At 45.1% G+C, this 107853-nt stretch overlaps 4 protein-coding genes and 1 long non-coding RNA gene across 19 annotated transcripts; 4 read left to right on the top strand and 1 right to left on the bottom strand.

The window, feature by feature from the left end:
• Positions 1 to 14952: 14952 nt before the first annotated feature.
• On the top strand, positions 14953 to 60479 carry XPO6 (exportin 6). 2 transcript variants are annotated; one of them, XM_083584942.1, is made up of 26 exons: positions 14953 to 15859; positions 27330 to 27420; positions 29226 to 29338; positions 30199 to 30396; positions 31432 to 31591; positions 31898 to 31975; positions 33889 to 33950; positions 34063 to 34093; positions 36397 to 36430; positions 36589 to 36715; positions 37680 to 37789; positions 40909 to 41017; positions 41458 to 41550; positions 44406 to 44475; positions 46394 to 46553; positions 48352 to 48444; positions 49249 to 49393; positions 50157 to 50303; positions 50964 to 51153; positions 52432 to 52587; positions 55189 to 55303; positions 55527 to 55698; positions 56335 to 56496; positions 57774 to 57872; positions 58693 to 58923; positions 59754 to 60479. In XM_083584942.1, the coding sequence occupies exons 1-26, from the start codon at positions 15857 to 15859 to the stop codon at positions 59853 to 59855; spliced, it is 3051 nt and encodes a 1016-aa protein (XP_083441068.1). In that variant the 5' UTR covers positions 14953 to 15856; the 3' UTR covers positions 59856 to 60479. The 2 variants fall into 2 exon arrangements, with proteins under 2 accessions (XP_083441068.1, XP_083441067.1); XM_083584941.1 differs by lacking the exons at positions 34063 to 34093; positions 36397 to 36430 and having other exon boundaries at positions 33497 to 33950.
• Positions 52594 to 55182, top strand: LOC310749029. Its single transcript, XR_014541441.1, has 3 exons — positions 52594 to 53533; positions 53669 to 54695; positions 54924 to 55182. It is a non-coding gene; the product is annotated as an uncharacterized lncRNA (long non-coding RNA).
• Positions 60480 to 64974: 4495 nt separating the features above from the next.
• Positions 64975 to 72758, top strand: NME4 (NME/NM23 nucleoside diphosphate kinase 4). 2 transcript variants are annotated; one of them, XM_083585427.1, is made up of 5 exons: positions 64975 to 65483; positions 68373 to 68503; positions 69284 to 69385; positions 70273 to 70385; positions 72352 to 72758. In XM_083585427.1, the coding sequence occupies exons 1-5, from the start codon at positions 65348 to 65350 to the stop codon at positions 72470 to 72472; spliced, it is 603 nt and encodes a 200-aa protein (XP_083441553.1). In that variant the 5' UTR covers positions 64975 to 65347; the 3' UTR covers positions 72473 to 72758. The 2 variants fall into 2 exon arrangements, 1 of the variants encoding a protein (XP_083441553.1); XR_014541424.1 differs by having other exon boundaries at positions 65229 to 65483; positions 70273 to 70866; positions 71582 to 72758.
• A 3004-nt stretch (positions 72759 to 75762) lies between these two features.
• Positions 75763 to 92289, bottom strand: LUC7L (LUC7 like). Of its 11 annotated transcripts, XM_083585301.1 has the most exons (13): positions 91973 to 92208; positions 90285 to 90355; positions 89938 to 90022; positions 89183 to 89277; positions 88164 to 88262; positions 86806 to 86916; positions 85496 to 85639; positions 84523 to 84699; positions 84158 to 84246; positions 83574 to 83603; positions 81954 to 82124; positions 80814 to 80875; positions 75763 to 77710 (listed from the first exon to the last, which is right to left on the bottom strand). In XM_083585301.1, the coding sequence occupies exons 3-12, from the start codon at positions 89939 to 89941 to the stop codon at positions 80848 to 80850; spliced, it is 948 nt and encodes a 315-aa protein (XP_083441427.1). In that variant the 5' UTR covers positions 89942 to 90022; positions 90285 to 90355; positions 91973 to 92208; the 3' UTR covers positions 75763 to 77710; positions 80814 to 80847. The 11 variants fall into 11 exon arrangements, with proteins under 11 accessions (XP_083441427.1, XP_083441433.1, XP_083441434.1 ...); XM_083585307.1 differs by lacking the exon at positions 80814 to 80875; XM_083585308.1 differs by lacking the exons at positions 89938 to 90022; positions 90285 to 90355 and having other exon boundaries at positions 91973 to 92289.
• A 6723-nt stretch (positions 92290 to 99012) lies between these two features.
• On the top strand, positions 99013 to 104074 carry PERCC1 (proline and glutamate rich with coiled coil 1). Of its 3 annotated transcripts, none has more exons than XM_083585366.1 (2): positions 99013 to 99056; positions 102814 to 104074. In XM_083585366.1, exons 1-2 carry the CDS (start codon positions 99039 to 99041, stop codon positions 103732 to 103734), a joined length of 939 nt encoding a protein of 312 aa, XP_083441492.1. In that variant the 5' UTR covers positions 99013 to 99038; the 3' UTR covers positions 103735 to 104074. The 3 variants fall into 3 exon arrangements, with proteins under 3 accessions (XP_083441492.1, XP_083441494.1, XP_083441493.1); XM_083585368.1 differs by lacking the exon at positions 99013 to 99056 and adding an exon at positions 99448 to 99967; XM_083585367.1 differs by lacking the exon at positions 99013 to 99056 and adding an exon at positions 100012 to 100192.
• Positions 104075 to 107853: the final 3779 nt, after the last annotated feature.

The following is a 107853-nucleotide window of genomic DNA, read 5'->3' as shown; positions in this document are numbered from 1 at the left end:
ATGTGCACATTTTGTGTTCAGAAATTTGCACAAAAGTGCTGATGAATATTTGTGAGGTTCTTTATAATAAATAAATAAAGTGCAAATGTCTGCAAAAGGTGGGGAACAGGATTTAAGATTGGAAAAAGTTAGAAATTGAGAGAACTGAAATGGACAGATCCTTCTGTCCCTAAGTATACCTGTGTCCTGTTCTTGACAGCCTCGGGCTTTGGCCTCTTCTCATTCTCCAGTGTTGCAGTACAGCCCTCTTGTGTCTGTAATATATTCTGCAACATCATGCAAATCCTTGCCTGTGCCTTCGTCATGTGAAGAAGCTGCTCTGTGTATTACTGGATATACTTTTTAATTCAGCAGAGCACAGGAGGTGCTTACTTCCCCTGACCACCCTATTGCTCACTAGTTGTTGGACTAAGAAGTGTGTGGAAAGTGGTTTATAAAGGATTTCACGCGTCCTTCATAGCAAGTTTGCACTCCTGCAGTGCAGGAATCTCAACTGAAGCATCCCTGACAGCTGGCCACCCAACCCCTGCTTAAAAAACCTTCAGTGAAGGAGACCCCACCACCTTCAGAGGAAATCTGCTCCACCGTTGAACAGCTCTTACTGTCAGAAAGTTCCCCCCAACGGTTAGGTGGAATCGCCTTTCTTGTCATTTGAATCCATTGCTTCTGATGCTTCTCATGCAGACCCTGCTCATCACAGCAGACCATTGGTCCACTGGCTTCATTCTGGTCTCCTCTGACTAGAAGTAGCATACCAGGGTCTTGGAGAAGGGGGCTTTCTTTCCCCAAGGTTGCTACTTGAGATGCTTCAGGTGGAGAAGGCTAGAACTGAACATGGGAACCTTCTGCATGAGAAAAACACACCCCACCACTAAGTTATAGCCCATCCCCAAGTGCTTCTCAGTGGAGTCAGTCCATACATTCAGCGGTTGTTCTCCAAGTGTGCACAGTCAACAGAGAACTGTTCATTCTGCATATATGTGAACTAGTCATTACAATAATTAAATTCAGTGCCTAAGCTGCATTGTCACACAAGTCATCTTTCATACACCTGAAATTCACACCTGCTTGCAATGGAAGGATGCCAAAAATATTTATGTGGTCTGGCTCAAGCAATGCTAAGAAACATTTGATTTCACATTCCTCCATCCAATGAACTCAGGCCATCTTTTTTTTAACCTTTGCGACAACCCTGTGAGGTGGGCTAGGCAGGGAGAGAGGAAGCAGATCGAGGCCACCATAGTGGAGCAAGGATTTGAATAGAGGTCTCACCGATTAAAATCCACCAATACACGAGACATTCCCTTCCTACCATTTAAGAGAAAAGACTACAATTTTGTGGGACTGAAGGAGGATTCAGATTGGGGTTGGGTGGGTGGTCTGGACTCACGCTGCTGTTCTATGATGAAGCCTGGAGCAAATGAAGTTGGCTCAGACATATTTTTCATTTATTTGCTCAGTCTCTGTGTATCTATGATGTCCTCAGAAAGCCTTTCCTAACCTCGAGATGGAGAGCTATTGCCTTGTGCCTGGGGGAGGGCGCAGAATTCAGGAGCCAGCCTGAAAGAACTGGAGACTGTGTCAGCAACGGAGAAGAGATCCTGCTGTGATGCTGTGGTCTGCTAAAAACAAACTGGGAGAAACTTCCAAATGTTATTTTGTTGACCATTCGTTGAATGGGTGATAGAGGGAAAACCAACCAACCTTCTTCATTAGGCAAATTGCAGCAGTGGGGGGGATTTAGATCAGAAAAAATGGCACATGGGATGGGTTAACCAGAGGGCCCCAAAAGTGCATATGGCTCTTTTAAAAAACCTCTCAGCCAGTGGTGACTTGTGCCCACTGGGACTGGTAAGTCAGAAGGCAGGGAGCCCAACAGTAGGGGGAGCCACAACTAATGGCAAGCAGAGCCAACTAGTTCCCCATAGTCTTCCCTGCTGAGTTCTACCAGGGCAAAACAGAGACTGAGGAGGAGGGGGGAGCTGACAGCCAGAGCCATCTCCTGGGCTGGTTGTAAGCAAGAAGACAGGAGAGTAGGGGTTGACTGAGGACAGACTGAGGTAGGTGGGGCAGTGCCCCATTGCCCCAATAGACCAGCCTCTGTGTGATGGCCTAGGAATCTGATTCAGAGGCTGAACCTGAGGAATCCCAGCCTGCACAGGAGTCCCCGCCTCCAGGGCCGGCTGAGCTGGGGCAGGGCCTTGAATCTGAAGGGTCCTCACCTGTGCCAGATCCTCAGGAGCAGACACCAGATGAATCCACTCTGGCTCCGGAGGAGATTGAGGACCCATTGCCTGCAGGTGCTCCTCTCCCAGCCCTGTCAGGGGAAGGTGAGGTTGCCTCTGGGTCTAGTAACCCTCCAGCCTCTCCTGAGCTGCAGAGGCTCAGGACAGAGAGGCGGAGGGAACTAAGTTCTCTCAGGAGGAGTGCTCGCCTTAAGGCCAAGAGAGGTGAGTCACCTGTGGGCCGGGACCGCCCTAGGCCTCAGAGGAGATAAAGGCCAGTCAGCCCAGTCCCAGGTTGCGGGAGCAACATCGCTGGTAACCTGTTCCTGCCAGCGCCCTGACCTGCTCTCCTGAGTTCCTGACCATGCCCGACTCCTCGCTTTGGACCTTGCTTCACCCCTGATGGACAGCCTCCTTACCCTCGACCTAGGACCGGACTTAGACCACGCCGCACGGTAACACCCCCCCCCCCGGGACCAGCACACTCTGCTGCTCTCAGCAGATCAATCCCAGATTTCCATCTGCTCTGTCTTCTGTGTTCCTTAGTAAGCAGTGGGCCCTCGCTGGCTCCCAAAGGATGGAAGCTGCACATCTGATTCTTCTTCTTTTTTAATGGACTCATTTAGATTGGCATCGGAACGTGCACACTGGCATAGGAATGTGTACACAGAACTACTAGTGCAGACTTTAGAGGAGTTGCACAGAATTCTTCTGTGTGGAAAAAGCTGGTGCGGCCTCATGGTGAGCAGCCTGCGTTGCCCGCAGAGGAAGCCTCAACTTGACAGTTTTGACGTCCTTACCTGTAGGCAGGCTGAGAGTGTCGTGGCCATGACCTTGCGTTCTGGGGCACAGAGAGCAGCGGGTGGTGGGCACAGGTTCCTGGCTTCCCCCCCCCCCCCAGCACGGGGCTTTGTCATTTCTCCTTCTGAATTATTTAGTGTTCCTCAGTTTGAAATGCATCTCCCCAGCCTAGCCCTGGCCCCGCTAATGGGAAAAATCAATCGCTTATTAATTTATGGGGGCCAGGAGGTTTTCGAATGCAGCTCTTAAAGAGCAGTTGGCCGGACGGCACGATCCGCTGGGACAGTGATGGGATGTCGCTGCTGTTCTGAAGGGAACCTGAGCAGGCCAGAAGGGAAGTAACCTAAGGTGATGCGCACTGGGTACATTCCTCCTTCCCCTAGCCAGCACTGTGTCCTACAAAAGGTCCAGAGGTAAACATGTACAATCTGCACATCATTCCGGGTCCTGTCTCTGGTAGGAGTCCTGCCTCTGCTACCTAAGACACAAGAAGTGCTCTGCTGGATTACCATCCTGTTCTCACAGTGGTCAACCACTTGCTGATGGGAAGCTTAGGACCTGGACACAACAGCACCCTCTCCCAATTTTGATTCCCAGTCACGGGTATTCAGAGGCATCCTGCCTCCATCAGTGGTGGTAGAACATAGAACCAGCCGTGGTGGTCAGATCCAAAGCTGACACCAGCACCTGACATTATGGACAAGCAGCTAGGGTCTAGCACCATAAGATGCTTACAGAGTCCAAACTCTGCGTCTGGTCCAAATGGCAGTTTCTCTTCAGAGGAGCATGTTTAGATCACATCATCCTTAGTTGAGGGGGAGGGGAGATAGCCCTCCTTCTCACATATTTCTTAGCCATTCAGAAGACTCATTCTTGTCACCATTCAGCCAATGTCCCTGGCAAAAGGGAGGCCGTACACTCTGCTAGAACTATCAAGGCCATCTTTGTCTCCATCATCCCGTATAATAAAAATGTAAGGCTGTCGACATGCTGCAGTTCATATTGCCGCCAATAAGCGGCCACACTAAGCCCAGCATGACACAGGGGGTCCAGCAGGGGGCCCAGACAAGTTGTTTAAAGGAAGGGGGAAAACACTTCACTCTGTGATCCATGCACCTACCTCACCCATCCCCGGTTGAACATGGCTGCGTGGGGGGAGGCATTTAATTTTTTTAAAAAATGCTTTCTCAAATGCATACCCCCTCCTTTAAAAGGGGTTGAGGTGAGCTGTAAGGGGAAGGGCTCAGGGCAAGCTATAAAGGAATGGGTGAGGTGTAAAGGAAGAGGAGTTTGAGCAGGTGTAGAAGTGTGGGGAAGGAGGGTTGGCAAAGGGGTTGACAGGTTGGTGTGTGGAGGAGCAGGGGCAGTAGCACCTAACCTAGCAGTATATACATGGTGCCCTTAGGCAAGTCACTCTCAGTCTCCCTGTCTGCAAAATGGGGATAATCAGACCTACTTTACAGGAGTATTGTAAAAATGACTAAGTTAATGGGATGTGCAGCTCTCTGAAGATGGAAGCATGTGATATACAGTGGTACCTCGCGTTAAGAACTTAATTCGTTCTGGAGGTCTGTTCTTAACCTGAAACTGTTCTTAACCTGAAGCACCACTTTAGCTAATGGGGCCTCCTGCTGCCGCCACGCCGCTGGAGCACAATTTCTGTTCTCATCCTGAAGCAAAGTTCTTAACCTGAGGTAATATTTCTGGGTTAGCGGAGCCTGTAACCTGAAGCACACGTAACCTGAAGCGTATGTAACCTGAGGTACCACTGTAAATCCATAAAAAGAGGGCCTGTTTCCATTCAGTGGAACCCAACTTTTAAAAGTTTTCTTTAGGGGTTGGGTAAGACATTTAAGTACGCTCAGAATAGCATTACTTTTGGCCCCAGTGTTTGCATTCAACCACTTAGATCGGTTTTCTCTGCAGACGCCTCCCAGGGCCCTCCTAGACGGTAAGATCATCCCCATTAGTGGAAGGCCTTTCAAGGCCTTGATGTTCTCAGATGATATTGAAATTCTCCGGAGCGCATAGAACAAAACAACAAACTCTCAGAATGGAACAATTGTTTTTTCCCCCTGCAGCTTGGAACAGGTTCCAAAAGAACAAACCTCTGGGCAGCCTTGGGGCTGTGTGATAGGCAGAGATAATGGTATTATCTGGACAAATGGGATCAGGATGGGCTCTGATGCTGGTGAAATTTAAGGCCAGTATCTCAGTTGTTCTGCTTCTTTGTAAGCCTCAGGCTTAGAGGGGAATCAAAGCATCCCCTGCAAATTCAGAACCATGAATTTGCATCCAGATGTGTGCAGTGAGTAGAATTGCTGTTGAGATTGCCAGCTGACTAGATACAAACTTGTCTTGATCTGCTCCTGTGCTTTTTGCAGCAGATTGACCTGCGGGAATCAACCAAGGAAGTTTTTCATAGCATTTTATTCTGTAGAAAGCCACTTCGAGTCTCCTTGGAGAAATAGGTAGAATGAAAAATTTAAAAATATAATAAATTATACTCTCTCCTTGTTATGTACTGAAGTTCTCAACCTGGGCCAGCAGGGGGATACTGTAGATAGTTATGCAAATAAGGGATCGAAAGTGACGTTCAGTGATTGGGTAGTTTTAGAAAATTGTTACAGTTACGTTGTACTGGAGCTCTATATAAGCAGGCTGACTGAACCCTTCAGTTCAGTTCTGTTCTGGCCTGTGAATAAACAAGAGCTGTTTGAAGAATCGCTGTGTTGTCTGATATGTTCACCCACAACTTAACACTCCTGATCAAGATCAAGCTGCTGATTAGACTTTTTAAAAATGGCAGACTTTGTGTGACATCAGTGTGGTGTGTTGAACAGAAAGCTATGAACTGTCCCAGCAAGGCCTGGTTTCACATCCCTGTTGTCAGGTGCGAGCTATTATTAATTCACAACATGCAAGTTTTAGTTGGACTAGGCAGCCTTTCAAAATGGAGGATAACCTCAAAAAGAGGACTGTCCTCTATAAAATACAACACTTAGGGTTGTACTTCATTCCAAAACAACATACCAACTGAACCACAGCCATCCTTTGAAGTTTGCCCTTCTCTGGATTTTGTGATGCAGCTCTCAAGCCAGATAATGAGTACAGAAATGCGTATTCAAAGGTGTGCATTAAAATGCACATGTTAGTGAAAATAACATGTAAAAATGCACTTTATTAGGGAAGGCTACTTTGCAAAAAAAACCCTGTACATTATGCAAAATTCACACAGAAATGTGCATATCAGGAGAAATCTGCAGTAAAACACTGATTAAATTTCACAAAAACTTTCCTAACAAACAAAAAACACGTTGAAAACTGATGTGCAAATGTGAGGAACTGAATTTAAGACTGGAGAAACGAAAAACGGAGAGAAACCAAGACTTGACAGATCAGCTCATCTCTATCAGGCCCCCCCTACCCCAATCCTGAAACTTCCCCTGCTTGAAGCAGCCTTAGCACCAATGTAAGGGGCTCAATCTCCAGGCCCGGCCCAGGCTGCTGCAGGCAGTACAAACACACATCCACAAAAAGAAATGTTAAAAATTTAATGTGTCAGCTAATGGGGTGCAGAGAGAGAGAGAGAGAGAGAGAGAATCTACTGACAAACATCAGGGCTCCTGGGATTCCCTTAATGAGTTCCAGGAAGCGATAGATGGCTAACCCAAAAGGCACCATATAGTTGCTGGTAGCAAGGAACTTGGAAGCAGCGTCCTTGTTCTCTGGGGACACCAGGCCCGCCATGCATCAATGATATTTCATAAACATAGCCTGAGTCACTCCTAAAACCACAGCAGTTCTGGGAAAACCGAGAGTCCTGGAAGAATCACATTGCCGGGTGTCCAGATCCGAGACCTTTCTTTGGCTTTGCCCATGCTTAATTTCTCCCCCTCACCGTCCCTTTCTTTCAGTGTAAATACAATATAGAACTCAATAAAAACCCATTAGTTTAATCACAGCCTCAGAGAAATTGCAAGGTTTTAATAGTCGGGTGGCTGATTTTGCCTGGTTTGTTGGCTTTGAGCCAGCTTATTTCATGCACTGTCACTTAAATAATTTGGGATATTTCCCTCCCCGCCCCCAAGTGCTAAGTTTCTAGGCCATCTCGCAGATACAGAGCACTGCTGGGGGGGGGGCACCACTTGTGGCAGGAATTTCAGCAGGGATGGTGGGTTTGGTTGAATATGGCTGGGGCTAAGTGTAATTTAAGAAGAGGGTGGTGGGGGGATGAGCGTGGATAAGAACAGGAGACCTCTTCTGGATCAGACCAAGGTTTTATCTAGTCTAGAAGAGAAGAAACTGTGGTCTTCTGGATGTTAGAATCATAGAATTATTGACTTGGAAGTGATCCCAAGGGTCATGTAGTCCAACACCCTGTCATGCAGGAATATTTTGCCCAATGTGAGGGTCAAACTTGTGACCCTAAGTCTAAGAGTCTCATGCTCTACCAACTGAGCTATGGACTCCAACTCCCTTCAGACCCAGGAAGTATGGACCGTGGTCAGGGATGATGGGAATTATAATCCAGCAATATTTGGAGTAAGGGCATAGGTTCCCCATCCCTGATTTAGTCCTGGGTTTTCTAACAGCGGCTTACAAACAGAGTGTAAAGACAACAATCTAAGGTAGTCCTGGGTCCTACTGTACAGGACTGAAAGCAGCAACAACAGTGAATACTGCCTGTGAGTATGCTGGATTCTATTGCATTCAGGAAATAGGAAGAATAAGCAAACATGGGCAATTTCTGCTCCCACTTCTGTCATCGTCAGAATTATCTGACATCCCTAACTTGAAAATTGCATACTTAGATGAGAAATTTAATTTATAAAAAAATAGCGAGCAAGCTTTTGAGTGCCACAGAACTCTTTTATCAGGCAGTAAGTTAAACCAAGCAGGTGGAGGGGAAGCTATGAATGATGTGGTTGTTCCTCAGTTCCTAATAATCTGGAGCTGGAATGCAGGATGAGTTATGCAGACATATTTGGGCCAAACTTTCAAGGTAAGAGACAGGTTTAAGATGAATCCAGACTACTGGGAGAAAGAAAGAGAGAAAGAAAGAACAAAGGAACATAAGATGAGCCTACTGGATCAGGCCAATGGCTCACTGTGGCCAAGGAGCTGCCTCAATGGGAAGCAAGCAGGAAGGACGTGAAGGCAACAGTGCCCACTTGAGATTCCCAGCAAGTGGTATTACTATGTCCAGCCATGGAGGCAAAGCATAGCCATCATGTCTGGTAGGCATTGATAGCTTTGTCCTCTTTTGTCCAGTCCTCTTTTAAAGCCATCCAAGTTGGTTATCACCACTGCCTCCGGTGAGAGTGGGAGAGAATTCCATAGTTTACAAAACTGATGGCTCCCCATTGAAGCCCTCATTGAAACACACTGAAACACACAAGTTCCAGTACAGAGATCACATCAGATCAGAATAAAATGTTCATGTATACAACAGCTGCTCGGATGTTGTTAGCCCAGAGGTGGAAGGAAGAGACAACCCCAACTAAAGAAGAATGGCAAATCAAGCTGACGGACTATGATGAAATGGCAAAACTATCTGGGAAGCTCAGGAGTCAAGAAGACAATAATTTTTTATTTTTTTTAAGAAGGGGGAAATGTTAATATGTACATAAAAAATCATTTTAAATGGGTCAAAACATTAAGAGGATTTTAATTACACTTGTATGGTAACAGAAAATACAGATAATCTAGAAATATAAAAAATTGGAGAAGTATTGAAATGCGGTTGAAAATAGAATTAATAGGACCCATGAACAGGATGGGGGGGGGGAGTCAAGAGATTCACAGTAATATCAATATATGGAATGTTTATGATATTATGATGTAACTTTATTTTCTCCTTTGTTCTTTTTCTTTAATTCTTTTTCTTTTCTTTTTGAAAATCAATAAAAACCATATTAAAATAAAAAAGGAACACACAAGTCCCTAGGGAGATGAAAATAAAGAGCAACTTGTAGTTTTTATATTACCAATACTAGGGGATAATCCTTATGTGGCGCATGATGTTAGAAGTCAAGAGGTGCAAGGAGTGTTCTGCTCACCTTGTGCAGTAGGCTAGAGTCTACACATGCACACTCACTCATAGGCCACCTTCTATGTTCCATTCATCCTGATAGGCAAGAGGCATGGTGGGAGGTCAAGGACGCATTGCAGCTAGGCAAGAATACTCAAGGAGGATGCAAGGTAGAGTTGAGGAGAGTCCGGGGGAAAGACAGAGAGGCCTAGAGGGCCACACTAGACCTCTAGGCCTGCAGTTTCCCATCTCTGGGTTACACAGTTGATTCTGCAATCTCTGCATCTTGCCTTGGTGGTGCAGAAAAGACCTGGCATCTCCCCCAGATGAGAGGGAGGTCAGGGATCAAGGAGAAGCAGTTCACTGCTCCAAATGGTGAAGCTCAGAGCTTGGATCTGAAACCACTTTGATTAAAAATAGCAAGGAAGTGATGTTCCCATGCTCCATTTGAATCGCTTGCCAATCAAAGGTTGCTCTACATCTGACAGCCACATTTAACCAGTTTCCAAAACAAGACAGAGCTCTTTGATTTAATGGCGTGTTCCTTCAAGCAAAACCATAAGTGCCTTTGATGACGGGACTTCTTATAATTCAATGTGTGTGTATGTGTATAATCCCTCTTCAATTCAATAAGATCTTTAATTGGCAAGTCAGAAATTATCTACTTTGATCCCCCCGGCTGCTCTTTGTTAACCCTATTCTTAGCTTCTTGATGCACTCAAGATTGAATCAAATGGCACCGCTTGAGTTTTCTTTATGAGATTTGGATAGAAGGGGGGGGGGGTTAAGCGTTATGACCGATTCGTTGATAAATTGTGTGCATTCATCATGTAAAGAGATACAAGAAAACCTAAATCTCGTACACACATATCATTAGGAATATTGCAAGGCAACTAACTGCATACGTGTAAGAGGGCATTGTTTTCCATTCCCCTAGAACCCATGGACACCCAGCAAAGCCCAACACTGGAAGATTTAGGACGGACAAAAGAAATTGCTTCTTCACGCAGCGCAGTTTCCCCACCTGCAATTTATCTGCACAACAACTCTGCGAGGAAGGTTAGGCTGAGACAATGAGTGACCCAGTGAGATTCATGGCTGAGCGGCTCCTAGCCACGACGGCTATGTCCTATGTACCTCCACAGTCAGAAGCACCATACCTCTGAAGATCATTTGCTGGGAATTGCAGGTGGGCAGAGTGCGGCTACAGGCTTACTGCAAGCATCCAGTCGGTCATTGTGAGAATGGGATTGTAATAAACAAAAATCTGCCCTTATTCCCTTATGGGGGGGACACAAGAGCCCTTATAGAGTCCTTTGTAGGTTCTCTATCAGTCGGAGAAAATAACAGAAGCCAACCAGAGAATATTGAGAAGCAAAGCAGCTCGTAAGCCTGATCTTTATTGAACTGTTGCAACAGGGTGCTCCCCTCACACGCAGGAAAGGAGGACCTCGAACAAAGGTGTGCCCGCCCTCATATAGACATTTTAAATTGCCCGCCCTGGAGTCCAAGACCACCCCCAGAAACATCATACATACATCACAGAAGGGCTGTAGCTCAAAACCACCCCCCAGATACATCATACCTACATCACAGAAATGGTGGTCTACAACAGAAATCTGAGTGCGTTGTTTATCTCCTGTCTGGCAGACCTGTTAATGGTCACTTGATTGGATACCCTGGGGAGCCTGGCCAGTCCTTTGTAATGACAAATACTTAGTTCCTGAGCCAGGTCACAGGCTCACCCTATTCATACACATACATACCCTTAAGACAGGATTTGTGAAGGAAAAGACAATGGGGAGGCTTTTCCATTTTCCTTCAACCTTGCAGAGAAAACATTTGGTCAATTTGGGAGTCAAAATGGTTTCAGGGCTGTTTTCCTGTGCTGCTTCAGACATGTGGTTTATATATTTATGTATGTGTTTGCTTGGTACATTTATGAACATATATGACCTTAAACATTTTTATTTCAGGATGCTGGTCTAGATGCTCCACTGGCCTGATTCAGCAGACTTTTCTTATGTTCTTATGTTTAAAGGCCTATATAGACCATTGCCTTGTGCTCACAGTGGCCAACCAGATGCCCACAGGAAACCTGCAAGCAGCGCATGAGCGCAACAGCACTGTCCCCACATATTGTCTCTGACTCTGTGGAGGTGGAACCGAGCCATTGTGGCTAATATCTTACATTGGCCCAGAGTGCCTGCTCTTAGTGGGCTCTCAGGGGCCATTGTGGGAACTCTAACATGATGGGTGACTTTCCAGAACAGGTCTCTACCACCAGATAAGCCTATGGCCAGGAAAACTGGAGTGGGGGGGGGGCAAACAGATGTCAGTATCAGCACTATTCTGCCCAGAGACACAGAGGGGATCCTGCCCCTTTCCCAAAAGCCGATCAGATCAAAGCTAAAGACAGTTTCGCACTCCTGCAAGTTTTATACCCCATTTGCATATTAATCCATTTAACTAAATTTGAGCTGCTGGAGAGCTCAGAAACAGATTTGGAAAGACTTTATAGATTTATAATTCTAGCTGCTTAGGGGATTAGAAAAAGTTAACTCTTCATGGGACCTGCAGAAGACACATCGGATGTTTTTCCATCCTAGATCATCTGCATAGGAAGCCCCCATGTGCGAACTATGCAGCATTGCATACAGTGAAGGGCTATGGGTTAAGGTGAATTAATTTAAATTAAGGCAATGCAAATCATTTATTTAAATCATCAAGGGGGGGGGAAAGAGGGATTTCATCAATGGCCTGCATCAAACCAAGTTCGACTCAGAGTAGACCCATTGAGATTAGGGAACCTAAGATAGCCATGTCCATCCATTCCAACGGGCAAACTCAAAATATGATTAACCCAGAATACAGCCTGTTGAGTTCAATCAAGTTTCCTTTTCTAAAATTCTTGTATTTCCTAAGCAAGCATGCGCACTAACTGGTTGCTCTAACCATTTTAATGCATTGCTTTTCAACTTAAATAAAGCCTTTATGTACTTTAGAATGGGGGTAGCCAACCTTTGGGGGCCAGTGGGCACATGTGGAATGCTGAGAAAATGCTGTGCGTGCATCAGCCGTACAATGGCAGTTGTGGGGCATGTGGCCTAACAAAATGGTTGTCATGGGGATATGGCACAACACAAAACGACTGCCACATCTAGAAGAAAAGAAAAAGTGTCTGGAACAAAAAAATGGCCTCTTCCCACTGGAGTGGCTGCTTCTCTCATCATCCCTGGAGGTGTTGGGTTGTATTCAAATAAGTCCTGCTCAGAGTAGACCTATTAAAATCAAGGTACCTATGTTAGTCATCTCCATTAACTTCAGGGGTCTACCCCCCTGATCAATACTCCAGCCCTGTAACAAGCAGTACCAGCCCTACCCCAAAAACATACCCCTAGCAAGAAGAGTCTTAGGCATTCCCTCTGTTTTTACAACTTGTTTTGTTGTTGTTTTTCCAGTTGCATTTGTTAGCTATGACTTGGTGTACAATTTGCATGCATGATTTATTCCATTCAAATAACATAAAAAATAAGCCCACTTTATTCTGATCAGTCACTCACATGCAGGCTGTTCGTTGAATGGGCACTGATGATGTCATTTTTGTGCGAAGATTAACATAAGACTGCCTGCACAGCTCAGCACTGTCAGGTTTTAGATGATGAGCCTAAAGCGGTTTTCCTGCAGACTCTGCTATAGTATTTTCAGTGCCTGCCAAAATAATTGTTTTACCCAGGCTTGTTATAATTTCAGTTCAGAATTTTTATGTCATTTTATTATTGTGTTTGCTCACTGCCCTGAAATCTTCCTGCTAATGGAGAATTCAGGTGTTGAGTGGCCACAGGGCTGTCATCAAAATTAAGCAACTAAGAAACAAGAAGGGGATATCAGTGTGAATGTTCCCCATAACTTTTAGTAATGTATTATTTGAAATATTTTGAGGTTTTTGTGGTGTTTTATGATTATAATTTGTATTTTATTGTACATTTGGTGTGTGCCTTACAAACCACATTTTCTTGAAAAGTGGAATATACATTTATTAAATGATTAATGTATAGCATAACAAGGGATGAATTCAATGTTGCACTGTTACAAACATTCCACCACAGCAAGCATTTTTGCTTGCCTGAGAGAACAACCTCCCTGTTCCTCCTCCATGTACTGTTTTGGGGTTTCTCCTGACCCCTCCCAAGTCATTTTGGGGGCACAAGAGGAGGGGAGGAGTCCTGTTGCACTAGCAGAGATCCTTGCACAGGCTTCCACTAGTGGCACTAGTTAGTTGAATTTCGCTGTAAATTTATTAAATAAGCATTCTCAGGGGAACCTCAATATTTGCAGCAATGCAACCTTAAAATTTTTTTTGGAGGGGGGAATCCAACAGCCCAGTGAGAACTGAACATGCTCACTAGCCATGGAATGTAGAATGGGAAAGAAAACTGGAATAATGGGAATAGGCTGGAATGCCCTGCTTGAAGGCACTGGCTGGCTGCACAAAATGTCTGCCATGTATGTGAAATTCCGCCATACATGCTTAAGAAAAATGATGGGGCAATGATGCATTCAAGACCGCGGGGAAATGCCCATTTTAGGCCATTTCTCTTAACATTCTGCAAAGGTAAGGCCTGAAACCTACTAGTGGTTCCCCACACATCCAATAAAGACCAAACTAAGGCACGGATGACAGTGGTACAGAGGCACTGATAACGGTGATATGGCATTTTTCTTCCAGCAGAGGGTACTGTTTGCATACTACATAAGAAGAGGAGCTCTACAGTGCATGAGGCTAAAGACCCAGGAAGCCCAGCATCCTGTCCTCGCAGTGGCCGACCAGATCACCAGAGGAAGCCCCCAAACAGGACCTGGGTGCAACAGCACTCTGCCCATCTGTGATTCCCAGCAATTGGTATTCAGAGGCATACAGTCTCTGCCAGTGGGGGCAAAGCAGAGGCATTGTGGTTTATAGCTACGGATAACCTTATCCTCCGTGAATTTAGAGAATAGTCTTTTAAAGGCACCCACGTTGGTGGCCATCACTACACTGTGTGGGAGCAAATTCCATAGTTTATGCACTGCGTGCAAGAATACATTATTTCCTCTGCCCTGGTTCTTCCAGGGTTCAGCTTCTTGGATTTCTCTGAGTTTTAGTACTACAAGGGAAAGCGGGGATTTATCTCTCTCTCTCTACACTAGACACAGTAAAAGTGAAGTCAGTAGTAAAAAAGTAAAAATCTAACATGTATTTCTTGTTTTGGGGTTGTGGTTGTTTTGGTAAGGACGGACATTTAATCATGTCAGCTCCCAGGGCAGTATAGGTCACATACTATCTCAGGATCAAAATAGATATGATTATAAAGACCTTTGGCTGCATACACACCATGCCTTTTAAAGTATATGGCTTCTCCCAAAGAATATGGGGATCTGTCGTTTGTTGAGAGTACTGGGAATTGTAGCTCAGTGAAGGGTAAACTAGCGTTCCCACCAGGATTCTTTGGGGGAAGTTCATTAGCAGGGAGTTCAGTTGCCTACTCTGAGTAGGACAAGCACTGGCTACCGCCACAGACCTGTTTTATTTCTCCACACGCAAACACTTAAGAAAACTAAATCTGTCAGAGCAGAGGCATCTCATTTGGGTTCAGGGTGGGCAGTAAGAAGCGAGGCAGGCAGACTGGTGGTTGGTGGGAAGAAGCTCTTTCTCCGCCTTTATTGTTTCTAAGGAAGACCCTCAAAGCAGCAGGTTAAAAGGGTTAATTTTTTGGTAGGAGGAGGCGACAAACCACTTTCGCCTCTACCTCCTCGCTAACGCGCACGCGCGTATGCGGCGCCTTGGCAGCTTGGGGTTTTGCCGAGCGCGCGCGCCAGTGGCGTCACCACCCTGCCCTTCCGGGATTGGTCGGTGGCGCGGGCCCGCTCCGCCGCGCGCGCACGCCTGTCGGGATCCGCCCTCGCGGGTCGCTTCCTGTTACGTCACAGAAGGAAGGCCGAGGTCGGCGCGGGCTGGGTGGGAAGAGAGAGAGTTTGTGGTCGCGGGGCCGTGCGCGAGGTGGGCGGGGCCGTGGGCGGGGCGTCAGCAGCAGCAGCAGCAGCGTTGGTTGGTGGCGGTGGTTCCCCTCCCCCAACCCCGGAGACTGAGAGGAAGGAGGAGGAGGAGGGAGGAGGAGGAAAACCCACCCGGAGATAAAGGAGGGCGAGCGCTCTGAGGAAGGCTCGGCGGTGACTTGCACAGGGGCTGTGTGAGCTGAAGGGAGGAGGGGGCTAGGAAAGGGGGCGACGGTGGGACAGGCAGGCCCCACCAGGCAGGAAGGCCCCACTTCCTTCCCAAGAGGCACCCAACGCCCCCCCCCAAGAAGAGATAGGCAGCACCAAGCACAGGCCCTCAGACCTTCCCCCCTCTGAAAGGATCCTCCTTTTCATTTCCACCCAGAAAATACACGGCGTGTAGGCCTCTGCTTGCACAGGAGTGTCTGTCTGGGAGATCTCTCGTTTTTAAACCCATTGCATAAATACCCTGCTCTGAAGACCTTCTTTTTAGAAAACGGAGAAGTTAGGGGTGGTTTTTTAAAAAATATTTCTGCTAGCTACTGCTCTCCGATGGGTTCCTGAAGCCAAAGGCAGGGAGCGAAAAGATAGGGTAGGGTGGGTGATTTCTTCCCACTCTCCCATTTTTAATTTTTTTTACCCTAATGGAGGAAGATGGTGCTCCTAGGAAGCTACCTCTTGGGCCATGACATGAGCTAGGGGAGGGGAAGAAGCCAAGCTCTCAAGAGCCCAAACCATCCCAGACGCCTCCCCAGCCACAATGGTAAGTTTTAAATTTAGTAGATTGGGTTGTTTCTGATAGTGTGATCATGTGTGATATCTTATTATGTGTGATATACTGCCATATATGTCACATGTGCTATACTGCCATATGTGTATCTTGGAAGTATAATAATGCTTAGCATGTATTGTGCATTTCAAGTGTTCAGAACATTTTGTCTCAATTCTTTTTTTAAAGAAAGTGGTGTTATCCTCATTGTAAAGATTTGGAGGGTGTGGTGCTTAGACCTAGAGATAGATTTGCCTAAGGCTGCATGTTATCTCATCTTAGCCATCAGTATTAGTAACAATTCTGAGTGGATGCTGTTGTTGGAAGGTACCTGGGTACCTGCAGTTAAGTCGTGTTTCAAAGGACTGGCTTCAGAGCCTAATAGTGTGCTAACAAAGCATATTGGACACTGGTGAACTTTGCAACTTAGGGTTCTAATATTATTCCCTGTCAGCTGTCATAGGTAGCTGGTTGTCATCAAGGAAGAGTGCTTCATGCAGAGCCAGGGCCTTAAGGAGGAATACCAGTTCATGCATCTGCAGAGCTGTAGAAACCCTTCTGGAAATGAAATAAAGGGTTGACATGTAGAAATGGACTCACTAACTAAAGTGCAGTCTTAAGACCTCTAATCTTGCAGTTGTATTGACTTTTTTGGAGACAAGTCTGTTGAGGGTTTGGGAAGTTTTATATGTTGCAGACTGAAAATCCATGTTTTGATTTTCATGGTTTTCAATTTAGCATCTGGCTGGAATCTGTCCTAGGTAAATGTACATTGCCTCATATACTCAAGAATACAGCTTTCAAGCATCTTGCCACTGAAGTTGGCATGTAGGTGGTTTGACTAACTAAGCCAGGTATAGGCAAATTTGGCCCTCCAGATGTTTTGGGACTACAACTCCCATCATCCCGAGCTAACAGGATCAGTGGTCAGGGATGATGGGAGTTGTAGTCCCAAAACATCTGGAGGGCCGAGTTTGCCTATGCCTGAACTAAGCTTTCCATGCTGCCTTTGTGTGTCTCTAGAGATACTTACACAAAGAATAGTAAATGTTGAGTTTGTGAGATCTATAAATTTGCATTGCTGTGGTGTGTTCTACCTTGGCCACCACATGGGTGTACAGTCAGTTGGGTATGGGTAAATTGAAATGCTCATTTGTTCAGTAAAAGTATCTTCTGCCCATTCAAAGGAGCCCAGGGCAGCAAACATGTCAGTACTAAAGCAGTATACTTAAAACCTCAAAAAATGTGGAACCACCTCCAAGAACGCCATTACATGGGTCACCACCAATGTGGCCTCCTCTGGTGGCCATAAGGCCCAAGGTGGTTGATACAGGAAAATACACTCTTTTTGGTACTTGGGTCCTGAGCCATTTAGGGCTTTGTTTGCTAGTACTAATATGTTGAATTGCACCCAGTCGTTCACTGATGGACAGTGCAGTGCTCCAGGGATCAGTGGTCCCACTGGTCTTCCCCACTTAACAGTATAGCAGCCACATTCTTCACTAGCTGTAGTCTCTGGACTGTGAAGATAGTAAAACAAATTGTAGTGGTCCTCCAGGTGGGAGGTCACCAGAACATGAACAGTTGAGGCCAGGCCTTCCCAATCTATTAAGCGGATGAGAGGAATTTGCGTCAAAAGAATTTTAAAAATGCAAGCAAGTAACCAACCCTTCATATAAGCTAGTAGAGGCATGGATGTAGTAATAAGAGCTGGAGAGGCTCTGCAGCAAATTATGCTATTGTGTGTCATTTGAAAAATGGATGACACATTTTTCAATGACTTCTTCAGACCTGGCCTCAAATGTTTAGGTGCCTTTGGATTACTGGGTGCCTTGAATGTTTACAGTCCAATAATTCTCCCTCTTATTTAAGCATTCTATCCAAGAGAAAAGTCCATGTATACACGAACATTCCTCCATCAAACACTCCCCACTCTTATATAAATTGGATGGCTTAATCATTGCACTTCTATGCATGAGACTCAAAAGCTCGAATTGTTCATTGCCGCTTTATTTCCTGTTCTCTTTGAGCAATTTCAGTCATACTGGCTTGATCTATTGAATTCTTTTCTCCAAGTTGTAAGTGAGAGGAGGAGCATGCTGTGTCTTTAGTATAATTCTGCAGCAGAGTGCTGTTTTGATCATTGACCAAAGAGCTTTTTGCTGCTATAAAGGCCACTGGTTAGAACCATCTTCCATAGGAAAGAAGCATGTATGGTTAAAGCACTTGCTGGCACAGGTAGTGTTTTGATGATGGTGGTGACAATTGGGGGTCCACAAACTTTGACTGGTCTTGGTAGCCAACCAAGTTTTTGGTCTTCAGGACTCTCACATTAGGGGTATGGTCTTGTCGCTGACCTCACACGGTGCATCTGAATGCACCATGAAGAGGGTGGTATGCCTTTGAAGGTGCAGTACCAAAACCCAAGTGCCAGGTATACTATCAACTTTGGGGAGGGAGATGGAGAATTATCACTAGAAGGTGAGCACAACTGTGGGAATGTTTCCAGTCCCTCTCTCCATTTCCAAGGTTGGGAGGAAGCTTGGGGGCTCATCAGAGGGCAGCAGAGCGCTTGCCATGGCAAGCGGAATTGTGAAATCCTGATATTGTTGATGGCAACAATAGCATTTGCAGAGCACTGAGCAGGGTATTTAGAGTGCTTACATTATTGCAGAAGCCTAGGGTGGTGTACAAAAGGATTATCCCAGTTTACAACAGCCCTCTCAGGTTAGGATGTGAGATAAAGACTCTCCGAGTCCCCCACTGAATTTCATGACAGAGAGGAAATTTTTATCTGTGCCCCATTAGATCATGTTATCGCAATAATCCTTATATATAGGTAAATGGAGAGGAAGCAGGGATAAAAGGTCGATAGGTTGCCTAAAGACACCCATAAGGTTCATAGCAGAGATGAGACTAGAATTGATGACTTCTTTGTGTATAGTTCATTGTATGGTTAGCACCTGTGGTACACTAGCTCTAAAAGTTTTAATTAAAGTTATTTATTTATAATGAAATTTTATGTCTCACCTTTATAAGCATGTGCCACTCAAAAGTTTCTGTTGAATGCAGGGGACGAAAAGGTCTTGGGTGTGGGATAAGTTATTGAACAGGCTCATGTGCAGGAGAGCAATCACTTCTTCCCATAAGTTATGTCATACCCAAGTTATTTCCTGCTTTTCATGCCACTTTCCCCTGTAACGAATGTTAACATCGAAGGTCCACAAATGCATTCACCGGAAGCCCGAGCTTCCCCCGTCCCCAGCCCCCAGAACGGGTCCGGGAGCGATGGCGAGGTTGCGCAACCTCGCCATCGCTCCCGGAACTTGCTTGCGGGGCTGGGGGCGGGGTAAGCCCGAGCTTCCCCCGACCCCAGCCCCCAGAACAGGCTGTTGCCCGCAAGCCTTGCGAGCCCTGGGGAACTCCCCCCGGGCACGCAAGGCTTGCGGACACCTGCGCGAAGCACGGGGCATCCTCCGGAGGGCGCCCCGTGCTTCGGGCTGCAGGCTGCTGCCCACAAGCCTTGCGAGCCCGCAGGGAACTCCCGCCGGGCTCGCAAGGCTTGCGGATAGCTTCCTGGAGAGGGAGAGGGGTCCGTGTGCACCAACGCCTCTCGCTCTCCAGGCTTCAGCGAAAGCCTGCATTCGCCCCATAGGACGCACACACATTTCCCCTTCATTTTTGGAGGGGAAAAAGTGTGTCTTATAGGGCGAAAAATACGGTAAAAAGAAAGTGTTACTGACCCCCCCCCCCCCATGGCAACTAAACATTCTGTTTTGGCACCCACAACCCAAGTCCCATGAGCCATTTGGCTCCTAGCTTTTCTATCCCAGTTTCTAACACTGTAGTCAAGGTAACCTGGTGAGGGCAATATCAAGGAGAATTCCTATAGTGGTACCTCGGGTTACAGACGCTTCAGGTTACAGACTCCGCTAACCCAGAAATAGTACCCCAGGTTAAGAACTTTGCTTCAGGATGAGAACAGAAATTGTGCAGCGGTAGCAGGAGGCCCCATTAGCTAAAGTGGTGCTTCAGGTTAAGAACAGTTTCAGGTTACGAACAGACCTCCGGAACACTGTACTACTACTGAACCGAGAAGGATGGAGAATCTCCCTGGCTGTTTCCTAAGCCTTGCAAATACTTTGAGAGCAGTGAGACTTTTCTCTGATTGCTGGAATGTCTATACTCAGCACAACGGGCATGAGCTGTCACCTTTTTGCAGTTCAGCATTGTGGAAGTTCCCCACAACTTGCAATGGACCTTGAGCAGCTGCCATACAAGCCACTTCAGGGGGAGCAGGATCAGGGCAAGCAGAAATGTGGCCAACTACCAAGGCCAGTCAAAGTTGATGGGCCCCTGATTAAAATGTGTGCGCAAAACCAGATTTGAAGTTTTCATCTCAGACAGGTGCTCAGCGTTTTTCTTCAGGCTTTTTCACACTGAACATGTCTGACTATTGAAGTGACGGATGTGTATCTTCCACCCACTTCCTCAAATGTAGCTTAAGAATCTACATAGGGAGAAATAGTGGAACAAGCAGACTGAACTGAGGAAACATATTGGGTGTATTTTGTGTACTGTGTGTAATGAGAGGGCGCTGCTCTTCTCCATTACAGCTTCACTATGACACACATCTAAAACCACTGGAGTCTGTTATTTCAGTATTTCTCCTCTCTGCTATCAAAGACAGCATTCCTGCTTGTCCAAGTAATTTAATACGACCTCCATGCAATTCTTTGTTTTCGGTCCCCACTTTGTCATTGATCTTTCTAGTAAGAAGTATATTATGTCTTTCTTTTTCAAGTTCTATGTAGTTTGCCACTGATTTAGAAAGGTAGTTGGGCATGTGTCAACTGGGGAAATATCCCTAAGTGGAGGTGGTGAAGGATGTCTTTAATGTCTGTTAATATTTGTTTTCTATTAGCTGGCTGGATAACCTTTTGAGTGTGCTGTATTTGCCAGGAGCAGTGTGAAGAATGCTGTTCTAACTATCCCGAGAAACCCCAGAAGAGAGCTGGGTTCAGTTTACGTCCCCTGGTGTGATTGTCAATTAAGAACTTGACCCAGAACATTTGAGTACTTGTCAAAGCACTGCCCTAACAACTAATTACCTGTGCTGTGATATGCTCGTATGCCTGCATAAGAAACCTGATTCCCTCAATCTTCTCAAATCTGGCCAGACTGACATTAGCACCTTTCTTTAGCAGAGGGCACTCCATTAAAGCTGGATGCACTCTTGATTTATTTTGACCTGATCTGACTACTTGTGGGACTTACCTGGTATGTCCCACAGAGAAACTTACGGTCTTCAAATAAAAACATCTTGAAGGTCCCAGGCCACAGAGAGGTTAGGCTGGCCTCAACTAGAGCCAGGGCTTTTTCGGCTGTGGCTCCGATCTGGTGGAACACTCTGTCACAAGAGACTAGGGCCCTGCGGGACTTGACATCTTTCCGCAGGGCCTGCAAGACAGAGCTGTTCCACCAGGCCTTTGGCCAGGGCACAGCCTGACCCCTTCCCTCGGCAATCTTCGCGGAGCTCTGGCCCAATGGTTGCCAGTGGCTTGATTTGAATTAATTTTATAAAGAATGATTTTAGAGTGTTGTGTTGTACTTTTGTACTGTTTTATTGTTGTTAGCCGCCCTGAGCCCGGCTTCGGCTGAGGAGGGCGGGATATAAATAAAATTTATTATTATTAATTTATTATTGAGTATCCCAGGGGGGTGGCCAGAAGGCACATTCTGTGGCTACCTTGCTAAAGCTAAGCATATGTGAGTCTGGTTTGTGCCTGAAACCCTTGAGTTCATCACGGGGGTGTGGAGGGAGCAAAAGAAGAATGTAATAAGACAGGTATCTTCAATATTTTCAAACCCACTTTTAACCCCAACATTCATTTGGGGACCCTTTTAAAAATTATTTTATCATATATTTGCATGATGGTAGTGTTCCTGTTGTGACCTACCTTGGATCAGATTGTGATTCTCCAGTTGAAGATTAGTGTACGTACACCCCCCCACCCCCACCCCCGCTTCCACATCACTTCTAAGTAAACTTGGGTCTCTCCTTTAAAAAAAGCAACCTTTGCTCCATTGCTTAAAAGGAAGATATTATGTGTTTGTGAAAACACAGTGCATCAGGCCTACCCTTTCTCTCCCCCCAATCCTTGTTTGCTTCTCATTTTGAAAACCATTATTTTTATCAGAATAAATCATGCCAATTTATGCAGACTTGTTCAGAGAAGGCTGGCTAATTCAAGAGCACCTAAATCTATATTTCAAGCCATGTTAAGAAACCTCACACTGGCAGGCAGTCTAAACTTGTGGAATTGTTTGCTACCTATCAGAATGACTCAAGGTGAGAACCTAACAAGTACAGGAGCTAAAATGTCAGATTTGGATAAATTCTCATCTAGCTGCAAAGCATGCTGAGCTGGCCCTACTAAAACAGAGTGTGACTTCCTTATAGTTTAGGCTTCATCTGAAAATGAGCCAGAGTTGTGAATTACTCTGCTGAAAAGTGCTGTAAAATTTATTTCAGGATCTGAGAGAGATTGTAGCATGAGGCGGAAAATGTGGTTAGATTAGGCTGTAAATGATTACCATGCACACATCAAATATGTTAGAACAGTGGTTCTTAAAGGGTGTGACAGCGCAACCACACTGGTGTGGCAGGCAGGAGAGGATGGCAGGAAGATGCAAGGGCAATCAAAGAAACATTTAAACATTTCATTGTAATATAGTATAGTACAGTGTCAAAATTTTATATATATATATATATATATATATATATATATATATATATATATATATATATATATTCAACCAGAAGCAGTACCCACACCTCACTTCAAGAGGCTATTCTTCTGTAGTTCTCCACAATATATTGTTGTGAACAAGGATTTTCAAGTTTGACAACTATGGAAGACCAGAAAAGAGATGAGTGTTGATGAGGTGAAAGCTTGTTTGTCCTACATTAGACCTAATATAAATGAGATTACCCAACATAAAGCAAGCTCACACCTTTGTATTTTGGATAAAAATTTAAAGGACCCCTGGACGGTTAAGTCCAGTCAAAGGTGACTATGGGGGGCAGCGCTCATCTAGCTTCAGGCTGAGGGAGCCAGCATTTGTCCGCAGACAGCTTTCTGGGTCATGTGGCCAGCATGACTAAACCGCTTCTGCCGCAATGGGACACCGTGACAAGTGCCAGAGCACACAGAAATGCCGTTTACCTTCCTGCCATAGCGGTACCTATTTATCTACTTGCACTGGCGTGTTTTCAAACTGCTAGGTTGGCAGGAGCTGGGACAGAGCAACGGGAGTTCACCTCGTCATGGGGATTCGAATCATCAACCTTCTGATTGGCAAGCCCAAGAGGCTCAGTGGTTTAGACCGCTACCCACACAGTGGTGCCTCGCAAGACGAAATTAATTAGTTCCGCGAGTCTTTTCGTCTTGCACGGTTTTTTTTTTTAATAATAAATTTTTATTGGTTTTACAACATATATTAAAACACAAAAACAACTAACAATTAACAACATAACACATGAACAAACAAACATGTAAACACATATAATTTCTTAACCTCTCTTTCTTAAACCTTGTTTCAACGACTTCCCCATACCTCCCTTTTCTGCATCCCTGTTTTAAATTTTCCCAGCAACCCCTAATTTCAATACTTGTAATTCAATTTCTAATCTTTTTTTCTCTTACCCAATTATTTATCACTGCAATTCTGTTTTACATTACCCATGACATTTTAGCACTCATTAATTTTACAACAGTTCTTAAGATAAACTTTAAATTTCTTCCAATCTTCTTCCACCGTCTCTTTCCCTTGGTCTCGGATTCTGCCAGTCATCTCAGCCAGTCCCATATAGTCAATCACTTTCGTCTGCCACTCTTCCAGCGTGGGTAGTTCTTGTGTCTTCCAATACTTTGCTAAAAGAACTCTTGCTGCTGTTGTAGCATACATAAAAAACGTCCTATCTTTCCTTGACACCAATTGGCCCACCATGCCCAGGAGGAAGGCCTCTGGTTTCTCGTCTTGCGCGGTTTTTTGTCTTGCGAAGCACGGTCCATCGCAACTGCACCTCTTCAAGCGGCTTTAAGAAAAAAGGAAACAAACTCGCAAGACGTTTTCGTCTTGCGAAGCAAGCCCATAGGGAAAATCGTCTTGCGAAGCAACTAAAAAAACGAAAAACTCTTTCGTCTTGCGAGCTTTTCGTCTTCCGAGGCATTCGTCTTGCGAGGTACCACTGTAGTTGCCTTTGACTGGACTTAACCTAGGCTTGCCATATTTCAAAAAGTAAAACAGCCCCCAAATTGTTGAGTTTTGTGATGTAAATGATGCCACGCAAAAATAGGTTTATTGAGCTTGAAGGTGGTGAGAAAAAGGCAGTTGGGCTGAAGGGAGAGGAAGGGGATGGGGAGGGCAACTAGCAGGTGTGTACACACAGAGAGAGACTCGCCCCACGTGCTGCCCACCATCCACCCTCAATAACACACTCTCTTCTCTTGGCTGCCCCCCTTTTGCCATTGGTGCCCTTCGAGGTGCCTTGGAGACAGAGAGAGACTAGTAGTTTGGGGCTATTCAGTGCATTAGAGCTTCAACGAAAATGCTTGTTTCCCTTGTCCTTAAGTGTTTTATGTGGTTTAGCATTTGGTCAGGATTTGCCATATTTACCTCTCATATATTGTTGCAATCAATATTCTGTTTTGAGCTGCTGATTGAAGACAAGTGAGGTTAACAGCTTGTGCTCATAATGTTACAGCTTTTAAAAATATCCCCTTTCCAAGCACATGCTCCAACAGAACCAAGGTTGAATTCATTAGTCCCAGTGTTTGGGGGTACAGGGAGTACTTCACTACAGTGTTCACAACTCCCATTGCTCTAGGAACATTTTGTGACAGGGAATTTGATTAACGTGAGCAGTTTCTGAGCTCTGGGCACTGAACTGTGCCTACGATTTCAGATTAAAACTGCAGAGTGGAAGGAAAGGAGGACCTTTTTCTGCCTCCCCACTTCCAGCTACTCTCTGAAGACTGGAGAAGAGACCCTCTTAAGAATATTAGGAGGGGGTGGGCAGGGGAATGACTAGACCATGTGAAAAATGGAACATAATATTTTAGCTGCAGTTCATTCATTTTCAGTTTTGTATTCTTGTTATAAAAAAGCATGCCCGGACATTCCGTTGTTTCGCCGATAATCTAGGTTGAAGGTGCCATTTAGCTCAGTTTTTAACACTGCTTCACTACTCTTTAGACATAGCAGCTGAAATCTAAAAAATGAGTTTCTTTTGTATTCTAAAGAGCTGGCTGGGAACCCAGCCCACTGGAGTATAGGAATTATAAAAAATTTCCCAAATCTTCTTGCTTCCTCTTCCAGAGAGCCTTTTATTTTGAATTATGCACTGATGGAATTAAAATACATCCTTTTTGTAAATGTCTGGCAGTGCACATGGGATTCAGAGTTGAATACATCTGGAATTGCGGGTAGAATTGCAGCATGGCTGAGATTCCCATTTTACAGATAAGAAAAGTGCATAAGAAGGAACAGTTTGAGCCATGGCAAGCTAGGAATGACCCCAGTTTCCCAGAATTGCTCAGCATTGTCTCTACGAAGGCCAGAATAGGGTTCGGAAGGTAACCTTGGAAGGTGTAGCTGGTCCTTGTCTGCTGCTGCAGGGGGATACAGTACTTGGCAATAGGTTATCTTTTGTTGTTGTTGACCTCTTTTCTTATCCTGAGTTAGACAACTGGTCAATTAATTCAGTATTGTCTACAGTGAATGGCAGCAGCTTTCTAGGGTTTCAGACAGGGGTCCCTCCCAACCCTACTTAGAGATGCTGGAGGTGAAACCTGGGACCTTTTGAATTTTGAATCCCAGTGCAAGGCAAAGGAGTACAGAATAGCTGTTCTGAGCATTCTGGCCAAGCATGGAGCCGGGAAAGATTTTTTTAAAAAACCTTTTCGAAAATATTTGAATGTAATAGCATACAAAGTAGCTTAGAGAACTGAAGAAAAAGTATGGTAGAAAGTCTTGTGTACAGTTCTGCTTTTGCATCTGCTGTCAAAAATGTGATTAAAGAATAACTTAGAGTCCTTAGAGCATATAAACGCAGGATTGGTTTTGACAACCGTCCATTCTTTATCGTTATTAGAATAACCTTCTCTCAACAAACATTCTTAAAGGATAGGTTTCTATTTTAAGCTTATGAAGAGAATATGAAAATGCAGTATTCTGTTGCTAAGATACAAACTGCAGTGTGTAAGCCTGTCTAAATGTAGCTTTTGTAAAGGTGTTTCTGAGTTCAGAACTGGTTAAGTATATTTTTCCTTACCACTACTTTCCATTGGAAATTGAGGAAATCCAGTTGTAACAGGGTGGATACTCTAGAAATGCAGTTTTGTATGTTAAAAGCTAAAAATATTTTTCAGGCATAGTCTTGGAAAGCTCCCTAGAACAGTTGCGATGCTGGATTCCTTGAGCTCTGGCTGCCTGCTTTTGTCATTTAATACTGAATATGCAACAATAGCTAGGCTTCATTCTCTATGTAACATTTTAAAAGCAAATTCTCACCTGTTGTAACAATACTTCGGCTATCTTATTCATTTATAACTATTAGTAAAATGACTAGGCTGTGTACACACTGTAACTTAGAGCACATTCAAAGCACATTTCTCTCCTCAAAGAATTCTGGGCAATGTGGTTTGTTAAGAGTTGCTGAGAATTGTAGCTCTTTGAGGGGTAAACTACAGTGCCCACAATTCTTTTTAGGGGGGGACATGTGATTTGAATGCACCGTATCTCGGTTCCTGAACATAATCTTCTTGCACTCAGCGGAAGCTGCATCACATGTTCGGGTTCCAAAAAACATTCAAAAATGGAAGCATTTACTTCCAGGTTTTCGGCGTTTGGCTTCCGAAATGTTTGACAACGGGGGCGTTTGGGAACTGAGGTACCACTGTACTTTAAAGGTGTATGTTGTGCATACAGCCTTAGGCCCTGTTAGACAATCTGGTTTGAGCTCACCTTACTCATCCCTTCCTCTCTTGTGTGCAAATTCCCCTGCCCTCTTCTTCCTAGGTATGCTCAATCTTGATCTGTAAACCTTGGCTTTGGTACTTAACCAGAGCCTTTGTTCCATTAAGGGCTCTGTGAACTCTGCCTCCAGATTTCCAAATTCTGTAATAAGAATGCCCAAATGTTCTTGTAAACACAAAACTTAAATGGATCTACGCTGCATAATTTTGCTCATAAGACAGGAGGGTTTGGGGTTGGTTGTTTTTTTGTGAGGAGAATGTTTGGGGTGGGAGAACATGAGCAGAAAGGTAGAAGGAGTGTTTAGGTCCAACATAGGTAGCCTAATAGATAGATTAATTAATGGGAAAAAAAACCCTAGAGCAATATTAGGTTGAACTAGGGGAACCTAATGTTAACACTGTTCTTGAAATGTCATTGTCAGGCATCAGAAGAGGCCTCGCTGCGAGCTTTGGAGAGTCTAATGACAGAGTTTTTCCACAATTGCACTACTAATGAAAGGAAGCGTGAGATTGGTAAGCTCAGTATCATTTCCACATTCTCCAGCCTCAGTACCAAATGCCTTTGGCTAGGCATGACACCTGAAAGGATGGCAACAGGTTTCATAGTTAAAATCTGTGGGTTTTATCCAGATAAGATATTCTCTGAGTAGTTCTACCATTGGATGCAACCCAGTGTGTATTTTTTATATGTCCACTTCATTTCATATTTCACTGCATGCTTAAAGCTCATTGAATGCAACCAAAGCTTTCAGAAACACATAGGCCTCCCTTGACTGGAGGGCAGATGTCATTTGGATGATCAAAGTACTAATATCTGTGCTTAAGTGCTTGATCAAGTCTTGCTTAGAAGTCCCCTAAAACCTACATGAATGAATAGATGTGTTACAATGCCTCTTGAGCTGTGAATTAGTGAACCACTCAGAAGGAATTGTTACTACTTCAGGCAAGTAGATAATGGCATTTCCTACATTATGTGCTGTCATAGAGGTGGGGGTCTCCAACATGAAATCCATGGGCATCACTATGTCCTCAGATACCCTCTCTCTGACACTGCCAAGACCCCCCTCTCGCTCCCAATTTTGTTTTGTATTATCTTTTGGAGAAAATGACTTTTGAGGAGACAGGCTTGTTTGGGGGGTTTACTCTTCTGAGTATTTACTCTTCTGAGTATTCCCAGTTGTTCTTCTGTGAAATTAGGATTTTATGGTGCCAACAACAACTTTTTAGATTTATATATGTGTCCCTGGGCCCCCAAAGGCCAGGTACCCCTGCCATATAGACTCTGTGCCTTGTTTTACTTAATAGATGCACAAGCAGAAATGCACAAATGGAATTCAGAAAGTATGTGTGAGTTATTTAGCTTCTTGTGGAACTGCAAAACTGCAAGTTCTTACTTTCTCCCACTTGCTGCCGCCTCCTGCATCCATTTCAGCATGGGAATAGTCTGCATACCACAATATGCCCCCAGAGGACTCTTTCAAAAGAAATTTTCTCTGCCGGGAGGCATGAGCTAGTTTCAGAGCCATTATCTTTAGGTATCCAGTCATTGGAAGGGTGATTCAAATCTGACGTGAACCATAATGAGAACCTATTATCCTTCCTTTGACTCCCTTTGGATAAGTTGTTTTGAGTCAAATTTAGATGCAGAGGTTGACCCACCTCTTTAAACGTGCAGTTGGTTCAATCATGTGTAAAGCAGGAGTTCTAATTTTAAGAATGAAAGGGGTACACGAGGAGGAGGGGTTGTTGAAATTGCTCCCCCTCCCTCCACAGGTTAGCTCACCCCCACAATCTTGTCTTCCAGAAGTACCAGAAATGAACCCTGCATAAGCAGTGGACATGGAAAGAAATTAGTACCCCTTCCCTATGTCTTCCTTTGTTCTCAAAACAGAATGCACACAGGACACACACCCTTTCCTTGCTTGACATGTGATCAGGTCAGGGCTGCAATTAAAGAGACTGGTCTTACAGCACCATCATGTTTAGTGTGATCCTTGGACCTGCCAGACTCCCATGTCTGTTACCTAAATTCAGAAGCCCATTGTTTCCTTTAGAAATCTGCTTGGCCTTCCCTGCTTTCCACCATTGAATGATAAACGCAGAGAGCTAGCAGTCCTGAGCTTCCTTACTTTTATGTTCAAGAAGGTACTACATTTTGTACCCCAGGTTGCCCCAAAGTCCAATTGCATAATAATCTGTGAGCCCTTCCCTGCCCCCTGTGTAAGGTGCAGTTTATTTGGAACAGGCTACTGAATTGCCAAATGACTTGAAATTCTATGAATTTTAACACAGTTTTTTTGGGGGGGGTTTTAAACCAGAGGAGCTCCTGAACAACTTTGCCCAGCAGATTGGCGCCTGGAGATTCTGCCTCTATTTCCTGTCGAGCACAAGAAATGACTATGTAATGATGTACAGTTTGACAGTGTTTGAGGTAAGGTACTAGGCAAGAGTAAATTTGCTCAAAGCATGCCTCTTACGAATTCTGTTTCACTCAGTTAACTCTGTTGTGGTGATAATTCAAGCTGGTCCAGGAGTATGGATAGCCTTGGGTCCCCAGATGGTGTTGGACTATAACTCCCATGAGCCCCAGCCAGCATGGTTGCAGATGATAGGTACTATAGTCCAGTAACATCTGGGGACCTAAGGTTGGGAAAGGCTGCCTTAGATTATGCTTCCGTTATACCATCAGATTGTTTGCTGTGTTTAATGACAACTTTTTGCACTATGAGTATTTCCCATTCCATACAGAGCAGCAGAGATGATGAGTTTGAATTGATTTTTGTAACTCTGATTTAAAGATAGCAAATGTTGGTCACCTGTTATTCTTACAGATGGGTTTTCCTTTTGGCAGACAGATTTCCATTATCTTGTTTATTTATTGCATTTTATGAGATAATTCCCAAGGATTTCAGTCTAACCTTAGTATTAATGATCACCATTAAATATATCCCTTGTTTTTTGTTAGCTGTCTTGAAAGGTTAAATATTTTCTGCTCTGGCCATGAACAGGGACATGCTTTAGGTGCTAATTAGTAGGGTTACGATTTCCCCTCTTTACTAGTTGGGAATACATCGTTCAATTGTCAGCAAATATTTTACTGTTTTATTCCATTACTAAGTAAATATTCTGAAGCAGATTTCCAGATAGTCAGCATTTTCCTAGATTTGGTATTATGCCCTCTAGGTTTAATATCATGACTGTCAGCTCTTAACAGTAGCCGTAAGCAAGATATTTCAAAGATTCCAAGTTTAGTACAAAATGACATCTCACTTTCTTTTGTTCTTCCCACAGAACCTGATTAACAAGATGTGGCTTGGGGTTCCATCACAAGATAAAATGGAGATTCGCAGCTGCCTGCCCAAGCTTCTTTTGACTCACCACAAAACTCTGCCTTACTTCATTAGGAACAAACTTTGCAAAGTCATTGTGGATATTGGCCGGCAAGACTGGCCAATGTTCTACCATGACTTCTTTACAAACATCTTACAGGTAAGGCAGTCCTTTAAAAATCCTTGACTGAAGTTGGCTTTCTTGAGCATGTCCAAATGAAAAATTTGAGAGAGGGAATGATGGCCTAATATGTTAGTACATTTTCGGTTTTCTTGTTGAAGGGAAACCAAAGGATAAAATTGTGATGTGTTTCCTAAAAATCCTTTCATTTTGTTAAAGCCTAGCTTGTCTTACATAAATATATCATCTTCAGTAACACAGCTGTCTAAAATCTGCTAATTTTTAGTTCTAGTATAAGAGAGCATGCTATGAACCCAAGTGCCATAGCTAAAATTTTCGTTTAGCCATGCTCTTATTTGAATAATCTCACCATCTCTCTACTTCAGCATGCTATCTGTAATATGCATATAATAAACTAGTCTACCTTTCAAAGTTACTGTTAGAATTATGTGATATATACTGTCCTCAGAAAACAGCATTTTATAAATGCACATTGTTTTATTAGAATTGCCATATCACAGGGAGCTAGCATTTTCAAGTAAATTATTAAAAATCTGTACTATTGCTTAGACTGGCTTCACACATTGCTTATTCATCTCCATGCTAGGAAATGCAGGTATTGTGTTATGTGTGAACAGTCTTGCCAGTGTCTGTCTGTCAGCTTTGTGTAGCCATTACACATAATGGATGTCCCCCAAGCAAAAAAGTCTTATTATTGGTGCCACTTAACATGTTACAACAGAGTGCATCTCTGGAGGACCAATTCCTGTATCATGCTGGTACCATATATTTTTTTGCTTTCTTTTCTCTCTCATTCAATATTCCAGGTAATTTTTGCCCTTCTGTTTACTACAACGAATATATAGCTCTGCCTTTTCCACTTTGTCTTTCCACTGATGTCTTTGGGACTAGAAGATGGCATGTAGAAGCTTTCCTGTTCAAAAACACTGTAGAGATAAGATGTCTGCATTCTAAGGCTAAATTTATTGCCCCCCTCTTTAGAACACTGTAGTTCATCTACCAAATTCAAAGAAGCTGTTGTCTGCCAATACTTAAACCTGACTTTCCTAACAGTTGATCCAATCCCCTGCGACAACTCCACTTGGGCTGATCATGCTGAAGACAACATCGGAAGAGTTGGCATGCCCCCGGGAGGACCTCAGCATAGCAAGGAAGGAAGAGTTGCGCAAACTGCTCCTGGAGCAGGTTCAGACTGTCCTTGGGCTTCTCACAGGTTAGTGGAAATGACAGACATGTGGTGGTGGAGGGGGCAGCACCCTTGTATTAAAGCAGTACAAAATATGAGACAAAGGTCATAACTTCCTCTGACATAAGAATACAGCAGAACTATTAATTCTCGTTTAGCAAACGATAATGGAGCTCTCTGCTGCAAGGCATGTACTGAGTTCCTCTGTCAGGCTTGGAACAATGCTTTCCCTGGGTGCAGGAGCAGCCTTAGTTTACATGAAACTGTTACTTAATGTGGTATAATGGGAACTCTCATGCAATTGCTGGGGATTTTGCTCTTCTTTTCTGATAGGTATTTTGGAAAGCATCTGGGATAAGTACAGTGTCACTGCTGCCACTCCACCACCATCTCCAACTTCGGGAGAAAGTGGTAAGGTTTGAACTAATCATTAATGATTTTTAAACTGTGGATTAAGACCTAGCTACGTGGGAAGAACTATGAGGTGTTGTCCAATATAGAAAAGAAATTCATTTCTCAAGCTGTAGGGGAGCTGCTGCAGTACAACACCTTTTTATACTGTGGACCATATTGAGAAGTGTCCATGGTGTGCAATCATTGCCCTAGTTCCTGGCTGGAAAGGAACCTTATTGTTAATTCCTTTCTTATGATCCAGGGCTTCTGACACTTACCCAACAATGTGGCAAGGAGCCACGCTGCAGTGGCACTCTGGCTGCTTGGGCAATGTTGTAATAAACCCTTCTGATGACATACATTCATTCATCTCATTCTTGGCAGATGTGCCACTCATAATGCTTATGAGTGTGTGCCAGAATATGGCAGTTTATACTTGCTCACTTCAAAAAAATGAGAGGAGTAGTACAACTTAGTTGATGTAACTAAAAAAACCTAATCTTGCTGAATAAATTCAGTCCAGACTAATGCATGATTTAAATGGGGAGAAGCTCAGTAGGCTTCCCTGCGTACTTAGTTAAACCTCAGCATAACTTTCAAACAGAAAAAGGGAATGGATGCTCAGAATGTATGCACCTGGAAAAAGATTCTTAATCAAGGGACTTCAGTGTGTAGCTGTGGACTGCCAAATGTCATGAAGATTGAAAAACACTGGGAAGTTTGGGAACCTCAGTCTGATCCTCGGCACATACATGCTTCTGAGCAGCTTGCTGTAAGCTACAGCTGAGACTTCAGTCTGTGAAATAGTGGGTGGAAAGTCAGAAATGATAAAACATAGCGTCTAAAAATGTGAGCGGGGAGTTGAGATGTCCCTGATTCAAATTTTGCCTCAACTAGAACCTTGACTAGCTGGATGTTACGCAACCCCACCACCACCCACACGTATTCTGAAATTTAGGAATGCTAATACTGGTCTAGTTTAGTGTTGTTAGGATCACCAAGAGAAAATATGTGAACTCCTTTGAACAGTCAAGTTTGCTATATGAATGTTGGGAGACTGGCTTGCTGTGATCAGTGAAGCTCATTGTGTGATCTTGGACCAGCTACTATCCCTTTGTTTCACCTGCCCCACAGGGATGCGGCTGGAGGCAAAAACAAGTCTGTTAGAATAAAGGACAGGGTTGTCCTATAACAATTTCAAGGGAGAGAAGTATTAATGATAATGCTGATGTTTCCATTTATCATTTCTCTACACTAGCTTGTTGTTGAAGAATACTTTTCCAATTTTATACATGTGTGATTGGTGGGTGGGTGTGGGTGTGTCAAACATATATATTTGTAAAATGTCACCATGAGCTCCATGGAGGAAGGATGGGATAAAAATATAGTAGGTGGTGGTAGATCCTGACCACAGTTTACCAGATCTGTATTTCCTGGTTTGTGTGCCAAAATGGCCAAAAGTTCTGCACCAAAAAGAGCTTGGTTCTGATCCATGTGAATTCTGCAAAGTAGACTTGGTTTTGATCTTCCCTTCCCCAGGTGACCTTTTAAGTAGCTTGTTGCAGAGTCCCAGCACAGCCAAACTATTGAACCAGCCAATCCCCGTCCTTGACACAGAGAGCGAGTACATTTGTTCCCTGGCATTGGAGTGCCTAGCCCACCTCTTCAGCTGGATCCCTCTGTCTACGAGCATCACCCCTTCCCTTCTCACCACCATATTCCATTTTGCCCGCTTTGGCTGCGACACCCGAACCAGGAAGATGTCCTCCCTCAATGGCAGCAGCCAGAACTCTGTCTTGAATCAAGAACGTGGCCGGCTTGGGGTGCTTGCCATGTCTTGCATCAATGAACTGATGTCAAAGAACTGTGTGCCTGTGGAGTTTGAGGAGTACTTGCTGCGGATGTTCCAGCAGACGTTTTACCTCTTGCAGAAGATCACCAAGGAGAACAATGCCCATACGGTGAAGAGTCGGCTGGAGGAACTGGACGAGAGGTAAGGGAGAGCCAGCCCAGACAAATCGATATTGTTGATCTTTTCTGTTTACTGCAAGACGGTCTTTACTGACTTCTTGTCATGCATGGTGTGTCTAATCACCTTTTTTCAGAGTCCCGTGATGAAGAAGGAAGGGTGGGCAGGTAGGTGTGACCAGGTACGTTGGCTGTGGGAGGCTGACGTTGCAAAGCGACTGCGGTGTTTGTATTCCTTCTTCCTCCCCCCTCCCCCCCGTTCATTACAGTTTGGCTGCAGGTCTGAGGTTGTACAAGATCTGAATTTGCCTTCATTCAGTTGTTGCTGAAAGCAGCCAAAGAGACATAGTGAGGTAAAAGGGTCTTCCTTTTCTATCTGGCCTCTTCTGTCAAATTCCAAGCAGATGGGGATGCTAATTGTAGGCATGAAATCACGCAGAACCATTAGAGATTTTAAAGGAACTTAGGAGAGCTGCAGTGGCTTGTGCTGTTGAACCAACTATGCAAAAGAAGTCGGTTTGTTTTCCTGTTCCTTTAAATATACATAGATTTACTTGTACTGTTTTTAAACAAGACACTAGTAACCTTGGGTCACATCCACACTATACATTTAAAGCACATTCAATGCACATTTAAAGCACTAGACTCCCCCCAAAGAATTCTGGGAACTAGTTTTCTCCTTGGAGAGCTGCACTTCCCGTTTCCCTTAACAAACTGCAGTTCCCAGGATCCTTTGGGTAAAGCCATGTGTTTTAGATGAGTGCTGAATGTGTATTAAATGTATGCTGTGGGATCTGCCCTTAGGGAAGTCGAGTTAGTTTGTTTTTAAAACAGAAATGTACTGAGAAAACTTTGGGCTGCTTTTGTCAATGACTTTTGACAATAAAGCAAAAGTACCTTGGCTTTCTAGAGGAGCTGCTGAAGTAGATACTGGCAGAGATGGTTATAGGATTCAGCACTCCTTGTGCTTCAAATTGCTGCCAGACAGGGATTCAAGGGATCTGTTGGTGCAACTGACAATATCATTTGTTTCTACAAATGAATGTTCCTGGAAGGCTAACTTCAAAAACAAGAAGTAGTGGAGTTATAAGTCAGCACTAGTCTGACTTTTCTTAGACTTTGAGCACCTGGAAGGCATCCAGCCTAGACATACCTTATCCAATTCCCAGTTTTTTCTACACCCACTCACCTCAATCATTTACCTAATATCTTCCTTCTTTCCTAGTAGACACTTCTGCTTCAAAGGAGAGGGCATATTATGTAAAACATCTTCTAGCTCCTGCATGTCACCAGTAACCATGCTGTGCTGTTCTTTTTTTAAAATGAGGATTAACTGAACTGAGTATTAAATTTGTGAGCAGCAAATCAAATGTGAGCAGGCCTCTCAAAATTCCTTCGTATTTGGGAGGAAAGTCTTCCTATTGTGACTTTCTGGCCTACTTTTTCCTCATTCACTACATAAAAGTCTACCTGCCCATTTCTTCTTAACACTACCACCACCTAGCACGCTATATTTCAGAAGCAGGTCAGACTTTGCCCAATCCTGGTATAGAGAGCTGCTGTGAATTGGCCTTTCTGAGTTAAAATGATGATTCTAAGTTTGAATTCTCTTGGTGGCCTGAAGGAATCCATTTCCCTCACATCTGATACTTGGAGGGTCACAGTACTGGTCTATATTTTGGGGCTGATCTAAGGATCACCAGGATAATCGACACAAAGCAAGCTGAGCGTGTGAAAGAAATGTTCGGCAAATAACAATTATTATAATTTTGTCTCTCTTTCAGAGGCACTTAAGGTACAAAACAGAAGACGTTAAGACAACCAGTAAAGTTGTCCAGGGTCTCAGTGTGTGCTGTGTACGAAGGAACTCTCAAGTTCTGTGGCTAGGGGGGAAAAACTTGAGTGTGTATCTCTGTTTTGCAATGTTCTTTTAATAAGCTTCCGCTCCCCCAAGAACTGGAGGGTTTTGCAGCTGTGTGATTGTTCTGCCTTCAGGTGGGGACCTGACTTGAACAGTGATGGGGCACCAGCAGCCCTCCAACTCCCATCAACCCTAGCTACCAGGGCCAGCGGGAGCAGGAATCCCTGGACTATAAAGTTTTTGGGGAGGAGAACAGCTTTGTTCTTCCCTGCCAAAGCCTTGTGTTCTTTCATAAATCAATACCTTAATAGTAGAAGACATTAGTTGTGCTATAGATGGATCCACTGGGATCATTTGGTTTTCAAAAGCACCACCCCTTTCCCCCATCCATCATTCCCTATCAAGGCCAGCTCTGAAAGTCCTTCTGGTTTCAAAATTGGCATGCTATGTGGCATAGCAGGCTGTGGCTTGAGATGCACAACTATGTTTCAGCTAACATAGGTGACAGTGAAATACATAATGGGATTTCTTAGCAGAAGGTTTGAGTTGGTATTTTGACAAAAGCCAAAGTTGCCGTTGACGAGAGAATCTCTTTCTTGCTATGTTTCAGGTAATAATGGAATGAAGGGTTTCCCGCCGTGTAGGTAATTTCTGTAGGGATTTAATTTGTTTTTAAAATGGCTGCAAAATGCGTTGTTTAATGAAAAAGGTATGAAGTAAATTTAAATGTTTCAGTGCTGCTGTTGCTTCTGTCAGTATTCAGGTTGACTTGATCAGGTTTTCTCTCGTCTTTCCCTTGTAGTTACATAGAGAAGTTTACTGACTTTCTGCGCCTCTTTGTGAGTGTCCACTTGAGGAGGATTGAGTCTTACTCCCAGTTTCCCGTGGTTGAATTCCTTGCATTGCTGTTCAAGTACACGTTTCATCAGGTACAACACTGGCATGTCTCTTCTCCTTAATACAGCTTTGTTTAGAGTTGATTATCCTATAAGGTTTCACATGAAAACATTCTGTCAGGTTTTTACTGCATTCGAATTAAAATGTTACTCTTGTGTTGCAAAATAGCAGCAATCCTGGTCTCCAGATTGACCGCTGAAAGCCCTGGATGTATATTTCAGTGATTTCCTGGCATGCCTGGAAATATTATATTGGGTACCACACAACACAGAGGTCTTGACTGAGATCAAATCTCAGTAGCTGTTTTGGTTTCCAGGAAAACAAAAATACGGAGCCAATGAGCAAATGAGGCAGTATTTAGTTTTGATTTAAAAATGTACCTTTTATTTGGACCAGCTTTTCTTTCAAATGCAGGATACAAGCATTTGAATCTCTCAGGCTTGTTCAAAGATAAGGAGTGCAGAATGAGATGCTTCTGTGCCAAGATATGGTGTTTGCGTATCTTCTTTTGTCTCTGCATTGTTGTTGTTGTTTTCCAGCTCCAGGGTACAGTAAGATAATTAAAACAGAACCTAAATAAAAAAAGAACATTTGCATTACTCTCTCTTCAAACCCCAAGGGGTTCTCAGAGCAACTGGTCATGAAAATAAGAATGAAAAGACCTAACAAAATTGGGACCTAAAAACCTATCAGGGTGGTTTAACAATCAATTCCTCTTCCAGGGAACTCTGGGAATTGTAGCTCTGGCAGGGGAATAGGAGTCTCCAAACAATTCCCAGCACCCTTAACTAGTTCACAGAATTCTTTGGGGAAGCCATGACTGTTTAAAGTGGTATGATTCTGCTTTTAATGTATGGTGTGAATGTGGTCTAAGGTGACATTAGGAGGAAGGCAAGGAAGAGAAGCTCCATTGTCTATCAAGTGGCTATTACAATTCTCTCTCTATATCCAGTTTGTTCTGCTGTTAAAAATTGTCTGTTGACTTCCGTGTTTCAGCCTACCCATGAAGGTTACTTCTCCTGCTTAGACATCTGGACTCTCTTCTTGGACTACTTAACCAGTAAGATAAAGAGTCGTCTGGCAGATAAAGAAGCAGTTCTCAACAGGTAAGCAAGATGAGCAGCGCAGTGGAAGATCCCTTGCTCATTTGTATCACAGCTTTTCCTGCTGCTTCCTTCCTTCACTGGACATCATTTTGAAGGCTACAAAGGGTGTGGTTTTTTTAAAAAAAAGGCTTGTCCTTTTTCTAGCAACTTGGGATATAATCCTCTGGCTGCTCTTGCTCTGCGCAGAGGCATTCAGGATTGCAGCAGAAAAGGCCAGCTTTATTTTTCCTTGCTGTTGTTCTCACAGAGTCCATTTGGGTGCACTGCACTGGGCACAGTGGAGAGAAGCTTGCCTTCAGATATGTTTCTAAGCTAGAAAGGAAAGCCTGATCTACCAAACTTGCAGCAGAATGATGTTCCAGAATGGACTGTACCATGTCACATCACTGTAGGTTGGGGGGGGGGCGTATTTTGAATACTCTCCCACATATATAAGTTGTTATTGTTTTAAAGCACCATAAAGTTAAAAATCAAACTAGCATTCAAGGAATATTAGTTCTGTCTCAGACTAGCTTTCTAGTTTTAGACCTTTCCCCCCACATAGGTGCATTCAGAAAAAGTAACACCCCTCCTCCCGTCCCATTCTATATGAAAAGGGGTAATCCATTTTGCTGCTTTGTACAGCTGCGCATGCAGACCTAATATAGTGGGAAGAAACACTCCTTAACAGTTTCAGCCCAAGTCTCACTGGCTTGGATTAAGGAGATTGGCAGCCAGAAAGGATTAGTTGCTCACAGAGGGAGTTCCAAACCTTCATTTGCTACTTGTAAGAATGCAAGAAGAGGGAAGTTGCATCATTATTTCTGGATGTGTTTCTTTTTAATGCAACTCTTACAGCTGTCATAGGGACAGGAAGTTGTAGAGCTTTCATAGGGACAGGAAGTGTTTACCTATAAGCGTAAGCTTACTTACACCACAGGAACAGCATTTGAGGCTTCCTGTCCGTTGTAGTTTACGCCTCTTCCAAGCAGAGCCTCGTGTACAAATCAGCTAGTCTGGGTGCTCCTACCAGCCTCCCAGTTCAATTGACATCCTGGCCTGACCCTATTCCTTGCTCAGACTCTCCGCGTGCTTAAGATAGAGAGCTCATTCAATGTAGTTGTTTGTCCCTTGAAATGGTCTGCAGGAAGGGATTTGGGAGCACACCTTGGGTTTGCATGCTCAGTCCCCTCAGTGGAGGAGGAAACAAATGACCCAAAAGGGAAATGTTGGTTCGAATATAGGATCTTGGGGTTTAAATCTCCCCAGACTGCATGTTCAAATAACCACAGGATCTCTCCTTCTGTAGTTCATTTCTCACCACGCTGAGAAGAGCATGAGAGCGTGTAAGATAAGCTGTCGACAGACTCCTTCAAAGCAGGTGGGGGTGGGAGAAATACATTTTTAGCTTGCTCACTTGTCTTTTGCATATGCTGGAGGGAGCTTTTTCTCAATGCATTTTTCTTACGAAAGAATAGTGGGACAGCAAGTACTTCCTGCAACTTGCTATGTCACTGCTGGGGCTGATGTCACTCAGCGGTGTGTGGCTTCTTTCTTTTTGTTTTGCAATTGGGGAGCTTCGTGAGAAAATAGGCTGAGTTCTGCATTTGTTCAGGCAGTAAACACCACATTTCTAAGAAGGGCAGTCTTAAAAATGAAGCCATACCTGGAAATGTTGTAACGGTATTTGCGGTTTTGTAGGAAAGGGCATCAATTCCTTGTGCATGATTGGGGTTCTGGGCGTTTAAAAATATAGAATGTATATCTGTATTTGGGTCCTGCACTAGGAAAAGCAGACTTCTGCAACCTGTATAAGTTAAGCAAGTCAAACCAATTTTCATAGTATTTATTTGCATAACATATTCTGGCCGTGGGGAAGAGTGGAGAGCATTGTTAGGAAACTAATAATCCAGTTCAACTTCTGCCTCTTGAGATTTCATTGACACACTTTCCAAGCATATCTTTGAAGCCCTCAAGGACTAAAGTTTTGCTTGTTTTTAACAAGAAAAGCTAAACATCTCAAGGTGATAAATATCTGATGTGAGTATGGTGCATCAGTATTGTAGATAAATCTCAAGTTACAGGGAACACTATTGTTTTGAAATTCAAACCAGCAGCATTGCACACTCGCAACTGGAGTTTGACCTAAAAACATAGATTCTCTCCCCCCCGGAATATACAAGCCAACTTTCACTCCATATTACTCCTTTCTTAAAGGGGGGGGTGTGTGCACATGCTTTCTCTTACCCTTTTAAAAGTGCCCAGGCCTGTGACTGTGCAGGTTGAACTAGCCTTGTGGAAAACAGGTGTGGAAGTGTAGCCTGGATTTGAAATGGAAATTAGAATGACAAATAAAAGAGAGAAACAATGTATATGGAGGTAGCACAGTGAATCTTAGACTTCAAGATGGTATCAGAAGCATGAAGAGTGTGTGCAGAAGAATAAAGACAGAGAAAATGAACAGATGATATATTGGGGCAGCTTGCCCACCCTAGTACGGCCCAGATGCTGATGGGCTAAAACTCCCATCATCTCTGACTCTTGGCCATTGTGGCTGGCCTGGAAACATCTGGAGCACAGCTGGTTAGGGGAGGCAGCACCAGGGTATGTACACACTTAGCAATCAGATTTGATTATGCATAATGGAATTCCTTTCTGAGTAGCTCAATTGTGCTCTTATTTAAATGAAACGTTGCTTTCTGCCAAGGCCTTAGTGAGAACTTCCTCTCTCGTGCTTCGTTTAGCAATGACTTATCTTGAATAAGGATGTGGTGTCAGACCGAATGATACTAAAACTCATTTTCCATATATTGTCAACTCTACTGGAATGAACAGAATTCAACTAGGTCTAGCTCAAAGTGGACTCATTGGTATTAGTGGTTATAACTTAGTTCCATTAATTTTAATAGCTCTACTCTGAGTAAAACTTAGCTGAACATCACCCCATCATTACTATTATTTTGCAACCCTTTTAAAAAAAACAAATAAACCATTTTTTTCAGATGTCTCATGTCAGATGCGTGCCATGCCTTTTTCTCTTTAAGTTTAAGTAATGTTGGTATAGCTTCCCATGGACTACCATTTCCTTCCATAATAATAGTTCCAAATTTGATTGGGGTTTTCCTTTTGCTCTTTCCCAGGTACGAAGATGCCCTGGTTCTGCTGCTGACAGAAGTATTAAATCGGATACAGTTCAGGTACAACCAGGCCCAGTTGGAAGAGCTGGATGACGAGACGCTGGATGATGATGTAAGAAGCAGAAGACTGTAGACTTTAGAATTGTAATAACTGTGAAAGTAAAAAGTAGAAAACATGATGCTTCCATTGCATATTATGGAATCTGAAGGCATGTGCAGAATAGCATAGCTGAAATCTTTGAGGCTAACAGGACTTTTCACCACCTCCAATGTCTTGTGCCTTATGATTACAATCCTGGGAAGTGTGGTGTGGAGGTTATGAACCTTTTTTGCAGGTGTGCCAGGTTTTTTTAAATTTTTACTTGCAGATTTGTTTTTAAGTTGTCAGAGTAATCCAAAATGGCATTTCTTCACCCATAGCATGAACTGGAATTGCCCACTCTAACCACTTAGCATTCTGTCGCCTCATTTTTCTACTTGTGGAAAATCCGTTCCAGCAGCCCTGGTGCAAAGGCAAATAAAACAGCTGATCATGGTATTTCTTTCTCACAGCAACAGACAGAGTGGCAGCGGTACCTGCGCCAGAGCTTGGAAGTAGTGGCCAAAGTAATGGAGCTCCTGCCAACGCATGCCTTTTCGACCCTGGTAAGTGGGGAGTGTGAACTTTACTCTCACTGTCCTTCAGAGTTTAGATCCATGCCATTGTTACTTCAAACACCTGCTTTTTGATGTGAGGTGTAGCAGGAACTCCAGGTGGTTAGAAGAATTGCCTATTTGCGGTCTTCACTCCATTGAGTTCACCGAAAGCCTGACCCCAAGGTTCTGTTGTCCTGATATAAACATGCCGGATTAGTAGACGGTGGTGGAGAAATATGTTTGAGTTTGAGGATTGTGGTCCTTCTGACCTAGAATGGAGGCTCAAATAATAATAATAGTAATAATAATAACTTTTTAAAATATGAAATAGCCGGTACACATGACTCACTTGCAAAGTTTCTTTCATACACAAAAGGCATTCGCTTAACTTCAAGCAGTGCTTCAGTCGTTCACCTTTTCAAGGAATCTTAAAATCAATTGGCAAGCGTAAAGTGAAAGTATTTGGTGGAAATTGTGTTCCTGTGTGCCACTTTGTATAGAGCAGGGGTGGCTTAACCTTTTTCTGACTAGGGTCCACTTTGAGGGTTGACCACTCGTTTAACAGCGACATGCTGGCATGCGCATGTCATGAGATCATACACAGTCACATGGGCACACCTCCACCCTGGGTTCCAGTTCGAGACTGGATATCTGTTTTCTTACCTCCTTGGCAGAAATCACATCATGTACATCCTCTCTGCGGCTATTGCCACAAGGAGCATGCCAAGTTAGTAGTAGTATGAGATGGCTCTGCTAAACTTCTGCCCACTAGGAGGTAGGCTTTGAGTTCATAGACCTAGCTGGAACAACTATGCGGTTTAAATCCTGCCACGTGACATTGACTCCTGGGATGGCAGCCAAGGCATCTGATCATTTCCCTGTGTCTCCCATCTTGCTTCCCTGTTGCAAAGCTGTGACATACCTGCCGGCTAGTAACACAGCATGTCATCTCCTTGTCCGGTGGTGCTAGATTAGCACTTAGAATTCCTTGGTGTGAGATTGACACTTCTGGCAGGGATTCCCTCCCCTGCTCATCTCTTGGTGCTTTCCAGTTTGGGGACACTCAGTGCTGCAGTTTGCCAACAGATGGTGCATTATTAAACCTATATTGCAAATGAATATCTAGCAGCATGGTTTGTGTTTAAAGGCTTGCAGTCCAGGGCGGGGGGGTGGCTGTGAGGATTTTCACATTTTAGGAGCTGGTGTTGCTGCTTCTGTCTTTCAGCTCTTCATCCTCTGACCCTTGACCTGTACACTAGCAGAACAGTAGCTATAAATGATCAATGTGACAAACCACATGTAGTGCTACATCCATTGTTGGGGGAAGCTTGCAAGAGACTGGAGGCAGTTTAAACCCCTCCCTTCCTGGCCAATATTAGCATGTGACATTGTATGCCTTGTTTGCTATTACATCTGGGTTAAAAAAAATACTAAGCTGGGGGAGGCAGATTTCAGTGGAACTGGATCATACCACTATCCTGCTTACTCCCCCTCCTCCGGCACCATTGCAATATTTAACCTGAGGGCGTGGGAGTCACATTAGTACCTATAGGAACACTTTCTAAGAGTAATTGCAGAGCAGTGTAGGGCAGTTTATGGCAGGAATGTGACTGGAGAAGGAAGGGTTTAACCTCCCTTTCTCATGTACAGTTTTTCCGGCAAAAAATGGAAGGTGTGGGGAGTGATGTCTTAATACTGTCTTTAAAAACACAGGCATTGTTGCTAATGATATATTTAGTGCCACATAGTTTTGACCATAGGATGCTGTGCTATAAATCTGATCCAGCTCTCCCTTCACCATAAATTGCTTAGGGAACCTTAAAAGCAAGCTGCACTCCCAGCATAAGTCCTCCCGTTATGATGGTGGTGATTACAGGCAGGTTATCATTATGGAATTGTTCGTGGTTATTTCCCTCCTGTTGCTAAGGCTGACACTGTTTATGTTAATCTGCTTTATTTTGTGTATTCTTATGTGTCACTGTTGCATATATGCTACCTTGGCGGCCACTGCGTAAAGGTGGGACAAAAAATGGGAACAGTGACTTACCTTTACCGGTGCCTTGCCTATCTTCATAGACATCCCCAGTAACGTATGTGAAGAATGGAAAAAATTCAAGGACTATTTAAAGAAATATTACAAAGTTAATGAAAGTTAGAATGATGTTGGACTGGAAAGTAAATGGTTACTATTAGTAATGGTTAAGACAAGGAGAATAAGGAAGAATAGTCTAAATTTAAATTAAAATAAGGGAAGATTTGCTGAACAATCGATAAGAATTTGGAATACAGAAAGGGGAGGCATGAGGAAGTCGGGGAAGATAGGATATGAAATTAGGATATGAAATGATACATGTTTTTTGTTTTGTTTTTGTTTTTGTATGTTTATGTTTGTTGTATTGTGTTTATATGGAAAAATAAAAATATTATTAAAAAAAAAAAAATGGGAACAGTGACTTACCTTTACCGGTGCCTTGCCTATCTTCATAGACATCCCCAGTAACGTATGTGAAGCCCATGGGGCACTTGAATGCCGGGTAAAGGCAATGGAGGATGTTACTGGGACCCATGCAGTTCTGCAAACATGTATTTAAGAGCATTCTGGATCCTGTTGCAGACCATTAGTAAGCAAGTCCTGTTTTGGAAAAGCTTCTTTCCCAGGGGAATCGTTTTCCTGCAGTGTCCCATTGACATCATTTTTCATTGTAAGGCTATGATACTGAACTCCCAAACTTTTATTTTCCCTGTCCATGAAGGTTTAGGTGACAGATGAATTGTGCTTAGGTCCAGATTCTAAACAGCAAGGAACCATACATGGTTACTGTAGTTGAGGACCTTGTAAGTTATGCTTGTTTTCTTCTTCTCAGTTTCCAGTTCTCCAGGAAAATCTAGATGTATATCTGGGACTCCAACAATTCATAGTCAATTCAGGAACAGGTAAGGCAAATTACCAGTGTTTGAAATCTCATGTGTGTGTGTGTGTGCTGTTTGTGTTGCTATAATATTGGGCTGATCACTGAGCTGGCATTCTTTAACTTGGGAAAACTGCTTTAAGTATGTGCACGTTCATTCTGACATAAACAGCAATTTATACCGGCAAAAATATCCCAGTAGCTAAAATTTGCTTACTCTGTATGGTGTCTAACTATATTACTCTGCATTATATAGAGGTTAATACATTCTACCTGTTGTAAATTCCTTTTTGGCTTACAGAAATATTATTTTTATATGCACATTTTAAAGAAAGGTGTTTTAACTTGTGCATTATATAACTTGTCTCAAGTGAGGTTTTTCATGGGGGGTGGGGCGCAATGTATTTTATATCATGCCCTTTAATAAAATTCCATATAATAATACAGTTTGGCTAAACACCTTGTATGACACCTAAGTAGTTTTATTTCTGAAGTGTCTCGATCGAAGTAAACTTTCAAATACAGGTATAACTAATAAGGCAGTAAAACTGAAGCAGCATATAACAGTTAACAGACTGTAAAACATTTTAAAAAAAAGATTACAAAGGCTTATGAAAATAATAAAAAGGACCTTTTCCTGGAACCAAAATAACAAAAATGATTCCAGGTCAGCCTCTTTAGGGTGAGGCTGTTGGGGTGCCACCCCTGGGAAAGCCCTCTGCCTGCCAACCAACCACCTCTCCTCAGATGGTGAGGGCATTCTGTGGAAGGCCTTCTGTTGAACATATTAAGGTACAGAAAGGTATATTTGGAGATGGGCTGCTTTTTGGACCCCTTGATGTTCAAGGTCAAACTGACAGTTTGAATTTGGGCCAGCAACAGACCAAGAACCTCTGCAACTAGTGCAGGAGAGGTCTGAGAGAAGATTAGAACACCCAGACAAGTTAGGAATCTAGCTGCCACATTCTGCACAGACTGAAAGGCAGCCCTGTGTAGAACGTTTTGCCGTAGTCTAGGCATGTTCAGGGTCAAAATGGCTGGTAACCGCCCACAACAGGCACGCCAACTCCTAGGGGCTGGGGCAGTTTCGACTCCTTCCCCACCAAAGTATATCCGCTGCTGAAGAGCACACCCACAAGAAAACACACTGGGATTTAGTACTTCCAGTTAAATAGCAGGAGTCAAAGCAATCTTAATTTTGTGGCCAGAGGTGCCATCTTCTTAAGAGGATTGAGGGTGCCGGTGTCTGTTAAGAAGATGGCACCTCTGGCCACAAAATTAAGATTGCTTTGACTCCTGTTATTTAACTGGAAGTACTAAATCCCAGTGAGTTTTCTTGTGGGTGTGCTCTTCAGCAGCGGATATTAGAAACACGCAGCTTCTCCATGTTGCAGTTGTCTAGAGCCCACCCCCTTGAACCAATCAGGATTTTCTGTCTCTGATTAAACTACTTTGACTTCTGCTGTTTGGGTCCCTGTTGTTGCTTGTATGGTAAAGCGGGGCCACCCTGTTCTGAAAAACATTTTAGCCTTTTGGGAGGAAAAGAGCTGCAAATAATTAGTAAAGATTAAAACCCCAATGTCCTCTTTAACAATGCCCCTTTCTAAGCTGCCTAATTTAGCAATCTTGCTTGCATTCGGTGCTTGAACTGTGACCTGCAAGACAGCTAATGCAGAGCAAATGCATGTAATGTAATTACAGTAAATGTTTCATTTCCTGGCAAGCTATCTGCATAATTAGATTTCTCATATGAGTGCCTTGTGTGTTACAAGGTTATGGCTTCGGACAATCTTTGTATTTGAATTCTATGAAGAGTTTGTGCAGGAGACAGCCATTTCTTTAAATCACCTTAATGGGCAGTAATTTGTCCCTATTAGCAGAAGCACTTGCATTCCGGTTTCTCCTTGCATTTTTATTCCCACTGGCTCATGCTGTCCTTTCAGGTCACAGGCTGAACATCACTGCAGAGAACGACTGCCGGCGCTTACACTGCTCCTTGCGCGACCTCAGCTCCTTGCTCCAAGCGGTTGGTCGGTTAGCCGAGTACTTCACTGGGGACATGTTTGCCGCGAGGTTCAGCGATGCTCATACTGTAGTGGAGAGGTAGGCAGCATGACCCTCTTGTAGAGTTGGATTCTGGGACAGGCCTGCTAATAGCTGCTGGCATTTCAGCTCCAGCCGCTGTCTGTCTTTATGATATGCCTCCTGTAGGTCTTTACGTGCAGCCCTAAAAGAATCCTGCTGTTCTTTATGCTGCCAAATGCCAAGGTGACTCCTGAGCGGTTTACACACACTGCTTAGAAATGCTAATGATTAAGCAGCATATAAATGCAGTTAAATAGATTAAATAAATAAATAAAACATGGAAATCAATAGCACAGCATTGTTAAAATGCTGAAAATTTTTAAAAATCCACCATAATTCAAATACACTATAAAGCAATCCCATTATAGCGCCAAAATATAAACACCAGTGATTACAATATGCAGCCGTGATTATGGGTGTTGTGCTTCCAATGGAGAAAATAGAAAGATGCTTTATACCAAATCAGGCCACTGGTCTGTCTTGCTCAGTATTGCCTTCACTGACTGGCAGTGACAGCGGAAGTGGTAAGACAGGCATGCAAGCCTCTTACCTGTGGGCCAAAGCAGGCAAGGATCCTGATTTGACCCAGGAAGCCCTATTTCTTCATCTGTCCCACACTGATGTGATATGACCTCAGGCAAAGCCAGCTGCAAAGGACTAATGAGCCGTAAAGTTCACCTCTGGTTGTTTATCTGCAACTGGAATTTGTATTTGGCACCTTTGTAAATTTGCTGTGAAATGCAATCCAAGGCAAATCTGTACCCACAGCAAGCGATATTTACATTCAGCACTAAATGCAGGTATGCTGGGTTTGGTCCTGCACGCCTGTCAGAGTCACCAACAGCAGATGGGGATGCCATGATCTTGCCCACCTGTCAGATCCAGCCTCCCACCCCTGCAGTAGAACATATTACTTGTAAGGTTTGGCAGGCTGGGTGAGGGTTAGAACTTTCCATATCAGATGTCTTCAGACTCCTTATTTGTTCTGAAGGACTGTATCCAAAAAGGACGTTCTACTTTTCCTTTGAATAGCTCAAAGTAGCTAACAATAAGAAGTTAGAAACAAATAAACATTTGTAAAAAACAAAAAAGAAGAAACGTTTCTTTTGGGAATTAAAGGAACAGAACTACCTAAACTGCATAGAAACTTATTCATGTATGCTACTGCAGTGGCAAGAATGTTACTCGCCCAAAAATGGAAAGAAGCAGAAGTCCCAGCAAAGGAAGAATGGGTACAAAATGGCGAAACTTACCGGAAGAATAAGAAATCAAGATAACAAACTTTTTATAAAAGAATAGAATTGGTTTATTGAATATTTACAGATAAATTGTAAACAGATAAGAACATTGGCAGGATTAGTGTAATAACTTGCAGTTTTGTAAGAGTATATATTTAAAGTAGATGAATATATTTAAAGTAGATGAATATATTTAAAGTAGATGAGCAGATTAAGTTAATTTGGATATGCAGAAGATATTTTTTAAAAATTAAGGAACTGCAGAAAGAGGGGGAAGGAAGTCAAGTTTTGAAATGTTAAAATGATTGTAAAATTAGTGAAATGTATAAACCTGAAAATCATTTTTTAAACATTTAATTGCTAAAAGCAGTTGATCACAACATCAGGCCCCAAAATGTCTTCCACCAGCATTACTTATAAATGGGCAAAATGGGACACACGTTCCCATCCTTTCCCTTTTGTGCATAGATTCTGTGCATCCAACTTAAAGCAGGGTTTATGTTCAAGGTAGCAGAGGATTCTGTATATTATTGAGTCCCACTTTTCCTCATTTCCTTGCCTCTTATCTCCTCCCACAGACTGGTCAAGGTAACTCTATATGGGTCCCAGATTAAACTCTACAATATTGAAACTGCTGTGCCATCTGTCCTGAAACCTGACCTTATTGATGTGTGAGTATGATATAATAATAAAAAATGCAGTGTTAGAAAGTGTTTTGGAAATGCTCACTTGAAGTCTGGTTCCTTACTGAAGCCAAAAGACATGTTTTGTACCTATGCAAGGGAACTCTCTAGAGTTCTTCACCCTGCAGTTGTTGATAGTGATGGGGGTTGCGAAAGATCTTTCCTGCACAGGAAATCAGAGGGGCCCAGCAGAGTCTGAATGACCACAGCCCAGCCCCACCAGACGTCCCTTCCCAGCTGGCGATCCTCCGTATCCCAAGGCTAAACAATGCGCCCGAAGTTTTGCTTCTCCATGTCCTGTGGGAGGGCGTTGCACGGTCAGAGTGCCACTGTGGTCTGTGCAGCTTCTGTAGCAGCTTGTCAACAGTCCTTTTAATAGATTATGGCATTGCTAGGAATGTCAGATGTTTTCACTCCTTGACTCCATAGGCCCAGCTCATGTGTTTCATATCCTTTCCTCTGTGTTGCTCACTTCCTCATGATGCAACTGCCCCAACCAAATGATGTCATGGACTGCTATGACCTGAGCCCAGCCAACCAGTTTCGCAGAGCCTACATGATGCAGCCTTTCTCAGCCTTGGGTTGACTAGTGGTCAGGGATGATGGGAGTTGTAGTCCAACAACATCTGGGGACCCAGGTTGAGAAAGGCTGGATTAGCATGTTAGACCTAGGAAGCCAGGGTTCAAGTCAGATACACAACTGGAAATGAGTAGACCTGAAGATTATTGGTCTTGTGTACTTCTGTTCCCTTCATCTTACATTTGAGATTCTGTGTCTCTCTGTTCCTCTAGGCATGCACAATCCCTTGCAGCCCTGCAGGCTTACTGTCACTGGCTAGCACAGTTCTATGGTGAAGTTCATCGGCAAAACCCCACACAATTTGTCTCCCTCATCTCTACTGCCCTGGAAGCAATCACTCCGCTAATCAGTTCTAAGGTACAATGCATGACCCAGCGGCATCAGCCATTGTGTACAAAACCAAACCTCTTTTGCCGGGCAAGGTGGCCATTCTTGTGCAGGGGACGTAAATTATTGTTCAATGTGTATAATGGGAAGCTGCCTCATTTGAACTGTCAGTAGTGAACTGCTGCTGGGTTGAGCTACCATTTTGCAGCAATACGAGCTTCCCTTTCTTGGGTGGAAGGTGATCTTTCAAAGAGAGTGCTCAGGAGAACAAAAGACTAGAGATCACCATTCAAAAAAAACAGAACCAGAGCATGAAAACTTTGCCTCCAACCTGGTTCTCCTCTGTCCATCCTGTGCTGTTTAGAGCAGTGGTTGAGCTGCAGTCCTCTCCAAAACTTTTCAGGTTGGGTTCTGGCTGCTCCTGTCTTTTGTCTTCCTTGTCGCCAATTGGGGAGGCTGGCTTAGCTTTTTGATAAATTGCTCTCCCTCAGAACTCCTGAAAGGTCTTAAACTTCTTGCTGCCTCTTGTAATCATGGGCTGAAAGAGCAGCGTAAACAGTATTCTGGCTAGGTTATTGTTGCTGCTGGTTGACTCCCCATTCATAAGCTGTTGAAGAGGTTCCAGAAGACCAGTGCATGTCCTTCAGCTGCCCCTCCGTGGAGTAGCAGCCACAACAAACCTGTTCACTCTTATGTACCGTTTCTGAATCTTCTGGATCAAACCCTTCTGTTGATTCAGTTACAAAAGAGGCTGAAGATCTCTGTCCTCCTGCCCCCCCCCCACCCTGCTCAGGTACAAGAGAAGTTACTGTTGTCTTCCTGCCACCTGCTCGTCTCCTTGGCCACCACAGTACGGCCCGTGTTTCTTATCAGCATCCCAGCTGTCCAGAAAATGTTCAACAGGATCACAGATACTTCTGCTCAGCGCCTCCCCGATAAGGTACGGTGGGACTTAGTGAGCGAGCTGCCATTGTATTGGCTTGGATAGCGGAGCAACACCACTGCACGTCCGTTGACTGTAGATGGTTCAGACACAAGAAGTAATTCTGGGTAGCTTAGAAGTGGCCTGCTTCCGATCTCACAGCTGCTTCCAATAAAGAGAGGGGAGAGGAGCAGCATGCATCTGAGCCACGCACGTGTGTTTTGCTTAGAGCCAGTGTGGTGTAGTGGTTAAGAGCGGTAGACTCGTAATCTGGTGAACCGGGTTCGCTTCCCCGCTCCTCCACATGCAGCTGCTGGGTGATCTTGGGCTAGTCACACTTCTCTGAAGTCTCTCAGCCTCACTCAAAGAGTGTTTGTTGTGGGGGAGGAAAGGAAATTGTTAGCCGCTTTGAGACTCCTTAGGGTAGTGATAAAATGGGATATCAAATCCAAACTCCTTCTTTTTAGTGCTCAGTAAGCCTGTTGACTCTAAGCTCTTTGGCTCTGCTGTTGGCATGTCTGTGCAGTGTAGTGTCAAGGCAACCCCATCTAAATGGTTGGACACCAGCATCCTTTTCCCTTTCAGAGCTGCTGATTGTGTTTCCTCAGCTCCTCCTCCTCTCTCTCCCTCCTTACCTCTTTTCTTTTCTTTTTGTTTGATCTGTCTTATTCTCCGCAGGCTCAGATACTCGTGTGCCGAGCGCTCTCAAATATCCTGCTGCTGCCATGGCCAAACCTCCCAGAAAGTGAACAACAGTGGGCCATTCGCTCGAATAACCATGCTAGCCTAATCTCCGCCCTTACCAGGGATTACCGCAGCCTGAAATCCAGTGCCATCTTGCCCCAGAGGAAAATACAGCAGGACGATAGTAAGTTCCCCCAATACAGGCCTTGTTAGCAACGGCAGAGTAACTGCTAGCAGAGTCTGAACAGAAGGATCAGTAAACCTCACTGACATTCTGGCCAAAGTATTCACATAGCAGCTTTGCATAACTGATGTCTCAGTTCCCAATGGTCCATTGGCAATTAACCCTTACTTATAGCTGTGAGTAACATTGAGATCTTGAAGTCCCCCTAAGTCCAGGAGAGGTTGCTATCAGTTTTGTTTCCCTTCCAGCTGGTCCTTCTGGGGAAAATAAGGGGATTGGTGCTGGGGGTTGCGAGGTTTAGACAAGCGCATCTCTCGTACTCTGTAAAGTGTTGTGTTCACTAATGGTACTATATAAATACAGTCATCCCCCCACTTGTGTGTGACTTCGTATACATGTGGCACCAGGCAGTCAATTCCTAACCTGAAATGGCAAGAGACAGCTGGAAAGTCCTTGTGGCTCGCAAGGAAACCTTCCTCAGAGCCTGAAAAGGATGTCAGTGAGCCAAACGTCCAGGAAAAAAAATACTTCAAGGGCTCCAAAATGGCATGTGGGAGCTCTCGCTGATGCTATGGTACCCCTTCAATAGCTGTTTGGCAGGAAGCAGTGTGTACTGCAGCAGGCTCCCCACTTACCCAAACCCAATGAGGGAGACCTTGTGCAGCACTTCAATTAAGGTTTTAAATCCTAATTCAACCTGTGGTTGGTGGTTGAGGGGGAGAAGGAAAGGATTTAGGCACTTTTGCAACCACATGTTTAATCAGGGGTTTAAAGCCTAATTAAACACTTGATCGGTGTGGGGAGGGAATAAGGAGGCAATGTCTCTACCGCCATCATTTCCGCCTCCCTTTTCCACCAACCAGCTGCTTCCTCGTTTGGCAGCCCTGGATCACTTCAGATGGATCCAACCTGGAGCAGTTTGGGGCTGCCTAGACAAATCCTGGATTGGCCCAATTTGGTTTGGGATCCTGTATTTGTCCAGACAGGCTGCACAACTCTGGTGATTATGCTGCGTCTCTTCAGAGACAGGACAGACTGGCCCATTCTCAGTAGAAGCTGTTTAGGAGGAGGCAAGGACAGCGTAGGGAATCTTACAGAGATGCACCTCTGGGGTGGGTGTCTTGGGTCTACATTTTGTAATTTCCCATGGAAAACCTAGCCATTTTCTCACAGCAAATGGTTTGGGAATTTCGGGCTACCACCTCTTAACTTTTATCTATTTTCACCACCACTGGTGCCCTGGGCTGATGGTTTGAATGTCCTCTCTTGATGTTGCAGCCAAGACAGTTATCCATCAGACTCTCAGCGTCTTGGAAGATATCGTGGAAAGCATCTCTGGGGAAGCCACCAAGTCCCGCCAGCTCTGCTACCAGTCACTACAGGAGTCTGTGCAGGTCTCGCTAGCCCTCTTCCCAGCTTTCATTCATCAGTCAGGTATAACCACAGAGCAGCCTTTCCAGGCGTGGGTCATTCAGGAGCTCTCACCTGTACTTGGCAAGAAGTCCCATCGGGCTGCCATGGTCGTACAGGCGCTGCCGGCGCCACATTAATTCCTGCCCCCCCTACCCACACTTGTGTTGAGAATATTCATCAGGAATCAAGATGGCACTATGCATGCCACTGGGCTGTCCCAACTGGTTGATATTTCCCATGTACAGTGGTACCTCGGGTTACATATGCTTCAGGTTAAATACGCTTCAGGTTACAGACGCTTCAGCTTACAGACTCTGCTAACCCAGAAATAGTACCTCGGGTTAAGAACTTTGCTTCAGGATGAGAACAGAAATCGTGCTCCAGTGGTGCAGCGGCAGTGGGAGGCCCCATAAGCTAAAGTGGTGCTTCAGGTTAAGAACAGTTTCAGGTTAAGAACGGACCTCCGGAATGAATTAAGTACGTAACCAGAGGTACCACTGTACAGGGAACAATTCGAACACAGGTCCTAGCAGGTTTCACTGCAGTGAAGAAAATCTGAACGAGGCTTTCGAACTAAATGTGGGTGGTTTGCAAAGGTGACTCGTTAATTTGAGCAAGCAGAAATTAAGGACAACCCCAAATGGTTTTTTACGTTGACTTTAACTGTCATTTCATTTTGAGTGGGATTAAATTTGCTTCTGCTTTGTCTTTTGTATTTTATTGTACTTACAATGGCCTGTGGCTACAAGCAAGAAATGCTTATCATATTGTGCCCAGGTAAATGTTGGGAATTTGCAATGCAGGGAATCCCAGAATCCAACTTCCTAGCTGTACCAGCTTAAACCCAACCAGGCACGATCCGCTCTTTCTGGAGGAATGCTTGCTTTGTCTCAGCCAGTAGGAATCTTTATTATCTGGTGGCCATCACTAAAGTGGGGAAATAACTCTCACCTGCTCAGTCGCCCAGGTTCCCTCAGATCCAAGGCGTCAGGGGGCAATAATTTGGGTGGAGAAGGGCGAAAAGAGCTAAAATATATTGTGTGTAAATTATTTTATGCCTCTGAACTTTAAAACAACCTTGGTCTGACACTGTATAAGGCAGATTCCTATGTTCCTACATATGTAAGAGGTCTGTGGTTTTTTGCTCAGGTGCCTCATGCGGGGCTGAACTTCAGTTTTGATCCTGCATTGCTAAGTCTTAGCACTTGGCTCTGTATGTTTCCAGCCAGCACATGCCCTCTTCTTGAGTACCTACAGAAAACATGTTGAATTGCAACCCAAGGATACAACTCTAGATTACGACCCACAGCCCACTTATAATTTGTTTATTTGTTTAAAATTGTATGTTGCTTTTCCATATAAATTTGCTGAAAGCAGCTCACAGCGTAACAAAGATACAAATGCAACGTTTCATTACAATAGCAAATAAAAATTCAATCACTTCAAACATAACATAACCATCAAATAAATAGCTTGATTTATCTGAATGTTATAATATTTAAAAATGATAATAAAACAAGCTATTGATTGTTAAAACGGATCAATTAATGACAAATAAACATTCCAATGCAATCATATATCAGCACCAAGCTAAGCAGCAGCCACTGCATGGCAGTACTATACCAAATGGTACAAAAACTAAAAAGTGTATAAAATGTTTCATAGTGGCTGAGCAAGTTAATTGCTGTCACACAAAACCTCACATCCAACCCTAAACTGTGGTCCAACATTGGTGCTAAAAATCAACCTAGAGCAAGGGTGTGAGCCCGCAAGAGGAGCAGAGCATCTAAAATCACAAATACCTGTAAACATGACAAAAAATTGACTGTAAATGTCAAAGTGAGTAATGGGTGTGAGCCCTCCCTGAGTTCAGCATGACTTCTTTTTGAGTAGGTGCACAACTGTAACACTAAGTATGGTTGTTCGCTAGAGGTTACTGTTCATTTCAAGTATTTATTTTATTTTATTGGTTTTTTATTTTCTATATGTATATAGGCCACCCTCTAACAGAGTTTAGGGTCAGGTGTCAGAGATTTTTTTTTTTTTTTACAGTCCTGCATTTCCGCAGTCAGCCACTAGAGTTCAATCTAAACCATTCTGTGCACTAATCCAGTGCCTTGCCATTGACTGTGGGGCTGTACAGTGGTACCTTGGGTTACATACGCTTCAGGTTACAGACTCCGCTAACCCAGAAATAGTGCTTCAGGTTAAGAACTTTGCTTCAGGATGAGAACAGAAATCGTGCTCCGGCGGCACGTCAGCAGCAGCAGGAGGCCCCATTAGCTAAAGTGCTTCAGGTTAAGAACAGTTTCAGGTTAAGTACGGACCTCTGGAACGAATTAAGTACTTAACCCGAGGTACCACTGTACATGCTATTACACTGATAACACTCAGAGCCTTGTCACCAGCTGCTTAGCTGTCCATTTCTCGAACCTGCTGGTTGAGGGCTAAGATGTCAAGCCTTTGGCATTAGCTGTGCAGTAGGTGCCAGGGGAGGATTCACTTTGCCAGTCCAGTGTCAAATAGCAAAGGTGGCTCCTGCCCAAGAACAGTCACATGACAAAACAATGCTTTTTTTTGTTAACGCTTTCCTTTTTGGCTCCTCCGCCTTCCCATTTCCAGATGTGACAGATGAAATGCTGAGCTTCTTCCTCACCCTCTTTCAAGGGCTGAGGGTGCAGATGGGTGTGCCTTTCACCGAGCAGGTCATACAGACGTTCCTCAACATGTTCACCAGGTAAGCCGCTCAACTTTCTGTCGCTAATCTTTTGCTGCTGTTTCTTTGACACAGAACATGAATATGTAATAATAGGATGGAGCTCGCTTTTGAGACTGGTATGTAGCTCAGATTTCAGAGGGGACAGGGAAGTCTCTGTGCATTTACTGCCTGTAAACAAATGCTCTACAGCTAGACCCAAGTCTTCCTGAAAGCTTAATTGTTTTTTGTGTTGTGCCCTTAGAGAGCAGCTGGCCGAGAGCATCCTCCATGACGGGAGCACCGGGTGCCGAGTGGTAGAGAAATTTCTGAGGATCCTTCAGGTGGTGGTGCAAGAGCCAGGCCAAGTCTTCAAGCCTTTCTTACCCAACATCATCTCACTCTGCATGGAGCAAGTCTACCCAATCGTTGCGGAGGTAGGGCCATCCTGGGGCTGGGCGAGAGACAGAAGGGGATGGGGCAAGGCAGAAGCTCTTGCAGGGTCTGAGTCACGGGACAGCAGTGGAGCCATGCCCCTGAGAAGCCCTTAGGGCTTCTCTGTAACAGATGTACACCACTTGGTGGTTTGCAGTCAGATGCACAAATAGACTCCTTTAAAAAGGATCCATTTTTCAGACACTGCCAAGTGATCTGTCTTCGGGTGCTTTGTTCACACATGGTGAGACCAATGGCAGGGAGGAGGTAGGCAGCAGCCAAACTATCCGCGGGAATTAAAATTGTCAGGAAAGCAATGGCACTGTTTATTATTTTGCTTCCCTGTGGAAAGAAGAGGACTGAATATTGCATGGAAATAAGCTGCCATTAAACTTTCATTGGGTGGAATATGGATTGAAAATCAGATGGTCATCTTACTTTCTTTAAAATTTTATTTTCGAGAGGGCCAGTGCTTAAAGGGTGTGCAACTGCAGCACTAACCCATGACTGCTGCCTTCTTCTGCTGCATAGCAAACACCTCCCTCTCTGACCATCCGCCTTGGGCTGTGCTGGTAATGAGAGCCGTTCTGGCGATGGGCGTGTGGTGACTTCCTGCGTGCTTTCCCTTTGTCCCCAAGCGATCCTCTCCCGATGTGAAAGCTGAACTGTTTGAGCTGCTTTTCCGGGTCCTTCATCACAACTGGCGGTACTTTTTCAAGTCCAGCATTCTGGCGAGTGTCCAGAGAGGCGTAGCTGACGAGCAGATGGAGAACGAAGCACAGTTCAGCGCCATTATGCAGGTACCTGGACGGGGGTCAGCTGGTGTTGTCGCTTCCTTGCTTGTGAGGTCCCAGGTGCCTCTGGCTGGCAACTGTAGGAAACGGGTAACACTGCGAAATGGGGCTCTGTTCCAATACAGCAAAATAGTTAAAACGGCTTACCGGCTGCAAGAACGCAACAGTCCCTGGCTTTCCCATGAGTCCAAATGCTGCCCTGACACATTAAGGGAAGGACCTACTTGATTTGCATTGTGTTCCTTGTACACTTTGAAGGCTCAAGACCTTTTTCAAAAGAGGCAGTGCTTAGTGCAACTGCATATTTTAACTTTGCGACTTCATAGAGGTGTGGAGGATGGCGATGTGATGGGAACGGCCTGTGTTATTTTAAGAAAAGCGAGTTAACTCCTTGGTCTGGATGTTCACGCAAATCTCTAGCATCTGCTTTACCAAGTAGCTATTGTGGAGGCCTCACCTGAACCCTGGAGTTACTCACTGAACCCACTGGAGAAGTTTCTTCTCCATACACTGCTGTTCCTTCTGTACCCACACTTGTTCCTAATCCTGTTGTCTACTGAGAGCCTGTTAGTTGTTTGGGGCCATTCCAGGCAACTCCTGCTCAGGTTCCCTTCTCATTCCAAGTGCTGAACACTGGTAATTTGTAAGCAGAAGATTGCTAAAGAGCTGACAGCTCAGTAGTGGCTGATTCTAGCCAAGTGCTTCTGGCTGTTGGCCTTCCAGTTGGCTCATGCTCTTTGGGAGAGGCGCTTGTGCTTAGTGCTCTCTGAATGTTCTGCATGGCCCAGGATGTCTGCATCCTGCTGGGGAGTTGTCTGCTTGCTGCTGCCGTCATGGTCAAAGTCCAGTCTCTAGTCTATTCGGCCATTCTCAAATTCTTCTTTAACTCCCTGAGAAGTAGGAAAAGCTCCTTGCCTGGCCCTGTTTCCTTCAAAGCCTCAGTCTGTGTTTGGAGGAGGGCCACTGAATCCCAACCATTCCTGCTTCATCTCGTAACTTGATGCGAGACAGTCTCAAGGAGGTGAGATTTTACAACAAGAAAACATCCCTGACACATCGCTGTCCAGTATAGAGGTAGCCAGTCTGGAGCCGTCCAGATGTGGTCGAACTAAGACTCTTCCTCTCATCAGCCGCAACCAGTGTGGCCAATGGGCAGGGATGATGGAGGGTAGACAATATCAGGTTCCTTGTCACTGGTCCAACGGCTATTCAAAGAGCTTCTAGTTTTTGGTAACCGCCTTCAATGTCTATTGTCCTGATAGGCTTTTTTCCCTGTTCCATAGGCATTTGGCCAATCCTTCCTGCAGCCTGACATACACCTTTTTAAACAGAACTTGTTCTATTTGGAGACTCTGAACACAAAGCAGAAGCTGTATCACAAGGTAAGCTCCCTGCTTTCCAATGTATGCAACAGTACATTCTGTATCTTGCTTACACAAAGCTCTGGCAGAAGAGGGACAGTTCAGAAGGCTAGCAATTCTGGTTCTTCCTGCTTTATTGCCCCCTAGTGGTCCATACACTCGGGTGCTCTCCTCGCTGGAGTTGCTGTTGCTTACGTGTTGGAAGAGCATAGGCCTGGCTTGTGTCATAAATTAAATTGGCCAGTGCAGAGAGGAACAAGAATTTCGCTCAGGCAGAACAAGGAAACTAATTCTCCTTCAACTTGGAGAGGGAAACGGCAAGAGCTTTTTTCTAATGCCTGTGTTGAATACGCTGCTCCCAAAACCACTGCCCAAAATGCCCAGTGGCGGGTGGCTTGCAGAGGATCAGGTACATTGAATGAGCATGTCAGAGACCCAGGAAAACTGGGCCCCTAGATACACGTAGGCATTGTGACAGGACTCTTTGTCATTGTTTAATCATAGCAGATTTTACCCACATTTTCATTGTGAGTGCCACATTATCACAAGAGCTAAACGTTTTAAATGTTGTGCAAGCTTGCTAGGGCAGGTGTGTTCAGCTGGTGGAGTGGTGAATGCCAAGTTGCCTGGGGTTTTCACTTACCTCTGCATCCATGGAGGTGAATGAACCCTGCACTGGACCCTGGAGTTGTGGCATAATTCAGCTGCCATGAGCCACTGAAACAAGGCCTATCAGATGGTCCTTTGCAGAGCACCTCGCAGCTTCACTGATCCCCCAGAGCTGCTGTTTTTCTGAGCACCTCAGGAGCTTGCTGAACACCCTTGTTCTCTTTCCCCACAGAAGATCTTCCGGACAGCCATGCTTTTCCAGTTTGTGAATGTCCTGCTTCAGGTACTGGTCCATAAATCACACGACCTCTTGCAAGAGGAAATTGGCATAGCCATCTACAACATGGCCTCCGTGGACTTTGATAGCTTCTACTCGGCCTTTCTCCCGGGGTTCTTGGCCAGCTGCGATGGTGTGGACAACAACCAGAAAAACGTGCTTGGAAGGAACTTCAAAATGGACAGGGTGAGGCTGGCTTGGAGCTTTCAGGTGGGGTTGTTCTGTACGGACAGACTGACAACACACACACCCGTGTCCCAAATAGAACTTCCTTGAACTATAATGTTTTATTATTGAATGAGAACATAAGAAGGACCGTGAAACTGAATCAGACCAAAGTGGTTCAGCATCTAGCTCAGCATCATCTTCTTACCATAGCCTACCTTAACAAGCCACAGTTCCCAGGGTCCTTTGGGGGAAGCCATGATTATTTAAGGTGATAGGTCCCATTTGCACTACACATTTAAAGAGGTCTGAAAGAGGAAGGGAAGCTCTCAGAGTAATGGCTGGTTCGGGACTGTGTGTCCCATCAGACTGCACCTTCTCGTGGCTTCATGCAGAGAGTTTCTCCTGCCTGAAACCCTGGAAAGCTGCTGCCAGCCAGTGCAGACAGTACTGAGCAAAATGGGTCAACAGCCTGACTGTGGATATAAGGCAGCTTCTGGGGGGTGACATTGCTTTTGTTCCGGGGCTGCTCACTACAAAGGTTTCTATTTCCCTTAAAAACTTGGCTCTTCCTTCATAAGACTTAATGGTGACATTTCAGGCCATCTCACACCCACACAACCTAGTTGAAATTAGCTGAATAAAATGGCCCCAGATTGTTGAAAACAGAGCCAGGAGATATTTGGAAGTGTTTGGGCAAGGTCGGTGCCATTGCATACCCTAGTGTCAACACTCCTTTGGGGCAAAGAACTGGAAGGATTGGTTAATCTTGTTGTTGTTGTTGTTGTTGTTGTTGTCCTAACCGTTGGCTATCTCTTCTCTCCCATGTCTCCCCACCACCCCTTTTCCAGGACCTGCCCTCATTTACGCAGAACGTGCACAGGCTGGTCAACGACCTGCGCTACTACAGACTCTGCAACGACAGTTTGCCCCCTGGGACCGTGAAGCTATAGTTCTCGGCACCGACTCTGGTTCGAATCCCTGTCGTGAGCGGACCTGTGCTCCTCGTGTTGCCGCTGCCTCTGCTCCGCGATCTCACCAGGCCGGCTGGATACAGAAGCACCTCCCCCGTGGGCCCCCGTGCCTGGGAGAGCTGCACGCTGTGCCCCCACCCTTGTCCATTCCCCTTCCAGCTCCTCCTCGCAGCTGAGCTGTGGCAGCTCTGTGTCCTACAGGGTGTCTCGAGGCCCACCTGCAGGCCGTTCCTCTATAGCTGGATGTTTTTGTCTTAATACTGTGGCATTTGCAGATTTGCAGGTTCCGGTGACTGGTCTTGTGCATCAATCATGAGGCAGAAACGCCAAAGACTACTTCAGATGTTCCCACCTTCACATCATTCCACCTGCCTCCCTCCCCTCCTGCACCTGGCTGTTGGGGAGGGGAACATCCCATCAACTTTTTGTTTTTAATTGCCTTGAAGCCTCCCCTGCCATCGGTGGGGAGACAGACGGACAGACAGACAGACAGACAGAGCTCTGTTTTCATGGGGTTTTTTTAAAGAAAAGTTTTTTTCTCATTCCATTGTGATACTAAAATGTGCTTAATGGAAATAAAAAAGTGCTTACTTTGTTGTTTTAGACGGGCTTGAGATCAATTTAGGTACCTTCAAGGCCTTTCGGGAAGTCTTGGGGAGGGCATAAACTCCGGGCTTCAGACTAATTCATAGAACCGTAGAACTGGAAGGGATCTCCAGTGGTCATCTAGTCCAACCCCCTGCAATGCAGGTGTCTCTGCTAGAGCATCCCTGACAGATGGCCACCCAGCCCTGCTTACAGCCTCCCAAGGGAGTCCATCCCACTGTCAAACAGCTCCTACTGTTAGAAAGTTCTTCCTGATGTTGAGTCAGAATCTCCTTTCTTCTAACTTGAAGCCATTGGTTCGAGTCCTACCCTCCAGAACAGGAGAAAACAAGCTTGCTCCATCTTCCATGTGACAGCCCTTTGGATATTTGAAGATGGCTATCATATCTCCTCTCAGTCTCCTCTTTGCTTGGCTTAACATACCCAATTCCCTCAACTGTTCCTTGGTTTCCAGATCATCTTGGTTGCCCCCCTCTACACAGCTTGTCAACATCCTTTTTAAATTGTGGCGCCCAGAACTGGACAAGCATTCCAGGTGTGGTCTGACCAAGCCAGAACAGAGTAGGACTATTACTTCCCTTAATCTGGACCCTATACTTCTGTTGCCTAGAGTAGCATTAGCTTTTTTTTTTGCTGCTGCATCACCCACTTGACTCATGTTCAGCTTGTGCAGGTGGTTCTGTGCACATTCCTGAAGAGTGATTTCTATGGGTTGCTACGTGACTTTCAGTGATAGTTAATGATGCTTCTATAGGGTTTTTCATATCTGCTCAGAGCCTGCTTTTCCAAGGGACTCATGATGGCATTACATGGGCTACTTTATTATTCACAACAACCTTTTGAGGTAAGTTAGGCGAGTGACTGACCTCAGGTGGGCCCTAGTGAACTCTAGCTTTTGTGTGCACCTTAACCTAGCACCTAGTCCCACTCCCACATTTTAATTCTTGCATTATGCTGGCCCTTTAATCTTTAGAAAAACATATCAATAACTGTATGAGAGCCTGCTGTTGTGCTTCACCGAATTGCAGGCACATGGTCTGAGCAGATTCGCCAGCAGAATGGCATGAACTTGTGGACACTTGCACTCTTGCCTGTTGACCTTGTTTTCAAGAGGGTGAACTGTGTAGAGATACCTGGAACCTCTTCAGATATCCCAGTCTTTCCTTGCCCATTGTACTTTGTGGCTTGCTGGGTCTTCATTTCATTCAAGGTGTTTCTGTACTGCTTTTGAGGCTAGCACTCCCAAAAGAGGCTTGCGTGAGAGAAGCATCAATTAAAACATTGCATTAAAACAGAAGGCGCTGTTTAGAGGAGGCTGGATCTTCTGCTTCCACCACCACCCCTGGCCAGAATGGTTCTTCAAAATCCACTATGGCGACTATCGTCAGAGGGAGGAGCCGTGGCTGGGAGCTGGATGATGACACATTACAAATTCTGCCTGCTAATTTTTTGTCTTGTTTGATTTCGGCCACAGTGACACTCCGCCTGTCCCTGGCCGGCTCCAGGGGTCAGCATCCTTGTGAAAGCATCGGTCACAATTCTGTTTACCCAGAGTGAAAGTGCATGTTTTCTCTGTCCAGATCGATGGGTCAACGGTCATAGTTTTGGAAGATGCTCAAATCTTGCTGCTAAGAACAACTGGTTGTCCCATTTCCCCAGAGCATGTACTCTTCCAATGTGAAGCTTGCCTGATTTTAGGAACGTAGGAAGCTCTGGTTCATTGGTCCACCTAGCTCAGTAGTGCCTACACTGATGGGCATCTGCTCTCCAGGGTTTCAGATAGGTAGCCCTACCTGGAGATGCTGAGGATCTTGAACCTGGGACCTTCTGCATTCAAAGCAGATGGTCTGCAACAATAGTCTTTCTTCCATCATGGTGCTCAGGCAGTCATCTGACTAGGAACTGACCAAACCCTAAGACTCATTTAGCTTCCAGCGCAGTTGCTACATCATATGCTTTCAAACGATAGCCATGGCCCGATAGCCTTCAAGCAGGCAAGTGCACTGGCTTCTTTTCCATAAACTGGGAATTTCAGTGCTTGAGGCTCCTCAGAAGTGAGCAACCCCACCACAGCTCCTCTTCATGAATGCCGTTTGGATGTTTGCACATGAGGCACAAGAGTTGGCAGGTTGGTTTCCAAAAGCCATTGCAGTTCAGTTGATGCTAGCCAGGTCTTTTGGGACAGAACGTTGTGGATTCAAATCAAAGGGTTCATGGGCGAGGTGGACTTTTAAGGAGGGATCTGAAAGGGGAGGCTGTGTTGTGGACCTTTTGGGGTGAAGAGTTCCAGGCATGAGGAGTAGCAAGGGAGTCAGGGTTGTTCCCGTGAAATGTGACCATATGTGGTCAGATGAGTGAATATTGGTAGAGTTGGAAGAGAAAAGCTGAACTGGTTTTTTTTTTGGCAGGAAGGGGGGCAAAACTCAGGAGCTTTAAAAATCAAGAGTGGTTATCTGCCTTGGACACTGAGTCCACCTGCATTTAGTTGAACCAAATGCATGTCTAGTTTGCTCTCAAAAGCTCGTAGTATTGAAGGTTCCAATGCCCCTCTATACAACCTACTGGTGCCCTAGTGCTCATCACATGGCTCCTTCTTGGTGCCCAGTCTAAACCTGTCCATGACATTTTAAAGGTTGATGGATCCAGGTAGCACAACACCTGCAGAATCGGAGGTTAGGATTGGGAACCAGGAGAAGAGAACTAAGCAGGATTCGTTCAGTTGTGCAGAGAGCAGGTGGGGTAAGGGAAAAACAACCCTCTGTCCTTGATGTTTCTGCCAATATTTTTCTTGGGTCACTGTTCTGGGAGCTATGAACTTCCAGCAGGTAGAACAGCACTGTTTGTCTTCTGAATTGGAGCCAGTTCAGGGTTGTTGGAACAACAGGGGTGGGATGGGGACAAGTATGAAGATGGTCCTAGACAACATAGCTCCTGCTTATGGAAAAAAGTACTTGCGACTTTAATACATGGTTGGCATCCACATGACTTCTTCTGCACAGATTCTCCATCTGGCTGGTGGCTGGAGCAGCGTCTGACAACCCCTGCAGGGCCTCACTTGGCCCAGGGGCTGGTAGTTGCCTCTCTGTGTTTTAGGGAAGTATTTCAGCCAATTTGGTTCAAGTCCAGGGAGAAATATAGGACTGAATGTTGTGATCAGGCAGCACCTTTCACCACTTAAAAGGATGGAAAGCTAATGAAGAAAGCACCTGGGAAGGCCAGTGATGCCAGCTACATAATGGTTTGTTTTGTCAAGGGAAAATAGCTTGTTCTTGGACACAACCTCAGCTTAAAGGGCAAAATTTCTCTAAAGTCTCTAAATTCTCCTATTTTTCCACAAGTTGCGAGTATTTGGCTGCAGCTGTACTGACAGAAGGGAGGGTGGCCCCTCTCCAAACGGGCCTCGTGTTTCCTCTTGATCTCCTCTAATTAGATGTTCTGTATATTATCTGCAAGATCGCCAACAGCACCCATGAATCCAGACTCCCTCCCTGTTCATCGCTGGATGACGATCCGCTCTCAGGATGAGGGAGACACTCCTAAAGGCAGAGGGTTTTTTTTTATACATATAAAAATCTTCACTGAAAGTAGCAATTGGCCACACAGATTTTTGAGGCCACAACTTGCACAAAAATCAATTGGTCCTTCAAGTCCCTCATCAATGTTCAAGTGCTCCACAGGGAAAGCCTGTGAACTACTGTTCTAATACTCCAAGCATGTACTTAAATTGGAGCAGTATATCTTAGTGTTATGAAGACCAATGTTAATTATTTGCTACAGGAACCCATCCAATAAACTAAGAACGTTTCAACTGTGTGAGAGGGCAAGTCCCATAGCCCATCGCTTCATCCCTTTAGTAACTTCTTGTTGCTGTTTGTTTTCATATCAGCCTTTGTCAACCGGGTGCCCTCTGGACTAGAAATCCCATCAGCCACAGCCAGCGTGGGAGCTGCAGCAAGAAACACTTGCGTGGGTGCCAAATAGCTGGAGGCTGGCGTTAGAGTGCGCTTTACAAAATAGAGCATCAGTCCCTGCTGCTAGGAGCTTACAATCTAATCCTGGGGAACGAAGGGGGGGATGGGGCAGGCAAGGTGCATCCAGTTGTTTCAGTGAGGTGTGCTGGCCTCTGGGACATATTTTTATTGCCTAGGTTCGGCAGTTTAGTCGCTGGGATTTATTGAGTTGATGCGTGTTGCAGCTAATGTGGAAGTATTTTAATAACCCCCGTTAAAGTACAGTACCCACTTAGTACTTTAGCGAGAACAAAGTACCCGATTAGTAGATGGTCAAATGGTCTGAGCCGGCTTCATAAAACAACTTCCTATTCCCCTTTTGCTGTTTGAGAAACGGCTGCTTTGCTCCACCCCACCCCACCCCAAAAATACCCATTCCTTCCTAGGAGCACTCAACCAGCTTTTCTCTCTCTCCCCGCCCGCCTTCCCTGATCCTTCCTTGCCGGCGGAAGCAGCTACGGACGGCGCCCCCAGATCAGCAAGTTCGCCCACCCTCGTGGTCTCTGCTCGTCTGGCCCATCAGCAACGGGCGCCCCCATCTTCCGGAGTCGAAAGTTGCTGCAAACCCTGTTAGCAGACGAGGCGGCCGATTAAAGCGCGCCGCCCGCCCCCGGGGTGGGGCTGGTGGTGGGGGGCTGCGGGTCTCTTTAAGGGGGCCGCCCCCCTGTAACGTGATCCTCCTCGTTCCCACGCCTCCCCCCCCCCGGGGGCCGCCTCGCTCGGCCTGGCCTGGGGGCGGACCGGCGGGTGGGGTGGGGTGGGGGAGCAGCGGCCCCGCAGCCGGGCTCTCTCCCACCCCCAAGCCCTCGTCTATAAACCCGGCCGGGCCGGCCCCCTTCTGCCGGGCGAGCCGCCATGGGCTTCCTGCAGCGCTGCGTGGGCCGGAGCTGCCGCCTGTTGCTGCCGTCGGAGCAGCGGGGCGCGGGCAGCCTCGGGGCGTGGGGGGCTCTGCCTTGCGATCGCCTCCCCGGGGGGCGGCTGTACAGCGCGGGTGAGTTGCGGGGCGAAGCGCCCTCGGGGTGAGATATCGCCTCCGCTCTTTTCCTTCCGGCGAGGGGGCTGCAGAACTCGTTCCGCGAAGCGCCTCTCCGCTCCGGGATGGGCGCGCAACTTGCGCCCTCGCCGCGTGGTGGCTCCGGCGGGCAAATCCGAGTTAGGCAAAGTCGGGCCAGGCCCTTCCACCCACCCACCCCGACTCTCTGCAGTCCGCAACCCTTCCCGTTCCCATCGTCCCTGACCATTGGCCGATCCGGAGTCCTGCACGGTCCTATCTATCTCTCCATCAGGCGTTACTCCTGGAGAGACACAACAGGGCATTCCCTGGTTGCGCACAACTTTGAGGAGTTGGGTATCATAAGACTTGTACCCCTTGGCATTCTTTCTTTGCTTACCCACCCAAGCTAGTACTTGCTAGCTTGGCATGGGGGGCTGTTACGAAATCTGGCTTGGCATTTCCTTGGGCTGTGCAAACTAGAGGGGGGATGGTCTGTTCCAAGTGCATCCTAGAGTCATAGTTGGAAGGGACCATGAGGATCATCTAGTCCAACTCCCTGCAATTCAGGAATCTTTCTGAATTCCTCTGTTGGCACAGCTTGGCATCTTCTGGGGTGCATCTACAGGTGCCTTAGGAAGAGCTGTAGCTTAAGGTGAAGTTCCCTCTGACTTGAAACAGTGAAGAGCTGGGAGTTCCAGCCCTACTTTTCCATGCCCCACTTTCCCATGCCCCTGTGTTGGCAGTGACTCCCAGGGTGGTGGTCAGATGCTGCTCGTGTTCCCTTTTTTAGCATGCAAACTAGTAAAAAAGGTAAAGGTAAAGGACCCCTGGACGGTTAATTCCAGTCAGTGGGGTGCAGCGCTCATCTCTCTTTCAGGCTGAGATGGTTTTACCGTGCAAACTAGTATCCACACACCAGGTGGGAAGAAAATCTAGCTGTGGGCAGTGATAATTCCTAAACCCTCTTCTTGACACACTGGCAAGCAGGGCTGACCAGAGGTCAACATTGCCAGGCCCACACTTCTGTATTCAAAGATCAATGCAGTGGTACCTCAGGTTGCATACGCTTCAGGTTACAGACTCCGCTAACTCAGAAATAGTGCTTCAGGTTAAGAACTTTGCTTCAGGATGAGAACAGAAATTGTGCTCCGGCAGCATGGCGGCAGCGGGAGGCCCCATTAGCTAAAGTGGTGCTTCAGGTTAAGAACAGTTTCAGGTTAAGAGCGGACCTCCGGAACGAATTAAGTATTTAACCCGAGGTACCACTGTACATAAATTGCCAACTTGGGGGTTCAACCTTCATATCTAGCTGTTTGTCTCACCCCGCTCTTGCTTTCAAGAAGTGTGCTGGAGAATGCTGGCTCTCTACTTGGCGATGATTCAATTGTTCCCAATAAAGGTGGCCCCCTGCTTTGGCTTTTGGGTCTCTCATCCCCAGAGAGCAGCATAACTGACCTACGTATTGGAAGAGGATAGCTGCTACTTTTTCTTCTGTCTGGAAAACAGAGCCCTTGAATTACATCACACTCTCCTTTCGGGGGGGGGGGGAGATCCCTTTCTTCCCCCAGTTTGCTACATGTTAAAGGAGCTTGGTTAGAGGTGAACGTACTCTTCTGGCCTGCCGTACAGGACTGTTGTAAGGATTGCACAGTCAGTGTATGTGACTTCCCAAGAAGGAGACAATTCGGCTTATTATAGCAAATTCCCCAGAAGAGATTTCTGGCAGTGGCATCCTCAGTGACTAATTAGCAGATTCATTGTGACATAAAGCTTTTGTGGACCAGTCGACCCCACTGCGTCAACTGCAGCTGCTGGGATTCCTGGTGCAGAGGGCAGATTTCACTTTAAATGTAATGTCCTATATTTAATGTATAGGAGGTGCTTGGAGCATTTAACTGCATGATATGACTGCTAAGTATGATTAGCTTAAAAGTTGCCCATTTCCCTCCCTGCTGGTGTCTGCTGTTTCTGTGCCTTGAGGCTGCAGTCCCATCCACCTGCTTTTAGGTAGGTCCCCAGTGACTAATCAGCCTGCTTGCTTTGCAGTGCTGTCGCTCTCCTCCTGCAGGAAGCAAAGCCCTCTGGGAAAGGGGCATCCACTGCACCACTGGGCATCAAAGCCTTTTTGCTGTATTCCCAAAATTTTGCAGGAGAGGGAGCATCTAGTGGGGAAAAAAGGGTGAGCTTTCCATTGCCCCTCCAATACTGCTTCCTTACTCCCTTCACTTTTAGGGATCTTCAGTTTGATTTGCCAGCCATCGTGCCTACAAAACAACCCGGCATCTCTATACAGGCAAATACTTTTAAAAAGCAAACATTGTAAAACAGCAACATTAGTTTTACAGCTTGCAGTCTATTATCTGAGGGTCAGAGTAACCGTGACACATTTTGCTACAGCCAGAGCAAAATTGGCTGCTTTCTGTGTGTTTATCACAATTTCTACCATATTCTATTTTTTACTACTTTGGCTAAATGGAGGGGAAACTGTTTCAGAACTCATTCAGAAATAGAACAGTGTTCTAATGTATATTATCCTCAGCCGATGGCAAATTCAGCCATAGCCCTAAACAGGTGGAAATTGTAGTGAAATTTAATGCCATCTCAAAATTAGGGCATTATGATGAATCACCTCGAGATCTGGTGCCCTGTCATCTTAAACTTTAGGACTCCAAAAGGTTTGAATTGAAGCCCAGGGAAACAATCTATAGAAAACCAGGGGGGATAGGGAGGATGAAAGAGTACCCTGAAAGGAGGCCTGTCTGGCTGGCTCCTGCAACACTGAACAGGAGCCCTGCATGCTGCAACTCTTTGTTGCAGTTCTCACTCATCACAGCCACGAGGGCTCCCAAGATCTCTGGCTCTAACCACCCTTTCTTTGCCCAATAGGTGTCCCTGGGCTGCAGGAACGCACACTGATCGCCGTGAAGCCAGATGGGGTGCAGAGGAGGCTGGTGGGGGATGTGATCAGACGCTTTGAAAAACGCGGATTCAAGCTTGTGGGTCTCAAGTTGCTCCAGGTACGCTCACTGGGTGCTGAAATGGGGGGCAATCAAGGCTTGCCAAGCACTCAGGAAACATTGGGGTAGGTTATAATAATAATAATTTATTATTTATACCCCGCCTATCTGGCTGAGTTTCCCCAGACACTCTGGGCGGCTTCCAATCGAGTGTTAAAAACAATACAGCATTAAATATTAAAAAGTTCCCTAAACAGGGCTGCCTTCAGATGTCTTTTAAAGAGAAGATAGCTGCTTATTTCCTTCACATCTGAAGGGAGGGTGTTCCACAGGGGTGGGCGCCACTACCGAGAAGGCCCTCTGCCTGGTTCCCTGTAACCTCACTTCTCGCAATGAGGGAACCGCCAGAAGGCCCTCGGAGCTGGATCTCAGTGTCTGAGCTGAACGATGGGGGTGGAGACGATCCTTCAGGTATACAGGACCGAGGCCGTTTAGGGCTTTAAAGGTCAGCACCAACACTTTGAATTGGAGTGCTCCTTCCTGTGAGGAGAGTTATCCATGACCCACAGCCTTGCTCCGGGGTGGGGTGGGGAGGGAAGTTTCAATCCTTCCTGGGGATCTAAATGTTGTCATCAGCCACCTTCAACAAGGTAGAAGACATGGACAGGTAGCCCTTCCTCAAGATGCACCTCTGGGGCAAAGGGTTCACGAACCCACAAAATCCCGCGTCCCTTGGACCCAGAGACAGCTACCCATGCCAACACAGGGGATTGTGCTTCAGGGTCTCATAAGTGAGAGGCTCTGCCCATTTGAACGTCAGATGCACCTTTGTTTTGGCAGGCCAATGAAGGCATCCTGGCAGAACACTACCACGAACTGCGCCGAAAGCCGTTCTATCACGAGCTGATCAAGTACATGACTTCGGGGCCTGTGGTTGCCATGGTAAGACAGTCTCTCTTCCCCATCCCCTCTCACCAATACCCAGAGGCCCATCTAGTCCATCATCTCTTCTCACGTCAGCCAACCAGAAGCTCCAATGGGAAGCAGAAAATTGGGACCTCTGGGTACAATAGCAGTTTCCCCTCTGGTGATGCACAGCAAATGGCCTTCGTATGCACGCTGCCTCTGATAGAGGAAGGAGAACATTTAGCCATTGTGCAGGGGCAGATCTACTGTAAAACTAATGAAGCTTAAACTCCCAGGTCCTAATCCCAGAGGGGTCCCAGAAGTGACTTTAGTCCATGTTGCTTGCAACATTTTATATCGCACCAGTGACACTGTACAGCAGTTTCAATCGAAATCCGAGATGTCATAGTTAATTGCTTTTCACGTTGTGATCTGTCGTGGAACAGCCCCATCAAAGAAGATAATGGGTTACCCAGACCTCGTTGCAGGTTGCACAGGAACCCCCGTGACAATTCAATCTCCAGGACCCCAGAAATGTAGGTCCAGCACTATCATTGTGGGATGCAAATGCAAATCTGGGTACTGCTCTTGTATCTTGGATATGGGAAAAACCATTTTGCATAGGTATTAGGCATAAGGGTGAAGGGAAGCTCCTGTGTACTTCAGCAGAAGATCCCGCCGCCCGCTGCAAATTGCCAGTTTGGGCCCTGTGGTCCAAACCAGGCCCATAGCCAGCTGCAATGCATTAGAGCTCCTCTGCCCCACCCTTCTAAACACCCCATCTGTATCAGTGATGTTAGTTGGGGAAGCACTTCTGTACTTCATGAAAGGCACTGATAGAGACATATTGCCCTGTTTAGCCGTTAGCAGGAATGTCAGAACCACTGGTCTTTGCCCTTTTTTTCTATGGTGTCCTGTTTCAGGTCTGGGAAGGCTACAACGTCGTCAAAACCTCCAGGGCTATGGTGGGCGAGACAAATCCTGTGGAAGCCAAGGCAGGCACCATCCGGGGAGACTTCAGCGTCCACGTCAGCAGGTAAGAGTGGGACCAAAATAGCAGGAAACACAGGAAGTTTTCTGCACAGAGTTAGACCATGAGTCCATCTACCTCTGTATTGTTTACATGGACTGGCAGTGGCTGTCCAGGTTTTTCGGGCAGGAAGTCTGTCTCAGCTCTTGCTGGAGATGGGATCTGGGATGTTCTACCTGCGAGGCAGGTGCTCTGGCACTGAGCTCTAACCAGGCCGGTCTTGACTTGCTGGTGCTTCTAGGTTCAAACTTTGACATGAGTCTCTGGCCTGGTTACCCATGGAAAATGCAAAACGCTGACTCTTTTGGTTAAGTCCCATTTCCTGGTCTGGTGAATCATTCGTTTAAGTACGCTGCAGAATAGTTCCTCCTGCCATTATGTAGTTACCTGAGAGGGTCAGTATGGAAAATGAGCTTTCTGGGTCAAACGAAACCAGTGTTCAACAGTGCCATGTATGAATAATAGGGGAAGGGTGTTTATATGAATCATAGAATCATAGAGTTGGAAGAGACCACAAGGGCCATCGAGTCCAACCCCCTGCCAAGCAGGAAACACCATCAGAGCACTCCTGACATATGGTTGTCAAGCCTCTGCTTAAAGACCTCCAAAGAAGGAGACTCCACCACACTCCTTGGCAGCAAATTCCACTGTCGAACAGCTCTTACTGTCAGGAAGTTCTTCCTAATGTTTAGGTGGAATCTTCTTTCTTGTAGTTTGGATCCATTGCTCCGTGTCTGCTTCTCTGGAGCAGCAGAAAACAACCTTTCTCCCTCCTCTATGTGACATCCTTTTATATATTTGAACATGGCTATCATATCACCCCTTAACCTCCTCTTCTCCAGGCTAAACATGCCCAGCTCCCTTAGCCGTTCCTCATAAGGCATCGTTTCCAGGCCTTTGACCATTTTGGTTGCCCTCCTCTGGACACGTTCCAGTTTGTCAGTGTCCTTCTTGAACTGTGGTGCCCAGAACTGGACACAGTATTCCAGGTGAGGTCTGACCAGAGCAGAATACAGTGGCACTATTACTTCCCTTGATCTAGATGCTATACTCCTATTGATGCAGCCCAGAATTGCATTGGCTTTTTTAGCTGCCGCGTCACACTGTTGGCTCATGTCAAGTTTGTGGTCAACCAAGACTCCTAGATCCTTTTCACATGTACTGCTCTCAAGCCAGGTGTCACCCATCTTGTATTGATGAACCAATCAAGATGTTGAAATGTCAGTATGAGTTCCGACACTTTGTGTTGTATGATCTTTCTTTGCTTTCTCATTTTTCCATTCTATTGTAAATTCCATTTCACTTTTCCATGTGTGTGCTTAAAAATCCTCTTCCCTTAGTTTGTGATCTGTATTTATTACTGCCTACATTTACAGTGGAATAAAATGGCCGAATGGCCTATGCTAGCTGGAACTACAGATTCGGGGGGGGGGGGGTGTTGTGGGAATCAAGTTTTAATTTGGCGTTTTTAAAAATGTCCTTGCTAATAGAAATCTTGCAGAGCAAGAGTAGACTGGGCTGAACCTTCGTTCCCTGATGTGTTCATTCTTTCCTTGTTTTTGTTTGAGTGAGCGTTCTAAAAGTCCTCCTTCATGCCTAAAACAGGTATTAGATACTAGATTGCCCCCTGGGAAGTTCCTTTTGCCTCTGGAGGTTCTGCAGGAAAACTCTTGTTCCATCATTTTACTGCATTGTAGTGGCTTCTTGACTCAGCCCCAGGTAAGGGTAGCTCAAGATGCTGCCTTAGGGCAGCCACACTGTAGGCAGACCCAGCTGTTCCTCCTCTCAGGAATTCTGTAGCAATTCAGGAAAGAGTTCTTGGTCCCTCTCATCCATCTACAACTTATTTGGGGGAAGTAGGTTGTAACAGTTAAAAGGGATATAAAATTGGGTTGTTTGTTTTTGTAGCTGTAGGATAGATAGGACCTTAACTTATGATATGCCCTCATTGTGAGGTTTCCCCCGTAAACAGGAACGTTGTCCACGCCAGCGACTCCCTGGAGACGGCCCAGAGAGAGATCAGCCTTTGGTTTCGCAGCAATGAGCTGATAGACTGGGATTGTTGTGATCAGAAAATCCTGTATGAACACTGAGAGCCTACTACCTCTGCCCATGGACTGCCTTTCTGAAGCGATCCACATTCCAGCCTGTGTACCCCAGGCTTTGATGGTGTGCGTTTGGAGGAGGGTGGGATTATTGCACTTCAACCACTTTGGCTTTCCTTGGGAGGGGGCAAGGAGCAGGCACCCCTTTGCACAGGCCACACCTTGCTCTCTGCCACGTGCACCACAGTGCTACTTGATTGGAGAGATTTACATCCGTGGCAGAAGTCATGGAATTACGGGTCTCACATTAAAAAAACCAAACTGTTTCTACAAACCTGGTTCTGTTCTTTGTGCCTGGAAATTGGAAGTCTGTATTTGGGCCTGTTATTAACTTGTAATCCCTTTCTCTGTTTGCATCTCTACATTAATGAAGCCAGGCGCCATTTTGCTCCTGTTTTTAAGGTGATGTGTGAGTGGCCACCTGACTGGGAATGGACAGCCTTGTAAGAGAAGAATGCAGGAAAATATGATTTAGGTAAAGATGGTGTCTTTTGCACCTCAACACCGATCATCACCTAGCAGATTGCCTCACCCGATATATGCCCCATTTACCACTTCAATATGCCCAACTGGTACACATACCTGTTCTGCATTGGTAAGAAATCAATCCTTTTAACATGGCAGCACCTAAACTTTGAAACTCTCTGCCTGTTGACATCAGGCATCTTTGCCGTACTCTTTCCCGCACCTGCTAAAAACATTGTTTAGGTAAGGCTATCCAGATATGTAGAACGTCAACGTGTGTTTCAGTCTGGTTTTTAGCTTCTTGTTGGTTGTAATTATTTAATGTTTTAAAGAGGTCTTTTTACCTTTTTCTTAAGCTGATCATTTCATTATTTTATTCTTTCTGTAAAAACTGTGTTGAGGGTTTTTTTTTGTTTTTTTATAGTCGTGTATCAGCTTTATGAAATAAAAACAAGCACCACCACAAAAGGCTCCCAAACCAAAACAAAGGACACAGATTCACATGCAATTTGCATATGCTAATTAATATGTGCACAATGGAGAAATAAATCCTATACTTTAAACAGAAAAGCTCTCAGCACAGTGGGGAGGACTGTGACCCTGTGTCCCTGCTTAGCCTTTCCTTCACGTGCTTAAATGTTGATTGGCACCTTCAAGGGCCTTTCTTATGGTTCTCTTTGTTTTACTACAGTCCTTCAAACAGTCCTCTCTAAAGGAGGGTTTGTGGGTACCCTGGTTGTGCCGGAGAAAATTATGTCCTTGGCCCTACCTGTGAGTCTTGTAACTCATTCCTATTTACATTAATTGTCACGGGGAGAGTGAGGAAGGCAGAAATGTTGCTTCCTTTGTCTAAACACTTCTGTTTGGGTCAGAGCAATAAAGGGCACATTGCAGCAGAAAAGCACCTAGGTTCCAGAGGCTTTGCTAGCTTTTGCGTTGAATAACATGGTCAATTGCAACAGAAAAACTTGAATAAGGGCTGCTGTTTTCCCAAGCAGGAGTTTAACAGACTTAGGTGATTTTGTTTGAGCTTCCATCTGGTGCAAGGACCAGAATGACACAAATCTTACTGAGTTTGTATTCAAGCCGACATTCCTTGCCTCATGAAAACGTGTTTCTAAGGGCCTCCTTTTTTGGGGATCTGGCATCCTATGACATTCGTACAAGGAAAGTTGCCAGCCATGTGAAGATCTTAAAGCCCAGAGGTAGGTAAGAGGGGGCTACTTTCTCAGCAGAAACTGCTGCCTTGTGGTTAGTGGTGAACTTTAGCATAGATTCTGAGGGGCAATGAACCTGGCCCAATTCTCCAGAGCAAACCATACGCTTTTGTGGGCAGAAGGTAAATAGCCACCCAATCTTAGGCACGTTTGCTATTTGAAGTCAGTCCCACTGTCTGCAATGGGGGCTTCTTCCCATATAAAGACCACAGGACTGCAATGTACACATCGCTAAAACAGTAGTTTTTTAAAGCAATTTGAGGACACTTAGGTTTTCCCACCGCAGGAGAGAAAACTATATGCCTCAGCAATGCAAAAGATTGAAAGCTAAGGCCCACATGTAGACAGGGCAGCTTGCATGAAATGTTAATAATCTGCTCTGCTCCACAGCTACTCTCCCCTCCTAGCAACAGGACATTAGTCTGCTCTCCAGTTCTTTGGGTCCTTGAAGATGGGGAACAAGAAGCTGTGTTTCAAGTTACTTTGGTTGCCAAGTGATTAGTCTTGATGGCTTGGAAATCTCAGCATGCTGTCTGCTCCTGTGTGGCTGTTGCAACTGGCTGTTTTCAGGGACTAACAATTCCCTTCCCTATCCAGCCAAGCAAGAGGCCTGCTCACAGTTCAAGGATGCATTCCAGCCAGGCAAAAAGCACTCAAGGGCCCAGCACAGAATCACCAGGCATGTGAGCTGGAAAGAGTTGGGGCCACATTTAGCCCCTGAGCCTGTGCTTCCACACTCCTGTCTTACTCCCACCCCAACATGCAGAGGCTTTGGGGTAATTTGGGAATGGTTGAGGGACTTGGGTATGTTCAGCATGGAGAAGACTGAGCGGTTGGCCACCTTCAAAGATCTGAAGGGCCGTCACACGGAGGATGGAACAGGTTTGTTTTCCGCTGCTCCAGCAGGGAGGGCCCAAACAAATTGATTCAAATGGCAAGATGGGAGATTCCAATGTAGCATTAGGAAGAACTTGCTGACAGCAAGAGCTGTCTGTGACAGCAGAACTAACTCCCTTGGACGACAGTGGATTCTCCTTGGTTGAACTCCCAGGTATCCAGAAATGAAAAACGTTTTGGAAGTCCCAAATGGAGGAACAGCACCTTCCTACCAAATAGCTCAAAGGAAGTGGAGCATTTTCAGTGACCTCCGGGAGTGAATGTCATGTGTTCCTCCATGTCATGTGTTCCTTGGAAAAGAAATACAGAAAGGGATCAAGGAGGAAGAAATGAATTGGGCAGCTTGAATTTATAGTATCCTGGACAACTAGAACTGCAGATCCGCACTCATGTGGGACACTGCGACATTCTGCTGCAGCTCCCATTTGTGGTATAGCCCTGCCCTGAACATTTGCTGTAAAGATGACTAAAGTGGTGCTCTGAAGAATGCCATGTTTTTCTTCATGTGCCCAGGGTATCTATTGCATTAGTCCACCGAAAGGTTTCCCCATTCCTAGGTCCTTCCTTCCCATTTTTGCAACATCTGTAATTAAACTTACTCCAGTCTCTTCAGTTGGTTGACAGTAAAGACAGGGCTGAGTTGCTCATGGAAATTTCAAGCATTAAGGGTTACACCAAAACAGACTGTTCACTCCGAGCCACAAAGATAAGCTTTTAATGTGAATGAGACTGGCAAGAGAAGAGCGTTTTACTTACATCTTTGTTACTTAGACCAATATCCCTCAAAGGCAAACAAAGGTGCTGTTAAGGATCAAACTGCTCATACTAAACATAAAAACCCCACAGAGGGATGAATTCCTAATATTTTATACACTCAATACGATATGCCTTGCTGGCTTCTCACTGCGCCCTCTGACTTTCCAGAGGGCAACACATTCTAGGTCTGAGTATGCCCAGATATTACCTGTCCCAATGGCAGCTGTAGGTCTGAATCCGATTTCCCCAAAGGAAACACATCTGCTCCTTCTGCTGGCTCATTAGTTCTCCTGGTAGTCACTCACAAACACAAAAGGCTGAGAGAACACACACTCAACCACTCCTCTTGGGGCGGGGGGGGGGGGTAGAATTCAGCAGTGAGAATAAAACGGAAAAGAAACTTGATTAAACATGCATTGATGAACACAATTCTGCAGCACAAAATAAAGGGAAAAAAAGGGAGTTGGAGGGAAGAAGAGGCACACAGGAATTGGTCAGTAAGCTACTAGATAATTATACAAATAAAAAGTCAAAAACTCCTAGTACCCTGGACACCACTCTCTGCAGCAGCACCTTGACTGTTTTCCGCTGCTATCAGCAGTTATTAAAAGAACCTGAAGTACATGACTATGATTATGCCCCTCTACCTCTTTGACACACCCCTACCAGCTGTGTTTCAGGTTGTCACCGCAAATGCAGTCTTGGCAGAATTGCAATCTGCTTAACTGCCGCCAACAAGAATAGTGCATCTTGCTCCCCCACCCCACCCCTCTGTAACTGCAGAATCAATCTAGATGTGGGAGTTGTTTGTTTGTCCCACGACAGAGCTCCCCATGCCAGGTCCTCATCTGCCAAATTGGTAGAGTCATTCTGTGTTATTGTAAACACTGCTCTTAATGGAATTGCTCTAACGTGCCTTCCGGTTTGAGGCTGCAATGTGAGGAATCCCATCCCACTTACACCAGGACCTCTCCATCAGGGAACAACATTATTTATATTCAGTGGGATCAATACTGGCAACCTGGAAATTAGGAAGCAGACACAGAAAAATGGAGTCCCGAAGTGCAAAATTCACACTGATGAGTTGCATAACTTGACAAAATAATCCAATTAACATCCATTTAAATTTTAAATGCTGTGCTACTTTCACCAAGCTCTAAATACAACTACTACAACAAAAAAAGAAGAGATATTGTGCCATGTTGTACAGCTGTCCCAAAACAACTTTATTAAGCTAGGCTGTGGCGTAGGTTACTTTTGACCAATCTGGCTTGTTCATATTTAGATAAGTGTCTTGGATATCAGAAACATTACATGAACCTGCCATATTTAGAAAGGGGGGTGGGGAGTACCAGCGCTGCTGAGGTTCTTTAGTATGTTATGAACTCAAGTCTGCAATAGAAAGGCAAGTGATGTTTTAACATAGGCAGGTGGAGCATGAGTTTTTACAGCACGTTATGATCCCGCCACCCCCACAGCTTCTGCCTGCTTCTGCTGCATTCTGCTTAAGTCGCTAAACTGCACTGAAGACCAGCAACTGAGTTTGTTTCTTTCAATTAAAAGACAAAAGTCTCAAGTCAACAGTATAGGAAACTGTCACACTACTGGCTTTGCTACCTGCAGAAACAATAGAAATTCAGAACTACAAAAGATGTGCTGTATTCAGTTAATATAAATGAGAAAAATTTGGGCTGTGTAGAACATTTCTCAAGACTATATATACAGTACAATACAGATCGCGTCCGGAGTTCAGATCTCGCCGGCTTCCCTCTCTTCAGATCTCTTAGGGTGAGATTTGCCATTCGTGCTTTCGTGTCGCCGTTCAGAAGAGCTCTTCTCTTTCTTGTCTCTTTCCCGTGATTTCTCCCTTGAAGACCGATCTCTAGAGGATCTGGAGAGCAAACCAGAGCATACTGTAGGGCTCTAGAATGGAAAGTGCATGTGTGTCTGTGAAAACATTTCAGACCAGAAAAGGGAACTGTGGACTTAGCCTACCAATTCTCCTTTCTGGACCACGGGCAGAAAGAGAGCCCAGATGGGCGGGAAGAGCCACCCTCCAGGGTTGGTAGACATTAAGCACAGGGTGAGGTACTACCTAAATCCAGAGTTAAGGTCAAGCACTAGATGCAGAGGTTCATAAGCTGAAATCTACAAGCTGCAATCAGGTTGCCCATGGAAAGACTATAGAACAGTTAACAATATTGCAGAACTGCAGAGTGGGATGGGACCACAAGGGTCTCCAAGTCCAACCCCCTGCAGCTACAGGGATCTTTTGCCCAATGTGGGGTTCAAATCCACAACCCTGAGATTAACCAGTCTCATGCTCTACCAACTGAGCTATAGATATCTGTGCACAGCCCTTTTTGCTGGAAACAAAAAATGAGAAGCAATGCTATTTTGATCAAGACTAGACTGTCAAACAGGCTAAGGGCCAATATTTTCATAATATGGTGCTGGTGCAATCAACCCCCCCCCAAAAAAAATCAATCCATTGAAGAAGGGTCCTGAATGGCCTGTCTACTCTTAAGTCCAAACACAGGACGAATGCTGACCTGAGGAAAAAGCTGACAAGCTCTCCAATCAACATCACTCACAGAAACAGCATGCCCACCCCATTTGAAAGACACAGGACTATGATTAGAAAAAGACAAATTATGCATATTGCTTTGATTTGTAAAAGAAAAAAATGATGTTTCTTAAGTGGTCTGCCAGGATCCCTGATTATTTTCAAATGGACTGGAGAATGTGCAATAGAGCTGAAGCCTGCTGGATCAGGTGTGCTAGGAAGCTCCCTGCAGGGAACTCTAAATGTACCAGATGACTGGGATGCACATGGTGCTTTGAACTCCCGGCTTTGAGACTTCAAAGCACTGGGCAATCTGTGGTGTCAGGTGACTGACAGGTGTGCAGCCTCAACTACCTCTTAAATTTGGCCCACAAGGTTAGATTCTGATAAGCCAAAAAGGTTCCATGCCCCGGATCCAGGGAATGGACCACAATGGTTCACTCTAGGATGAGATTAGTCAATCAAATTCCAGGCTTAGCAAGATAGAAGAATAAACTCAGTGCAATGACTGCTGAGCCCATCTGCCCAGGACCAGAGAAGTAAACAATACAAGTTTGCAATAAAATGAATTTTGTTCAGTTATTCTTTTGTTCAATCAAACCTAGAAATTCAACAATGACATCAATACTAAACAAGGCTCTTTCCTATGCTTCTACACTGTCACAAATCTCTTTCTTTGTGCTTCGGGGAGTTCCCCTGCTTCCCTCTTGACTAGTAACCAATTTCTTTTGACAACTTGTTTTTTATACATCTCTCACACATATCTACTCCTGTTTTATCCCACAGTCCATCCTATACCTAGATATTTCCTTCCTTCAACTGTGCCATACACCCTGAAGCCAGCACAATGTAGGGTTAAGTCATTTGTCCTGTTTCCCCCTCCCTCCCACCAAATCCCAGTTTACACAAGTGCTTTACAAGTATGACTTGTTCAGCTGTGAGGGTGTTTTATTTTAAATTTATGGTTTTTTCCTGCTTTGCTGTCTTGGGCTCCTCTGGGAGGAACAGTGGGATAGAGATTGATTGATTGATTGATCCAACCAACAAACCTGACACAATGCCCATCGCTATCAGATTTGATGTGAAAATGGGGAGGTGACATATTGCCAGCCCTTTAATTAGCAGCTCTCTTTATGGTGTGAGCAAGTGCCCAGTGATACTAGCCCCTGATGCCAGCCCCGATTGCTACAGTCACCATCTGTGAAAACAGAGAGCCACTCTTGTACAGCGGTGGGCTTAGAAATGAAGTTAAGAACCCTCAGACTGGATGAGGCCAGTAGCCCATCTACTCCAGCATGTTGTTCTCACAATGGCCAATCAGATGCTAATGGGAAACCCACTAGCAAGACCTGAGCACAACAGCCACCTTTCCCCACTTGCATTTCCAAGCAACTGGCATTCAGAGACATACTGTCTCTGACAGTGACCTGTGAAGGTGATCTTGGCACCCCATCCTACAGGGGGAGTCCCACCCACCATATGCATATGTGCATACACTGTCACTCTCACCCCTTTTGTCATGCCTAATTTACTGCACCTCATAGGGTCACTGTGCACCTTAAAAGCACCTCCTGTCTCACTGGAAGAATGGCAGGACATAAATGCATGAAATAAATTAAAATTGTTACCCTGGGGTAGGGACTACTGTAACTACACAAACACTAAGCATGACAAAAGTGATCAGCTAAAGGTGTGGGGGGGGGCCTGCATACACATAGCGGCTTATAAAAATTCAAAGCTGCAATGTGGATGGCCAACTTTGTCAAATAAGAAGCAGAAGCATTCAGTCTTTATACCAAAAATCAGCTAAGGATAGCTACAAATTAGGCTCTAAGCTTCTATCAAGCTGAGAAAGGCAATCAGCAACTCAAACACAAACAGCTTTATTTTACAGGGAGCTTCTCTAGAGTGGACTTGGTCAACAGAATTGGGGGGGGGGATCCAATATCAGTTCTCCTACAATGCTTTTATTATTCTATGCTACACCAACACACTATAAAGCTTATTATTTATTAATTAAATTTATTAGTCACAGGTTTGCCACAGCAACTCAAAACAACTTAAGAGTAGTTGGAAGTGTTGGCATCTAAAGGATAAACAATGCAAAAGCAGAAGATGGGAATAGCCCAAACATCCGCAAATTATTCAACTCTTTACCCAACACAGTCTCTTATGTATCATTTTACATCTTCTTGAAGCTTCAGTATCTATTGTTGAGATGTTGACTTTTTAGGGATAGCAACATATCAAAGTATGATTTCTATTTTAGAAGAAATAAAACACTTCATTTTCTTTTGAGACTTCTTGTGCCTTCTCATTTTTAATTTTTAACTGTTCCAGAAAACATGACTGATACAGTTCCTCCCCGCCAAGGGAACACTTTGAGATGGGCTATTGTACATTTGGGTTTTCTGAAGCATTCCCTTACCTGCTCTTTAGCAATAGTAATTACAGGGTCTTCCTCATTTCCTAATTGTCCAAACTTCTTTTCTTTATTGTTCATGTTCAAGACAGATTTAAAAAATGAATTTAGTATCTCAACCATGAGTCAATAATTTCCACATACCCCATTTCTAGAAAACCTACTTTCCATTTCCCTTCATAGAGCAGAGAACTGTAAATGCTCATCTACTGTTGACATTATCAATCCAGTGAACATGGTGAACAGAGACTAGGTTTCCCCAGGCTACCTGCAGTACTGCTATGGATTACCAGCAGCTGGAAGTTACTAGGTACACCTGTATGTCAGGAGGCCACTTGGTTAACATGCTTGCATGCAGTAGATCTGAACTGAGGTGCTTCCTGTTAAGCTTCTGCAAGGATCAGAACTACAGTATTTTTAAAGAAGTAGAATCCAGTTAACCATGTGGTGGAGCAATTCTGAAGGATTTATAGCAAATCTGGGAGCACTTCTGGCCATGCAGCATGTTACTGCCCCTGTTCACATCAAGCCTACCTCCCTAATAGTAATCCTGGGTTATTGTTTACCCTCAAAGCAATTAAAGCACAGTGTGCCAGGCCACCAAAACCTACACAGCACCTGAGCGATCAGCGCTAGCGATTTGGGCCTCTCTCAAGTAGAAATGTATGTGCCTGTCTCAAATCCAGTAGATCCTACCATTCCAAACAAACATTCTGGGTCTGAGAGAATTCTCTCTGCTACTTACAGAAGAACTAGCATGCTTTTGAGCAGATGCAAGTGTTGCAAAGAAGTAGGGAAGCCTTCTCAGGTGATGTGCAAAGTCACCCTTGCAGGTCTAGTCCACAAGAAATCTAGTGAGTCCCAAATGGCTTTTGGAGCTCATGGACAACATCTACACACCCTACCTTCTAGGATGACAATGGGAGAAAGCAGCACATGCCTTCAACTTCATTCCCTGCTTATTTGTATCACGTGAACCAGCTCTCTTCAACCCCACCCCATGGCAGCCTTGGGAAGGAGTTCATTGACTTTTGAACCAATCCCTATTTTCTCACTGTTTCTCCAATAGTCAGCTGGACTCGTTTCTCATGGCTACACTACAAGTCAAAAAGCCTTTCCCCAAGAGGTTGCAAAAGCCAAGCCTACTTGTGTTTTGAACTCCTGTCTCTGGATCCCCGCCGGTGGCCTCGGCTATGGCTGCCGGAACGGCTGCGATGGCGCCTGTGCCTCTCTCGTTCCCGGGACTTGGAGCGGGACTTTCGCTTCTCACGGGAAATGGACCTCGAACGCCTTCGCCTCCGCTCTCGAGAGCGAGACCTGCAAGAACCAGGAACAAGCAGTATAAAACCCAGAGATATAGAGAATTTGACATGAACAGCTGCTGGATTTCCCCACTGCTGCATTTGCAAAGAAATTCAATTTCAAGTTTTTATTACATTCAGGGTTATTCCTCCATTTTATCCTCACAAGAACCCTGTTAGGTAAGTTATGGCTGAGAAAGTGACTTGCTCAATGCCACCCAATGAGTTTAATGACCGGCAGGGAAGAAATTGAACCTGGGCTAATACTGTTAAGTCTGACCAGTATTGTAGGACTGCAGCATCCTACATAAAAACATGCTTGTCTTAATGCATAAATGAAAAAGACATACCTCGCAGAACACCAATAGCTTCAGATTTGCATAAAAATATTTTGAACAGGCTTCCTCAACCCCTTATGCTGTCCAGAACATTTAGCAATGTCTGATAAGCCAATCACATTTAAGATTAATAAACAGCTAAAATGCTTCTATATAAGAGTGACTCGCTGATTAAGCATTAATTCCAGTAATTTTAGGACCCTGTATGCTTCCTAACACAATAACATTCAGTACTTTCATTTCACTCACTGTCCTATAACATCTCTTGATGACTTAATACATGTGGATTAATCCTTTGTGCATTTAGTTCAAGCAAGCTACTACTTGGATTAAGTTGAGCTCTTTTATATTTCATTACTGCAGAACAGGAACAGTTTCTTCCTCTTCTGCACATTTAGTACTCCCTCAGTTTCCAGTTCTTCCACAGCACCATGCTGAAAAGGCAGCCTTTACATCACCTCTGCCCAGATTATGCACTTCTTCCCCAAGAGCCTGGGCACTTCCTGGTTGAGGAAGATGCAAAGCTTCCATTTCAGATGTGACAATGTGGAGAAGAAGAAGGTGGTGTTTTGTGCTCCTGAACAGCTACAGTATATTCAAGGCAATTCTCGGCAAAGATGTATCGGTCATTCTTCCACTTTTACTCTCAGCCACAAGGAGCATGTTCTCCCAGGGTCTCAGCAGCTACAATGCTTTCCTACAAATATCCAGGCAAAATTAAAGGGGTTGGCTTTCTCTCAGAGTCTAAACAGCTTTGGTTCAACATGAGACCACCCTCTTGAGACTGCCAATCTAACATCCATACAGAAAGAATGGATGCATGAAAAGGCCTTTAAGTATGTACTGAAAATGCTGCAAGGACTTTAAGACAAGTCTGTACCAAGTGGAGCAATCCAATATTTTAAACCTTTCAAATAATTGTGGTTTACCCACCCTAAATACACTTCCTTGAAACCACAGTAGGGACTGGTCAAGCAAGCAATTGCTACAAACTGGAAAAGGCACCGAGGTTGTTCCTCCTCTGGTCCAATGCTCAAACAGAATGGTAGAAAGAGAAAGAACTGCAAAGGGATGCCAGTCACCTTACCCAGAATGAAGAACCATCATTACCAACTTAAAACACCCACCTTCTGCGATCTCTGTTTCTGGATCCAGACCTAGCAAAAAGCAACATTTGTTTCAGGTAAGTTAATGACTGACAGAGTTGTGGGAATCTTTCAAATGGACAAATATTCTTTTAGAGCAAAATAACACTTAGGAAAAGAATTCTAAACATCAGGACTTAAAGGCCATGGATGATGAATATGTTAAAGCTGAATCAGAAAAACGGCTATGAAACAATTACATAGGGTGGCTATTTGCTAAAGCAAGGCACGTTTAATCACCTTTTTCAGCGCAAAAACCCTAGCTGTTTGGACAGTTGTGTCATTTGCTGCTTGCCTGCAGGGCCTGCTAGTTTTCCCAAAGCAGCAACATGCCCATTTCTCCTTTTCTGCTCCTTTCCAAAGCCCACACATGACATTTTCTCTTGACTTGGGGAAGCAACCAGAATATATAGCCCTGACGTGCCATGCACTGCCCACAATCCAAGTGTGACTAATGCCTGCTCTTTGCCACACCATTTCTTTGAGATCTTCACACAGCAGCACAAGCACCCTTAAGCCACAGCACCACAACCTTCCACTGCAAATACTTCCTAGAGTTCACTCACCGTTGACCCGTTCTCTCCTCTCGCTCTCTTTCTTCTCTCCGTCTCAACCGGTCCTGATTCCTCTTCTCCTGTTTCTCTGCCACAGTTTTCTATGATACAGATAGCAAACCTTGTTAAACGCGGCTGCGTGCTACAACACAAGTCTGACAAAAAAACTCAATTCATCCTCTAACCAGGATGGTTCTCCAACGGCTTGAGCACGAGACGGACAATGCTCCAAGTGCACAAGAGCATATTGCTCACGTAACCACATTTCACAGGAGCCATGAAGCAGGGCTACAATCCCCCCTCAGGGCATCTGTACAGCAGAGATTGAACTGTAGCCTTCTGCATCCAAAGGAGCTGCCCCACACCAGAGTTCTCACCCGCAATTGGTCCAGCTTCTCACGAATCTGAATGAAGCCCAAGTGCAATTTGCCTCCAAAGTGATCAGCAAGTCGGCGATCGTTATCATGGAGACCAAGGTATGCAGAGCAGACCTCACAGACACGCAGCTTCTGTTGCTGGAAACTGGATGCAGGCATAGAATTACGGTATTCCTCCTATGGAGGATCAGACAGCTGAGTATTAATACTTCCACAGTGCTTATCTCTTATGCTTTCATCTCTCCACCCTAAACAATTTCTCCCAGCTTATTAACACTGTACTCCTACCCTAGGGATGCGGGTGGCGCTGTGGTCTAAACCACTGAGCCTAGGGCTTGCCGATCGGAAGGTCGGCGGTTTGAATCCCCGCGAAGGGATGAGCTCCCGTTGCTCGGTTCCAGCTCCTGCCAACCTAGCAGTTCAAAAGCACGTCAAAGTGCAAGTAGATAAATAGATACCGCTCCAGCGGGAAGGTAAATGGTGTTTCTGTGCGCTGCTCTGGTTTCGCCAGAAGCGGCTTAGTCATGCTGGCCACATGACCCGGAAAAACTGTCTGTGGACAAACGTCTGCTCCCTCAGCCAGTAAAGCGAGATGAGCGCTGCAACCCCAGAGTCGTTCGCGACTGGACTTAACTGTCAGGGGTCCCTTACCTTTACTTTTTTACCTACCCTGATATACTAGAAATAGTAGCCACTATCTGACCTACAGCTCAGTTAATCCTGCACCTATTGTGTTAGGATGCTAACGCACCTTTACAAAGAAGGATTTACACGAGGAACTGTTCGGGAATACTCAGAAGCTGTCATTTCAAGCAAGAAAGACAGTAATTAGTATTTCCTCACCTAGTTTTGCTTTGAGACAACTCTACATTTTGCTTTAGTATGGTGCATTTTTGCAGCTAAACCAGGCTAAATAAAAAACAATTATGATTTTTGTAAAGAACATTATCAATAAAAAGAGAGCAAAGCAAACCTCTGCTTCTTTCTTTTTTGCTCGGACTTTCTCGACTTCCATCAGTATCTTCTGAGATTCATCCACATTCCCTTCAGCCCCCAGCTGCTCGGCTTTAGCCAGAAGTTTGCCAATGTCTTCATTTAGTTCATGCACCTTTTCTGCCTGGAGAGGAGAGATGGTGTTTAGTGATCAAGGGAACAGATTGCATCTTTGGTATCTGACTTTGGTCTGGGCACACAAGGAATTTAATGGCCCCTCCAGCTGTTTGGGGACTACAATTCCCATAATCCCTGACCACTGGTCCAGTTAGCTAGGGATGATGGGAGTTGTAGTCCCCAAACAGCTGGAGGGCCAAGTTTGGCCATCACTGGTCTAAGGGGAAAGTTCTTGTGCAAAAGATTTAAGGGAAAATGGGGAATGGGGCATTCCCTTCTAATGCAGTAAATTGGCTTGAAGCCTGTTTCCTTTGGCTTTGCAATGCATTTCAAGCTACCTTGAGCGCCTTTTGGTAGAAAAGCAGAACACATACTGAAACAAAAATGAACCGCTTATTTGTTTATTAATTTATAAAGTGCTTGGAAGGCAAATGCCTCATCCAAGTAATCTTTTAAGGTAAGCTAACTCTATCCCTGGAGCTGATAGTGAATTTGTGATTGCAGTATCATTGCAGCACCAGCCTTCTTTACTCTGACCTTTGAATTTTCAAGACCCACCCCATCCTTGTGATGCCAATGTTTTAAAATGTTTATAATACTGTGTTTTAAATTGATGTAACCCACCCTGGGATCTTACAGTGAAAGGCAGTTAAAAAACCTAAGGGCTGGTGGGGGAGAGACAGAACAAAGCCCAGCAAAGAAACCATGGCAGCTGCTAAAGGACAGCAGCCTCTACTTCCTCCTCTGCAGCACAGAAATGCAGATGCTCCTGCAGTTCTCTGATCCTCCTTTTCCAGCCCCCATCAGGCTAGTAATATTTATTACATGCTGGTAAGTGTTGCGGGCTTATTTATAAGGCTAGGGAAATTGTATTACGTTTTATATCACACCTTGACATGAGCTTCAAGGAAGCTTGAACTAAGGACCACCCAACTTAAAGAGCTCGTGCATTTAACTTTTACGATAGGACCAGCTTCTCACATAGATGCCAACTGAACTATCTGGGAACATCTGGGGATGCAGCATTACTGAAGCTGGGCAAGTATGAATCTAATTGGTCCAGTAAATCAGAGGAGACTGGGAGCCCCATGTAACAAGAGAATAGGATGGCAACTGCTGATACAGCCTTTGAGAAAGGAGGCTGCCACACATGATTTTGCCCGACTGAAGTACCTTTGCAGCTACTTCAGCACTGATCTCTTCCTGTGTTTCTGCAAGTCGTTTCTTTGCCAGTTCAGTTCTTCTGTCACACTCAGCAATGAAGGATTCCAAGTGGTCCATTGCCTACAGATGTACAAACAAACAAAGCTGACACATATATAGGAAGGGTGTACGCACAAAACGTTACTTCAATATTCTTTTCCCTGTTGGAAGAGATGCCCCAAGATGAACACGATCCTCTTGTTGGTATTTCAGATTAAAATTGATGGCGACAGTAAGGGGCGGGTGAAAGCAACTGATGGTGAGGTGGGAACAAGAGAAGTTTCTTCAGGATAAAAGCAGAGGTGTGTTTAGAAAACCCATTTCTTCAGACCCCAAACCAATATCCTAATGCTGTTGTGGTACATCAAATTATTAAACCCTAGCAGAGATGCTAGTTTGTAAACACCAAGAATGGCAAAATGGCAACAAAGACATTTTTAGGTAGAGGTTTAAAATAACTGAAATACTATTTACACTGCTCTTATAATAGAATTCTTAGGTACAGCAGAGGATATATTGAGCTGGATTCCTCAGAAGAAAGAGGATAGGGCAACTCTGCTCAGTTAAGCATGTACTGGATAGGACTGATGGGAGCTGTAGTCCAGATCATCTGGAGGGCACCTGGTTCGCAAAGGCTGCTTTAAAGCAGTGTTTCCCAACCTTTGGTTTCCAGCCGTTTTCAGACCACAATTCCCATCACCCTGGACCGCTGGTCTTGCTGGCTAGTGATGATGGGAGTAGTAGTCCAAAAACAGCTGGAGACCCAAGGTTGGGAAACACTGCTTTAAAGAGCTACAAGCTAGATTTAGCTCAGTGGTATTGATTATGAGACCAGTGGGCTCCACTCTGATCTCAGAGTGCAGGCCTCAGTGACTGCACCCGTTTCGGGCAGGGCAGAAGCACATCACATTATCAACAATAATTGAATCAACAATATAGGAATATCTATATTCCTATAAAAATAAACACCACGCAGTCTGCAAATTAACCAGCAATTGTTTTATGGGCTTGTTGCATTGGGATTATTTGGAGGCAGTGCCCAGCATGACAACTTTGCTCTGAAGAGAAACCCTAGACACTTTGTGTCTAGTAACAAACTGCTCATTAAAATCTAGAGTGCAATGTTCTAAGTCTCTGTCTGACAACCACTAGTTGTAACTCTACATAGTTCAGAAATCACTGTTTTGTGAATGGTATAGAAAACTTCTGCTAACCTTTGCAGGAAGCTTACAAAGGAAAATGTCACAAGATTAGCGGGAATATCAGACTTACTGTTGCCCAATCTGATACCAGCATTTCATTACCGGGAAAAAACACAAAGCACTTACGTCCAACTCAAAGAACAGGTCCCTCTCTTTACTTGCGATTTCATAATCTGCTCTTAGTGCCAAATCATGAATTTTTGTACACTCTCCAAGGTCCATGCGCTGTTGAGAAGGGGGGAAAGAAGACAAAACAAACTGAGACCTTTACATTCATGTGAAAATATGATTAGGCTTATAGGAATGCATGAGCCAGGTTTGGAAAAGTGAAAAAAGTAACTCTACCTTATACATGTTCATTTTGAGTCAGATGACATTAATATATATGGGTTGTATCCAACTAAGTTTTACTTAAAAGTATACATCACAATTAATGAAAGTCATGTTCATTCATTTCAATGGGTCTACTCTGAGTAGGAATGACACTAGATACAGCCCTACAGCTTTAAAATAATATACATATTTAAAAGGGTTTTGTATTCTTTTTAACCATTTAAAATTCATTTGGTGTATTCCATTGTGGGCCAATTATGCACTTCTGAAACATGTCAATTCAAAAATTCTGCCATTTCAAATACAAGGCTGAATTATATTCTGCTATATGTATTAATGCTCTGTGTGTTTTTTGTTAAATAAAAGAAGGTTGAGTTATTTGCTGATCCACATTTTATATGAAATTGTCACAAATAAAAGGGACACACATTACTAAGAGAACATCTTACTGCTTTTCCTTATATGTCCCCTTTCACATCAGCTGACTGGATATATTTGAATTCTGCTGCCTAGGTAACTACTTGACTGCTGCCCATTACAGATAAGATTAAGGGCTCAACTTAGCTACCTCAATTTCATAACCAGAACACTTAAGTGTGCATGTAGAGTTTTTCATAATGTTTAAGTAACATCACACAGAATTCCACTGTACTCCAAAGTATTATGATCCTGATTATTAGAGAAACGGGAGGTTGCCAGCTTGACACCACTTGGGTTTTTTGAGTTTGTACACATAGCTACACAGAATGATTCCACGCAGGATTTAACTGTTAAACCATATATTCTGTAACACCATCAGGAAGGGTACTTACCGTTCCTGCTAAAATATCATGAGGGCAACAATCCAGAAGGTGGCTCTTGCAGACTCGTTCATCTGTGAACTTCACCCTTTGCCTCGTTTCATCTCCTGAAATTCATGTTTGATTATAAATATGAAAAAAAAAACATTTAAAATGCTAAGCAAGGTAAACTGTGGTAAGTTTCTATTTCGCCTCATTATGCAGATAAAAATACTTCACGAACCCCAGAACTGCTTGAAGAACTACAAAGGCATTAAGTCGCAGAATATTCATTTTTCTTTCACAGCTGAGAATCGAAGCAAGTATAGCATTTAATGTCACATGCACCACTTACTAAGAATGGTGCTGACCACAAGAATGCCCGTAGCCAGACATCTATGTAAAATGATAGTAGAGTCAGCCAAGGATCCAGACCACAAAGAATTTTCTTCTGCATGGAGAAGGGTCTGGAGATATCAAAACCTGTGCTCTCTGAACACCATGAACAAAACAGATCAACACCTGGGAATTTTAATAAGCAGCCATTTATTAATTCACTGTCTTTTCAGTTAATGCTGCTGCCTTGTACTGTTAAGAAGCAATGAGGTGCCACAGGGCCACCAGACGTATTTTGGTGTTGATCTGAAGAGTATAATTTGTTTTGTCCCTCCCCTTCCCCGCCCTCAGAAAACATTTTTACATTTGGGAGCCACTTAAAAACAAGCAAAACCAACAAAAAAAAAGGGAAGTTAGTTAATACACACTGCGAGCTCCAACATATACTATACCCATCTGCCTTCTTCAAGACCTCAGCTGCAGAATTTTTATGCCCGCTGTTGAAAAGTTTTAAAGGAAAAGTTTTCTTGCCCACACCTGCAGTAAGGAAGTCAGGGGAATGATACATAAAAAGTAAAGGCAAAGTGGTAATGGTATGTGACAATTGTTTTTTAAAAGCTAGTCTGTGTATGACTATAGATCAGGATTCGCAAGCATCCAGGATTAATGTTGTGTCTACTAAAAATGTATTTTTTCCCTTTTTTCTTTCTTTTCTAAGCTACACTTTTAAAGTTACTTGTGAAAAAAGCAGCAAACACTTTTTTTGTTATAACAGCTTTAAAAATTGGTTGTGACTCACGGCTCGATGAACATGAGGCTTTTCTGCAACTCCCTTGCAGATTGATGTAGGCAGGCAAAGATACACTGAACCTTTATAAATAAAATAGAGGGGCCACAATTGTTCAGTTTGTATGAAATAAAATTATGGGAAGCAATTCAAAAGCAACTCAAATACACAAAGAAAGAACGAGCACTTATTCATTTACGAAACAAAGTGCAAAAAGTTATCTACAGAGTTCTGCAAATGTGCCAGATAGTTGCCGATTCAAGTAAGGAAGCAGATACAAACCTTGACAGGAATGCACAGCTTTTCAAGGGGATGTCCTGGGGCTAGCACTAAAGTCCCGTTTCCATACAGAACAGGCCTACCTTCGTGCTTTTATTCACGAAGCATTACCTCTACAGGCGAGTCTACAAAAGAAAAGCCTCACCACATAAGACCAGAAAAAGTCAGGCTTTCAGCTCATGATACAGAGCTAAAACCAACAAATCTGGCATTTAAAGCCTTATGTTTCAGGCAGCTTTAAGTGTCCGAGTTATGGGATTTAATGTAATATGTATTCCTTGCCAATGCTTTCCAAGAGTGCCCTCGAAATGTACTGAACGCACTAGATCCTAAGTTACTCTAAAACACCTGATTGTTTCCCTTATACCATCTGTAGCAGTGTTTTAGGCTACTGAGCAGATGTTTCCAGGAATTAGATGTTACGTCAAGAACTATGCCACCAGCTTTGGTGGGCATTTGGACTGGCACACCTTGAAGGCATGATAATGCAGGTGCTGGGGACTTGGCTACCCTGCTTAGGCACCTTCGTCCAAGCGCTGTGCTTGGTGACGCTCACCACCCACAATGCCATGACCAACAATCACTACACTGGCCAACTTGCCACACAGCCAAACTTTAAACTGGCCTGACAGGTTTGACTTCCGGCCAGCTAGCACCCAGCTGTCTTTTGCTATAAACTCTCCATATGGCTCAGCAGTAACATTGGCTCAGGCCAATGCTCCATCTACTCCTTCAAACATCCAGTTTCCAAACTGCCCCTTGGCAAACCTACAAGGAGGCCACAAAGGCAGGGAGCCCTCACCCCACCCTAAAACATACACAAGCACTTCTGGTATTAAGAGGTAGACTTCTGCTGGACTTGGAAGCTCCACTTACCTATCCTGGCTAACTGAAAGAAGCAATTCAAAGTTGCTCCTCATTTTAGATGCCCATCAGCCAAAAACGTCCTTCTTATCCCCTTATCATATAATCCTAGGATAATCCCAAAGCCCCTCTCTCACAAATATGAGCAGGGAGGGGCTTTTCCTAGCAGGGTACAACGCAAAGGCTCAAGCCAAGGACGTGTGAAATAAAACGCGCGTGGCGATTGGGGCAAGAGCGCCTCTGAGCATATGCTGAGCGCTCACTCATCCCTGGCCTCCCAGAAACGGAACCCCTCAAACCTTATGGATTTATTAAGAAGAGAAAGAGCCGCTGCCTCTTTCAGGGGATGGAAAGCCTCAGTTTGCAGGGGAAGCGAGGCCCTGCTGTGGGTGAGGCGAGGCCCCGCCGATGGACACCGGAGGCGGCGGCGGCGGCTGGTCGCCTCCTCAGCGCTCCGCCACTGCAGGGGCCCCCAAAGGCTCTGTCCGCGCCAGGCCCGAGGCGCTCGCTCGCTCGCTTCCTTCCTGCAGGCCCCCGCCTCGCCCGTCCCTACTCACCGTCCCGGGCCGTGCCCATCAGCTGGTCGAGCAGCGCCCGCATCTGGGCCTGGGCCGACATGGCGGCGGCGGCGGCAGCTACGAGGTGAGCCGAGAGCGCGGCGGAGGGGAAGGGGGGGTTGGCGTCTCCTTGGAAACCAGGGGAGCGCGGCGGGGTGGGGGAGGTGGAACAACGGCGCGAGCCCAGGCCGCGGAGACCGACCCTAGCGCGGCCTCTCACTCGCTACAGCCTGCGCAGGGCACGATGGGAAGTGGGGGAAGGGGGAAGCCGAGGCGGAGGCGGCCGCCGTCTTATTCGCATTCCTCCTCCAACCGCCAGCGCGAAAGGCACTCTGGGAGTTGTAGTCCGAGACGAGCCGGAGCCCGCAGTGCACGCTGGTTGCTGCAGTTCGGTTCTGAGCGGAGCCTGGATTCGCCGCCAGCTCGTTGGTTTTGTTTATATCTTCAGTGTTTTTGATTTTTGTTGGTATTTTTAATATGAACATGTTATATTTATATTTTTGTGTTTTTATTTTTAAAATTTATATCCTGGCCTTCTTCCCAAAGGACTGTTTTGTGCAGACTACTTAGATTTTTTTTATGGTTAACCTGCATATAAACGTGGTCCGAGTAAAATAAATAATGTTCATTTTAAACATGCAGGACAGTGCACTCCGAGATTTGAACACAAGGCCTCGTTGCACCTTGTCGACTTGAAGGAAAGTCCCTGTGTAAGACAATCAATCAATCAATCATTTATTGTATTTGACTAAAAGCCATTGCAAATCCAGTTACAGAACCAGCAAGTCCAATAAAACGTATTAAGAAAGATCCAGAAATAACAATTTGCAATAAATCAAATTAATGAATCCCCCGCAAAATCTATAGCGTTGTCTTTTATGTGATTAGCACGGATACTTATAGCGGCTTACAAAACTATCGTGCATTCATTCTGCCAGGGTTTCATTTCAGCCTGGACATCTTACCAGGACTTCCCCTGCCTCCCTTCTCTCTGTAACAGGACACGTCTCCTACTTAACAGAAGACAGTCACGGAGGACAGCCCTCTGGTGGGTCATTACACCATACAGGACAAGGCAAAAGAGAGAGAAATGGATCCTGCAATGCATGTTTGGATTAAAGGTGAGCCAGGGTCTGAAAAGGACTGCTGGTCTACTTGAAGGCATCCTCTATGAATAAGATAAAAGAACCACTAGAAGGGAGAGCAGGAGGAATCTTTAATTTGCAAGCTCCTGGGCAACTGACTGAATAAGCACCGCAGTCTCGTGGGTGGCTATAGGGTCCCCACTATGGCAAGGCGTATTGTATATCTAGTTACATTGCCTCTATAGTAATTGTATCTAAAGTTGCACCTGTACATATATTGTAAATCAGCACATGCACTTGCAAATCGGCATCCTCTTTTTTGATGAAGCGTTTTCTCGTTTCTCTTCAATGCAAAAGTGGTCTCCCTTCTTGCAAAAAGCTTCCAAATGTGCCAAACCTTCTCCTTGTATTTTAAAAGATTGTAATTGAATTTGGGGCATGCTTCATTCCCCTTCTCTCCCCACCGCTCCACCCCCCTTAACCTGGGCTTGATGAACTCCATCGAGCTGTAGCAGTATCTCAGACAGCATAGGTGACAGTAATCCAGGGATGTGCATCTCTGCTTCTAGACAGCAGAGGGCATTGACGCCCTTATTCTATTCTGGACACGTCAACAGCCTCTTTCTGCAAAAGAAAAATGAACAGAAGAAAGAACAGAGTGACTTGTAGCATCTTAAAGACTAAGAATGGCACAAGCTTCCATGCAGCACCTTGGAGATTTATTACAGCACAAGCTTTTGCAGTCTAGAGAGCCCACTTCACCAAACAGAAGTGCTATCCTCAGTTGGCTTCCATTTGTCTGTCTACCTATCTATCTCCTTTGAAATCTTACTGTTATGGTGGCTTTGAGTGGCCTGGGGACCAACATATTCTGCGAAGGATTTCGCCATGTTGCCATTTTTAGTACTGGGTTTATGTCAATTGATTCTATTGCACAGTAAATGGCATGTTTGTCTTACACAAGCAGCTAAAAGGTCTTGTTGACAGGCAATGAAATTTTATTTCTTTGTCTGTTTAAAAGCATTTCTAAGCCAATTAATTAAAAAAAAAACACTCCTAAGCGATATACAAAAACTTTTATTTTTCTACAAGAGCACTTTCAATTTTATATATATATATATATATATATATATATATATATATATATATATTAGTACGTGTAATCCACACTTTCATAAAAATATATCACGGTGGTTTACAACATACAAGATTATAATAAAAAACCAGTAAAAGTATCTGTTAAAAAAACCCAACAACAGTAAAAACGTCAATAAAACTTCAGTAAATACTGACGGGTTAAAAAGAAAAATGATTGTATTGTGAAGGCCTGCCTAAGCAATACAGTTTTCAGATGACACCTGAGAGATGGCAGGTACAATTCCTGCCAAACCTCTAGAGGCAGGGAGTTCCACAGGGCAGGACCTGCCACAATAAAGGCTTGGTCGGGGCCAGCCAAAACACAGGGGCAAGTGGGGAGCTGCCAGCAGTTCCCCACCAAAAGCTGTCAGTGATCAGGATGGCGCATAAGGGAACAGAGGAAGCTGCCTATGCTGAGTCAGGCAACAGGTCCATCTAGCTCAGTGTTGCCTGCACTGACTGGCAGTGGCTGTCCAGAAATTCAGGGAGGAGTCCCAGCGCTACCTGGAGACACCAAGGATTGAACCTGGGACCTTCTGCATGCAAAGCAATTGCTCTACTGCTAAGCTGTGGCCCTACCTCTACAGAAATGTATGGTATGGATCTGAAACAAACCATATTTTCCAGAGTGAAAGGGATCCCCATGAAATGCTCAGGAAAACAGGGAGAGCAAAACATCTGATCCTGAACTTTCTGATAGTAAGAGCAGTTTGACAGTGGAACAGACTCCTGCAGTAGCTTGTGGACTTACCCTCCTTGAAGGTTTTTAAGCAGAGATTGGGAGGATCTCTGACATGGATGCTTTAGCCGAGATTCCTGTGATTCTCTAAGCAAGCTCCGCCACATCCTCAGGCACCCATCCCAGAGACCAGCGCACTAACTCTTTGCTCTTACGGTCCCGGTGAATACAGGCACGCCAAACGTTTTCCACCTAATGCTCTTTCTAATGGGCAGAGTTGTGTTGGAGTGCTTGTGGGGTTAATGGTGGGTGTCATATTATTGCAGCTCGTTTGGAGTGCTGACATATTGGAGCTATTGATTTTTCCTCCACTCTTGCATGGAGACCAAGAAGAGGCCCAGAATCCTCCTATAGGGATCAGGGAGCTGCAGCCCCTGACCCACAGCCACCCCGGCTGCTGCTGCTTCCAGAAGCCACTGTGATAAGGCAGAAGCTGGCTTCGCAGAAAGGTGAACGATGTTTATGTTTTGTTTTTTTAATGAGAAAACCCGAGGCCTCGCCACGGAAGCATATGCCCAGACAGATGCTCTGTGGCCCCATATTGCGCTGTCAAAACTCTCTTTATTAGTTGGACGAATGGTGGCGCGGAGTGGTTGTCTCTGAACAGGGGGAAGGAGAGAAGCTGTTCTCAGTGAGTTGGCACACAGCTGCCTCTCTTGCCACCTTTCCCTTTGCCGTTTGCCAGCCAATCCACCCACCAAGAGCGGGACTACAGCTCCCCAGGGGTGGCGAAACCCAAGATGGTGAAGGCAGGTGCCCTTTCAAAAAGGGGAGCATGATTCCCCATCATCCTAGTCCTCTTTAAAAAAAAAATTCAACATAACAACATATCAAAACATCTGATATTAATCTTTTCCCCCCAATTCCCCATCAAACCCTCCCCCCCCAAGACTCTCCTCAGCTCCTCTCTCTGATTTCTCAACTCAGATTGTTCTCTGCATACTGTAAAATTGTATAAATCCTTATATTATCTATCTACTACATTAACAATCAAAAGTTTTGTGTATGTTTATTCAAAACCTGCCAAGGAGTCCGGTTAGTTTTGCTGTCTTTTTAAATAATATATGAAAAGTTCCCATTCTTCTTTAAAGTCGCAGTTGTCTTTATCTCTCAGTTTGTATGTCAATTTAGCCATTTCTGCATAGTTCATAAATTTCTCTTGCCACTGTTCTTTTGTCGGGGTTTCCTCATTCTTCCATCCTTGTGCTATCAAGACTCTTGCCGCTGTTGTTGCATACATAAATAAATTCTTTGTTTTCTTTGGCAGGTCTTATCCTACAATCCCTAACAAAAATGCTTGTGGGTTTTTTTTTACAAATGTCATTTTAAACATTTTCTTCAATTCATTATATATCATTTCCCAAAATTTTTAAATTTCTTTACATTCCCACCACATATGATTTTATTATTATCCTAGTCCTCTTGAGGCACTGGAATCTAAGCACGGTTTGTTAAGGGTGCTGGGAACTGTAGTTCTTTGGGGAGATAATCTGCAGCTCCCAGGATTCTTCCAGGAGGGAGCCATGTCCGTTAAATGTGGTTTGAAGTATGGTGCGTATTCTGCTTCAGATGTATGTCTGTCTCTCTGCCTGCCTGCCTGCCAGCTTGTCTGTCTCTCGCACTGCCCCTAACCAGGTTTTCTCAATTGCGGGCCTTTTTCTATGTTCCATACAAGTGAATGGAGCAAGGTGTCCAGTACAGCCCTGCCATGAAGTCACATAAGGCAGCTGCTTCAGGTGATGGATGCAGGATGCAATTATGTCCCTACCATACACCCCACCCAAGTGTCCCAAAGCTAGCTGTAGTTCTCTCCACATTTGTCCTAAGAGGAGGAGGAGGCAGCCACAGTGACGTCAGAGGAGCATATTGAAGGGGTGATGACTGGCTTGGCTTATCAGTTGCCGCTCCGATCTGTCTGTGTATCTAAACATGTTTGTCAAGCCAGCAAATGGGCTAGATAGTGGCTATTGAGGCAGGAGGGCTGCCAGCGCGAATGTTTGGAGAAGTCTAAGTGCTCCGATGTGGGTCTGGGTCCTTGCACGTCGCTTGTGCAAAGGGCACAAGTTCCAGGCACAAGAGACCAGCAAGGGAAGAGAGAAGGTAGGGGGAGCCACCCTCCAGTCTGTGCGGCAAAAGAACACCTGGATTTTAAAATGTTGCACCTTCTTATACCCTGCCGTTAGGGTTCAGATTTCAGCGTAGGAGCAGTGTCTGTAAACAAACAAACAAACAAACCAACAAACATGAAGACAGTGATGATGAACAATCAATCCATCCATCCATCCATAGTAAGAGTGTGGCTTTGCAAGACACAAACTATATAAAGCAGTGGCCCCCAAATTCTGCCCTCCGGACCACTTGACCATTGCAGAGGGTCTTGGCTTTCATTATTTCCCTACCTGCTGTTGCATGCCACCCCAGTCTGTGAGCGTTGCAAAATTCCAGGGGTTCGTGTTTCCTTTTGGAAATGAGGCACAGTGGAGACTGTGGTATCTTTAGGATATATGGTTCATTTACACATATACACAACCTGAGCCTGCGATGGAGGGCTTCATGGAGCTAGCATCCCAAAAGGGTCTTGCTTCTCCCATAGCCACAGCTTTGGATTCGAACGCAAATCAGCCAAGGTTCTCTCTCTCTGCCTTAGCAGCCTGCAGCTTTTGCCTCCTACTTCTAGCTCACGTAACTCTGCTCTCAAACTCAGGCTTTTCCTTCTATCTTGAGAGCTGGAGGAGGTGTCCCACCCATTTGGCATCTAACACAGAGCCCCCTTTCCTCTGTTCTCTTAATAGCCCATCACCCAGGAGGCTCAAATAGCTTTTAACACTTCCTGGGTTCAGGGATTGGAAGTCTGGTACCCACAAACTCATAACACTGTTGTAGCGATTGTAAGGTGTAGTTGATGTATGCTCTTTAACTCTATTTTTGAATTTGCTTCTTTTGTGGTGTTGCAGTTTGCGTTCCATGGAGTTCCGATCTGTAATACAATAAAACTCAAGATAAGTGTCTGCTGGATCAGGCCAGTGGTCCATCTGGTTCAGCGTCCTGCTCTCACAGTGGCCAACCGGATGCCTGTGGGAAACCAGCAAGCAGGATTCGAAACCAGAGCCCTTTCTTCTCCCGTGGCTTCCAGCAACTAGTACACAGACGCATCACTGCCTCCAGCTGTGGAAGCAGCCCATAGCCATCACAGCTGGTAGCCACTGATAGGCCTCTCCTGCATGAATTTGTCTAATCGTCTTTTAAAGCCATCCTGCCTCCTGTGGGAGTGAGTTCCACAGTTTAACTCGGCAGTAAAAAAAGCAATAAAAGATACAGTGACAAACCAATGTGTATTTCTAATGCGAACATGCAGCAGACCCTCTGAATGAAGTGTGTGTGCCACCAATGATCCACAAACCACAGTCTGGGAACCCTTGGCTTAGAAGGGTCTGCAGATCAGTGTAAGGAGTGCTTCTGTGGGTTTATATATTTTGCCCACCAGGCAGCCCTGAGGCCACCTACAGCCAGGAGTAGCCCCAGACATTTTGCTGCTAGAAAAGAAGTACAGTGGTACCTTGGGTTAAGAACTTAATTCGTTCTGGAGGTCTGTTCTTAACCTGAAACTGTTCTTAACCTGAAGCACCACTTTAGCTAATGGGGCCTCCTGCTGCCGCTGCACCGCCGCTGCACGATTTCTATTCTCATCCTGAAGCAAAGTTCCTAACCTGAGGTACTATATCTGGGTTAGCGGAGTCTGTAACCTGAAGCGTCTGTAACCTGAAGCATCTGCACCCGAGCTCCCACTGTATAAAAAAGGGACATATGTTAGAATTGTTTTTGTTTCTTAAAGGAACCATGGCCTCTTCTTCACCCCAATGAAGCCCATCCCTAATGGGTTGAAGATAATGGCTTCGACGGCCTGCCTCACCTCCCGTTCTAATTGATTTATGGGCACCAATTTGTATGGTAAATCACAGGAAGCAACGTAATAATTTGATTTATGAAGCCCTTAAGAGGCGTTTGCTGCAGAACAGCCTTGCAACTGAGGGGGGGGGGCAGGAGAGGTGCTGAATGGAGGGGGGGCACAGGCCTCATCAATAAATGAGAAAATGCACCCCAAACCATGAAAAAGAAGGTACAGGTATGTATAGTTACAACTATTGGTTTAATGGTAACTATAATTATTATTTTATTTATATTTTACAAGTATGAAACCAGCTATGAAGTCCATACAAAGTGTCCAATAAAAAAATTCAAAGAAAACAATTTTTAAAAACCCATAATTAGAACTACAGTGGTACCTCGGGTTAAGTACTTAATTCGTTCCAGAGGTCCGTTCTTAACCTGAAATTGTTCTTAACCTGAAACACCACTTTAGCTAATGGGGCCTCCTGCTGCCGCCGCGCCACCAGAGCACAATTTCTGTTCTCATCCTGAAGCAAAGTTTTTAACCCGAGGTACTATTTCTGAGCTAGCGGAGTCTGTAACCTGAAGCGTATGTAACCTGAAGTGTATGTAACCTGAGGTACCACTGTATACGATAAAAGAAGCCCGTTGGAAAGCACAATACTTCAAGCCGTTAAAAGAGCAGCAGAAACAGTTGCTGGGTCAGGAAGTTCAAGCTCAGGGGGAAAGCTTGCCTAAATACTGTAGGCGGGTCTTCAAGGAATGCCAATAGGGATTCAAACTGATGTGGAAATCAACCTAAGCTCAGAAAAATGAATCTGACCGATTTGCCCCGGTCGCCAGTTAGTTACCTTCCTCTTCTGGCTTGGCATCTTACTATTTGCACAGGCGTTGTCGGATAAGCGTTACTTGCTTCTGGAGATGATGCCTACTCCTGGAGTCAAAATACCATGAAATTTAATTTTATGCCTATTTGACGAGGCTTGATTTCGTCTCCAAATCAACACTGGAGATAAGAAGTCCTCTGTCAACGTGCGCTGGGAGCCGGGGGGGGGGCAGGTGAGGTTTGGCAGCTGTGGCAGCAGACCTAATAGGGGGACCGGCAGGAATAACACTCGAAAATCCCCCAGGAAGTCAACCATTAAGGTGAGCCCTATCTCCCCGTCCTCCCAGGCTCCTTGTCTACAGTGTTCTCCGGTTGCCAGGCATTAAAGCAAACCAGAGTTTTGTTTACCAAGTCTACGATTACAATACAGCCACCAAATATTTGCTAGTCCCCAGTTTCGCAGTGCCACTATAAATACTTCAGCCCCAGGTGGAAGGGCTGAGAGTTGGCAGAGGAGAAGTAGGGGGCTGAGCTGCAGTGGACAGGTAAGTGGAGAGACCGGGGGAGAGAAGACCTTGCAAGGGGAATGGCTGTTGCTCAGGGGTAAAGCACCTGCTTTGCGTGTAGGTCCCAGGTCCAGTCCCCAGTATCTCCAGGTAGGGCTGGGGGAAAGACTTCCTCTCTGAAACACTAGAGATCTGCTGCTGCCAGCCAGTGTAAGGCCATACAGGGTTAGATGGTCTGACTTAGTATAAGGAAACTTCCTAAGCTTTAAGGAAGAGCTGTAAGTCAGTGTTAGAGCATCTGCTTTGCATGCAGAAGGTCCCAGGTAGGGCTAAGAAAGCCCGAAACTCTGGAGAGCTGCTGCCGATCAGTGTAGACACAACTGAGATAGATGGGCCAGTGATTTGACTCAGTCTCAGTATAAGACAGCTCTCCGTGTTTGGGTAAACAGCAGTAGCTCAGTGGCAGATCTCAGATTCAGTTTCCAGCATCTCCAGGTAAGCCGGGGGAGATGCCTGCCTGAATCGCTGGAGAGCTGCTGCTGGTCAGTGTAGCCATTACTGGGCTAGATGGACCAATTGTGCGATTTAATATAAAGTGGCTTCCTATGTCCCCTTTTCAACTGCCACAAACTAGGAAGCCATCTGTGTACGTGGTCTGCACATGCACAAGAATGAGACCATTTTGCGACTTATTGCACCTGTGGCCTGTCTTTTATCCGAGAAGCTCAAGGCACATACCCGGTAATACCCTCCTCCCACCCGCATTTTATCCTCACCACAACCCTGTGGGGTAGGCTAGCCCATTAAATATTGATTGGCTCAAGGTTACCCACCAAGCTTCATGGCTAGATAGAGATTTGAACCTGGTTTCCCCCTGTCCTAGTCCACAAGGACCCCCCGGAGGCAGTGAAGGCCACCAATTTCTGGAGGCTATCAATCAATATGATTCTATGACTCTATAACGACTATGTTCTGCCTGCATGGGTGGAGGCAGCAAATCTTCTGAATACCAGTTGCAGGAAACCACAGGAGGGGATAGTGTTGCTTGAGGGTTTCCCACAGGTATCTGGGTGGTCACTGTGAGAACAGGATATTGGACTAGACGGGTAACTGGCCTGATCCAGCAAGCTTGTCCTATGTTCTTATTTTGGAGCACATAAGCCAGGCATTAGAATGAGGACATTAAGCATAATGGTAGAATTCTGAGCTGATCCCACTTAGCCACACATACTTGTTGTCTAGAGTGTGTACGGATGATGTCCTATTTTCGAAAGCTCTCCTGCATCTATAGCTCCCTGCATGAAGCACACTAGCAGACCAGCGGGAAAGGCTAGCTCAGGGATGAAAACTTCCAGTATTATTGGATTACAACTGCTCACATCGCAACCATTGGCCGTGCTGGCTTGGGGTGATGGGAGTGCAGCCGCAAGGGCTGCAAGTTCCCTGTTCTTCGTCTATCGCTTTCCCTAACAGGCGAGCTTTCTGCATGCATGGAGCTTTTGATGTGGGGGAGTTTAAAATAAAAACAGTATACACCCTACATGCAGTTTGAAGTAAAACAGTCAGTTTGGAATAAGTTCCACACTTCTGAGATGCCATTGGGGACCAAGGACCCCACCATGTGAAAGGGGCAGATAAGTGATAGAAGGTGGTGATTTAAAGAGAATTAGATTAGATATCACCTCAGCAAGGAAGGGACAACTGTGACCAGGTGGCCTATTTGCTTGCTCTGGTCTGCTGTCCAGATGCTCATTGTTGGCAGATGAGTTTAAGCTCCTCCCCCATTTCCTTTTATCATTAAAAAGAACAACAACTTTGAAGTCAATTTTCCATTATTATTATTATTATTATTATTATTATTATTATTATTACTATTAATTTCATGTTATTTTCTGTTAATCCAACACACCCCTCCCTGGCTGGCCCAGTTTCACAAACACGCAAACCAGCTGCTTTTGCCTGGCTGGAATGTGCCCTGGAAGTCTGATAATGCCTCATTTGCGTGGAAGACTGTGCCAGTGCATGAAGAAATTAGGCAGTGTGGTGTAGTGGTTAAAGTGTTGGACCTTGGAGGGCAGGGTTCACAATCCCCACTCATCCACGAAGCTCACTGCGTGACCTTGGGCCAGTCACTGCCTCTCAGCCTAACCCACGTCACAGGGCTGTTGCAGAGATTAAACGGGGAGGGAGAGAGCCTGGAGCTCCTTGGGGAGAAATGGTGGGACATAAATATAATGAATGAATGAGTGTACATTTGTGGCTTTTGCCTCTGGCCTTGCCCACCACTAGCATGGGACCCCGAGAAGATTGCCTAGAAGGGAATGTGGCCCTCAGACTGGAAGGTTTCCCCCAACCCCTGTTTTATGGTTTCTGGAAGCCACAGAGCATACCTAGTAGTCCCTGGGCTGTTGCGGGGAGGGGAGTTTTGTTTTTGTTTTTTTGGACCCCCCTTTTTAAAATGACAGTGTACTACTTATGACTAGTGGGTGCTCCAGGAATATGTTAATACTATACCTCCTCCTAATTTCTCAGTGGGTCCAGTTCTGTCAGCACTCAAGCTCCCTGTTAGAGGATGATCATAACCACAAAAGATAGCTATACTGTGCATTCCCTCTCCTTGGCAGACACCTGACGCTTTGTTCTCCTCGCTGTTTATTTAGTCCAGATTCAACCACTTGTACAGCGTGGAGATAGGAGCGGAGGAAATGGCCGCTGGGGTTATACAAAGCCTAAGCAAATTTAAGCTGCCCACAGCATTCCGGAATTCGTTCCTATCCACCACAACCTGCCAGGAAATGATTTTCCAAGACTTATCGGAGGAAGAGGAGGAGGAAGAGGAGGAAATGGAGGCAGGCGAGGAAGAGGAGGAGGAAGAGGAGGAGGAGGAGGAAGAGAGGGAGAATATGGAAACAGTAGGCAATTCTGCAGGTTGCAGTCCAGACAGAGGCTCTGCTGACTCCAGCTTGAGCAACACAGAGGTGACGCTGCAGCTCCTTCGGTTCGCTGAGCGGATCAGCGACGACATCCAGAGATATTTCGGCCGGAAGAGCAAAGAGGAAGGCTCAGAGTCCTGCAACATCTACGAGGACCGCCGCTCCCCTCAGCTGTCAGGGCAGGTTCTGTACTATGCTGACCTAGTCAGGATTTCCCAGATTGGGGAAGAAGACGACAGCAGTGACCTCCCTGACCCCTCGAAGCCCCCAGCACAGCTGGAGAGGCAGCTGTGGAGATCTGTCTGCAGCAAAGAGGATGCAGAGAAGATGGGTCCTCTGGCCGAGCTCTTTGAATATGCCCTGGTCAGGTGCGTCAAGCAGCGAGCCTCCTCTGAGAACAGGAAGCTGAGGCTGGAGAGGAAGTATGGCCACATTGCCCCCATGCATGGCAGGAAGTTGCCCCAGTCCTTCTGGAAAGAGCCGTCCCTCAGCCCTGTCTGTATACTCAATGGCAACCCTCCAGATTTCAGTGACCTGCTGGCCAACTGGACTTCTGAAACCTGCCAGGAGGACCTGAATCCCAGCCGAGAGCATCCTAGCGAAGCAAACCGGAGGGTGGTGGACACTGACCATTTTGGTGGTCTATGAGGGTTCAGAAGGGTTGCAACATCTGAATTCTTCTCACATGGGCTCCGGCCCTTTCCCTGTTGCAGGGACCATTAGCCCTGTGCCCACCATGGCTCCCATGAATATCCCCTCAAGAATTGACAATGCACAAGATCGTGGGTGAGAGCAATGTCTGCACCATTTTGTGTTCCTGTCTCTTTTTCTACTCTTTCAACTGCGGCAGCCATTTTCTTTTATGCCATGCCCCCTGTTTCGGCCATTTCCTCTCATGCCACACACCTCTGCTGCCATTTTGTGTTATGCCACCCACCCCCAGCACTATCTCAAAATGTCATTATCTTCCCACAGGCCCCCAAAATGTCACCAACCCCTGACCTATTGGAGGCCTGGGAGTCTCCCTTCTCTGTTGCTCAACTTGTATAATTGTAAATAAATATTGGGGGGGGGGGGGAATGTGACTCTCCTCCAATACTTTCCCCTCACAAGGGAACTGACTCTCTCTGAACATTTGCTGTCCGTTCTGGGTCTAGGGGAGGAGCCAGGGGGCAGAACCAGTTACCCTGGCAGGCTCACAACTGGACCCAGTCTGTGGTGGCTCTGGAGGCAGAAGCCTTTTGGGATGGATTGAATGCAGCAATGGGGAACTTGTGGCCCCCCAGATGTTGCTGGACTACAATACCCATCATCCCTGGCTGCTGGGAGTTGGGAGTCTCGCACTATCTGCAAGGGCACAGGCTTCATCTCAAGTCCATTTGTACCAGGTGTGCCAACTCTAGGGGGTGGAGGTGTAAGGATGGGAGTTGAGAGCTGTGTGTGCCACCTTGAACACTTTGTAGGAAAGGTGTTTTGAAAAAGTAATAATAAATAAATGCATAAAGCAATACTGGCCTGTTTTACAGGGTTATTATAAAAGGGCATGAAAGAAGATACGGAGAATCTGTGAAATACTGATGTATTTCATCAATTCTAAGGGCTGAATCCAACTAAGTCCTGAAATCAATGGGCTTAGGGGATTGAACTAGATAACGCTTGGTGCCCTTCTAACTGTAGGACTGCCACACTGGGATTTCAAAGGCGGAATTGACATCCGGGGTGAAAGGCGGTGCTTTGTCCTTGATCTTAAACAAGTCAAGAGGGAAATCACCTTTTGGGGGTGTTTTTGTTTAAAAAAGCCCAAAAACTTTGGTTTCCTTAAAGCTCAACAACAATTTTGGGATCTTCTCGGGGGTTTTTCAGGGTGTCCTGGTTTTTACCTTTTGAAGGAACCCTATTCAACTGTACACTTCTATAGTTCTAATTTGGTCATATCCATTAATTTCAAAGAACCTACTCTGAGGGTGAACATTGGTTTTTACCCTAAGTGTTTATTAATCATCATCATCATCATCGTCCAGTTTCCATATGTGCAATGGAGAGGGCTATGTGAAGCAGTGATTTTGAAATCCAGATGATATCAGGAAGGGTGTCTGTATGCGTGTGTGCAATAAATGGTGCAATGATAGGAGTGTCTGGAGAGCAAAGTCATTTGTCTTCTGCTAAGCAAACCTCTTCTGTCTGCACAAAAAGAGACTCTTATCTGCTTCTTCCATGCCTTCTTTTTAGGCCAATCAATCAATTCTTTTACTAGAAAAGGAGGCAACCTGATCGATCTTCACATCTATTTAAGTGCCCAGCATGTCCAGTGGAGGCCAGCCCATTAGGGCAAATGGGGCAATGCCCCCACCAACCTGCCTGCCCTCACCCACCTAATTTGCACTTACACAGACCAAACTGCAGCCACCCTTTGAAATCTTCACTTTTCCACATTTTGCAATGCAATTCTCCAGCCAAGTAATGTGCACAAAAATGCATACACTATAGGGCAAAAGTGTATATAGAAATGCAATATGTTAGTGAAAATGAAATACAAAAACGCAACACATTGGGGGAAATGAGCAAAAATTGGTATATTGAGCAAAAATGCATACAAAAAGTGACGGTTAGAATCATAGAACTGTAGAGTTGGAAAGAACACCAAGGGTCATCTAGAACAACTCCCTACAATGCAGGAATCACAGCTAAAGGATCCCTGACAGAAAACCATCCAACCTCTGTTTAAAAACCTTCAATGAAAGAGATCCCGCCACCTTCTAAGGTAGTCCCTTCCACTGTTGAACAGCTCTTACTGTCAGTAAGTTCTTCCTAGGAGTAACTTGCAGGGAAATACAGTGGTACCGCAGGTTACAGACGCTTTAGGTTACAGACGCTTCAGGTTACAGACTCCACCTACCCAGAAATAATACCTCGGGTTAAGGACTTTGCTTCAGGATGAGAACAGAAATTGCATGGTGGTGGTGCTGTGGCAGCGGGAGGCCCCATTAGCTAAAGTGGTACCCCAGGTTAAGAACAGTTTCAGGTTAAGAACGGACCTCCAGAACAAATTAAGTTCTTAACCCGAAGTACCACCGTACTGACAAATTTTGATGAGGACTTAAAAAAATATATCTGCAAACCGGTGTGGAGAACTAAGCTGGAAAAGACTGGAAAAACGAGAAGCAAAAATTGACAGATTTGCCTATCCCTTCTCTGAGCCTATTCCAAATCTGGGGATTTGCTTTCAGTCCCAGAACTGAACTGAATTCACAGCCCTTTCATTAAAGCAGCCATTCCATGTTGACTTCTTTCATTTCCACGTCATTTGGGTGGAAAATGTAATTTTGTTCTTCCTATTGTTAAACAAAAGGGAGTCGCAGAACCTCGCCATTTGACTGCAGATTGACCAGAGATCTCATTTAGACCCCAGTTTTACATCTGTTCTAAAAAGTGCCTCAACATAATAAGAGAGGCAGGCAGGCACCCCTCCCCAGCCCTTCTCTACACCTCCTCCCGACAAACTACACCATGGCAGCCTGGAATAAGTTTTGGAGGGATACAGCAAGAGCCAAAATGCTGAATGGCTGTTTGCTAGGTCTCCAGGGACAGCGGTTGTGTGGAAATTGCTATGTACTAAGCTTGGATCCTAGAACAATAGGCAAGTAGGATCCTAGAATGCAACAACTGATTGGCTTGCAGGAGAAGTCCAATCAGGCTCCAGGAGGAAGTTAATCAGCCTATTAGGCTGGTAGGATCCTAGACTGCAACAACTGATTGGCCTGCAGGAAAAGACCAATCAGGCTCCAGGAGGGAAGCAGAATCAGCCAATCAGACGGGACTCATTGTGTAAATAATGTATATAAAAGCCTGAGATTTGGGGGGGGGCAATTAAATTCACTGTTTTACAAGCTGCAATAAAGAGCAAGAATTCACTACAGGACTCAGAGTATATTTCAGAAATGAAGCTGGTTAATATAGCTGCATGCTAAAATCAACTCTCAAAACAAGCTAATAATAATTAAACAGGAAACCAAATGATGGCGATAACTATTATTAGACCATTTTCAGTTAAAAATAACAACGAAGTCACAGTATGTAAAATACCACAGAATTATTATTTTTTGTTAAATAAAAAGAAAAGATCAAAGCAGCAAAGTTCCATAGCTTATCAAATTTCAAAATGTACAAATGTGCCTGGTCACCCACTCCAGGTCCAATAACTAATCCACAATTCAGCTCTCCCGGTAAAAAGGTAAAGGACCCCTGGATGGTTAAGTCCAGTCAAAGGCGACTATGGGGTTGTGGCACTCATCTCTCTTTCAGGTCGAGGGAGCCAGTGTTTGTCAGCAGACAGCTTTCCAGGTCATGTGGCCAACATGATTAAACCGCTTCTGGCACAACGGCACACCATGACGGAAACCAGATCACACGGAAACACTGTTTGCCTTTCCACCACAGTGGTACCTATTTATCTACTTGCACTGGCGTGCTTTCGAACTGCTAGGTTGGCAGGCGCTAGGACAAAGCAATGGGAGCTCACCCCGTCACGGGGATTTGAACCATCATCCTTCTGATTGGCAAACCCAGAGGCTCAGTGGTTTAGACCAGGCACCCCCAAACTCAGCCCTCCAGATGTTTTGGGACTACAATTCCCATCATCCCTGACCACTGGTCCTGTTAGCTAGGGATGATGAGAGTTGTAGTCCCAAAACATCTGGAGGGCCGAGTTTGGGGATGCCTGGTTTAGACCACAGCGCCACCCGCATCCCTATGTTCCCCCAGTATATG

Source organism: Podarcis filfolensis, assembly GCF_964270895.1.
Source record: "Podarcis filfolensis genome assembly, chromosome: 14".
NCBI lineage: Eukaryota > Metazoa > Chordata > Lepidosauria > Squamata > Lacertidae > Podarcis > Podarcis filfolensis.
This window is presented reverse-complemented; position numbering and strand designations above follow the sequence as displayed.

Coding starts and splice junctions, on each gene's coding strand:
- XPO6 (XM_083584941.1), top strand. Junction 27,421..29,225: donor TGAAAGGAAGCGTGAGATTG/GTAAGCTCAGTA, acceptor GTTTTAAACCAG/AGGAGCTCCTGAACAACTTT. Junction 33,951..36,588: donor CTGGAGGAACTGGACGAGAG/GTAAGGGAGAGC, acceptor TTTCCCTTGTAG/TTACATAGAGAAGTTTACTG.
- LUC7L (XM_083585300.1), bottom strand. CDS start 92,033: ATGTCGGCCCAGGCCCAGATGCGGGCGCTGCTCGACCAGCTGATGGGC. Junction 85,640..86,805: donor GTGCTGAAGTAGCTGCAAAG/GTACTTCAGTCG, acceptor TCTCCTCTCCAG/GCAGAAAAGGTGCATGAACT. Junction 77,743..81,953: donor GACAGGAGTTCAAAACACAA/GTAGGCTTGGCT, acceptor TTTCCATTCTAG/AGCCCTACAGTATGCTCTGG.
- NME4 (XM_083585427.1), top strand. CDS start 65,348: ATGGGCTTCCTGCAGCGCTGCGTGGGCCGGAGCTGCCGCCTGTTGCTG. Junction 65,484..68,372: donor GGGGCGGCTGTACAGCGCGG/GTGAGTTGCGGG, acceptor TTTGCCCAATAG/GTGTCCCTGGGCTGCAGGAA. Junction 68,504..69,283: donor TGGGTCTCAAGTTGCTCCAG/GTACGCTCACTG, acceptor TTGTTTTGGCAG/GCCAATGAAGGCATCCTGGC.